A 140,469-nucleotide genomic window follows, 5' to 3' on the forward strand; every position below is an offset into this window, starting at 1 on the left:
GGGGTGGACAGAAGAGGGAGTGCACCGCCGAAGCAGACTCTAAGTAATCCTAGTATCAGTGCCTGACCCTCCCCCCCCCCACACACACACACACACGTACACACATACACACACACACACTCTGAATCACCAGCAGGCTGTTCTATTCAACATCCCAGGGGGGCTGTTGTAGGGAGGGTCACTGCATGCAGCACTGTTAGATCTCAGAGGATTGTTTATGCCGAAAAGGAAAATAGACAGCAAGGCAGGGAGGATTCCCAGAGAGTTCAAGGTTACAGCAGAAGAAATGCAAATAAAAAACTCCGGCCGTGCTGTGGCTGTCGTGAGCAGAGAAGCTGTGTGAGCGGCGAGGGAAGCTGGTTAGGATGGTGATGTCGACATTGTAATTATAAAGTCAGGAGGGAAATGCCTTCAAGTCATTCCGCTCTGTCATTTTAATAAGGTTTTACTGTCAGAGAGAGCCGACACTTGATAATGATTCCCTCTAATCCCAATAACACACACGTGGGCCTTTGCTTCGATTTCTTAAACACAAGCTGAAAATATGTCGGCGCCCCCTCGTGTGATGATAAAGGACAATTACAGTGTCAGAGGAGGCGTTCGGCGGCCACCTGTAATTCCTCAGCACTTGGGGTTCAGCTGTGGCATAAAGCTCCCAGTCTGCTGCCTCCTCTGCACTGAGGTATTCTGTTTCACTCCCATCTTCTGTGGCACATTTTGGAGCTCGTCTGCTGTGGAGCTGTGCTGGCAGGGGCTGGATGTTTGTGGTACTTCAGTGAGAGCGCTGGCTTATTACCTCGGGCACAGTGTGACTCGTCTGCGCCTTTGCCGTGTGACGATGGGAGCGCTGGAGATGCTGGAAGTAAATACACACCTGAGACTGACACACACATCACAATTTATCAGAAAAATAACAGCGTGAACTTTTGACCTTTTATCCAAACTCTTCTAAGCATAAACTTTGATGTTTCTCTGTTTTTATCCTTGTTTCTTTTTTAGGAGGGCTGTTTCTAATTATTCTGGTCTTTCTTCTTATGATCTTTTTTCCTTGTAACACTTTGTAAGTCTGTTTTAAAATGTGCCACACTGGCAGTATAAAGGTTCTTCTTACTTTTACCTGAAGAGACCTGGGTGAGTGTGTGAAAATCACAGCCTTGTATTGATAAGCTCATACTGAACTCTACCTTTGATTAAAACTCTCCTAGCTCTAAAGGTGTAAAGTTGCACTTGGAAACGGTGATAGAAAAACAACATCCCCTGTTCTGATCCCTTGTCTGCCTTATTCTGCTGCTGCTGCAGACCTTCACCTCTCTCTAACCTCTACTCCTCTCTCTCTTATCTGTAACCTAACAACCTCTCTTCTTCCTCTCACACAGACACACACCGTGACTTTGTGTCTGCACTCCTCTCCTCCCTCTAACTTACACTCTGCTATAAACAAACTCTGGAGGAATACAGAGACGGCTCGCTGTTCTTCTCAGTGATCACACCTCTTCAATGCGGAGATCCGCCTCGGACTTCTTTCTACATTGAAAGTTTATAAAGGATTATCATTTATGGATACACACACTCAAAAAATTATTGTTGAGTTTAGCCTAAATTAATGATACATTTATCTGAACATAGAATTGGATCAATCAAACAAATGATTTATCTAAACCGGGGTCAGACAGTTGAGTCTAAATCACCGTTTACTATTTGAAGTCAGATCAATCTGGGTGTAGCATTGTAAATGACAAACATTTCTCTTTAAGTGTGGTGGATAAGCCATCAGCAGTAGACACATTTCCCCAGCAATAGTCATTTATTCACAAAGATACACAGAAAGTCAGAGCGTTTTAAACTGTTTTGATCTGAATAAGCATCCTGACCAACACTCCCCTCACTTAGGCTGCCTCAGCTATTATACGCCCGTGTCCACAACAGGGCGTGTGGTGCTCGAGGCTGAAGGCCAAGACAAGAACAAGTAGCAGAAAGTACTGTTATGGATGTTACATAATCAGTGTTCAAGGTTCAGTGGTTATACAAGGAGATGCTTGAAGAAAAGCATAGATAATATACATAATATACATTAGATATACCACATTATTCCCACTATTGAGGCGGTAAAGCTTCACTTATTATCATAACTCCATAATATGAGTCGGGTACCACCAGAAATTCTCAAAGGAATCGTAAACTCTGAGCTTATGACTCCCGTTACAGCCGTTATCATTAGTCTATCCCTCAGAGATGTAAGCTGTAAATGTAAGATCTATGCTAAATAGTAAGCAAGCCTTGCAGGTGAGAAGGCATCTATATTCCTTGATGGTACAACAATTCAAAATGATATTAACTGGATAAGAAGTAACATTAAATGCCTGTGGTAAATGATTCACTGTCTTAGGTTTGTATACTTTCTTATGTTTGCACTGTGCCGTTTGCCTGAACTCCAGACTGTGTCAGATGTTTCATAGGGCTCTTTGCTGGGTTCCAGAGTTTCAGTTTTCATGTTCAAGATGTGTAATGGGGTCAGTATAGGGGTTAATGACCTTTGGAGACCTTTCGAGAGCAGACGAGTCAATGCCACCGCTCAGTAATTGAGCTCCTGTGAAATAAGAAGTAATGGGAAATCCTCCTGCTCTCAGCCTGATTCTGATTCTGGTTCTGGTTCTGATGCTGATTCTGTGGGGCACCTCTAGTGGACCTTGACCTCCCAAAACATATGTGAAACATGTAAAACAAAGACCCTCTTATGAGATGATGTCACAAAACAAAGACACCATGCAGAAGGATGGACCATATGGACACAAACACATATAAACAGGCATCTCTCCATAGAAACCGGTGTTGGGCCAGACAAGTGTATACTTGTCTGGCCCAACATGCTCACTTGTCTGGTCTTCAAGGACTTAATGCATTGCTTGGCCATGACACACTAAGTGCTCACCTCATCCCCACAACAAGCCCAGTAAAGAGCTGATGCGACCGATGAAGAACGTCTTCCTGCACTCTTGTGTCATCGCCTTCCTCAGTGCTCACCCATGCTGGTTCCATCTGTTAGTTCACATGCAGAGTGTGCTCATCAGAATAATGCTGCGGACATGATTCACACCATCGTCCTCTAATCATGTTGAAGTACTCACACATACACGCATTAATGCTCGGATTCTGATGATTTGTTTCAGCCATTAACCCTTTAGGTTATTCTCTGCTGCTTGCATTTTTGTGTTTATGTGTCTGCTTGGTGAGTCACGTCCTCCATTAATTCAGTCCTGTTTGTGTTGGTCTGTCTGATTGTTGATCTCATTTTCTTTTCTAGTAGTTCCACATCATCATTCTTTTCTTTATTACTGCCCATTCCTCACCTCAGTTAAGAAAATAAGTGGATTATAAGGGATTGAATCGAGCAATTTGAAGCCCCCAAAAAGACAGAATTAATAGATAATAAGGGGAGATGTTCAACTCAAATCCAGGAGAGTTCTGATATTTTAGGAGCAATACAATAGATGATACTGGCTCAATTCCAATCACAAAATAGATTTTGGGACAGTCCTAGTTTGTAGCCTGAACACTGGGATCTACATATAGGCTCATAGAGATTTAACAACTCTGTTAAGGTGTTACAATAGGAGCCAGGCCATTACACGGTTTAAAAGCGAACAATAACATTTTAAAGGCAGTCAGAACAAGTGTTATATGATCCTGTTTCTCTGTGCTTGTTAAAAACTCCACGACTGGGTTTGTCTCCACGTAGGTACTCAGTGTGACCGGTGTTAATTCTTCTTTTATACTACAATCTGTGTTCATTAACTCCGAGCCTGTTCAGTCCTTCAGACCAGGCCGGCTGATGTATCTATGTGTGATTCTGCTGTGAGAGGTGAATTTAAGGCCCATTTTTGATTGTGGGTTCAAATTTTCGGTTGCATTTTACAAGCCTGTTTATGCTCCTACGGTATGTAATTCTGTTCCTATTGCTTTACAACCTCCCCCAAGCCTCATCAGGGGCAGGGGACTGATACGACTCTTCACCATTTGTGGGGCTATTAGATTACCCCCTGCTGCTACTTTACTACTGACCAAACGTATGTGGGGACATTATCTGATTCTTAAGGGTTCTTCTGGAATCAGTATTATTCCTGCTATCTTTTCTGTTACATGAGTGCAAATTCACAGCTTTCCCTTGACCAGAGCAGAGCAATCAATCACTTCAAAGACGGAGGAATTTTGTTTGATCCTTTGTTTGGTTTTGGATATCTAAGGGAAGGCTGCAAAAAGAGAACTTATTTGTTATTTTGACCTTTGTCTGTGTGACTGATTATGTTGTAATTGGCTGCGAAACTTACCTGGTACATAAATAAGCAATTGTGAACATTGATCTTTCTCTGATTATTCTTTGTGCGATTGCTGTAGTTTCAAGAGACTTGTTTTTCTCTGCAATCAGTTGACAGGATTAGTTCTTGTCCAGATTTAGTTGTGCGGAGCCAAATGCATGACAATTTCTGGCCTTAGTTTAAAACAAGTGTCCAAATTAACTGTGGATATTATGTAAATCAGAGTCAGGTAACTGAATCTAAATGATCCCCATGTATCGGATTTTTTCATATAATTATTATAGTCAGATCAATTTTAAATGACAAACATTTATCTTGGAGTTAGAGATTATTAAACCCTGTTGTTTATGTTTTATGTCTGTGTTTCGTTTGTCCCTGTGTGGTTCAAATGGTAATGAATGTGTATAAAATTTAAGTAAAATTGGTTGATTACATTTCCATTGTTATCATCCTGTCATTTGTATACAATAGCTGAACTACCTACAGTAAAAACACAACATCGCCTGTCTTGGCTTGTTCAGAAGCTTTAAAAACACATTTCTGAAAATTTCCAGTCCTCTCATGTAAAAGACATGATAAATGCTCCCCTGGGTACAAATGGAGCTCTTGATGTATCAGATTTCAGACACCCCATTAGCCATATTGTAACTAATGTAATGCCTCCTCAGAAAAGAGATCCACAGAGTGATACCATAGCAACAGGTCAGTAAACAGAAACGTGTATTTTTGTTTTTTTCAATAACGATGCAGGAAAAAGCACTTGGCCATAATATGCACATGGAAGCTCTTATTGCCTCCCACATGAGCCGCCTTTCAATAGTAAACTTTATTTTCAGGAGCCTGGAGCGAGAATAGCCCCCTTTCCTGTCTGCTGCATTAGGCTTTGCCATTCCAGTTTTAGCCTGTTGCTGTTCACCGGCTGTTTTCATGTCCAGATTACAGCTGCCCTGTCTTCAGTTGACTGGATTAAGGACGGGCCGCTGCAAACATGATGTCTCTCTCTGGACCAGCAGGTGGCCGGACTGACTGAGTGGCTGTAATTGCGAGTAGAGCTGTGGGGTTTCGCCCTTCAGCAAAGTCATGGCCTCCCTGGTGGCCGGTTGCACAGCAGCATGTTATTCATTCAGCAACCCTAGAGCAGGAACACGAAGCTCTCTGGCTGTGAAAAGCAAACAACAGACTTTGTTGGTAATTAACCTGCAAGAAAACTTCAGACGTGTCTTTCTACACTGACCATAATCAAATGAAAGTCAATTTTCTGCCAAGTAATTACCTGTCAAACTGATCCGGACCGACACTGTGATTTCTACTGCTGAGCTGAACATCTGAGTCTCCATTGATAAGTTGTGAGCCTTACCTATAGGGCCGAGAGAGAGTCGGCTGTGTTAACTTTGTAAATCTAAATGTAATTCCCTAAGGGATCTTGCATGCAAACTGCAATCATGTCAGTTCAGCAATTATAACTTTCATGTTGCAGAGCGAGCCATGTTGCCAAAAATGGACCGTCTCATATCAGTCCTACCACCTGCTTTGTCCCCCGGAGAGTTTCACCTCTTTAAGTCTTAAGCTGAACGAATTGGGAGATGATTACTGAGATGTTTTTCATCAGCAATGTAAACGTCTGTGAAATTCTTCCAGCATCAGTGGCTGAAGTGTGTTGAGTTTAGATTAACGATGAAAACTAAACACAGATATGTAATTACTTTATGTAAATTGCAAGAAACGCACAAGGTTCTGTATGTGTGTTTGTGTGTGCAAACATTGTGCTATGAGAGTAATGTGTAAAGTTGATCTCCTATTATGCATTCATTTGCTGGGGTTATTCATATAATCACCTATTCAATCATCGCATGCCGACTCCTATATTGTGTTTGCATGTTCACATTTCACCATATAGGCCATATTGGAGCCCTAAATCCTATCTATCTGCCTCTTCGTCTCCATCTGTCCCACGCTGTCCCCCTGTTTATCCGCTCAGACAGAGTAAGTTTAGAGAAAATATACGTGAGAAGGTCAGAAATGTCAAGATGTCCTACAGCCGCACAAATGTAGACCATTTATTCCAAAACAATGATCCAACTATCAGCTGCCCAAGGTGAGTCAGCCACCTGAGGAAGAGAGGAGACAATGCCATCACTGTTTCAACAGCTGTGGGTGTGTGGGTGTGTGTGGGACTAGGAGACTGACGGGGCGCAGCTGCACGGATAAGGATTTACAACATGGAAGATAATATAGAGAATGTTTCTTTTTGCCTGTCACATATGTGAGCCTGCAATGTGAGTGGGATTATCAAATTAAGTCAACATATGAGACAATTAGCATTATTATGCAGCACTAATATTGTAACGATATTGTTATTGAAATGATGTAAATGACTTGCTGTGTGTGACGCCCCCCTTACAGACGTCTCACATCCCTTAACATCTCACTAAGAGTTATTAGAATCCAATTATCTCTGCATTGGCTCCATCATTTGTGCCTTTTGGAATCCAGGCTCCGTCTATTCATGAGGAAGATGATATTATTTTATAAGATTTCACACCATCTCTGTGTAACTTAAAGCCCCACTGCCAGCTGTCAACATGAGCTCCTCGTTCAGTCGCCGTTTGGTTTTTGGAGTTTATAAGAATAATGAAAACCTTTCATGTGCTGCATGGCTGACACATTAAGTCTGCTTCTTTCAGGGCCATGAACCAGGGATTTTTCATTGCTTTATCCGTCCCTCTCCAACCGTTTGACTACAAAGGTCCTTTTATGGAGAGTCACATTGGTATGGAAATTTTCAGAACCGTGGTTTAGATGAATTATTAGTTACAGGCTTTAATGCATTATAGATCCATTTGGCTTCCAAGAGACACTTTTATTTTAGACTAAAGCTAAATTACTCATTCAGACATGATGTACCTGAGGTCACACGGGAGTCATATTGGCTGGTTTACATAAGTATAGGAGCTCCATGGACACGTCCTGGAGCGGTTTGAGCTTAGACTGAGTGACAAACATGTCCTGTAAGCTCAGAGGCTGGACTCGGATGCTACAAAACTCTGCCATCCCTGCGTGTCTGACAGGCCAGGCACGTGTATTAAGCCTGTGCCTGCCCACTCTATCATTGTTATAATCCAAATCCTCATATTTTGATTTACCCTGACATTTTTTAGGAGGCATGATGTCACATATAAAAGCACTCAGCAGCCTGGAGGATGTTGGCACAATAAACAGGGTTGTAAATGTGTATTCATTGTGTTATTCCATCCACTCTTTTGTCTTTACAAGACTCCAGATGAATCTATATGGATATTAAATGATTATTCTCTTCTTCCATTGCCCTCTAAGGCTTTTATAGGTAATTAGAGCCCTCGTAACCATATCAGATGGTTGTCAGGCCATGTCACGACAGACAGCCGAGGTCAGTTGATGATGACGATGAACCGCACCTCAGTCAGTATTGCTTTTACACATCTCTATAAAGCAGAAGTGAACTGATGATGTCGTCTAGCAGAATAACATAGCTGTCATGATGTCATTTATCACCCGCCACAGTGACTTCACATTCTGAATTGGGAGAGTGGCGTGAAGTGATGGAGCGCCAGAGGGAAGGGAACAAAAATTAAATCAAACATTTTCTTCCAAATTTCCTCAATATTTCATCTCTATATTTGACTCTTAGACAATTTAGTTCATACCACAGGCAGACATCTCCTCATGTTTTGCTTGTATTGTACTCAGGTCATAAACAAAACAAGCAAACTGTGATACTGTAGCCTGAGGTAATAATATTAATTCCTCTGCAAATAAGAAGAATAAGAATGATAACAAACACTTAGATTGAATGTGGCCTTCCTGGGTCATGGTTCAGAACGTTCTAAGTAGCTCTGCACACTCTTTGGCGTGTATTTAGACACTTTGCACAAAGAACTGTGATTTTCTTCTGATGCGTAATTAAAAGTTGAATATTCCAAAAAAGGATATAATTTGCTCACAGGCATGAGGGCTAATCAGTTTGAACACATTATCACAAAAGCGTGTGTAGGCGTAAACACTTCTCTTATGGAAAATATTTTCTGGTAGACAAAGGTGGATTTACGCACTCTGCCGTTTGAGACAAAACCACTTTGTTTATCCCATTATAGCCCGGAGCTTTGATTCTAAAAGCATACTCAAAAAACGTGCCTTGTCCTGATAAGCCAATAAATGCTCCTTCATCAGTTTAGTGTTCAGATCCATTAAAGGAGCGCTTTGCAGAAGAGGGGAGCGATGACTGAGTACAAACAGTGCCTTCAAAGACACTCATTGATCTGGCGTATCTGAGAAATAAGCTTCCGCATCTCGGCTGAATGTCTGTAATTGAATCTCTGACAGACAAATCTGATTTTGAGTTGTGTTTCTGCAAGTCAGGGAATATACATCACCATAACTTTTAAACAACATTTGAGATTGTTTTCTTGTAGCTTTAGCCGACGGTTGTGGCTTTGAAAGGTACATTGTTCCTCCTATGTATCTGTGTGTGTTTGTGTGTGTGTGTGTGTGTGTGTGTGTGTGTGTGTTGTGTGTAGGACTGTGTGAAATCCAGGCTCAGGTGGCCAGGAGAAACATGTTAATTGATTCAGCAAGGTGAACCCAGCAGTGTGAACTGGTGTGGAAATGCCTGCGAGTCCTTAACATACGGGAAGGTCTGTGGGGTTTAGCGAGCATAAACTGTCTGTGGGGAGCGAGGAGAGACGGTTTACACGAATGCGCCATATGTCTGCACTCACTTCACAATCGCTCGTCCCAAAGCAGGCCAGATGTGGATGATTGTTTTGGAAATGAAATCCATCTAGATGTGAACACCAGAGATTGTTTTATCTACCTTTGTTGAACACAAGTAAGTCGCTTTGGATAAAAGCGTCTGCTAAATGACCGTAATGTAATGTAATGTCTGAATCAGCCAATCACGGCTTCTGTCCTCGTCCATTCACTGTAGATTGGCACATATCAGTGTCATCAGTGTGAAAACCTGTCAAAGGGGCCCTGCAACATGTCAGCATCCCCCTGTTATTTGTTCTTTGATATCTGTCTTTGTTAATTGGATCTGAGACCTTAAATGCCTTCAAAACAGTTTTTCTGCATGAAGTTATAACCCTTTATTGTAGATGTTCTCTCAACTTACAATGGTTCAGCCGCAGGGAGCGATCATCTCTGTCAACACTGCCATCATCACAGGAGTATTCAATGCCTTTATTGCCACTAATTACATTGCTGTCTTTGAAAACCCCTGAAGCCCTGTCAGCTGAATCTTTGTTGTGAGTGTCCACACAAAAACTAAACTGGACAAGGTGTTTTCTTCACAATGAAATTCTGCAACGTGACTGAAGGACGCTGTGGGTGCTCCGGTCGATAACATTCTCATGGAGCAAAGCTTGATGGGGCTTCTGGATCAATAATTCCTCAAAACTGCATCAACAGGGATTAAACACTCCTCTGAGGGAGCTCCGCAGGGTCAAGGCTCGGCTCGTTTAACATCTAATTAGATGCTTTCTATTGAGCATATGGTTCCTATGAAGAGTCGGTTTCAGTGGAACATAATGTTAATGATGCTGAATTTGCACATGTTGGTCAGTGGGAACGCCTTGGCCCTGCTTAGGGGTGTAATGTATGGGAACTATGGCAAGAAGTCTATTCCCATCAGCTGATTTAAGGCTTTGCATCTTTCCTTGATCAATAGCTCCAGATTGCCTGCAGTATATTCATTCACTTGAGGGAATGATGTCAAATTGTCTCGTGCAGTTTTTGAGCACTATTTGCTTTTTTTACTAGAACAAATCACAGCGGAACCAGAGCGAGGCATCAATTGTCCCTCCTTTACCCAATCAATCACACTGACGTGCCACTGGCAACTTCCACTTGCTAGTAGATTTCAAGACAAACGGTGCGGCCCCATCAGTTCTCTGTTCATTATTTGTCAGATACCAAACAAATGACCGTCTGCATTTTTTTGTAACCACACTCATGCTGGCTCTTGTTAATCTGGTTGCAGGCAGTGTCTGTTGTGCATGGAATAATACGCAGCTTTGATGCAGTGGAGAGCTGAGTACAGGTCCTCTCATAACAGACCCCTCTGATTATATTTATGAAATTCAATTACTCTGACACAGACAGATGGACTTCCTGTCAGTGGGGACGGCCGTCATTTGTTAGCATCGGCGGACATGTCAGCCCTGAGGTACTGATGGGAAAGAGGCTGTGTGACTGGAAACAACAGAAAGGATGGGGAAGAGAGGAAGAGTGCAGGGAGGAAGAGGCGGCGCTGTGACAGAGTGTCATGTCTCACAGGTTTGCTCGCGGGGCTGTATGCACTGAAGAGCCAGATACATCTACACCACTTAAACTGTACAGCTGACAATACTGACAAGTGATTTGGACACTTTCTGTGACGGGACGGATAAAACAAACCCAAATCTCTAAATCAGTCACAGATCAGCCATCTATGCTGATGCAGTTAGTTTCCCTTTTCCCATCTTTCTCTTTCCCTTTCTAACAAATTGAAATTTGAAGTCTTGTGTGCAGTTTCATTGAATACGAAATCTATTCAAATTGAACCAAAAGGAAAAGGAGATGTGATAGTTAGGAGAGTGAAACCAGGGAGCTGCTGCTTCGCTCGGTGCCCCCTGTTGGTGAATTATGTATGAGACTGAAAATTAAGGGTGGGTGAGAATTCTATTGAGGAACTGCTGACAGTGTTGGTATACCTGTGGAGAGCAGAGGGAAAGGAAAGGAGAGGCAGACATGTCCAATGAGGAGTGTTTGGTTAAAAGACAGGCATTAAAGTTTCCTTTGTGGTTAAAACTTCTTGCCTGGAACCTTCAAAGCTTGGATGAGTGGGTTAGAAAGCCAAAGAGGCCAAAGCGCAAAACCGGGGAGGCAAAAAGAGTGAGGTTTAATCTGATGCGATCCTGCTGGGTAGCGACGCTCGCACTTTCCTCCCACGGCCTCGCCGGTACGTCAGCCCACGCCACATACTGGGCTCCTAGTCCTCCTCCTGTGAAAGCGCAGGAGGAGAGAAAATAAGGAGAAAATAAGAAAAACCTACAGACGTTTTCACACCTACTGTTCTCGGAAAGTAGAGCTGGGAATGAAAGGAAAAAAGAAAGGCCGGTACACACACACACACACACACACACACACACACACACACACACACACACACACACACACACACACACACACACACGTCAGACTGAACTGCTCAGAAGGCTTTGAAAGGGGACCAAAGGAAATGAAACTTAAGATCTAAGTGACAGGACTGGAAATCAATTATTAACAGCCACACACACCCACACCCACACCCACATATACATATCAAGGTAATGCATAAATAAATCTACAAGCAAACCTTTATATAGATATAGTTTGGGTCTAATTACTTCACAAATTAATACAAACAATCTGTAGACTTCAGTATGATATAGGTTGAATGCAAGTACGTGTGAAGTGATCTGGGATCCCGGGAGCGTCAACATGAGCTCAGTTGCCTGAGGTTTCTTCCCGTTAAAGGGGAGTTTTTCTTTTTTCCGACTGTCGCCAAGTGCTTGCTCATGGAGGAATGTTGCAAGCATGGCCCTATGGGTTCCTTTTAAATGCTCTGTATGTAAAGTGCCTAGAGATAACGTTTGTTTGTGATTTCCTCCGCTATGTAAATAAAGTTGAATTGAATTGTCTTATATTCCGTTTCTCATCTCATCCTATGGTGGGCCGTATTTTCCATATCTATAGATGTCCATTTCCCTACAGCCATTTCCATGGAAAGCCATTTCCCTATGGCAATTAGCGCCACACACAGCCACGGGGCATGCACATACACACTGCAGACTCCACACACACATATACAATAAGATGAAGCGTGAAACACACCAGTAACAGCAAGGCTCGAACAAAGAAAATGTGATTTCATAGGCCTGACTAGATAACACACACACACACACACACACACACACACACACACACACACACACTGCATGCTGCTCTACACTAAAGAAAGCTACAACTTCAAAGCCATTTTTTAAGCTAAAAAAAGTTACATTGTATGTTCAGCAGGCAGGTTATGCCATTGATTAATGCCAAACACTGGAACTCCATAGATATACCAGCAAATGTGTGAGGAGTCTTTCAGTTTCTGCAGGATTCACAGATTCCTTTGTGTGTGTCTGTGTGTACAAAGTAATTTTACTTTTTAAAGAGGATTCTTCCCTAAAATGAGATTGTCAGATTGTCTTCTTCACTTAGAGGATCTAATCTGAATATCTGCCTCACAGGAAGGGCTGCTTGTAATGGAAACGGAGAGAAATCCACACCTTGGTGTCACAAGAGTTGGTGTGATTGATGTGAAAGTGTATGGAAATCAGTTGGAGCTTTATATTCTGCGGAATGTTTCCAATGATTTAACGGCCTGGGACCTGTGACCTGTGACCCCCACCTCTCACTTTGCACTGTTTCATGTCACACTGACAGGATGGTCAACCAGACCACGCGACCAAATGAAGGACTTCCTCTTGGATAAAAATCAGCTTCTCAGACCTTTTAAATTCAATATCAAAGACTCCTTAGTGAAATAATTTCAGTTTATGGATGTCAACAGCTCCACAATTTAGGTGTCAACTATCTTCTCCTCAAAACCAGAGTGCCTGTCTCCCCCTTTCACACACACACACACACACACACACTGAAACATCGACTCCCAAGGAGACCCCAGAAGTGTGAATTACGACGCATTCCAAAACCATCGTACAACTAACTATTCGTAATCAAAACTTGTGCCCATTCAAGCCATTTTACTATGGTTTTCATGCGACAAGATTTGGCCTTGATATGATTTTTACAAATGAATGTCATAGCAACCATGTAAGCAGTGCAGTGAAGTTTGATGACCTCGTCCTTGCTCTTGTGTGTTCAAAACAATTTGTCTGTACATTCACTGTTCGTCCTTTTGTAATATGAAGCATGTTTTGCTCTATCCTCTTCATCGTAACACATGAATGGATACCAGAATAGACTGTATATTCATCCAAGTGAAAGTGATCGTATAAACATGTATGTTGTGTAACTTTGCCTCCACAGTCCATTCAGCGCACATGATGGACAGAAACAAGTCCATTGGAGCGCTCAAGCGGAAAGGAGACTACGGGGCTAGCTAGCTAAGGTCGACTTCATGGCCTTTGTAACTTTAGCACCCGCTAGTTAGCCTAGCAAAGCATTATGCTGACCACCGAGCACAGTGTTCGGCTGAATATTTGTCAGAAAAAAACCCAGCAAAAACTCAAAGCATTAAAACAATACTTTATTCGCAAAACCCTAACTAATTGAAATTTAGACGCGTCTTCCACCTCATTTGCGGTTATGAGTCAGCTCACTGGAAAGAGTCGACGCTAACAACCGTGCAACCATCAGTGCCATTGCTCACATCACAAATAGAGAGAGCCCACAGGAAAACAGCGTGTGTGCGTGTGTGCGTGTGTGCGTGTGCGCGTGTGTGTGTGTGTGCGCCAACTGAGCAGTGTTAGCTGTAGCCTGCTGGTGCTTCATGGTGAGTTATTTGTCATTTTCTGCGGGAGTTCTCGCCTATTAGAGCTCATTGTGACTGTTTATCATGCACCAGGAAGGCTTCAAATAACCCCCGACATTTCATTAAACGTAAACTAGCTTTTTAAAATTAAAATGTAGAACGCCTCTTGCTTCAAATGATAATATGCCTAATTACCCTTTGCAATATCACAGCAATTTAGCAGGCGCCATATGCCCTCATAGAGTGTGTTTTCCACCCAATGGAGCAATAAAGGACATGATCAATTGAGCATTTAATGATTGTAAGGACTGAAAATGTGTGATTTAGATGCTGCTGACAGTTAAGAGAAAAGCTTCCACCTCATAATACAGGTAGAAGATGCTTCGTATGGAATGCTGACCAAAGAAAGAAGAAAGAATGAGGGTATTCATGTTGATACAGTCTAAACTAGTTCATGGTTGAGATTCACTGCTGTCTTTTCAAACTGCAGCCGTGTGATTCTGCTGACGGTGCTGAGTTTGACGGGAGCGTGCACGCATTTACCTTGAGGAGCTCTACCCAAGATGCAACTCTGCCAGCTGGTCTTTTGATGTTCGCCATGAAAAGCCCCTTATTAGAATCAGTGGAAAGCACAATAAATAATCAGCGAGGGGAGTCGCGCTGTAAAAATGAACACTGGGAGGGCGTCGTAAAAAAACTGTGGGTTTCACAACAAAAACATCCGAGCTGTGTTGGAGTTTGGAGAAAGAAATGGGGAGAGACAGAGAAAGAGAGAGAGAGAGGGACAACTGGAGATAAAGAGGTAAAGGTGAGCGATGGATGTGGGATGCAGCGCTGCAGAGGTGCATATGGAGGGTGTGTGTGTGGTTATATAGGGGGAAATAACAGCGTTTGACTGATGCGTGTGACACAGGCTGATGTCTGCTCGGTGCCTGTGTGGCCCCAGTAATAAAGACACTGTGCCTCCGAATGGTTCCGTTCCGTCTTAAATGCTCCTTAACCGGCCCATAAAGGGCACATTTGGCTCCCAGTAAGCAGGGAGAAAAAATGCAAACTACTTTTTTGCGCCAGTGGTTGTGTCAATATAAAGAAAGCAGCCTGTGTGAAGAAAGTTGCCAAGCTTTAATGCCAGTGGAGCTCCGGTATTTTACAGTTATTTGCCATTATTTTATTTAATTCCCTTAAAATATTTATGATACACCCACTGCATGCCTGCATTGAGGAAACCGCAGCCTACATAATCCTTCAGCATGAGACGGTGGAGGGAAATGATAGATGTAGTTTGTTGGGAATATCTGCTGCTCTATGTCAGATAAGGAAATGAAACAGTGTAGTACAATTATTTCCCATTGATGTGTCTCAGGTCATCAACGAGGCACTTTACACACCATTTTAAATGCATTGTCAATACAAATCGTTCCCACCGCAGCATGTGTTCTTTCTCAAATCAATGCTGTTCTGTAAAAAGGGCCGTTTGCGCCGCTCACAAAAGGGAGGAAATGATTTTCTTTCTCGCTTGGCCGCTGTGCGTCATCTTTCGCTAAGCCTGCACACACACATGACGCTCTACACAGCACATGCGTTACAGAGCATCATTTGTTGCCTTTGTGACCTCCTGCCCGTGTAATGACCATAAAAAAATACCACTGTGTGATAATGAAGCCCGGGATGACACACCTGCAGCTAGAGGAGCAACTCCAAGGACGAGTGGCGACCTCTGCATCTCATTGTTATCAGCGTACGTTAAGGATGGTGATTACAGACAGACGTGGAGCAGAGCAGGGGGGGAGGGAGGGGAGAGATACTTGATAGAGCTGATTTTTCTGACAGGGAAAGGTCAAAGGGACTCATCAAAACATTGTTGGAAGCTGTATTCTTCATCATTTCCCCTTTTTTCCCCATCTTTTCCTCTGTGGATTTACTGAGGAGCTTCATTGCAGTCATGAACCTGGCAACAATGGTTTTGATTTGAGGTAGATTGCTCATTCAGCAATTTTTAAGTACAAGAAAGGGTTAGAATGCACACCACCCTACTGCCTCCACATGCAGCACTGCACAGTCCAGTTATTCCACCGTCCAAAATGGTCCAAATGCCTTTTGCTCAGCCAAAACAACACAAATTAAGGCGTTAAAGCGTCGCTCTGCATGCTGCCCAGGTGGCGTCTGCATGACAGATGTCTGCGTGGCCCGTCGCCACATGAGCTCGGGTCATTTGCAAAATAAAAATGGTAATTTCACCTTTTAATGTCTTTGCTCTCCTTCACACTGAGTCTGGCTTATGTTTGTTGCTTTGCCCAATCAGATCAGGATGAGTTCTTCATTCCAACATCCCATTGCATTATATTATATTGATAAGGGCTAAACTTGCCAGCTCGCTTCAAGAGAAAGAAGGAGGTTTCTGGTATTGAGTAGAAGAAAGAAACAGGTAATTAGCTGGCAGCTGACTCAGGCGGCTCACAGCTTTGTGAGTAGGGATGGGGATGGAAAAACCGATGAAGCGCGTCTCCCTGGGTGTCATAAACCCTTGTTTTATGGTCAGTTTGTGTAGCCTTGCAGATTAAGTTCAAAGAAAGATGGTCGTTCTTTTCTCAATGCATCTTAAATCCAGTTTCCCCTGTATCCCCCATCTATCGATCAATTCTTTGGTTTAATATCTCTGGTGTCAGCATCTACAGAACCGATTGAGAGGACGCGGGGTCTAGAAATACATTACTGAAAGGCCAATTTCTCCTCTGATTCAGTAGTCTTCAAAGAGCAGATGGGCCGCCCCACTTATTTCTTCAATCTGAGCTTGCTGTCTTGGTGGTATGAGCATGATAAGCATTCCCAGCAGCCTCCATAGGAAGTGTAATGTTTGCATTTGAAAGGAGAGAAAATAAGCGTCTCAGTGGCTTGGCTATGATTCAAGCAATGAGTTCTCGGTCAGAAAATACTGGTAGCATTTATCCTGAGACGGAACCTCTACAGGCAAATAAATGGGCTGGTGTGTGGAGATGGCACGCTTCCTTTCACTGTTTAGACAAAGGAGAGGGTTTGAAATGGTGAGAGAACCTGCAGCCGTCCAATCGTCAACAGCTGGTACTGCTAAACGATCAGGTTCAAAGTTAACTTTCAGACGGAGCTACGGTATGTGCAGCATGTGTTCCCCTGTCTCAGTAACAGACACATCAGTGAGATGCAAATGTGGCAGAGTGACAGCGTAAATATGGTGCGATAACAAGATAAAAGACGACAGACAGGCTCCATTAAAAGCGGCTCCTCACAAGATACAAAGAAGCAGATCAAACAAATGTGATTGCCCAAAGCTTTTAGGAATGTGGTAGATATGTAATACCTACTGTAAATATCAATCATTTATTTGAAAATATTAAATATGTAAACAGTTTCGTGACAAAAGTGAGAAAAACGTCAAAGCATATCCAGTACAGAACATCAGCACACTCAAGTCTTAACAGTTACTTTGTGTTTACACTGAAAAAATATTCCTTTAAAGTGCACAACACTGAGCATTGTTTACCTTTATGACATATGATATATGTCATAAAGGTATATATGATGATGATATATTATTTTCCAAAATGCATGCAGACAGATGCATGTTACCTGTGCAGACACACACGTAGAGGATCGTTCCTGTAAATTCAAAATAGCACCTGGATTGTTGAAAATTCCTGTTTTGTTTTTTTTTAATTACAACTTTGCAACATTTTTTAAACACTACAATTTACAACTAAAGGAAATTCTTCATATTTACACTGTTATCCAAGCAGAAGAATACAAACAACACAGCAGTATCGATTTGATTTTGGATCATTTACATTTGAGCATCACAAACTCCTAAACTTGGCACTTTTCAGGTTCATAATAAAACCATTACAAAATTCAAAAATGTATCAGCATCATGACAGTCAAACAAGTCATAAATAAAATAAATTAATCAATAAATAAGGAGTAGCTTTCTTCAGCAGCTCTACCATGTTACTGTTTGAAAGGTCCTGGGTTCCACTAAACTATGGGACAGGTTCCGGAGTTCAGCTGCGGACTGGACCGGCCTGTAGCCCAGCAGAGCCAGAGTGTCGTTGCACAGATTCTGCACAGTCCTGACGATGTCGAAGCCGAGCCGGAGCCTCCAGGTGTCTGCCGTGGCTCTGGAGTCTCTGGTGGTGGAGTATCTGTAGTTCCAGTCAGCTGTAGCGGACACGTTACTGTTGGTGTTCTGCACAATCCACATCCGCACCCTGTCCTCCATGTCCAACCCGGCGAACCTGTAGATCTCTGTGGCCTTGACCTCAGGGTTGGAGGCCAGGTCCTCGTACCGTACCAGCAAGTAGCGGCCACGCAGCCACGCCGGCCTCTGCAGGCCCGTCTCTGCTGAGGCCGCCATGTCCTTGCAGGTACTCGTGATCTGAGACAGGTCCACGTATCTTGGCTGGCGTCCTGTAGCGTTCCAGACTTTCCAAGCACGGAACTGATCTGAAAATGCCATTATGCGTGAGGCGAGTATGGCTCGAGGGTCCCTCACCAGATGGATGATCTTCAGGTCCAGACGCGGATCCTCAGTCAGGGTTCGCAGGTCCTTGACTTCAGGGATACGCACAGTCTTTATAGCCACATGTTCCCTGGACAGACACGACATAGAGGCCAGCGTGAGGTTCAGGTTGCCACATTTTTTCGGACACCAGATTTCATCCGGCTGACCGGTCGCCAATCCGTCCCCACCCTCCAGGCACACGGGAGGGGAGCAGAGGGCGTGGCTGGAACTCCTACGGAAAAAGGAACCAGTGACGTGGTCCTGGGGCTCGGGCCGGATGTAGTTCTCCATGAAGTGAAGATCACAGGTGTACAGATTTAGAAGGAGGTCCCTGTAAGCCCCCAGCAGGGCCCTGCGGTCCAAGGTCCTCCGCAGTCTGCTGCTGGAGTTAGTGAAGGCCTGCTGGACATGGTAGAGTGGTTCAAACACATAGAAGACCCCGGGGTGCTGGTTGAGGAGCTGCCCGGTGAAAGACGAGCCGCTACGTGTGGTGGCAAACAGCAGGATGTGTTTCCGTGACGACTCCACAGACAACCAATTATCACCGCACAAAGCTCTCCATCTGGAATCTGGAAGAGCGGAAGACAGAAATCCACACATTTGTCTATATTAAGAGTTTTATGACAGTTTCTTAGCGATAAATATTAGACCCTCTTAATCTGTTTCCTGTCTGAGGGGCTTTGGAATATGCAGAGGGGGTAATTCAACTCGCAAAAAAAGAGAAAGAGAGTCTGGCTTGATCATAACTTCAAGCCAGGAGACGTAAACCACAGAATCAAGCCAATAGAGCTTAAATAATTTAGGGAGTAAACATGCAAGAGTAAGATGCTTGTCTGCTGGTGGTTACTGAGAGAGATTATGAGATGGCGGATCTCTAAATATAGCGCGAGGAGCTAATGTGTAATTACTGCTGATGAGGAGTTGATTGCAAAGGGGATGTTACTTTTGTACACCGGAGCTCAACAGCGCCAAAACTACAGCTGCCCTGTGAGAGGCAATTAATGGAGATAAATTGGAGGCTAATTGTAAAATGAATCTCACATATTTCATTCCTCTATGCGCCCCTATTCTTGGGAAATCCCTTACTTAATGATCTGTCATTTGAGCACCGATTTTCCTTTCTGTTGCTTGGGTTTTGCTGCACGGCTCCAATCCCCCTGCTGAGAGTCTGTCTCCTCCCTCACTAATGAGACCTTCTCCTAACTGCAAAAGTAATACAGAAATTATCAATCATACTTAAAGAAATAATACGTGTCTGTGTGTGTCTCGGCTGTGTTAGTCTAAATGCCTAGACTTTGTACATCTTGGGGGTGGGGACACTTTGGGGACACATTGGGGACAGACTGTACCTCTGTGGTGTCTGGCCTGGCAGTGGTCAGCTCCTTGACAGGGTCCAGACAGCGAGTCCCTCAAGGTGCGGATGGCCGTGTACTGGACCCCCAGAGACGCACACACCAGGAGCAGCACTGTCTTCCAGGAACACTCCATCCTGCTCCCTCCTCTGCCACTACATCCTTCAGGCTGAAGCCACCAGGGAGCCAAAGACACAAACTTTGTCTTTATTGTTATGCACTTTGCACACATATGCAGAATTCTGTTTGCAAATTAGCAGCTAGAGCTGGAACTGTACAGTCTGTATACCCTATCTATCTATCTATCTATCTATCTATCTATCTATCTATCTATCTATCTATCTATCTATCTATCTATCTATCTATCTATCTATCTATCTATCTATCTATCTATCTATCTATCTATCTATCTATCTATCTATCTCTCTCTCTCTCTCTCTCTCTATCTCTGTCTCTCTCTCTCTCTATCTATCTATCTATCTATCTATCTATCTATCTCTCTCTCTCTCTCTCTATCTCTGTCTCTCTCTCTCTCTATCTGTCTATCCAAAAATCCCTCCACAAGAGCGACAAAGTGGCATGAAGTGTTTCTACAAATATCGGTGAAGTTCGGCCATTGCCCAGCGTATTTTGGTGTATTACTCTTTTTCCTCTTGCTTTCCTCTTTCAGGTAATTAAGCCTATAAACTAGCAAAAAAGTGATAAATACGCAGATAAATACAGCTGTCTGACTGAGGTAGAAAGGTTCCCTTGGTAGATTTCAGAATTATTTGCCACTGGGCCTGAAAGAGCAAAGAGAGATGTGATTTTCCTAAATGGACTAAAAGGTGCTGCTCTCCATTTGTCACCTTGCACCAAAGTGATGGTAGGCAGGTTATCTGGGTTCAAATGATCCCTCCATCAGTCAGAGAGGATGTTTGACGGCTGCCATCATCCAAATCACACATCAACGTACATCATATTACTCACAAAAAAATAAATGAAAGTCCCCTGCCTGTCTCTGTCACTCCGTGTCTCCAGTCTGGCTTTTTCTATACATTAATGATGTTTATGTGTCCCTGGCAGTTTCAGAACCCTTAAGGCATGCTTCACACTGAGCAGCGATCGGCTTTTGATGTGTCATTAATCACAAACAGAGACGTTTACTCTGCTGGTGAGGGAAATTAAAGCGAGCTGGCATCATGAACCGTGGTGCTAAAAACAGCTATCGTATGGCGACTCTTTGTTTTTTAGATCAGATTCAGGCGGAGTGACAGAAACAGAGATACTGTACTGTGTGATACAGAGTTCAAAAACATCGTTAGAGCTGTTCTTGTCTTTTAATTTTAATATCTTTTAATTGGCCGGGGAGAGAAAGTCTAAGCATGAACGACTGCAGATAATAAGAAACTTTGACTGAGCTTTTTAGCATCTTTGACACTCACAGAGAGAGAAAAAAATTCAATTTGACAGTTCTGCCATCCATGAGCTGCACAGCTGGCTGACCAAGGCGCATCATAGCATTCCTCAGCGACAGGTTTTGTTTGTCTTTCAGGGCTCACAGCTCCTTTGCTACACTCTGCCCTCGCGAGAATGAAAACAGATGCTTCGACGGATTACAGCAATTTCATTTGCAAGTCCTCCTTTCTCCTCCGCTCATAACTTCCCATGCACGGGGGACTCACACCGGGAACACCAGACGCAGGATTTTTGGAATGCCCTCTCTATCCCTCATAGAAAAACAGTTCTTACAGGGGATAAAAGCCTCGGGGAGCGGATCAACTAAAGATTACACTGTGTGGTGCATCCACCTCTGGCAGGTTTAAGTTGTAAATTCAGTGAGCAGCGAATTTCCTACTGAGATAAAATAGCTTGCAGCAAAAGTGCTGGAGATAATGACATTTGTGCATGGCACTGGAAAAGCAATTGCCTCTGTGGAAAATAAAGGCAACAAATGAGGTTAGGAAGTAAGTGATGAGGGTGGGAGTGAGGGATTTGGGATGCAGGTGATTGAGGGATGTGACAGCGCCAAAGATTTTTCTATTAAACCATGTCAGCGTGCTCTCAAATCCTCTGAGTGGGGCTGTTTATTGGCAATGCTGAGCCTGGTGATCAATCCTGAAAAGGGGGTGAGACAGTTTAGTAACAGTCGTAAGACCTGGAGGAGTTTTGCTACTTTTAGAGTTTTGTTCTCAACTTTTATTGTTTGTTTTTCTCAATTTTCATTTGCCTCTTATCGTTTCTCTCACACACACACAGTCTCTCTCTCACACACACAAACGCAATGCCACAGGCTGAGAGGAGCAGCAAGCAGAGGAGTTGCATCTGACCCCAGGCTACAGGGGCCATGTATAGAAATGGTGCACTTGTGTAAAATAGGATTTGAAGCGTATGCTCGCATCTTCACAAACAAAAGTTGGGATTCATAGAAACAAACTTGACTGAAGCCTACTTACATATCAGGATTTCATGACAGAAAAGCTGTAAAAATGAATCCAGCTTTTCTAATAACCTCTGTCACATAATTCCACTCCATCACACACACACTTCTGATATAAATATATGACATATTGTAAAATACAGGCCAGGCGTGTTGAATTCTGAATTCATTTGTGTCAGAATGTCTGCAGTCTAAGCCGCAATTTCATCCAAAATAGCATATTTATCTATCATTACATGAGCTCTGCTCCTGAGAACAGGTTCATCCTGACAAAGCCAGTGTGTGGATCTGTTATAGTGACGCCATGGAGGCCAGAGGGTTGAGATGATACACTGCTCATTAGAGGTCTTATCAATTTAAACTGCAGTGATCCCTTATCTATATCTTGCTGGTCATTGACATCCCATACAGAATTAATGTTCTATATTGATCACTGATCTCCCTTGTCTGTCCCACATCACCTGCACAGACACGAAATGTGTGAAAAAGTGTGAAAATCGCATATTTACGCACTACTCGTATTCACAAAGGGCTTTAATTGACAATTCATGGGGGAGGGCGGGGAGTGGACATTTAAACGCATCTTCCATCCTCAAGTTGATTATTATGCTTGATAAAAAGGAGAATTACGCCTCAGATTGATACATGTCCATATTTGTGGCGTACACCGTTTTCCTCCTTCGCACGATCTTAAACTTTTACGATTCATCATCGATTCCTGCATGGCTCCGGTTCCTTCTGTATCACAGATGACTGTGCTGCATGATTCCATGAGCGCAGAGCGAGATGAGACCCCAGAAAATGACCCTCTGCTTCATCGACTCTGGTCCTAGTAGCTTAGTGTGTTGTTCTCACTGTCTAAACAGGTTGCAGCGTCTTTCAGCATAAAATGAACCCAAACTGAACGGACATAATAACTTTATAGACGAGGAAAATAGAACAGAATAATGAACAAAATTGAAAACTTTGGAGGTAAATCGACATTAAATTCACTAAAATGATCTCAACATACATATTCTCTCGGTTAATCAATGACAAACAAATGTATTTTATATAAATATAACATTATTCTACTTTAATAAGTCCCTAATAATGACATCAGATTAAAAAGGATGAAATAAACTCACCTTTGAGTACCACGCATACACTTTATACAGCTATATGAAATCAATCCCTGGCATTAATCTCACAGATTTACTGTCAATTACGCGGTGTCCAGATTAAGGCGTCATCTCCATCACTCCGCTGCTGCCGCTCCGTGCGCGTAAAAAGCACAACGGAAACACAAAACGGACGCGGAGCACAAAATGTTGCCTTACCATCAGCTGTCACGATCAGACATCTCTGCAGCCGCTCCATGTGGAAAATCGTGTGTGTGTGTGAGAGAGAGAGAGGCGGAGGGAGGGTGTGTGTGTGAATGTGTGTGTATGTGTGTGTGTTGTGGTCCGGAGTGGATTCAGAGCTGACTGGAGAGGAGATGCGCCATGGATGTGTGAGCAGCGGGAGGCTGAGTGAGGAGGCAAGGCGCCCCCCTCTTCAACCCCCCCCCCCCCCCCCCCCCCCCCCCCCCATCCACAGAGCGCATCCTGGAGCTGGTTTCTCCAGACCGGATGCAAATATGATCATGTATCCCGCTATGATGCTCTAGCCAACATGTCGTATACGCGGGTTTATGTCTTGGTGATGCATCTGCAACATTTTATTCATAGCTTTTACAAGATCACATTCCCTGAGGCAATGCATTTAAATACTGCTGAGATTGTGTTTACGTGTCACCTGGACTATCACGGGACTTTCAGCTCTGAGCTCGCACCTTCATTTAACCAATCAGATCCATTTTAGCTGCTGGTTTTGCTCATGAATGTCATTACAGTACCTGCTATACTCAACCTGTCCACTAGGTGTCACCCCACAATCTCTCACCGGATCACCTGCTCCGTGGTGTCACTCTCCATTGTTCTCGCTTCTGTCAGTTTTGTGGCACTGCTGAAGAACATTCCTGCTAATCTTCCTGCATGTCAACCAAATGTTTATTGACTGCGCTTCTGCCTCTGCCTGTTCGATTTGTTTGCCCTGATTACCCCCGACCTGCTTTCTGGTTGGTAACCGCTACCACTGTTGTGTTGCCAACCATTTTGGATTAGTTTAACATCTCTGCCTGTTTGAGATCACTGCTGTAACCTGCAATCAAGCAGTCTAATGAAGAACAATTAGCTCTTACATTACAATTACACATAATAATAATAATACTACTGCTTCCTCCACTACTACTACTACTACTAATAATAATAATGTGCCGTTCAAGGTTAACAATTGCACAACAACTATTAGATGAATCATATGAAAGGAAACATAATGATGTACAATTTAGATGTGTTCCAAGATTTCTTATTTTTATTTTTCATTTTATATCAAAGGTCCCATTCATTGGTTTGTTGATAAGAACTGGAACATAAATCCTCACATATTTCATGCAGGCAGGTTTCATGAGCTCATCCTTCCAGCCAAGCAAAGAGACAATCACAGTATCATTTGCTGAACGTCAGCGTGCCATCTACACACACACGCACGCACGCACGCACACACGCGCACACACACACACACACACACACACACACACACACACACACACACACACACACACACACACACGCACACACTTGGGAGGACATTGTGTTGACTGACACACTGTAACCGTAACCACAATGGCCACATTCCTAACCGCAAGCCTGTAACCTCATTCTAATTCGAACAGTAAAGTCATGTCTCACTCCTTAAATGGATGGTTAAATGTGTGAGGAGGCCCAGATATGAGGGTCAAGCCCTCACATGTGTCACACACACACACACACACTCTTCGCCATCATATCACAATGACACAATGACCCCTATTTTTCTTCATTCTAGCGAGGATGACTCCTCTCATCAGACGCCTTCCCCTCACTCCCCCCCCCCCCCCCCCCCCCCCCCCCCCCGCTGAGCAGAGAGATGGGTGACATATCATTGCCCCGGGGGGTTACTCCGGGGTCAGAATTAGCCCCTGACAGCTCCATTACTCCTGGGAATAGGGTCGATTCCGTTAACAGTCTGCCAGATTTATCTGCTGGTGTGTAGGAGTCATGCGTGCCAAACTGTCCCTGCAGTGATTGAAATAATGCAACCGTCTTTTGGTTTTCATATTATCCCAACGTTTCACTTTTGATTTGCATAAACTCCACCACTGGGCAAATGCATCAGACTTTTGCTGTTCGGTATCAGCGCAGGGATTAGTCATTCTAACAGCCCTCTCCCCTGTATCATCACCTCTCAGCTAGTCGAGGTAAGCCCACCAAAGTAAAGACAGGCGGAAATTATTGAAGAAACGGGAGGCAAAGGCCGGGAATCTTCCCACGCAAAATGCAGAATGAGATTTTTTTTTTTTCACAATAAGGGCCGAGGCAGATTATCAGCCTAAGGTTTGTAGACACAAAGGACGTCGGGCTGCCAAGAACACCCGGTGAGTGATGTGGGCTTGTCCTATTCTCCGCGTCTCTTTGTGATGATCCCTCGCTCTGCCCACAGCATCGATTCCTCGGCTCTGAGCAGCCAAACGCCTCCACACCGTCTCCCAGAGATTTGAAACAGGCGATGAGAAAAAGTTAAATTTCCTGCGAGCGAACTGAATCCCCCGCGAGTCTCTGTGTTTAGTTATAGTACCCACACTCCATGCCGCCCACTCACCGCAATGACACAATCTCACACAAACACACATTCAAACAGCACGAAATTCAGACACACACATTGGAGATTTGCAGTGTCTTTCATTCTTCCCTGGCAGAACATTTGGGATATAAACAAATGCCTCACCAATCTGCATCCCCTCTCTCTCTCTCTCATATCTCTGTGATCCACTTTATATCTGATCTTTGACATGACAGCATTCTTTCATCGTTACATGACTGGGACTGCTCCGCCCCCCAAAAATCTCCTCCACTGTTCCGGATAATCTCGCCTCCTAAAGCTTACTGACAGCTCTCCCATATCTGGCCTTGCTCGACAAACGTCTGCACCTCTTCCGGCTGGGTTTTCTTTTTTTTCTCAGATGCGATCCATCTGTCAGATTATCCGTCAGTCAGCTTGCATCAAAGGCAAAAGCAGCTCTCTTTTTTGCCTGTGATGGAAAGTTGCTTTTTCCTATTTGAGGGAGTGAATAATAGTCCTTCATGCCACCTCGCTCTCGCTCTGGTGCAATAAGCAGGTGAAAGGAAATCTCATTTCACCCACTGGTATGCCAGCAGAGGCAGCAGCTAAATTTAATTCAGCAAACAACCAGCACAGGACCCATAAGCAAACTTCCTCTATCTCTCACTGGTATTGAGCTTGGAACATCTACAGACATCTCCCAAGTTATTGCCACTTGGACTATAATAACATCATGCAGATAATAAATATGAGCAATATTAACAGAGTAATCACATTGCAGATGCTGAAGAGACACACAGCACGGGATGGAATGATCTCAATATTCCTCCCGAGGGGCCATCTTTGATCATTTTTTAAATATTTATGGCACTTTAAGCCCAATTTTGTGCCACTGTTTAACGGGAGGTCATGATTGAATGGAACAAAACTGACCCCAATTAGATTTCAGACTGGAGATAGTCTGCGAGTGTGTTTTTGATTGCTTTTGATCCTGAAGGCCCACAGAGTGTGTGACCCAGCTCGCCACGGAGATCTACATCAGCCAGGCCTTTATGGAGAATACCATCATCTGGATTCAGAAGAAAACAGGCTCATAAGGCTCTTAAGCTCCTATAAAGCTAAAGTTACAATAGAAATTTACAGTCTTTTAGAAACCAAAGCTTCCTGCTAACATTGACTCAGCTGCTCGCCAAGATAAGATTTCATTTCTTAAATTTGCTTTTTTGTTGTAGGAGATCTGATCTGCCGAGCGACGCACGGGACGATCACCGGGAAAGAAGAATGTGGGACAGAGAAACGCAAGGGATTTAGACAAGAGAAGAGAAGAGGAAGAGCGGGGAGCTGCAGAGGAAGTTTTCACACAGACACACACACTTCTGCCATCAGTGCATCAAAGGTGTGGTTGCTGTGGCGTTGTCATTGGTTTTTCCCTTTGCTGCCATCGGAATGGATACACCAATAACTTCCTCGTCCAACCGGTTGATATCTGTTTCTCAGAGACAGAGAGATTTCCGAAGAAGTGATGTGTAGAGTGATTGTGCGTCTCCAAACCGTCATCACAACGAGGGCGATCACTCCACGGGATTAAACACAAAACCCTTCTCTGCACCGTCTGCCCTCCAACACTTCCCTCACACGGGAGAGTTGAACTTTTTCTTGTATAATCTGGCAGCGTCTCAGCCCAGCCGCCCACTTGTTTCTAGGTTATAGACTTCAAATCAAAGCGATACGCAAAAAGCCTCAGAGACGTCCTGGGGAGAGTCGGTTTATTGAGAGCGTTTGATTGGTTCTGGTTTCTGTTGCATTGCACCTCTGAAAATAAACAGACGTAAACTCCTGCGTGGCTCTGATCCAAGCAGACACCTCCACACCAAACGCAACCCCCGTGAGGCTCATCTCCCTCCCATCTGTGACATCGTTTTGCTTTGGACCTCCCTCTCCCTCTTCATCGCTCTCACTCTCCATCTCTCTCTCCATCTCTCTCTCTCTCCATCTCTCTCATTCTCCATCTCTCTCTCTCTCTCCATCTCTCTCTCTCTCCATCTCTCTCTCTCTCCATCTCTCTCACTCTCCATCTCTCTCATTCTCCATCTCTCTCTCTCTTCATCTCTCTCACTCTTCATCTCTCTCACTCTCCATCTCTCGCTCTCTCTGCACGTTTTTCCCAGCGAGCCCATCAGGAGTGCTCTCTGGTGCGTAATTGGAGCCATTAGCGCAACACACATCACACACGGCAAACCCGTCTCTCTCTCCCTCTCTCTCTCTTTCTCTCCATTTCGCTTGCTCTTTATCCCACCGACTGTTTCACACTCACAATGCTGGCAGCACATCATATTTGTGGGAGCAATGGGCTCCGGCGAAATTAGAGGCAGATCGGAGGCCTCAGCAGACTCAGACCCGGCGGACTCGGGAGAGCCGCTGTGCAGACACGCTGATTCTACAATATGCCGGCCTGTGATCGGCCTAAAAGAGGCGCGGCGGGGCGGGATGGATCCTGCCAACGTGAGCTGCCTGTGGGTCGAGCTGACTGGCTGTTGCTCTGGGGAGAAACAGCAACCTGGGAGTGTGTGTGCGAGAAAACCTTAGATAACCGCCCAGCATTGAGAGTTTAGTCACACATCTCAATGCGCTCTGCAGATGTGGTACGATCCGGAGAGAACAAAAGAGTCTCTGAGTCCAAACTTGTCTGAGGGAAATTTTTTCGGTTGATTTCGCTGTCGTTTTAAAAAAAATATGGCATTGCCTATATTTTATCTCTGTTGTGTCACTGGAATAGGTTGCTTACTTAGGCACTCATACACTTGTAGCTCACACACACACAAACACACAAACACACACACACAGATGGTCTGATGTCCCAACAATTAAGTCGATCCACTTAAAGACTCTCAGTGTGGCAAGCTGAAGGAAGCCCTGCTGGTGGATGATCCAGATTCCTCTGCGCTCCGTCAGGCCTCTCGGGGCTTCTCGGTGTGACTGAGTCGCTTCTTAATTACGCATGAGAACTCTGAACAGCTGCCGCTCTCCTACATCTGCGTCTCCATCACTCCAGCCTGCCGAGGGGTGTGTAGTGTGTAAAGCAAACTGACAAGCGCTCCCTCTCCTCTATTTCCTCAGTAGGCAGCAGAAATCGTGACCCTGCGTGCGTGTGTGTGTGTTTGCGCGTGTGTGTGTGTGTGTGTGTGTGTGAGAATGTCTCTGAGTTGCCACGGTATCGCATTGTCTGTTACACTTTGACCACCGTTTGTTCCACCACAATACTAGGACTTCTCATGGTCCTGATTGTTATTGGTTGTTATTATTAACTTTCCAAACTCCTCATAAAACTCTTTTGATCACAGTGTTTTGAATGTGTTTCCTTCATCCAGACAGGTTTGTTCAATGCGCTGCTAGGAGACAATATTACCGGGATCAGCGAGGCCTGTGAAGGAAAACATAACCATATGTATTTCATCTTCTATATATGGAATTGAATCTTGCGTATTACATATACCAGCTGAGCAAATATTTCCTAGCCGAAGCGGCATTTTGTTGATAGGATCTATTTTGTTGCCACTGTGGCACAAGTGGAACATAAATATTTATTAGGGCTCCAAAAGGTTAAGTGCGTGGGAGTAATAGAATCTGGCAGCTGAAAATATTGCTGAAGCACAACATCTCGGGATTGTTTTTTGAGATGGGAGGCTTCAAAGCGCGGCTGAGTGGTCTGTGTATCAACAAACATCACTAAAATGTATATTTCCTACCTCTTTCTGCACAGATATGAGTACACAATGAATATGGAAGTGCATGTGGAGTAGAAACAGATCTAATTTAAAGCCGACGACTGAAGAGGCAACAGCACATTTCCCGGGGAAAATTAGATTAATTTGATTCCAGATCTTCCCTGTTGGTTAATTACTTCCAGCACAGAGGCGATTATCTCACCTGATTGTTTCAAAAATACTTCCTTAACATCGCAGGGTAGGATGGGGTTCAATATTCTTTGTCTGCAATCTCAATAAAACTAGGGGGAGTAAAGCATATGACACACAGACTGGGAGAAGGAGGAGCCTAAATATGTTTATCATCGCTTCCTCTCCCTCTTTATCCTTGAACATTGTTAGAACAAGGCTAATTTTGAGGCATTGTTTGGCCTTGGTGGAGGTATGAGCTCCTCTGCATGGCCTTCAAGTCTTTTTCCAGAAGAGTAAGTATAAAGACCTTGCCTTGGTATTATTCTATGTGCCGTGTTGTCGGCCTTGGACTCGTGTCAGTTCCGTGCATCAGATGAAATGTGTTAACGCTAAGGATTACGCTTAGCTCAGCGCCCGGTCGGCTCACAGATGGCGGCGGGAACATTACACGTGTAGTTCCCATATCCGCAGCGGTTGATTACACACTTCAGACGGTAAAACATAAAACCCTGCACACTGTTCTATGACCTCATTCTCCTATTCTGATGGTACCTAAATCGCAGCTTCACCCCCTGTGTCAACTAAGGCTTACCTAGTGTATATACACACACTTAAGAAGTTTCAGGAAACACTCTTACTCTTACTTCCTCATATAATGTAAATAAATAGGACATATTTTTCTAGGTTCAGTGAATAAGAACCTTATGGCTATAAAATTATAAAAGGTTGTGTGCTTGTGTAAGTTGTATCCGGATGCATTGATCTGTTTTAGAGCCAGCTGCTATAAACGGCAGTACTTGCTGACAGCAGTTGTGCACTTGTGTGTATCAGGTCAGATATAACGGCGGTGCAGGAGATTACACACCGGGCGGCTTTCCGTGTGCTCACACAGCGGAAATGATAAAATAATGATTTGGGGCTTTTTCTCTTGATTTCACAAGCGCATTTCCAAAAGATATATGATGTATGTGCAGCACCCATATGGCCTAGTTTAACAATAACTAGCGCACCACATAGCAGCTGATCTATTATTTATACCTGCTGTAAAGTGGTCCGGTGCTGAGAGCAGAGCAGGAGCACTGATAACCCCGGGGGGAGAACACAGGCCTGTGGAGGAGCCGCCGTTTCATTTCTTGCAACTAAACACCATGTCATTGAAACCGTCAACACGTTATTGACTATAAATAGATGATTACTATCCACTCCACGTGAAAAGCCAAGGCAATTACCCTCTCAGTGTAGATCTATTCATGATCAGATGGCACCATGACAGCCAATCATTTCCTAGGGAACTGGGTTTGGAAATATATTCATTGCAGTTAATCTGTTTCAGTGTGAGCTTGATATAAAGCTCAGGAGATGACAGCAACCTCAGCATCCTCACTGTGACAGGATGAGGAGTGTGAGACACAATCTACACTGACGCTGCTGATAGGAAACTACGGGGCACGTCGTTAACACACTGGTACAATATCAGTTACACCTATTATCATATATATTAAAATTCACAATTAATTTGAAAGGGACACAGTCAGCAAATCAGAAGTAAATATCACACCCCATCACTTTTTATATCTCATTTCAACTTTCACGAGCATAAACCACTGTATGGGATCAATACTGATTTTCACCCTGTAGCATTGTGCTGTGCAGCGTAACACTCAGAGGTTATGGTGGATATTGATTCAATATTGTGCTTTATGCCTGTAGTGTTAGCTGAGATAACCTAAGGTTTATTTTGATGAAAGATCGCTTCATCCGTGGAATGAGAGCATAAGCAGGCACACCAAGGTGTAAACTACTTGCAGTGTGTGTGTGTGTGTGTGTGTGTGTGTGTGTGTGTGTGTGTGCGTGTGTCACAGCACAGCACAGCCTTTATTTGTTCTGCTTGATTTTCACAGTGAAGTAATTTGAAAATATCAAAACGGTAGGCAACATTCTCTTCCCCCTGGTTTCTTGCTAAATAAATCACACTATCTGTTTTTGTTTTGCTTCAGACTTGTTTGGTTTCTTGCATAAAAAATAGAATTGACCATTAGTGCATGACAGAGCGTGTAATCATCCCTCCACCAAACACATTCTTCTTTATCTCACATCACATTGGTGTGAAACGAGGGTTTTGCTGATGGTGCGTGTTGCTGGTAAACTTTGTTTGTTTAGTTTGGAATCTAAGGCATGTCCACGGCCGTTTAAAGGAATGCAATGAGCCCAACAGCGCCCTCTATAGCTCTACAGGAGAACTGTGATCTCTGAACAGACATTTTCCAAACAGTGTTTCCGTGTTTATAATATAGAAAAAAGATCAGCCTGCTTTCACACTCACTACTTCCTCTTGTGGCGTTGTGAGAGTTTCAATGTTAAACTAACTTTACTTTGTGTTTCCAAGATTCTTCTTAATCAACCTGTTGACAGGTGTTGACATAAGAGTGGCCTGACCGGTTTCAGCTCATTTCGTCACAGGACGTCTCGCTCAAACTGAGCAGACAAGTAGAAAACATTGAACACCTCTCTACTGTTGCCACTGCTTGTGACAGGAATATTCATCTATCGTCATATTATTCACTTCAAACTGAAGAGAAAAAACACTTTCACAACATCAGCTTGCATTTTTAATAAAAAAAGATTGACAGCATTTGCAGATATAGTCAATCACGAGCCAGAGTGGAGTTTTGAAAGCTTTACCTGCTTTACTGCATGTTAGATAGGACATTTTACATTGACAGTGAAAGGAAAATGACACCCATAAAACTCCACAAGTGTGAATATGATTGCCTGATATCAGTGTCAGTTGAATATAACATTTCCTAACTGAGCTGTTCAGCATATTGTTCAGTAGGTTGAGTTAACCTCTCAGCTGCAGGATCCCCTTTCATTTCTATGTCATTTGCCTGAAAAAGTCCTGATCCGGCGGCTGATGATTCCTGCCTTTGACTGGCCCTTGCCCTCCTCTTTATCACAATCACCACTGCAATCCCTACCACCAGCACCAGCAGTGCAGCCAGTCCTGCCGCTACGCCGTACACAGTCCAATTAGGATCAGCAGGAGGATCAACAGGTGGTGCAGATGTCGTCAAAATGATTTCCTGTTTAAAGATGCACTTGTGTGTCTGAGGCCAAAATTCGTCATCTTCATTGTCATCTTCCGCAGCATCCACCTCATCGTCATAATCTTCATAATTCTCATCTCCCTCCAGAAATTCTTTGTTCCCTGAGACAATACACCAGTACACTGTTATGTCTTCAGTGGTCAGGCTGGAGAGTGTCAGAGAGGAGCCATGTTCAGACAGACTCACTCGACCTCTAAGATCCTTTGGCCTGGATGAGTTGTGGATGAGTTCATCTTCGCCTGAGGTCCCTCTGCGGTGCCACTGCACATACTCATTTTGGCCCACGTTACATTCTAATGTGACGTCCCCGCCTTCAGTAACAACCTTTCTTTGGGGCTTCTTCTTGGGACAAAGAATGAGCTCGTACTGAACCTCAAGAAAAGGGAGGTAGCAGTTATATTCCCCTCTGTGTATGTCAGAGACATTAGGGATCACCAGAGAGAAGTGTTGTGAGTCATTACCACCTGAAATATACATGTGATTGCTCTTCATGCTTCCATCAGCTGACGTTGGCAACTTTGTAGTCTCATTGATCCGCCCCAGCGGTGTCACCCATTCCTTTTTGTTATGATCAGAGGTACAGTTGAGTACCACATCGTCCCCTTGTGAAGCAAAAATAATCCTGTTATCGATCTTGTCCATGAGGTATTTGTTTTGGAAACTCAGGCACTTCAAACCTTTGGTGACAACACAATAAAAGTGTGGGCTGTCCTCCAACACGCTGCTGGGAACCCAGAGCAATGCACCATGGTCCTTTACCTCCACAACACCATTCAGCTCCTCCATCAGAAGGTTCAGTGACATGCTGCTATCCAGGAGGAGCTCAGCCTTATAATGTGGGGCCGATTCCAGGAACCAGTAAATACTTGCTCCTTCCACACCTGCTGAGGTGATGTTGCAGAGTAACTCAGCCCCTGTGCGACCATCTTCCTCCTTCTCTGTGATCTCCTCAGCGGCAATCTCCCGATCACACACAGTGAGTCGGTATGTGAGCTGGTTAACAAGTGTTTGGTCCTGCCAGCACTCCCTCCTATAGATGCCTGCGTCCGAGTGTGTGAGGGCGCTGATCTGTAGCCCGAGTAGGAACTCATTGTTGGTGGTTTGGACCCGACCCTGCAAGTCCGCAGGGGGTGTGGCATCAGCTGAAGAGTTGCCCAGCAGCTGGTATCCCTCTGGAGTTGATTTATAAGCAACAATGTTGCTCATTCCAAAGCAGTACCCCATCTCAATGACATCACCCTCTGCTCTGAAGACTTGCTCTATGTACTCAACGCAGGCCGTGTGGAGGAGAAGGAAAAGCAAAAAATGTAATAGAGGCCATGAAGGAGGCCATGTTCTCTGTCTGTCCTGGGCCATGTATCCGTCACACACTGGGAGCTGACTGCATGTGTCTGTCTGCAGGAAGTAATTTCGAAGTGGTATTTTGGATCCGCCTCCAATACACAGTTTCCCCCTCTCAGCATTCTTACATACTTTAACAGTGAGAACTTTAGACTGTCACAGTGACAGACGTACACACACAAACCTGCAAAGACAACAGCACATGCACGCACACACACACACACACACACACACACACACACACACACATTTTCCCTGAAGTGAAAGGGAAATGGGGTGAAACCCATCGACAGCATTCAAGTTATCAGTTTGAATTTGTGAAATCAGAGAGAATCAGCGAGGCCAAACTAAATATGAAGTTAGAGTTTAAGTAAATCTTTTTGTTTGTCTGTTAACACTGGAATGTGTGTAGACAGGTCTGGCTCTGCAGTAGGTGCAATTGATCATTATGCAAACATAATGGCTGAGCGTGTGTGTGTTTGTGTGTGTGTGGGTGTGTGTGGGTGTGGTGTGCACGAAGGCATGATTGCACACCGGCGAATGCGTGCAGTGCCAGTTGCTGCACCATCACGCTCCTTTTCAGTGAGCATCTAATCTGAATGAAATCTGCACACATCAGCTCCTATCGAGTGACTGTTGCTTGGCAATGTTTCGCAATGTTTCTTGTGCAGTGTCAGGTGAAACAAAACCTCCATGCACAGTATCACCCAGGAGGCGAGGGTCATGACACAAACGCACAAAGACAAGCTCACACCTGCAGCATACGATTGCATTTTCTGATGTGCTGTTTTGGTTCTACGTCGTTTAACATTTAACTTTATTAACTGTTAATTTTCAAACACGGCGTAATGTTAGTGTGTATCTGTCTGTAGTGAAGATTGGACTCATATAAGGGGAAAATAAAAGTTGGCATAGGCTTGGAAAAAACACTGATTAGTCAGTGTTAGAGTTATTATGTGGCTTGTCAGATTGCTCAACTGCTTCCATGCAGGAGTCCACATGTAACAGCTATATTATATAATTGCACCGCTCTTAAAATCCATACTTTTCACATTTCTATTATATTCAGTTCGAAGCAAATACACGAGAAACAGCAGGAAAGACAGAAGGTTGAATCTGTGCGAGAGGCTGAACTCTTTTTATACTGCAGCAAAGATGATGATTGTACTTCAAAGGCGATTATAATGACGGCCCGCTTATTTGTGCTTCAGGCTCCCTTGAGTTAGAACACAGCATACATACTCTCTGTGCTCAGTTCTGGGTGGAGGTCAGTGAGATCAGCAGGTGGTTTGTGGGTGGAGCGCGTACACACACACACACATGTACACACACCACATATGATGGATTGAAGGATGGCAGCATATTTCGGTTCTTTGAGGATATCATTGTGAATGATAAGTAATTGTGCCGGGTTTATCCTGCGGGGACAAACATTTCCACTTTGCAATGGACAAAAGACCTTATTGTGACGAAAAAAAATGCCAAGTACTTTGGACTCAGTGTGTACAGACTTAAAGCAGCAGCCCGTGTGTGTGAGCGCCTGATATTCTTCTATAGATTTTTATCGCATTTTGATTTGGTTTCTCTGTCATTTCTATTTCACTGCCATCATATCAACACAACATAGCATAACATAACAAAGCTACTGTGAGTTTGTGGTGACATGCACGTTTCAAGTCCAGGCAAGTAAGATTTCCATTGACACCAAATACTTCAATGCAACACCTAACCTAAGAGTGTGTAACACTGGGACAATAACACACAAGTATGTGGGTATTGAAATGCCGAACTCAAACTGTTCAGGGGATTCAGATTACTGCCATACTGGCTTTCACATTTGATTCGCATTAACTGTAACATTTTGTGTTTTTTTGATGACCACATCTCTATCCTATCAACACGTTGGACATAAAAGCAGAAGGAAGCATCAACATGTTTTCCTTTGAGCTCATAATGTTTTTACTAATGCATAAACTCTAATGAACCGAGCTTCCAGCAGCTCCTGTGCCGCTAAGGGAACAGCTTGCATATTTGGTGATCAAGCATCATGATTAAGCACCAACTGTGAGAAACTCTCACCGTGTGTTTGGTCCAATTCAGCCCTGTGCTGATTAGACTCATCAGGGTCCCGTATGCTGCAGGGTTTGGAGGCACAATAACTGCTGCCTGAGATACAGAACTCTTTTTTTTGTTGCTGAAACTATTTAATTACTGGACATATGGGCTGCAATAAAGGACAGCGTCTAACAGAGGAGAAATAAATTGGGGGTAGTAGAAGCATGAATTCAAAAGACAACAACCCCCCATCATTTATCGATGCTTTCCCTATACTCAGTTTGTGACATTCAACACGACTTCAAGCACAAGCTGTATGGGTCTTATTGTGCATGTTGTGCATTTCCCCTCATCGCCTGACGAGGCGCTGTGGTAAACTAAACACAATATCCCAGCAGAAAAAGAAGAGCTTGTTTCATAACCGAACGTCACATCCTCTAACCGGAGCCGAAGGTAAACACATTTTCTATCAAATATGTGGTTGTAATGGCGATATTCTAACCCTGATCTGCAAATATTTACACGGTAGTCCAATATTATGCCACAGGGATCAAAAGTCATACGATATTGCACGTAGTGTTGATGGTCTTTTGTAGGAGCCGGATGAATGTTGTAAATATACGAGCTTAACATAAGAAGGCTTTTATTTTGAAGTGTTTAGATACTTTTATTAACTTCAGTGTACGTAATAAATGTTGTTGTGTCATTTATGTACAGCAACTGCAGTCAGAACTGTATTTAGCATTGACACGGGAAATGTAGGAAATAAACTGTGTAGTACTAAAATATGCATAATATGTGTCTGCCTGTCCTCCAAAACTTAGATCATACTGTTGCGTGCATCAAAGTGTGTGTTTTACAAGCAATCATATTTTTCGATGAACAATTTGTTGGTGAGTGAATGAGTTTTCAGATTTGTGTGTTTTATGTGTTTGTATGTCTGCAACTGCCATCGTCCATCAGACTGAGCTTACTTCTGTAGGTGAACTTTGTATTTTGAAGTTACTATGTTCTTTCTCTCACTATCTTAGGTGATTGGTCTCAGGAATTTGCATCAATGTTGAGGCTGATTGCAAAATCCCTGTGCCGTCGTGTCCCAGCTCTCCCACTAAACCTCCGGCCATGTGCAACACTGAACTCTGTAGAGAACCCACAGACTGTAGAGGCTCTTTATGATCTGTGTGTGGACATTCAGAAGGTCAGAAAACTCAAAGGATGGGTCCTACATCAAAGCCCAGCCTATGTTCCGGAAGTGGCGGCCCTATTGAGGGACTTGGGGGCCTCAGGATCCATCATTGCCCAAATTCTTGCGGTCCACCCAGAGGCGGTCCTCTGCAGTCCGGAGCAGATACAGGCTCAGAGGGACCTGTGGGTGTCGGTGTGCCCAAATCAGAGGGAGCTGGTTGGTGTCATTGAGAAATTCCCAGCCTCTTTCTTCACTTCCTCCAGCCACCATGCCAACCAACGCCATAACATCGCTTACTTCAAGAGCTTAAACCTCAATAAAAGAATTATCACCAAGCTCATGGCCTCTGCTCCTCAGAGCTTTAGTCGACCAGTGGAGCAGAACGAGGCGATGGTCTGCACCCTCCAGCAGGCCTACCAGGAGCTCGGGGGAGAGGAGGCCAACATGAAGATCTGGCTTCAGAAGCTGCTGAGCCAGAATCCATTTGTTCTTCTTAAATCCCCTGATGTGCTGAAACAGAACATGCTGTTCCTGAGAGACAAGGGCTTCAGCACGGCAGAGCTCCTCCACCTCCTGTCCAAGCTCAGGGGCTTTGTCACTGAGCTGAACCCTGACAGCATGCGTCAAACCCTGGCTTACTCTCAGGTCACCATGGGCTGCTCCGAGTCTGAGCTGCGCCACATCATCCTCGACTGCCCAGCTGTGCTTTACTACCCCAAAGATATCCTAGAAGAAAGGTTTGCGGGTCTCTTCAGGGCTGGGATTAGCATGTCTCAAATCACGGAGACGCCAACTGTTCTGGAGCTAACCACACAGATAGTTAACTACCGCATCCAAAGACTGAAGGCGTTTGGTTATGATGTAAGGACAGGTAGTCTGAAGGTCCTAAGCGGCACAAAGAAGGACTTTGAGATGAACTTTGGAAAGCTGCAGCTACGTAGAGAGCGACCTATCTTTAACCCTGTAGCGCCCTTAAAAGGAGATGACTGATGTATTTGAATTAAACACTACCGCTACCTCTACTGATCTCTTCACTTTTTTTATTTATGTCTTGTTTAAAGTCTGAATCCTAGAGGTGTGGACAGTACATATGGGCTAAGTTACACTCATTTATATTGTTTGGTTTAGAAGCTCTCTTTTTTTGCCATTAAGACCACACCTACTGAGGTAATGTTGCAGAGTACCTCAGTGAAGAAACACATTGGGGGTAATAGAAGAATGAAATCAAAAGAGAACACCCCCCATCATTCAACGGTGCTATTTCTACGATCAGTTTGTGAAATCAACACGAATTCAAGCACAATCTTGTATAGGTCTCATTGTGCCTCTGGTGCAGTTCCCCTAGCCACCTGAGGAGGCGCTGTGGTAAACTAAACACAATATCACAGCAGAGAAAGAGAAGCGGATTCAAAACAACACCAAAGCCTCTAACTGCAGCCGAAGGTAAACACATTTTCTGTCAGATATGTGGTTATAATGGCGATATTGTAACCGAAATCTATAAATGTTTACAAACCGTAGAACAATATTATGCTGCAGGAATCAAAAGTCATACGATATTGCGCGTAGTGTGGAAGGTCTGTGTAGGTGCCAGATGAATGTTGTAAATATTGGAGTGAAACACGAGCTAAACGTAAGAAGGCTTTTATTTTGAAGTGTTAAGATAGTTTTATTAACTTCAGTGTACGAAATAAATAAGTGTAGTGTCATTTATGTACAGGAACTGCATTCAAAACTGTAGAAGAAGAAGTATTATTTTGTTTCCGCCTGACCCTCTAGAGTTGTAACTATAGCAACAGTAAATTAATCTCGAACAGATTTTAAGTCCTAATGAAGCCTGTTGTTTCGGCAGTATGGTGGTTTAGTGCTAAAGTGAGTGTGTAACGGTATGTTATGTATTTGTGTGTCTGCAACTTGTCTTCTGCCACGTTCCATCTCACTGACCTTACTTCTGTAGGTGAGTTTGTATTTTTAAGTTAGTATGTTGTTTCTCTCACTATCTTAGGTGATCGGTCTCTGGAATTTGCATCAATGTTGAGGCTGATTGCTAAATCCCTGTGCCGTCGTGTCCCAGCTCTCCCTCTAAACCTCCGGCCATGTGCAACACTGAACTCTGTAGAGAACCGACAGACTGTAGAGGCTCTTTATGATCTGTGTGTGGACATTCAGAAGGTCAGACAACTCAAAAGGTGGGTCCTACATCAAAGCCTAGCCTATGTTCCGGAAGTGGCGGCCCTATTGAGGGACATGGGGGCCTCAGGATCTATCATTGCCCAAATTCTTATGGTCCACCCAGAGGCAGTTCTCTGCAGTCCAGAGCAGATGCAGGCTCAGAGGGATCTGTGGGTGTCGGTGTGCCCAAATCAGAGGGAGCTGGTTGGTGTCATTGAGAAATTCCCAGCCTCTTTCTTCACTTCCTCCAGCCACCATGCCAACCAACGTCAAAACATCGCTTACTTCAAAAGCTTAAACGTTGAGAAGCGACATATCACCAAGCTCATGGCCTCTGCTCCTCAGAGCTTTAGTCGACCAGTGGAGCAGAACGAGGCGATGGTCTGCACCCTCCAGCAGGCCTACCAGGAGCTCGGGGGAGAGGAGGCCAACATGAAGATCTGGCTTCAGAAGCTGTTATGCCGTAATCCATTGGTTCTTCTCACGCAACCTGATGTGCTGAAACAGAACCTGCTGATCCTGAGAGACAAAGGCTTTAGCACGGCAGAGCTCATCCGCCTCATAGCCAAACTTAAGGGCTTTGTCAGTGAGCTGAACCCTGACCGGATGCGTCACACCCTGACTTACTCTCAGGTCACCATGAGCTGCTCCGAGTCTGAGCTGCGCCACATCATCCTCCACTACCCAGCTCTGCTTTACTACCACAAAGATATCCTAGAAGAAAGGTTTGAGGGTCTCTGCAGTTCTGGGATCAGCATGTCTCAAATCATGAAGACGCCAACTGTTCTAGAGCTAACCACACAGATAGTTAAGTACCGCATCCAACAACTGAAGGCGTTTGGTTTTGACACCAGGAAACGTAGTCTGAAGCTCCTGAGGGGCACAGAGAAGGACTTTGAGGCGACTTTGGATAAACTGTGGAAAGCTGCAGCTATGAAGTGAGCGACCTCTCTTTAACCGTTGAAAGGAGATGACTGATGTACTTGAATGGAACACTACCTCGACCTATACTGTTCTCTTAAATCTGGTCTAAGTTACACTCATTTCTATTTAGAAGCTCTTATTTTCAGTCATTAATAAAGTGGAATGTGTAATGGCATCCTATCATTCGTCGTGTACCAGTGAGCCGATAGTGACAAATTTACAGCAGGAGAAGATTCTTATGGGAAGGGGGAGGGGCAGTTACATAATGGTTGTTGATGCAATAGAAACGTTTGAGACGACCGCTGTGCCGTTTAATATCTCAAACTGTTCAGGGAGAATGAGGCGATTTGCCAAATTGACTATTTATTACAGTCTATTTACAAGTTATCTCATTACGGAGAGGTGATATAAAAAGCCACATGACGCACGTATCTGATGTCAGACACGCCGACACATCTAGGAGTTGTATTATGGAGGATGGAGAGTTCTTGGCGTTCTTATCTACAGCCCCTGCCTGCGTCTCATTTTCATGCGGTGTTGTTGGCGTCACCGTTCCCCTCAGGGAAGTCCAACTCCGTCTGAGGTTATTAATGTTACTTTACAGATGGAAAGGCTTTATTATAAGCTATTTCACCCCTGAAATGTCACTTCATTACCATTTCAGATGGGTTTAAAAGCACCAATGAGATGAGATAAAAATACAAGGGGAATGAAAAATGAAGTTGCTTAGATTTGGCTTGAAAGTGCTTTTTAGTTAAAAGCAACGCAAATTTTGTTGGAAACAGCAGCGCAGTTTGAGCCCATTTATGCCAAATTGATTTTTCATTACCTTGGGCTTTGGTTAATGTATTCATGTCTGTGTTTGTCAGATAGAGGCAACAGAGGTGTGCTTTTGTGTAACTGTGTGTATATTTATTTTAGTGCAGGCCACAAAATCAATATACAATCTTACTGAGCATTGTGGAGACCGAGGGACGACGTTGTAAAGATGTACTCTGCCTGGCTTTATAATACGTCTTAATGATTTGAAGTCAGTGAAAGCCCTTGAAACATGCGGAAGAGTGGCGTTTAATGGCGGTGAGTTTCACAGCTAATGCAGCCGTGGCTTATTGCCCTGAGGTCCCTTCGCTCTGGTAATATGGACGACGGGTCACAGCGAAGAGAGAGGGGACGTGTGTGTCCACGGGGGAATGGCGAGTACGTGTTAAATACACTCACTTCTCATTTGCCGTCCACAGCAGTGTGGCTCTTCTTTATCTTACACAAACATCACTGACGGATCATTTACATTCAACATGTGCCAAGGTTATGAGTTGTGTCTTTTCTACGTTAGCAGGTCATAAATCTGGTGTGTTATCCCGTCCTGAGGGACAGCACGATAACACAGGGCCTCAGGTGGAGACAGTAAATGTAAGTCACCTCTATTTGTCACAGCGTTCTCTCGTCCTCTGTCCTCTTTTGAATTACACAGACGAGCCAGCGAGGTTAATAAGAGGGAGAATAAATTGTCCCGTTTCCATCTCTAACATGACACTGGTTGATATTAGCCACACGTACATATTGCCTTTATGGATCATATCTCAGCAGGAACAGATGACATGAGCAATTAAAACCTGTGATATCCAACCCTCGAGTCGGTGTGGACAACTGTGGCTGTGGTGAAAAGGACTGTGGGCTTTCTGTGCCAGCCTGGGATCCACGCCTGGGATTGTAGATTAAATTGTTAAAAAGCAACTTGTATGGAAACAACTAAGATTAAAGGGAGGTTTGTTTCTGCAGCCACTGATTCGGTCAATTCCACGATTTTAATGGAATTGTACTGGAATACTCTGGAGTGCATGTAGGTGCTTGTGAATGTGTGGTGGGTTTGAGAGACAGGGCTTTAGTCTACAGGAGAGCTGGATTTCAGGTATTCAGGATAGAGTCTGATTGCCAGCAGTGCCTTGAAGCCAGAAAGAAAATCTACCTTGTCGTATTGTATTGTCTCCATCTAGTGGCTGAAGGAATCACACACACACACATGTTTCACTGTATTTCCCACCCAGATGTTAATGGTCAGTCAGGGGTTTCTAGGATCTGTAAGAGAGGACAGAGGAAGACCTTCTTTCTGCCCGAGGTCTTGCCATAAGGATCTGAAAAGGTTGAACCTTTGTTGAACACACTTATTGTAAGTCGCTTTGGATAAAAGCGTCTGCTAAATGATCGTAATGTAATGTAATGTAATGTTGAAAGGTTGATCAGAGTCCCTAAGCCAGGTAACAACCCCCTCTGTAACACGCTCCCTAAGTGCCAATGACATCATGTTACCCAAAGAGTGTCTTCTCCCCCTTTCTCTGTCCCCCAAGTGAAAGGATGATAAATCACAGATCACATTCCACTCTCCTACTCATCTCCGTGTGCTTGTATGAGCTGAGATAATGTCCCAAACTCCACTAGATCTAAATAAACATCTATGGAATATTGTGATCAATATTTGTTTTCCTGCTTCAAGTCGATGTCATTTATAGATGTATTTGTACTGTATGTCTGAACCAACCTTATAACACCCTAAGGAACTCTCAGATGCGTTGGTCAGCTGATATGTTTGTAGTCCCACACTGCCATCTATTGACCTCTTTGACTCTCTCTCTTAAGCGTCCCTTAAAAAACGATTGAACTCTTCATCCATCCAAAACAAAAAGACAAGTGTTCTTTCACAAACCCCAGTCTTTAACTTCTAGCTTTCTGGAGAATTCACCAAATAACTTTGAAACCTCTTTAAGAACTGTTTTCTTTCTTTGCCATCATTTAAAGTCTTCACATCTGTTTTAGAGTTAATCCTCGTCCATACAGAGACAGCAAGAAATTCAGAACATGGACCAATGGAATTGACTGGTCAGCAAACCGTGTCATGTCCTTATGTATTCAACCAGTGGCTGAAGGCATCACACACGCAATAACATGATTTACATGTGATCATTTATTTATATAGGGAAAAAATGCATAGACGAAAAAAGGCACTATGATATCATTTGAATCACCTTAAAAAACATCGCTCATAGCAAAATGTTTAAAAATATAATTCACCCATGTATCTCTTAATTGCATTTGTTATGCGCACAGCACAGACGATCACCGGCTGCTGACTCAATCACCGACAAGCACGATTACAGAAGAGGAAGTGGAGATGAAAACACTGAAATGAGACAAGTGCACTTCTCTATATGTGATTCACCATAAAGTTCCAAGCGTTCACTGGATTACAGTAAATATGAGATGATTGAAGCTGAGAACAAAAGCTGGAAAAACAAAAGGACAATGAGAGAATCTGGATCTGTGGAGGTGCTGGTCAGCAGGGTCAGCAGGTGATTTGTGGCCTGAAACACACGTGCATTGTGCATGTGTGTCCAAACAAGGAATGTGTAAACCCGACTTCCCAGGTTATTTACATGGCATCACAGAGCTCCTTCTTAAATACTTGGAATTCATACTTAATGCCGTTCTCCTCTTGAATTCCACTTGGTATGCCAGGAAATCTTAATGGGAAACAGGAGAGAAGATAATAGGAGAACGAAAACTACTAAATTGAATATACATGAAATAAGAAAAGGTTTACAAGCTCTACAACACTTGATAAGATCATCATAAGATCAGAATTCAAACACAGCAACAACTCCGAGCGGTTTTACTGCCTTAGGTTTAGACTTGGCACCAAAGATTGGGCTTGATTAAGTAGCGTAGTGAACCCATACCTGATTTGTGCTTTAAATATTCTTCTATCCAACTGAGGGAAGAAGACATCGCAGTCATAGTGAGCCATGACGTCGGTCAGGTACACCAGGTCACACCAGGGGTGAGTCAAAGCCTCCTGAGCATGAACGAGAGACAGCAGGCGTCCTGATCAGATTAACAGCATCACGGAAACGTTTAGAATATGAATTGTTTCCATCATGTTACCTGGTAGACCTGAGACCCACCAACAATCCAGATTGTCTCTATTAGATCAGCCAGGGGAGGTTGTGTAGCGAGTAGGGTGACACTCCTCAAGTCTTCATGCAGAGAGTGTGCATGGTCTGGGACAGTGCTTGAGGTGGAGAAAAGCCACAAAGCTGATTGAAAGATTATATTGGAGGTACAATAAGGTGACGTTGCAGACTTTGGACTGGACTGACCTCAGTGTCTTACTCAGCACCACATGCAGAACATTTTCCATTGGGAATAAAAAGTCAGGGTTGGAGAACCATGTCCGTCTGCCCCACACCAGCATATTCATCTGTCCTGTGAAAGAAGGGTCATAAAGCTGAAGTGTGTGTCTTTGTTGTTTACTTGTTGATTGAACAGTCATTGCTTGATTTAGTGTAGACATTGGTTAACTTCATGCTATTGTTGGTGCTGTGAAATCATTAACTTTATTTAGATGAGAGTGTATACCTGGTCGTGACACACTGGTGACAGTCTGCAGAAAGAACTTTATTTCAGACCTGGGAAAGTCAATGAAACACATTTTACTGTCATACAATAATGATTTATTATTATTATTATTGTCATGATACTGTATATCACCCCCAACACACACACGCGCGCGCGCACACACACACACCATTGAATTAGTCAATCACGACTTAATACCCTTGGATGATTCAAATTTAGTAAAATAATTCAAATCATTATTGTAATTTTCATATTACCTCTCAGTATTCCCACTAAAATTTATCAAATTAGCAACGAGAACTTGACTGACTGTCAGACAACGTCATTGCAAATATTCTGATACCAAACGCGTAATAACACAAACTGTGTTATCTGAAACCAGACTCCACTTCTTCTACATCCCCCTCATCCTCCCCCTCTTACGGTAGATGCCAGGGCAGCTTTCCATCCTTCCCGATCCCCATATTCCGGGACGCAGCTGCGATGAGCCGGACCGGTTTCTTCCCCGCTGCGTTCCTGCTCGTGTCCATTTTTGTTTTGCAGCTACTGAAACCCGTCACGCAGTGTGTTTGCTTCACCGCCATCGCCGCCTACTGAGTCACTGGCAGCTATTGGTGGACCGCTGAAGCTTCAATAAGCAACGTGACTCAGTCAACACATCCGCTTCTGCTGCCTCATTTACATAACACAGGAAATAGTCACTAAATTTACACACACACACACAGAAAAGAAAAAAAAGCTTGGGGAATCAAAGCGTGGAGTTTGAGTGGAGTGGTGTTAATGTAGTGAGGGAGCGCTTCCTGTAAGCAGAGGCTCAACAGGTATGATCAGATGTGGAGCCCAACTATTATTTCCGCAATGGTTATTATAACAAACAATGAAGACGTCATGCCCAAAAAGCAAATATTAGGCAGCTAGACTTTCTGGTTTAAGCTTCTTCAGTTCTGTCAGACTGGTGAGGATTCCCAGGTGTGAACCTCTCTGGAGTCTTAATCAGGATCATTGATATCACTAAGTACTCAGTCAGGCTCAGTAATACTCCTGCTTAGTCATGATTAGGGTCATTGATAGTCCTGATTAGTTCTCCCGACTGGGATGATTATAGTTAAGAGCGATGGGAGTCACCTGTGGTCATGAGTGGATCAAGGCCACAGGTGCTGTTACGATGTCATTAGAGGCTGAAAGACTTATTTTCTTGAGGAGGAATGAGGGAACAGCATGTGGTGTCGCAGACCTCCTCTATTGGTTGATGCTTTCTCTGTCTTAACATAGACTGCCACTTTCAAACCATCTGTCTTCCCTGTCCAGGTGATCCCGATCCAATGATCCAGACCAAGACTCCAGAGGGGTTAAAACCTGGGAATCCCCACCACTCTGCCAGAACTGAAGAAGCCTTTCAGATGAGAACAGAGGAAACCTCTTCAAGCTTTTACGAGTAAGTCACAGACAATACATCATAACCTCAGCAATGTCTAAAATGCAACCCTGGATTCCTGCTCCATGATAAACACACGCAGCCACAGGATGTCAGAATTTGTGTCCTTTATTACCAATGTAAAGCAGCTACAACTTGCTTCTTTTTTAATACAAAAATAATAAATTTACGATCACATGGGAGAGAAAAACACAAAGCATTTACAGTAAAATTTTGAGTTTGTTACATAATATTTACAAAGGTCAAAATATACAAAAGTTGGAAATTAAAAACCATAAATTTCCACATAACATATGCTGGCCTTTATAAGACCTGTTGACCATAATGTCCTCATAATTACATCATGTGAGGCCTAATATTGACATTAATATGAAGGATTTTTATACAATATACAAATGTTCTTGTTAGCTTATGCTGGCATGTTCCACTTATGGATCCTCTTCATGTTTCCATCTCCTTCAGATTTCTATAAGATCTTCTCACTTCTCCACATTTAATTGTGGAGTAAAACTTATCTTACTCACAAAGAGTTTTTATCAATATCTATGAGCCGTGATGCTATGGCAACAACCAACTGTAAGAGGACCAAATGTATTTGATACCGTTTGGCCCCCCCATATGATGACCTGGATGGTTTAGTCCCATGTAGCGTGATGTAGCGGAAGACAACAAGTGGACACGCCATGACCAGGGTTCTGATTCACTCCTCACTCAAGCCTTCTTGGTGCGTCCTATGTGGTGAGACATGTCAGCAGCTCATCCGTCTGTCTGACTCGTCTATTTGTTCTGTCTGCGGCTTTTGCAGGTGTTGTCGAGCGTGATCTCGTCACGACGACGCTTCTGAGTGGCCGCTCCTCTGTCTGCATTAAAACAAGATGGGGTTTCAGATTAGATTAATGTTGCACAACTTCTCTTGTATTTCTTGAACACGATATACAAATGACTCGATTAGCATATCAACTATTGGGATATGAGCTGATATGTATGTCATGTTTGTCTGTATTTCTTTGTTGAAGAGGGAGAAGGCTGTTAGAATGAGTTAGGATGTGAACCATTTGACTTCCATACCTGTTTGAGATGTTCCCTCAGGTATGCAGCGGTCTTCAGGCCGTATACTGACAGCTGTGTTAACGCCTCCAACATTACTGCTATTTGCACCGTTGCTGGGATTGGCAGGTACTGTTGCCAGCATCCCTGCAAAAAAATCAAAGCATTGTTAACCCACAAGACAATACTTATTCATTCAATGGATGTACTGTATAGTTGTCAATGTAGTGTTGTCAATTTTAAAGTGTGTGTGGCATATGAAATGTGAATCTCAGATGAGTAGTAATTGGATCATAGCTCACCTAGTCCCCTGTAGCAGGACAGCTGCTGGTAGATCTGCTTCATGCGCTCTATGTTGATGCGGCTGGCCTCAGCGTGGTTAGCCATGGGTTTGGGGTAGTGGACCCCGATGATGCACTTGGCTGCCTTCTGCACTTCTATGGGAGCATTCCAGGGATCATAGATGTATTTGGCTGGAAAGCCTCTTAGTAGGGGCAGATAACGCCTGAGAGCAGGGAAGGAAAAGTATTAGGACAGATGAAGAAATGTGTTCTGGCAGAACATGAAAGTATCTTATTGTAGTAGTAAATAGTCTTAGTAATGGCAAAGGAAGTGGGGACTCTCGTCTCACCGTATGAAGTCTCCGTTGGGGTCAGTGCGTCTTCCAAATCCCACAGGGCAGTAGCAGTGAAAGAACTGCTGGAAAAATGAACTGCAGGAGAGCCACATCCAACTGCCAGCATTCACACTCCAGTCGGCATCTAATAACAACTCCTCAAACACCTGCACAGACAGACAAGGCAGTGGACAATGAGGACAACCGCAAAGCAAGACATCCTTGTTTCTCTTTCCAGTGTGACCCACGCAACTCTTCTCCATCCCGTGCCTCTATCCTCACCTTGACGCCTTCCTCCCAGCTGATCCAGAGGTCGCCCCTGGTGAGGAAGCAGGCCACGGCGTGCCTCGCCAAATGGTGAATCCACCCCTCCTGTCTGAGCTGGGTCATAATGGCGTCAATCCAGGGGAAGCCTGTGCGTCCCTCCGCCCACTTTGCTAGCGCCTCCGCGTTTCTGTCCCAGGGGATCTGGACACACACAGGGTTGCCCTCCATTTTGTCAAAGCAGGGGTTGTTTGTGGCGGTCGTGTAGAAGAACTCCCTCCACAGCAGCTGGCCGTACAAGGAGAGGGGAGGGCTGCTGTTCTTCTTCACCTGGTGGGATGATGGAAGCAAAGATGAGAGGTTTGCAATTGTTTGTAACACCACAAAATGGTTTCCCCCATCTTAAAAAGACAACTACATCATTTCACAAGGTTTGATGTCTTCGTCACACATACCTTCTTGTAGAGGTCAGTGAGTTTGAAGTGGAAGAGCCGACAGGAGAGACACCCGAAGCGCAGGTAGGGACTGAGGCCTGTGGGACTGGCCAGCAGGGAGTTTGCGTTCATGCGTGGACGCTCAAAGTTTGCCACCCATGCCTTCCTCTCCAGGTGCCGCTCTAGCCTCATCAGGGCTTCTGTTTCTCCACCTGGCCACACTGCTGTGCTCAGACCCTCCGTCTCAAAACCTGGAAAAGCAAAGCCCGGGAATATTAACTTGAGTTAAGTTCTCAGTGATTGTGACACTGGGGTACGACGCCCACACAAACACACAAATGCATATCAACTCACCGAGCTCTTCCAGGGACGGCACCCCAAACTTGTCGTCGTGGTCGTCGCCGATTTGTGTGACGCATTTCTTCATGACCTCGGATGTGATCGTCTCCACGGGTAATTCCACAGCGTCCATGTGGTTGATGAGACCCTGGAAACGCTTGTATGTAAGAGGAGGCTGCCCGCCGTTCAGCTCTATGATTCTTTATTTGAGAGGGAAAGAGAAACAAAGGGAGTTAGCACAAACCCAACACACTCAGGTACCATGAAAGAGAATGTTTCAGAGCCACTTGTGCTCCTGTCCATAGTGTCTCAGTACAATCAGACATTATCAACATGTATAAAGTTACTCACTTGTCCAGATCGTAGAGAGTGTGTGAAATCCCCACCATGATTTCCACCCCGGCCTCACTGGCTAGTTTCTGGATGGCAGCATCACGTTCCTTGCCAAACGGCTCTGAGTCATATTCATAGGACAAATGTGTGACTTGCCATTCCTGCAAGGCAAAGAAACACACACACACACATTTAGTCACTATTAAATCACAACGTTAGGGGTTTGTCTTCTCTGCATTCCAATGACATTACAGTCTATTCAATCCCTTGTACCTTGAAGAGGCGAGGGAAGACATCTGTGGGTTGGCCTCTGATGACAAACAGGCGGGAGTTGAGTTTGCGCAGACTGGCATCCAAGTCCTCTAAACACTGCAGCAAAAACCTAAAACACAACAAACAACATGATCATCATTTATATCTGAGATACGCAACACAGACCAACTTAAGATGTAACGTTAGAAACTTGCTGCCCAAGACTGAGGATAGAGGCGTGAATTTTCCAGTATGAGTATCAAAGTTGGCTGGCATAATGTGCATTTTTTATCATAATATGTGACTAAACAAGCACTGATTGTTTACAGTCTTATTTCTTTTTAACCTGAAAACAGAGTTATGCAACTTGTTGATGTATTTATCTTGCATTTTGCCTTTGTGCCATGAGGGGGCGCTAATATCCATATTATGTGATTTTCTCCCCTCCACATTTCCTGCACGTTTCTGACCATGTAACAGATTGCAGTCACAGCAGTGTGATGGTGACAGAAGCTGCAGCTGAGCATAAAGAAGGTGACTGACAGCTGTCACCTGCCTGCTGTGAGACAGATCTATTATAATGAGGTGGCTCTGCTTTTTTAGGATTTATTATCATATTATACCTCCCACAATTCAATTCACCAAATCATTATCTTTCTGAAGCATGTGTGTGTGAGTGAGTGTTTTGAATGAGGGTGGGCTCTGTATGAGAGGCATGATGTAGCGACAATAACATAACACACTGACCCAATTACTTCAACATGCTCGGGTTGAGCAGCTAATACGTGGTGACAACAACCTTCACCGCAATGATGTTGATGCTGTTTAACTTTTAACCTATAGCATTCGTATTCACTGTACATCTTCGTGCTACAAGGAGGGAAAAGCCTTAAAATGGCCCCATCCCTAAATGTAGACAAGTATACAGCCTGACAACAATAATGGAAACTTTGCTGGAAACGCTAACAAACACAGATGAACAATTCATCAGCATTTATTCACCCAGTTGCATCCCATAAGATCTACTACATGCAGGGGAGCCATTAGAGCATGATTCATGGGGCGCTCAGCTGGAAAGAGGCCCTGGATCATGCCTGGGATTGTACATATTTAATCTCTAAGGTGTTTTCAGTGGGTCAAAAATTTCAAGTGGCACAGCTGATTGCAAGTAGTGTATGTAAAAGTTTGGGGAAATGGCCTTCATCTTCTACACTCAGTGACCACTTTATTAGACACACCCACACAATCCAATATAATCCCAGATAAGGCCCTTGCTACATTTATGACGCTGATAATGTTCCATTTGTGCGTTGTTGTTGATGTTGTTCTTGTTCCTAATTGTTGGTGGAGCAGACTGTCCTGTCCTCCACATGTGCCTGATCAGGGAGGACAGAATGTTATCAACGCCTTTCATAACAATGCAGCGTTACTTAACTGCACCGCTCACTACAGCCACTAGGAATACCATTTGGTTGACTCAACACCTCTTTAACACAACATCAACAATAACTCCACCTCATCAGCTCCACAAAGGTAGAATTAAGAGTAAGGGTGTTATATTGAACTGGACAGGTGTGCCAAATTAAGTGGCCACTAAGTGTGTTTATGAATTTAGGACGTAATTTAACAGTTTTGCATGGTTTACTATAAAGCAAATATCAACTGTGTTACAATCCCACTATCCCATAATACACAGTGATACCATACAATGTACAGTATATGTATGCATTGTACTGCAACAAATAGTACTACTAGTAATTTAAAAGGGATTGAGTAACTGACAATTTAGTGACTTACACCTTTAATGCCACAAGTGTTTACAATCGAGTTACTTCATTCCATGCTGCTTAGGATTAACATAAAAATGTTAAATCAGTTTTTAAATCAAATGTCTTCGCTGGCAGCGTTGGAAGTAGAAGTGAAAACAATAATCACACCCACTCAAACGGATTGTGACGTCATCGTGCCACCTCTTACCTCCATCTGTTGATGCCCACGTTAGACGAGCCCGCGAACCAGGGGTCCAGGATGTAGATGCACCGCAGGGTGTCCGCCTTCCGGATGGATTCCAATAGTGACGGGTTGTCGTGCAGCCGCAGTCCTTTCCGGAACCAGTGGATGGTGTTGACCACCATCACGCCAAGTCCAAGTCTTAACTGCCTTGTTTATACCCGGTGGGGAGGGGAAGCTGGGGAGGAGTGGATCTGTTCTGTTCCGATTCTCCTCAGACGTGGGTTTCACAAAGAGTCAAATGTCAATCAACGTCCTGGGAATTAAGAGTTCTTCAGGCGGTTTTTATCCTTGTTCCATGAAATGAGCCACAGAGCAGAATCTCCGGACGAGCAGCGTACGCATGAGTGACACCAGGCAACAACAACAATCAAAGCACCAGAGAAAACTTAACACCTCTTAGTTAAACCAGCAGCGACGATAACGATCGTGAAAGCAACCGTAACATTACGTCCGATGAAGTTACCAAAACACGGTTTTAAGGTGTATTTTCGGAGTCACTTACGCTTGTTTCGATCCTGCAAAAGACCAAGAAAGAACCAAACCTCAAAAACAGCGAGGATGCGTAGTTGATGTTCACTAGAGTGAATAATAATAATCTCGTCTTCAATATTAAACGTCGTATTAAATAAATCGTAGAGCTTTTAGAACCGCATCCACCACGCAAAGCTTGCCTTTCTGTGTCAACATGTCAACCCACGGGGCTAAGGCAGGAGGATTAGAGCGCTGTGATTGGTCAGAATAGAGGTTTATGTAAGCTTCTCTCTGTCACGTTCCTGTAATGTGCTTCCTGACCCTCACTTATATGATGAAAACATCGTTAAAAATATATCCAAATGTCGATATTCGGTCGTACTTTTCTTGATATTTGTTATTATGAATCGCTTTTACGAATTAGAGTTAAAAATAAAAATAAAGAAAATACCTGATATAACCAGTCTTCTGTTGAGGTTATGTAGTAGACACAGAAAGACCCGGATGAGCACATGCCGAGCGGCAAGGGAAGCTCGGTGCCCGACTGCTGACGGAAATAGCCGAACTACTGTTCACGTTTTATACCTTAGTTTCACCCACTGAATACAATTACGCCACAATAATATTCAAATATTTTACATTAAATAGTTATTTAATGTATTTCATAAAAGAATTTTGTAAAAGCGTTCGATTACAACTTCGTTTAACCCCCTTTGTCCCAAATTGTATTGTATGTGGCTTTTGTATTCTTCATTAACAGCTGTTGGTACAGTAGGAGACATAATATGATTGTCATATTTAGATTACATTCTTAAATTAATTCACGTGTTTCTTGAAACATTGTGTATAATTCAAGAATACTGGGCATTTTGGGCCAAAAAATATAGGTGCATTTAATATCATTGTCATTCAGCAATATAGCTATACGTCCTCTTTAATTATAATTGCTTACCAGGCAAATTTTAATATCTAATAGTAACACTAAGTTCAGCTGTGAAAGACTGTTCACATTGGAAATGGTGTTGATTTAGGAAACTCTACTGTGAGAGTAATCCCACATTAAATCCTGGTATTGCAGTTTTCTGGCCCAACTGGCAGGCCTCTCCGCTGTTTCAGAGGTTATGGCCAACTCTTTCCTGACCACACACCCATCATTTTCCAGAATAAATAATTATTACAAAACCACAGCACAAAATTTCTCAGGATATATTCTGTCTTTAACATCACTGTTCAGACAAACTGGTTTCCTCAGCTCATCCAAGCTTCTTCCCTCCATGTGCCACAACACTACACTTGGTCAGCTTGTGGGTTTGAAACGCCTGGTTACAAATCGTTGTCTCACAAATAAGTATTCGACTATCACTGCTGTAGATCACTGTGGTGGGATTACATAGCTGCGCATTAAATAAGAGGTCAGGGACGTTGGGTAATAGGCTAGAAAAGATCCCATTGCCTAACTTTCTTAAGAGCCACTAGATGGCAATGTAAAGCAATAATTACGTTTCACTCGGTTATATGATTTACACATTCTGATATATAAATAATGATTATATTTAAGTTAAACCTGTGTTTCTGTTAAAGCAATTATCTTCCGTGGTTGTATAATTGATCGATCAACTAATCGGCCTCCCTATCAAAAAGTACATTGTTATTGTATCACAGTCTAATTAATAATGATACTGCTTTCACTCTGTCTCTCAGTAGCTCTCAAAGCATGAAACGTATTGCAGTGAAGTATCTTTGCTTTCATCACATCCTATCGAGTCTATAATTTTCTCTGGGATTGTATTATCTGGTGAAACAAAGGATTCAATTTGCATATCAACTATTAGGCTATGAGATGTAATCCAGGCCAGTCTAGTGACAGACTGAGGCCAAAGATCAGCCCCACTTAAGGTCTAAGTCAAATGTTCCCTTTGTAACTACTGGCCCTTTTAGCTTAAATAGCGGATCTATTACTATTACTATGAATACTGAAACACAGTGCTGATATCTATGTACAGTTGTCCCATCAACTCTGTGGTGTGACAGTAGAGAAGTTTCATTGATTTATTAGATTTATTTCTATGCTGTTTCAGACGAGTCAACTGGCAGGCCTCTCTGCTGTTTCAGAGGTTATGGCCAACTCTTTCCTAACCACACACCCGTCATTTCCAGAATTGATAATTATTACAAACCCACAGCACAAAGTTTCTCAGGATATACTCTGTCTTTAGCATCACTGTTCAGACAAACTGGTTTCCTCAGATCATCCAAGCTTCCTCCCTCCATGTGCCACAACAACTACACTTGGTCAGCTTGTGGGTTTGAAACGTCTAGTTACACATCATTGTCTATAAAATAAGAGGTGAATTGATTGTAGTTTGGCATCTGAGGAGGTTTAAATGGAAAGTTTGAATTAATATGGAGTCAGTGTTCAAAAGGCTCTGAACTCAGAACCCTGTGAATGAGCATTTTAATTTGTAACCAGAGATCCTATTCTGTTCCCATGGCAGCCTGCTCAGATTAAAGCGCTCCCTCAGTAGGAAAGGCACGTTTTTACCTAACTTTACTTTCATTTGAACCACTTTTTTCCTGTGACAGCCGTTTTCTTCAGAGAATACGACAGTTGTGTAATCGATCAATCAACTAATCGGCCTTTCTACTAAAAAGTACAGAAGTATTGTATCGCAGTCAAGTTAATAATGAATGGATACTGCTTTCACTCCATCTCTCTCTAGCTCTCAGAACATGAAGACAGAATGATTCAAGTCTTTCTCCACTTAAACAAGGAAACCTGCTCTCACCACATTTTCCTAACTGTCATTGTCTTCTCTTTTCTTTGTCATGGTAATCATGTGACATCACCATGGTTCCCTACAGGTAGACATGTCAGCCGTATCTCCATTGACCATCTGCCTAATCATACCATCCCTCCCGGACACAGATACTCTGCCCCTAATGTAACTTCATTACTGTCTGTGAGCGTCGCCTCTAAAGGTGTAACCTGACATTCTATCCTGCAATGTTTGTGCTGTGCATTTCTGAGCCAGTACATGCTGGATCTTTTACATTCAGAACAGAGACAGGATTAAAGCTATGAATAACCCATTTTTTTTGTTTTGATCTTTCTTGATTGCTCTTCCTATGTTTCAGAGTCTGAAAGTCTGAACATTCTTTCTATGTTAAGAAACAGTGTAGGATATTCACACGCTCCACATACACACATGCACTGTGTGTATGTGTGTGTGTATGCATAAATACAAACCATGTGAAGGGGATTATCTCAGCTATGCATGAGCGTCAGTAATTCTCCATCAAACAAGTAAATGTTAATGCCGCACAAACACAGTTAAGAGACTGTTTACATGTGTAACAATTTTAAAGCAGGGACATTATCGGCTTAACATCCATTCTTTTTGACAGCTTCTTTACTCTAGATGTGTTTCATGGATGTGTATCATTTGTCAACATGGTGTTTCTATGTTAACTTGTCATGCCCTGCAGTGGAGACATAACAAGCTGTAAGGGAATAAGCTTTACCTTCAGACTGTTGGGCAGTAAAGCTGAACTCAAAATGGCACGAAGTGAAAGATACTAAGAGGCTGCGAACGATTACATGAGTCGATACTAAAGACGTGCTGACCTGCTGTAAACTCTACAACTACTTGGATGAAAATGGTTTTGACATTTCAGTAAAAATCGAATATTGCAATTTCAATGCTCATTAAAAGTCAAATCTCCAGGTGAGTCCAGCCACACTGCAGTGGGTGACACAGAACTGCAGGATAGCAGGGGGCGCTGTTGCTCCAGAAAGAAATCCAAGCTACTGTCATGCAGAGAATAAAAGACTCACTGCGTCTCAGGTGAACTCTCAGCCTCAGGTCCACCATTTCCACACACCATTAAACATGGGAACGTAATCCTTCGCCTATTGATTATGGAGCTTTGTTTGTTTATTTATTTAACAAACATTACAAAATAAATTAGAAATACACATGCAAACAACGGCTAAGGTGGTGGGAGTATTAAACCACAATATGTTTCTGTGATAAAGAATACTTACATTAGCTTTACATCACTTTTTAACTTATCAATAACAAATAATGATAACATTAGTTGTATTCATTGTGCACAGAGCCACAGACAGAGCTTTAGAGAGAAGAAAACAAACAGACGAGCCATAGGATAAGAAAGTGAGTGATCACAGTGAATGACCTTGAAGGTAACTCAGATCTTTTCAATGAATTCTTCTCCAGAGGAACGGAGAAGGATACATTATGCATGCGATCTATTATTAATGCTCTTGAGTCATGTTACGATCACACATCAGCCCTTAGAAAATATCTGAATTGCCGGATCCTCCTGAGGATTTGTCCTCTCATACATGGGCGAATTATAAAACAAATTACGTGATTAAATAATTTACTTCAGTTTTCAAAGTTTGCTTGGGGGAGATCACTTCTGCATTTTGCTCTTCCAAAGCATTAATTAAACATATATAATATTAGATTTGTGCTTTAATTTCTTATCCTCATGTTGGCCTCTTATTTTTTGAATTAAAAAATAAAACAAATCTAATTATTTATCCTCTCCGATCAAATCAATGGCTTTTTGTTGAACCTCTAAAACGGCCCAATTAAAACTATTTGCTGCGTCTTCCTGAGAGTCTATTGGCTCACAGCTCGACTCAGTTTCCCGGAGCCCCGCCCCCATGTGTCAGGACTGCGCTGCTTAAGCGCGGTGTGACTGTTGATGTACTGGAGAGTAGATCCACTAAGTCACTACTTGCGCGTTACATTGACTTTTCTTTGAAAGGAGGGAGGAGATCGTATCCGTTACAGGTCCTCGCACAACGCGCGTGTGTGTCCAAACTCCGTCGCTTTGAACGTTTTTCACCTACTTTCCCCCCCCCAAGCCATCTCTGACAGTATGAAGTGCAGTTATGGCAAGGAGTAGCAAGTCAGTAGCGAGGACCCTGGAGGATTTGACGCTAGACTCGGGTTATGGTGGAGCCGCCGACTCCTTCAGATCTTCCAGTGCGTCGCTGTGCTGCTCAGAGGCACATGGGGGGAATTATTGGCATTTAACCGACTCGATGCACAGTCGACACAACAGTCTGGACACTGTTAACACCGTCCTGGTCGAAGACGCCGAGATCCTGGAGTGCACCGGGCAGTGCGCTAAACTACCCGAGCTTGAGGATGTGCCGTGGAGCCTCGGGGAAGTAGCGAGCGCGCTGAGCAGGGACGAGGAGATGAGCCTGCCGACCCCCCCGCAGGACGTCCTGCTCAGGCTGTCGGTGCTGGTCAGCCGGGCCCTGGTCAGAGTCGCCAAGGAGGCGCAGCGGCTGAGTTTGCGCTACGCCAAATGCACCAAATACGAGATCCAAAGTGCCATAAAGATCGTCCTGTCATGGACCGTCTCGGTGAACTGCATCAGCGCGGCCCTGGGTGCCCTGTCCTTGTACAACATGTGCACGGAGGAGGACAAGTTCAGCCGCGGTAAGTCGGTGCGTTGCGGGCTCACTTTCAACGTGGGGAAGTTCTTCAGGTGGATGGTCGACAGCAGGGTCGCGGTCCGGATCCACGAGCACGCAGCCATCTACCTGGCGGCGTGCATGGAGAACCTGTTCCGCGCTGTGTACGCACGGGTGCTGCGCAGTGCGCTGCTGGAGGGGGACAACGGGGTCCCCAAGTTCACCGTGGAGACCCTGGAGCAGGCCGTCAACGGCGACGCGGAGATATGGGGGTCTCTGCAAGCGTGGCAACACCTCATCTGTGGAAAGAATGCAAGTGGTGAGTTATGGAGGCTGTACGTGAACGTAGCAGGGTCTTTCTGCTCTTTGTCTCTCCAAACACATTCAATCTTCATCATACAGCCACAGAGGAAGGGGTTTATTTGCTGGATTTACGCCCAATAGGATGAATGAACATGAGATATAGGTGACATGTGTGTGTGATTGGTACAGTGTGAGGGAGTGTGTGTCCTCTTCCAGGGGGATTACTGCAGTATCATGCTTGTTTTGATTCTTGACCAATTGTCAGTCTCACCAGTGCAATGGTACTTGTCATTCTCAGGCAGCAGTTGTAGGGCTGCAGGTGAATGCTGAGTACATCAGGGTTGGAGACAATGATCCGCATCTTTCCCCCCTCTGGTGTACGACAGAATGTATTCCCAGAAATCCTCCCATGGCTATTGTCAGGCTTAAGGAAGAGGTGACATTGATCCCTAATCTTTCCAACCAAAGAAGGCAGAATTCTTCTTTTATGTCTCTGCACACTCGCACATTCTATCTGTGCCTGTGAGATACGTCAGTGCATCAGCATTGCCTCTAAGTGTAGTTGTGTGTATTCCATTCAGGCTTCACTTTGCCACTCCAATACGTGATCGCCCCCCCTTCCTTTTTTGATGGATGCTTTAAAAGTGCTGTTGTGGCTCCTCTTTGCAACAGGTTTATGTAATGGAAGACCTTGTGTGCCATCATGCATTATTCAGAGCGGTGTGAATAAAACCGAGTTATAGAGTGAGAGGAAAGAGAGACACAATTAGAGATTAAACAAGTGACAGTATTCATGTATCTCTATTCTCTTTATTATGGACTCACAGTCTCTTTAAAACAAAAGCAACAAGTAAACAACAGTGGAAGTGTGAGGCTGCATAAAGGCTGGGGAAGAGAAAGCTGCTCCTCACTAAGATACTGTTACCAGACTCATCCAGGCATCACATAAATGATGGATCATTCCGTATAAGACGTAGGGAAGCCTGAATACACAAAAAGCTGACCGACACAAGAGTATGACATCAGGGAGATAACGCTGATGATGATGATGATGCTGTTACTGCTCTTAGGTCATTACAAATACAGGCTTTATCACTAACACTGCAGACATTCACACATATTGCATAAACATCTATGACTATTCACATAAAGCGCCAACAAAACGACGATGTAATAAGACAGCAGAGGCTATTTACGGCGCTAAACTGTTTTTTTTGTTGTTGGTGAAAGTCAACATTCACTCTGCATGCTGGAAGCCACTTGGCATGCAAAATAAGACTCCATCTGCAGAAGAGGTGTTCAGCGGTGCGTTGGATCGCAGCGAATAGGATGAGATGAAAGGAAATCGTCCGGAGCATGCAGAATATTGACAAAATGCCTAAGGCGAGGAAAGTGACACCAAATCCACGCATTAGGCGCTAATGCTCGTATACGTTTAGAGGGAGTAAAGATGATCCACCAGGAGGCATTTTCAGGTAGTGTTACTCCATTTCCTCCCTTCCAGGAATAAGTCGGACTTCTAAAGCTTAGGGTCGCCCTCTGTCGCTACGGTGACAGATAAGGGCCGACACGTTGGCACCATTTGTCGTCTTGAGTCAGGAGGGTGTGTTGACCTTATAGCCGAGCCGCTCGCCCGCCTGCCAACACAAACTTCCATATCACTCCATCTATTCCCCCTCTCTCTCTCCGTCTGCCAAGTGGGAGTAATGGAGGTGATCCGTCCACATTATGCGTACAGTGGTGGTGACCCATCTCAGTGAAGAGGCCTTTATGAATATCTATCTATTACTGCCTCTCTTCTATCAAAGCCTCGCGTCCCCCTTTTGTTTTTTCTTCCCCCAAATCCAATAAGGTAATTACTTTGGCCCCGGTGTTTTCCTTTTTTATGCTATATAGCCTTTCTCAGGTAACGAGCTCTATCGTTTATGGCGACTTCCATCAAGCACAAGAGGCTCAGTGAGCTCAAGCAGCCGTGTGGGCGTAGGCATGATTTGGGTTTAGATCATTATTCTAGCAACTTAAAAGAAATGAAATGAGTGAATAGGTGAGAAATATCGCCTTGTTTTTCCCTTCTCTCTCTCTCTCTCGCTGTCTCTCTCCCTCTGTCAACACAATATCAATAATTACTCCATGCTATACTGTCGGTTCTCACCTACTGCAGATTGCAATTCCGCATTGGCACATCAAGCATATGGCAGGCCTCCCACACACAGGCACACACACTGTATATACACACATACACTAAGATGTCAGAGTCTGCTCTCTCTCTCTCTCTCTCTCTCTCCCCCTCTCTCTCTCCCTCTCTCTCTCTCTCTCTCCCTCTTTCTCCCTCTCTCTAAGAGAGAGAGGTCTCAGAGCTCTTTGCAGGTGTTGGGTTTCCCTCCTTTGGCTGTGGTATCCTGTCAGAACAGGAAACTGCGCTATATGTGGAATATTTCTTACAGCTCCCACCAGACCCCATGATGGAACACACAGTGATTCTTTGATTTCCTCGACGACATGCGCATGTCACCCAAAATGTACGACGGGAACGCGATATGCGCCTCTGAGGGACGTGAACCACCCTGGAGACAAGTTGTGTCGCCAGTGGAGGTGTGAGGTGATGGTGTAGCTTTCATGTCTGGGCATGGGATGACCTGGTTGACGGGACATAAATCAAAGCATCCACTCAAGAAGCTGCTAAAAGCAATAACTCTTGCAGTTCCCTTTTGTGGGTGGAGACGGTCAAACATACGCGACCTGATATTGGAGTATTTCTGGCACAGCTACGGTTTTGTGTCATTTTCTGTGACGGTCCCTCAGAAGATGAAGAGTTCCTTTGCAGACCCTAAGATTCTGCAATGTTATTCATCAAGTTATGCGAAATCCATCCCCCTATAGGCCGACACGCCGGCTCCCCGCTGACGGTAGCCACAGCTTGTGTCTTATCTTAGCGAATCTGTAGTTGGCAGCTTGTGAAATCTAACACCCGTAATTTGAACAACTGGGTACGATGCTCTGTGGCATTGTTCTATCCTCACTCTTCCTTTTTCTTGACTGGAAAACATTCTTCTGTATCCCTGTTGCTGATATACAAGCGTCTCTAGTTTCCGTGCATGCGGAGGGAACCCGCCTTGGCGAGTCATGTCCAAAAGCATTCTGGGAGATGCGTGCGTGCGTGGGGAGGAGAGCAACAGATGGAAAGTGGGTACACCAAGATAGTTGATTAAAACGCAAAGTACAGATTGACAATACATATCTCAGAGTGTTTAAGTTGGAATCTGAGCCTTTTAAGCCTCAGGACAGAATCTCAATTTTGCCACTTTGCCAAATTGAAGTCGTCTTTGAAATCCAGTCTGTGGCAGAACCACCGTGTACTTGTTGAGGGTACGACATTTATTCTTTTAACCTTCTACTCAGAAGTCACCCTGGCTCTCTCTCCCAGCTGCAGAAGTCCTGGTGTTTTACTGTTTCCTTCTCTTGTGCGTCTTTGTGCTGTTATGAGGGCGCCGCAGTGTGGGGCGAAAGAATGCAGGTCCCATTCCATTCGCAGGTCTTTGTTCCTTTCCCCCAGTAACTCGTCGTTGCTGCTGCTGCACGATGTCGGTGCCTGGTGCACACATGCTGCGGGGAAAGGAAGGCAGACCGGAATGGCTGCGGTCTGCAGCGGTGCCATGGTGTACCAGGGAAAACCAGAGCCCGTTACGCCTGGGAGTTGCTCTGTATCTGTTTAACTTAAACACTTAGGGAGGAGAGGAACTTGCACTTAGGAGCAACACACATGCTTTTACACACAGGCATGGTCAGAACACACACACTCACACACGTGCACATGGAGTCACATGTCGCCCAGGAGCAGATCTGGTATTAATTGTGAGTTTGAGGAGGAAATGAGGAATTCTAGTGTGAAAGGGAGACTGAGATGAGGCCGAATTGACTTCATTTGATTAAGAGGTGGCAGTTTAGAGACTACAGGATAATATTGCCCCCTGTTGACAACCGCTACAATAGATCAGTCTAATAGATCAGTCTATAATAGAGAAGTCTCTTCTTTGTTATTCTGCAAGTGTCCCGTTTTAACACATTCTGTGGAAATGTGTGTGTGTGTGTGTGGTTTGGTGCAGCTGGCACTCACTGGCATGAAGCTCAGTATCACTCAGCCTCTATACGTGTACGTGACTACAGTCATTGTACGCAGCAAAAAACACCAAAATAATGACTCAACTAGCCTCCAAATGCTTGTTGTTTACTCGGCTCAAACTGTACCACGTTCCTGTTGTAGCACATCGCCAACAAAAGACAACGTGAGTCGTCGAAGCAAAGACTCATTTTTTAATTTTCATGTTTGACCTTTTCCATCCAAATGAGTTTTACTTCATCATAGTTCTGACAAGTCGCAGTCTGAACAGCCGGCTTTAGTTTTACCTCTGAGACAGATGGGGTTCAGAATGTCTTCGTCTGCTTTTATGGGTTTATTTTCCATTTTTCCCCCATACAGAATTCACCTTTAACTGTCTCTGTGTCCTCTATTAGCTCTGAGCACATGGAGGATAGAGGCGATGCAGATACCAGGCCAGAACAATTACACAATTTAGGCTGCACTGTGGAGGCAAATCCAGTGAATTGTGGCAAAGACTGAAGTGTCCATGCATGATGTCAACTTTGGACAGAAATACAGAAGGAGAGACAGAGAGAGAGAGAGAAAGAGAGAGAAAGAGGCGCAGATGGCAAGGATCAAAACAGGAAAATCCATAAGAGAAGCTGTGGGTGACAGATGAGACCCAGACAAGCAATGTCTACTTTCTTAATATAGCAGGAAGAAGACTTGGAGCAAACAAGTACCAGCAAGTGGATTAGATCCGAGATGAACCGCTCTCTCTACCACTCTCATTTCCACAGCTCTAAATTCCTATTGTTGTGTTATAATGAAAGCGATCCCTTCTGCATAACAACGGATGATACGGGTAAACAAGCTTTTAACTTGTCCTCCCTTTGATTGCGAGCTGAGAGCGCTGGACGCCATTCAAAGAAGTGCCTTTTCTTTTTTTGTCGCCATTAGAAAATGCGGCGTGTCAAGACGGAGAGCGCTGCGTGACCTGTCAAGACGCTTCTGGGAGTCACGGCTGGCAAACTGCGAATCAAATTCCGTGATATTTACATAACGCCGTCTCTCACACACACAGAGACACCCTGGAAACACCACAAATCGAAACCAGCTCACCAGATTACCCAGAGATCCCACTGTGCTGTGGAAACCTATAGCACTTCATCTTGCTCCTTAATGACAATAACACAAAGGTGGCTGTGTATCGTGACAGATGTGTGTGTGTAGTATATGGCGGGGACACACCATTTCCATAGCCAGCAGTCAGTTACTCAGTGAATCAATGTGAAGTGGAGCTCTTATCTGCCCAGTGCACCCATTAAGGTCCTATTTGAGAGCAGCTTAAATTAATTCTTTGGGGATGGATGGAGGGTGGCGTCCATCGAACAACTCCCTCTCCTCCACATTCTTGTCGCAAGAACCCGACTGCTCTTTTCTCGTCGCAATATCCCACCTACCGCGCTTTTACAAAGTGGATTCAATCAAGGATCATTTCTCATTTTTACTCCTCTGAATCCTTTCACACAGCCGAGGTGAAGTGAGGTGCGTTTGCTCATTCGGCCTTCCGACCTTCCCGGTTTAAGCTCCCCGCCGCGGTTTCGATAATCCTCCGTGATAGTGCAGTAGCAAGGGGTGCAAACGTCGCGGTGCATTTCTGAGATGACTGCGGGGAAGCTGAGGGTCTGTTTTAGTTTTGTGTCAACCACTTTACACGTGTTTGGCCTGCACACGAGGGATAATGGACGTCAGCTGAAACAACACCGAGCAGATATGGTTCATTCATAGAATACAAACGGAATAAACACTCTCTCCCCTCGACATGCCAGCGTGCCCATGGAATAAACATATTCTCTCCCCCCCCGGAGGGTGGACGTAATTATACACGGCCTCCTGTGTTATTCTATCATTTGAGAGAGGAGAGAAACGTGAAGCAATTACTGAAATCTTTACTGAAACTTTCCGCCGCTCTGTGGTTTGGCTTCATCAGAGCCAAAAACCAGACCATCAACAGAAATTAATTGATGACAAGAATGATGGAGATACTGTCAAATGTATTTGCTGGTTGCTGCTTGTTCTTGCGTCTATCTTAGTCACTTCTTTTCATTTCATTGTAGATTCTTATGTTAGTTGATTTAAAGCGACTTGGCCTGTAGCGAGGTGTGATTTACTAGAATGAAGCGAACAATAGTCACTTTATTGCAACCTGAAGTTTGCTTACTGTCTGCGCCCACCTCTCCTCAGGCTGTTTCATATATCTGTGTGTGTGTGTACTTGGGTTACTATTTCCCCTTAGTCCCTAGAATATCTTCAACAGAACTGAGTATGCGTCTGAACTTGCTGCATGCAGGTGATGGGGGGGCAGCACAGCGTTATAGTGACAATAAGCAAGCCGGTTTTTCTGGTTGATGAAATCTGTTGAGTCGCACCTCTTAGTCAACATTATGCGTCGTTGCTGAGACTTTATCCGGATGTAAGTCTTGTGACAGTTGTGCTCTTTACTCAAAGTTCATTTGTGTGGGTTATTGTGTGTGTTTACATGTGAGCAGGACAGGGAGAGAGAGGAAAGCACTCACAGGGGCTCGGTAACTTCCTACCAAGGCACCGATCTGCTGATGCAATACTGATTCTGTTCCGCTGGACCGGTATCCTATTACCTCCTGTGGGAGCTCAGAGCACCGACCTTCGGCCCGTGTGTGGGTGCATATGTATTTATATGCATGTGTGAGCAAACGTGAAGGCTTGACCTTTTGTTGTCCTTTTCACCGCAGTGTGAATAAGAGCTGAAGTGTGTATGCAGACGAGTTTAATGAAAGCTAATCAAGACGTGAGAGTGGATGTCATCTTTCTGTCTTCCTTTTGTTTTCCTTCTTTGCCCTTCAGTCTCACCTTTCTCATTCTCTTTGTCTTGCCAGACTGAAACAGAGAGAGCAGAGATCGCTCTCTTCCTCTCTCTGTTTCAGTCTCTGTTTCTCAATGAGTGCAGACATAATGAGTCTACATTTCAATACTGCCTTGATTGAGACTAAAAGCTGATTTCAGGCAGCCTAAGTCGAGCCTGCAAGTCTGTCAGGGGTCTAATGCTGCTGTCAGCTCAGACATGGATGGTCCCAGGGGGAAAGCCTTGCCCTCCTGCTGCCTGTCCAGGCCCTGCAGATAAACACACAGCGTAACCATGACAGATCGCCACAGGTTGGACCATAATCGGTCATAGTAGTGTTGCAGGAGTGAGTGGGCAGCACTGTGTTGGTTTGTGAGAGGAAGTGAACCAAGGATGAGGCCCAAACAACAGGACCTTGTCTTGTGGAGATTAAAACAAGCTTTTCCACACGGGATGTTTGCTTTTCTCTCTAATCTGCCTCTGAATAGCTGAATCACGCAGATCTTTGCAGTTTTCAACTCTAACTGAGTGAGTCTGCCCATACTCCACGATGAACCAGTAGCATATGGAGCTGATTACCTCAGCAGAAGGTATACTGTACTGTATGTCTGCTCTGTTATGACATTTTCTTATTACAAACACATGCTGGTTCTTGCTTTATGCCCATTTCATTCTCAAAATGGATCAGAGATCACACTGGGAAGTGATGCAGGCAGCAGCTGTAACCTCCACCCTTCACTTTAACAGAAAAACACTTTCATTTCACCGTCCTAGTAAAACAGCAACACTGAACAAAAACACAGCTACCAATACTATGGTGTGTATTTATTAAATATTCAATTTCATACAGTAGACATGTTTCTCATGTGTTGTGATTAAGTCTATTTGGTACATTGTTCTGTTAATTTGATCATCAATACACAAGATCCAAGATTCCATCAACTTTCGGAAAAAACGGATTTGTCAAACTCACTTTTCACTCTGTAACGCTCAAGGTGAAAGTTTTGTTTAAGGTCCACCTACAGCCCTGCAGTGTCACACGCTTAGAGCCCATTAGAAATGAGTCAGGTGGGTTTCCAATCATGCACCAGCAATTGTTGTCTTCAGTCACTGCCTCTCTTTGGACACACAGGAGTTCACAGTGCTCTCTGAGTCACAGGGTAGTGAGAGTTGAGTGGATGACACATATGGTGTGTGTGTGTGTGTGTGTGTGCGTGTGTCAGTGTCATACCTGGCGTGATGTTGTTTCAGCTCTGATCCTCTCTTCCTCATGCTGACTGAAAGTCTGGCTGGCAGGAAGAGTCAAAGGACAGAGTGACGCAGGGCTGCATGTTTGAAGGTTTACTTCACTTCCAAACAAGCCAGTCAATCATATGCAGAGGATGAAAATAGCTTTTTCAAGCGTATGGAAGTGAAGTTTACATTTTTGACATGCATATATATTCCGTTTTCCTCGAAGGAAAAGGAATTAATCCCCTTATCAGCCTCCGGTGAGTGAGCCAATCCAACTTTCAAGATTATGAGTCTCATGATTAAAGCATTTATTAGCTGAGCTCTCTGATCTCCTGCTGGGGACGAACATCTTTGAAGCCATATACTGCACGTCTGATACCTGCTCTGATTAACAAGATGTTTTTCATCTCTGGGGTGGACGGAGACGGATTCACTCCCAGCTAGATCCTCTGGTCCCACTGTCCAATCCTCATCGTTCATATTGTGACAGAATACTTCTGAGAGAAGGAGAAAGAGCAGCAGAGAGTGTGGAGAGAGAGAGAGCGAGCGGAGCATAATGACACACATGCCTATGCTGCTGGAAATGTCAAATTCAGAGCTGCACTCCACTCTCATTCTTCAGCAGGGACATAAATTATTGATAGTCTCCAGGTGATGGCGACTGATTGCGAAACCAATTTCTGTTATTGTAACCTTTTTGCACACCTGCCGAACATATGCAGCCAATGAAATGATCCGTTTAGCCTCTGCACCATTCCTGCAGAGGAGGAGGAGGAGAGTGTGTTTTTGTGTTTGAACACATGCAGTGTTGCTGTCAGCAATCACGCAGAAAGGACAGTTATTAAGAGAGAGCGGCAGAAGACGAGCCGATGCAAGACAACGATATGAAAACAAGGTGAAAGCAGCTGGGACGGAGAGTGATGAAAACAAGAGAGTGTGTGTTTGTGGATGTGTGTAAGTGGAAGCTGCATCCATCCAATTTCATCTATATACTTTCCTGTCAGTGGCTAAGCAGAAGCTTAAAGCAAGGCTGCCAAAACCACTGTACAATCCAGCGCATAAAAAGATGGATGACAACAGCTCAGGCAGCAGGTGCAGCAGTACACTGAACCAGTGAGGGGTGAGGTGTGTGTGTGTGTTTCGGTGGGTAAATAAGAGGGTAGCTCAAAAAAAGGCTGGCTGTGATAAATACAGTAGAAGGATTATATTTTTATGTCTGGCAGGCTGTTGGTAATGCAGCACAGCGTCACTGCACAAACACCAGGGCAAGAAAAATGCCTTTTCTTGCTTTTCTTCAAATCTTTTTTCCAATTAGAATTTGACCGACGATGCCTCCTGACGCCTGAGTGTTGGCTGATGTTTTGATTTAGCTTCCTTCATGAATGGGGGAGATGCAGATGGAGGCCGCAGCCCTTTGCCCCCTCGCAACACTTCTGCAAGTTTGATGACAATAGTAAAGACAAGTGAGGGGCGGTAAACTCAGATTGACCTCCCTTTTGGGGCATATAGATAATTACGAAGACATTACGGTGTAAGTTTCAACCGCCGCAGCTGAAAGGGGTGTAGAGTAACACAGTGTGCCTCAGGAAAGGACTAATCCAAGATTTGACATTCCATCTGGCAGCTGCCTCGCTATCCAGAATGCACTACATGGAGTTGGATGTGGGATTGATTGACGCGGGACTTATCTCCGTTTTAATGATAAAAAAGATGAGGCTCATGAGGCACCGAAGTCTTGCAAAGCCAATGCTTGATTGAGGGAAAGGAAAGCGAGAATTCCATTTTGCGTCGCACCTTAAATACAGCAGATATAAGCTATAGAAGCATTCAATGCCAGCTAATCCTCACCTCCATATCTGGATGGTATAGTTCAATACTTTGTCCTCAAGGAACACACAAGCTGCTCCAATGTCGTCATATATGCTTGAATGAGGCGAGGAGGAGTGTTTGAAAACGCTCCAGGATCAGGAGTTCTCCATAGACGAGGATTACTTTCAGATATGGGTGATTTGCATATTCATTCCAGCAGTATGAGGGTCAACCTGCTCCATCCAATCTGTGGCCATAAAAAATAAAAAGATTAGATTTTCCAATTTGAGGCACAACAGCATATCTAGTCAGATCCTTATTTAGGTGCAGATATACTGAAGGGTGTGAGGGAAGTTGCGGAGATTGATGCCAGACAGAGATGAACGTCTGTAGTGAGCTGTGAAATTTGTGTGTATACATTTTAAATCTCTTTGCTTTTGTGGCGCAGACTCGGGCAAATAAACCATGACGATCTTATCAGGCGATTGTCAGCAGGAGTAAAATGAGAACGTGGCCAGGACTAGTCGGATCTGTTTTTCAGACGGATAAATCATTCTGTCACGTTCGCCGATCTCCTCGTTCAGGGGATGTTGACATTTTCCAAATCAGCTCGAGTGTTATGGAACAGGATTGAGATGCGATGAGCTGCCGTCCTCAATATTCTGTGGCTGATGGGTTTCCTGTCATATCTCCGCCCTGCTCCTTAGGTTATGTTAAATTGTGTTTCATTCATCATTTCCTGTTTTATTTTGTTATACTCTCCTCTCCTCTCTTTTCGGATGCTTCACTTCCTGCCTTTGTGTGTTTACCACCTGCACCTGTGCTATTGTCTGCCCCGCCCTGATTAGCTGCACCTGGCCTGATTAGTTTCACCTGTCCCCTCGTTATCCTTCCCTCCTGTGTGTGTGTGTGTGTGTGTGTGTGTGTGTGTGTGTTTGTGTGTGTGCGCGCGCACGTGCGTGCGTGCGTGCGTGCACTCCCCTCACAACTTCCCAACTCTCTTTTGCCTGCAGTTACTCCAGTCGTTGCCTTCAGTTTCATCTTCGTCGTTTTGTAATTCCAAATGCTGTGTCACTGAAATGGATTAGAGAATTAAAGCAGGAGGTATTGCTCTGATGCGTTTTTAACATCGACTTTATTTATTTATGCAATTCATTATTTATGTTGCAGTGTAAGTCTTTTTAACTGGCCAGCTGGTTTTTAAATGTGAACCCTTATTTTCTCTCTAAGTACCCACATAAAAAGGACAAATAAAAACCTGAACCTGAACCTGAATCTGAAAAGACTCCATAGCTTTATTTAAACGTCCATCCATCCTTTACAGATATGTCCTCACTTAGAAATATGTGTTGAGTTGGAGTTTTGTGAGCTTCCTTATGACGTGTGTTCTTGGAATGTGCTGTGGCATTCACTGGACTTTCGGATTACAGTAACTTTCAGTGGCGGCAGTCATCATTGGGACTTTACTGCCGTCATAACTCAAGCTGAACTCTTATAAAGCAGCCCAAGACGAGGCACTGGCTGGGTACATCCCACTTTTTGGATTCACTGGAAAGCTACGAGAGGCGTATGTAGATTTATACACGTTAAATGTGCTTTTGACTTTGTAGTCGATGGCTGTGCAGCCCATAATGATGGGTCTTTAACAGTGTGTAATGGCTCATCTCTGGGGGTCCAAACCACAGCTGATATCAGTGCTGGATGCAGTTAAAGAGAGGAGGGGATGTTTCCAGCAGCCATACACACTCATCTGATCACCTTTTTATGAAATTAAAACCTTAATTCCTGTCTCATTACCGTCACGCTAAGAACACAGGCATTCAAACGCCTCCTTTTCTGTTTTTTACGTGGAAGTTTTTATGGATCGATGGCAGGATCATGAGGAGCTTTGGTAATGAATATTGCCACATAACGTCACAGCGCTCAGTGCCGTGCTGGACCCTTTTTGGATGAGACGGCACACTGAGCAGAGCGGACCACATGCTTGGGTTGTGGTCGCGTCGGTTTGGAGGTTTTTAGGTCCGGGGTGTAATGAAGGAAAGATGGCTGAGAGCCACATGAAGCAGGGTCTATTATGAGAACAGCATTCCCCTTATCCACAAGCAAGAAACCCTTGAGCACGCTTTGCAATGACGGCGTTGGATTGGTTGATAGAAGGCACATGTAGTGTAGGTTAAGACAAGAACAGAAAGCAGAAACAAGCATGTCTTATTACTTGAACTTTAGTGGTTTATTAAAGCATGTAAACAATCAGATGCTCTACCGACGATCATGGATGTGAAGGGATGACACAGTTGTTTGTCGATATTTCGCAAGTTAATGGAGTCCTGCAACAAAAATGCTGTCCGCCATTTTGAATATGTGTTGTGTAGGCTGATATAAAAACTATCAGACTGTAATCGCTAAACAAACGAGGGGGTTTCTATGTAATCAGACTGTAGCTGAAGCTTTTGCTGCAGCATGACTTTCCTCTGTTACCTGTTGTGTTATGGTGGTGTCATATTCCCCGGGGGGAAAGAGATTAACATGTCACACTGTGCCTCTGATCCCTCACCCTGCGCACACTTATTACAGCTTCTGCTGCGTTGCCTTCGCCTGCGTCAGTGGTCTGATCTAGTGCTTTGACTCAACTCAGCAAGTGTCACCGCCGCTGAAATAAGAACACATACGAGATTCATCATGTCTTCCACACTGTATCTAATACTGTTTGCGTGTTAGCTGGCGCTTAATACCCTGAGCTGTCACTCTTGACTGGCTCGACCTGGCTTGCAGCGCCATGAGGGAATGATTTTGCTGATGCATTGCAGAGCAGCTTAGGTTAAAAGTAGAATTTAGTTTGGCTGAGAACTCACTTATCCAGGGGAGGAGACACGTATGCATTATATATTAACTGCCCTGCTTCCCATATGGCTGACAGCCCTTTGTGCATTTCCTTGTGAACCGTAGATATCCTGCAGCCCAACTCAAACACTGAGTACATAACAGAAACTATAAATCCATGATCAATACCTTCAAGCATCCGACCACTCAAATGGCTAAAGAGTGGCCGCTCGGGGGTGTTTGATCCGAGTGGCATCTGTGATCAATGAAGGGTCATCACAAGTGAGCGTTCAGCTGTGAGGCGGATACACAGAGATGACGGCTCAATAAAACAAATACTGCACAACAGAATATAATCATAAACTCTCAAAACTAACCCACACACTGTTTTCAGCATTTACATAAATCTGCCATCATATGCGTAACATTTACAGATTTACTTCTTATTTCCCCCAAAGGGTTCATTTTTGTGTGCAAACTGAGTGAAAACATGATGTTTTAGCCACCGTCTCTCTTATTGATTCGCTGCAGGAGATGTTTTTCTTTACATGTTAGTCATGCTGAGAATGTTATCATGTCCTACATATCATGAACAACACGTAACGACCACACAACATGATAGCACAGGAAGATAAAACGTGCTTACGAGCCAACAGAGGAAACGTCTGATTCTGTGTGAAGCCATATGAATCATCTCTAGATAACTGGCTGCTATGATGTAGCGGCCTCATTACAATTCTATTTATATTAATACGCATAGCAGAAGGTCTTACTCGTTTTCGGCTTCTTTGCGGCCAAGAGCCATCCCGCTTGTAATTTGTCCATTTCTACAGAAAATTGCGCCAAAATACGAAGAAGCAACACTTAAGCTTTGATTGATCTAAGCAGGGTGCAGCACTCTGATTGACTGCAGTTATTTTTCGGTTAGATCATTACAGACGTTCACTCGGAGCTCTGGAGGAACCCTTGGAGATTTGCGTGTGATATGTTGAAAAGTGTGTAAATGTTGAAGTAAGAAGCAGCAGCAGACGTATCCCAGATTATGCAGAGTTGAGGGGAATTGTGATTTTCAAGAGGAGGAAGGTGAAAGCTGCCAGCTGCTCCAAACACACGCTCCATCATTCTGCTTGGAAGGACCTGCGGGACATTTTCCCTTTTATGTTTGATTAAGGGCGAGGGCGTATTTTATGGCTTTGGACGCCTGCAGGTCAGAAACCATACACACCTACAAAGTGGCCTGAGTCAGTGCCTAACCCTTTGAACTAGTTCCTTTTCTCCCCTCTGGTCACAAGCCGCATTCCTCCTGTTCTGCAAATGTTATTGCTTTTACCAGTCCGCACACGGCAAATGTTGCCCGGCAGGTGTAATGGCCGGTATCAGATGTCTTTCTTCGTGCCGGGGGAGTTTAGACAAACCACTCAATTAATTTCACAGATGAATTGTGGCCGGCCTGGGAAAGGTCATCTCTATTCATTAGCCACACTGGCTATTTTATGCCCATTACCATAATTCTGTTGTCACTGGTATTGCAGAGACGTCAACACTCCGATTTATGTAAAGGTTGGATCAATTTTGAAACGGTGTGAGCTGAATTACTGCTTCTTCTTGTTTTTTTCTACTGTTATTGAAATGAATGCGATGTTGCCTTTGGAGAGATTAGATTTTTCTCAAGGTCTAAGGAGAGAGAAGGAGGGAGAGAGAGAAGGGGAGAGAGAGAGAGAGCACCCTACAGTCTGCATGCTGTAGCCATTAGTTTGTGCGGTTTGGAGGTTTATTGCTTCCCACTTGTGTTAAGTCAATCCAACAATTTACTGTGCTCCTCTCTCTCTCTCTCTCTCTCTCTCTCTCTCTCTCCGTCCTCTCTCTCTCTCTCTCTCTCTCTCTCTCTCTCTCTCTCTCTCTCTCTCTCTCTCTCTCTCCCCCTCTCCCTCTCCCTCTCCCTCTCCCTCCCTCTCCTGTCAGTCTCGTGTACAGCAGTTCAATCCATGGATGTTCCTGGTCAATCAGTGCAATGTTCTGGTTGGGGCGAGCCAACAGACTGCCAGTCCTCCAGTCGAGGCCAATGCAGCTCCTTTAGGCAACATGAGGGTGGGTGGGGCTCTTCATCATCTTGGAGCACTTAATTGGATGGCTGCAGGCCATTCTCTGGAACAGTCTCCCAGCCGCTGATGTCATTGTGGCTTTTCTGGTATCAACACCCTCAGGATGTATGCTAAGCCATGTTTGTGTCTGTCGGACAACGGCAAGTAGCGATACCGTCCAAGTCTTTGTTTCCGGTTTGCTTCTATCAGGAGGAGGGGCTTAGTCGGGAGACCTAAGTTAGACGTGGTGGTGTTGCTTAGCGCTGATTACAGAGGTCGACAACAAGAGCCTATTTTTGGGTGTTGTGGACTGTGAAAGTTGCTGAGTCCTGCCCGGAGCTGACGGGGAATGATTGTGTTTCAGTGCTCCTGCAGACTGCCCTCTCTTCTCCTCTCCTCTCCTGCCCGCCCCGGCCTGGAGGCAGACTATCACATTCACACCAAAGGGCATCGGCCGCTGTGCCTCAACCTTCAGATTATATTTGAGCGTCTTCTCCATGTGGGCTCAGCTGTCACGAGGTCGTCGGCAGAGACAACCGAAGCCTTTTTTTGCAGATGATTGATGGTCACATGTGAGGGAGTTATGGCTCCATAATTTGATGACAGGAAAAGTGACAGTGTCAGTTGCTGTCTCCAAATCCTCTCAAGACCATCGACTGGCTATCACTCTCTCCATGTTTTCATTGATTTTCTCTTTGCTCTTTGCTTTCCACTCCTCCTACACCCGACTCATCACTCCCCCATCATTTTTTCACGCCGTACATCTGTCTTTTGGTCATCCAGCTCTCTCAATTCCTCTGAAGGCAAAAATGAGTCACTGTCTAGAGGACGGTGCCCTCATTTCATTCCACCACTTCAACTTTTGCCAGAGGAGGAAAAAAAGAAACTCTTATTTTATAGGGAACAGAATTTGTATATATACGGTATAATGCATTAATATTCAACACGCCGACTGATCTGCTGCAGCCTATACTCTCCCTGAAGTCAAATGTCATTTGGTGGATGTTTTCATCCCAATTAACTTCAGGCTACGCTGTACATAATAAGTATACACAGGGACTGGCCCAAGTGTTTATGCAATGCTTGTCCAACCGCAAAGGATGTGACGTTATAGCAATATGAGCAGGATTACACAATACAGTAAGTGCATATGTTTGTGTAAGTGTCAATCTGCATATTCTGTATGTAGCGCAATGTAATGTTCCTCAATGCTGGGAGCTTTAATGGCCCCTGCACACACACAGAGCCGTTTGAATCCAGAGTGAATTATTCACAACTGTAGGTTTGCCAGGACTACAACATAATGAGTCCAACCCTCCTCCTTCTGCACACACGGACACACACATGGATACACACACACACACACACATCCCACTTACTACTCCTCATGAAGTGTAGCTGCTGTCTGGGTACAAAGCCATTCTCTGTAGGAATTGGATTACCTGTCATTCAGGAAGTGGCCATGTCTGGTGACACAGGTGGAGAGAAGCCCAATCCTGCTTATGTAGCAAGTAAAGCGCTCAGCCTGATTGTTTCTGCTGGTGGGCTCAGGTGTTTCATACAGAGACCGGGCACAAATTAAAGGGAAACCAACAGAAGTATTTAATGTCTGCAGGGTCAGCACGAGCTGCCAGAACAGCTCCAGTGAACCCTTGCATTGATTGTCGGGAACTCCACTGGAGAGATGGAACAGCATTCCTCTCCTCTCTGCTGTTTTGTCGATGGAGGTGCAGTGTGCTGTCTTCACACGTCACACCACAATCTCCTGAAAGTGGTCAGATGTGTTGGGAGTGTGTGACTGTGAAGGCCATAGCGTCCTCTTCCATCATCATCCATTCCGTGACACCTCGTGCTCCTTTGATAGATCCTTTGTATCTCACTCCCATCAGGATCGACATTCCCGTTTGTCACAAGTTCCTTCATGTAACACCTCCTCAGATATATTACAAGTGATATAGTCGTTCCGTCTTGTGCTATGAACTCAATTTAAGTAAACAGCTTTGGCTCCATAAGCGAGCGAGGCTAAATTCTCTCCCGCACCGCCCCTGCTCAGAGGATATGAAGGACGTGCCAGTCATTCACTGGCAAATAAAAGTCCTCTGGCAGGGACGTATTCTCTGCAGGACGGAGTGACACCAGCGTAGCACAAGCTGCTAGTTTGTCTCCAGTCCATTGATTTCCATGTCATTCAGAGCTCTGACAGTAAAGGCCACCAAAGCCTGTCTTTATTCTTTACTTTTACAGATGTAACCTTTGCGTCTCGTCTTCTTCCTCTCTTCACGGGCACTCAGCTTCCTGTAAGCCTTCAGACTTCAAACTAATTTATTGAACTAATAAAAAGTAGCAGGCGTAATCTCATTTTACCCGAATTACTCTCATCCTTTGAGGCCGACTGACATATTACTCTGGCGTCCCGGTGCATCTTTCGCCGACAACGCTGTGATTGAGTTTTGCCGTATTACTCTCACACCTGGATGATCAGCCGAGTCGTTCCTACGCCGTATTCCGTCTCCATCTGTTAGCTAAGGGTTCAGCCAAGCTCAGCCGTGTATGCGTGTGTTTGTGACTTTGTAGATATTTAGTCATCTTCATTCCATTGAAGTCAAAACTTAATTAAAAACAAAGTGTCTCCCGGGTCCATAGACTGGAGTCTCAGTCGTTTCTTTTCTCCTCGATTAGTTAAATGGAAAGCTTAATAGACCATTTGTTGGGCACCATAATGGATCTGTCCTGAAAGGCTTTTATGAATGATGTGATATTAAAAGTGAAAGAGAGGAAAAGAGGCATATGAGACAGTGAGAGAGGGAGAGAGAGAGAACTTTACAAGCACTTAGCAGATTGACTTTACATTCTTCTCTTGCGTTGTGAGTTGCTTGGGTAATATCAGATATCCCCTATCATCCAGCCATCGTTTTACTTTTATACATTACAACTCTCTGTGTGTGTTTGTTTGTGTGCGTGGGAGGAGAATGGAATGTGTTCTGTGCTGTTGAAAGGTACAATCGCCATCCAAACACACAGAAAACAGTCGTCAAAACACAACAACAGACTTTTATCATTATCACAACTATTCAAATACACATTGTAATGTATGTGAATGTAGTTTAAAACATTATGGTCGGTACAACAAAGCAATGAGGTCATTACTGTATTTACAATGTCTCATTTGAAGTTGTTGTTGTAGTTTAAGTTGACAAGAAAGTGTGAAATACATCAGGAATCAGGGATGACAGGATGGAAATTCCTCCATAACGTCCTTCCAACTCACTCTAGACATTAACGTAAACTCAGCTGTGTTGGAAGGAAGGTGGGCGAGGAACTTTCCCTCAGCAAAGCGTCCCAAAGCTCCCGAACCCTGATTTTTGTCCAATCACCCCACCCTAATTCTTGGTACTCCATCTTGTGTGAGCCGTCATTGTGCGCTGTAAATCAATATGTTTTTATTCCTTTTCTCTTGGTGGTACTTGCCAGTTTGTCATTGCTGTCTGGCACTATAATCTGATTTTATTGGGAGTGGGAGGAGACGACTGGAAAACTTGAAAGGGAGGATCAATGAATGAGTGAATAGCTCTTCATTTCAGTACCCACAAGTTTTGTGTTTCGAAATAAGGAGGTCCTCTTCATTAGCAAACTGATGAGTAAATAGAAAATAATAAAAAAGTTTGTACTTACTCCCATTTATCCTTTAACACGATGCAACAATCCATCATTTCATACCATATGCTGTTCACAAATCATTATGCTTTTTGTTATTTCTCTGTAATATTGGCTGGAGCAGATGCTGAATATTGCCAAATTTGCTAAACTTAAGGTTCGCTTCTGGTGAAATGATTTGCGACTCATCACAGAAATAGCAAAGAAGAATTGCTTCCTTGGCTGAACTTCATTTTGCAAATTACCCAAAAATGTCTGTCTTTTTGGTCTAATTTGCTGTAACGTAACAGTTCGGCTTAACTCTCTGGCTTGAAAGGACGCACTAAGCACTCCAGAAACTTGGCCGCATCAGCAAAAAAGTAAGTTTAATCGTAAAAGAATAGCCTAAATGCCTTAATCACTTTTTTCCACAAGACGTCAGAAACATCCACTGAGAATCAATAAACTCTGGGAGTCGGAAGCATCAACAGTCAGCAAAGCTGGAGTTGGGGGTGGGATGGGGGTGTGTGTTATGTCTGAGATCATCACTGTGGTTGACGCGAGCGCAGACTTGGCATATGATCAACCACCCAGACATTGTAAATGAGGCGTGATCCTACCAGTATGTGACCGTTTTCTCTCCTCATCATTCAGGTTATTGTTGATGTTTCCAGAACATCCTCTGCATCTTGTGCCAAACGAGTGGGAAGATTCAGGACGATGTATCAGTAAAGGGACACCTCGTCGAAGCTGCGATCCAAAAACGCTCCCGGCCACAAAAATGCCTGTGCGAAGATGCGACTGTAGCCTCCCAATTTAACAATGGCACCAGATACTCACCCTGCAGCTACTTCAGTACCCTCAGCACTTTGACAGGCCCCCTAAGCCCTGGAACTGAACCAGGAACCTTCCAATCCCTAGACGACCGTGCTGCTGAGCCATGCTGTCTGATTGTTTGGTTAAGCAAACAAACAATCAATTCCTAACAATCAAATTGCCTTATGGTGTATTGCCTAACGTTTTCACACAAGCAGTATAACAATCTCCCCTCTCAGCTCTCTGGGGATTCTCCCCTCCGGCTTCATGCTTGAGTTGCCGTGCCACCAGTGCTCACAGCCATATTGTATACTTTGACCTCCACTCTAGGGGTTCTAAATCATCAACCAGCCTTCGCCTCGACGGACGCTATGAACTGTTGCCGTTCAACCTCCACTCCACTCTCTAATCCTTCGTCACAGCTGGGTGTGCACACTCAGTCATTTTCCTGTCATGCTGCTAGTCGTCTGCATCCTCATCATCACACCATGAGCTTCTCAGAAATCTTGTTTGTGTCTTGTCTGTCAGTGGATTTTAGTTTGCAAATTCTTGAAGATGATGTAGTTTAAAGAACCTGCACCAAAAAGGCGACTCCTTCACCTTTTGGTGCATTTACAGACAGCGGTTAGGGTGAGAAAGAGGAAGAAGAAGCTTCCATAAATGCTGCACTTTGACCCTCTGCACCGTGGAGACGCGTCTGTCAGTGTGTATGTTTCTGTTGATGGAAGGTTTGGAAAGAATGCTGTGTGCAGTGTGTAGGCAGCCTTAAGAGCGACGCTGGGAAAGCTGATTTTTTTGTGAGTGGGTTGAAGTCACCTAATGGTCATGGTGGGTACAGTTACTAAAACAAAGATTGTTATCAGGCCAGTGGGCAGAATGAGAACAGATGTGTGCACTCTGCAAACCGCCCCGGGCAAGAAATAAGACACAAAACCAATGTAATTACAAGCCTATATTATCGTGTTCTAAACAGTTGCCCTAAGTATGGCACTCCGTTGGTTTAGTCTGGTTATTCACCTTCAGGGGTAAAAGCTACACGGTGCTGCTTTTAGAGGGAGATACTTTTTATCCTTCATCTTTTATCTCGGCGCCTTTCAGAGTGTCGCCAACAATCAAGCCGATCGGCATTTTGCTCAGGCAGGCAAAGGAAACGGTGGCACGACGAGGCCATTGAATAAATCTGAACTCAAAACTCTTACATTTTTCTACTTGTCACTTCACAAGAGGTTTCGATTTGATTTAATTAAAGCGAAAGGAAAGGAAACACTGAAGGAGCCTGCTTGACTGGCCTACTGACTTGCCTACTTGAATGTAGAAGTGAATCTGGGAGCTTCAGAAGCAGCAGGTCCTTCCTCTGTGTAGTTGATGAAATGACACCTTGAAGCTGCGGCGATGTCATAGGGGGAAGTGAGTCATGGGATAAAGGAGAAAAAGGCATTGCAGTTATGATCATAAGAAAAATCATGATGAGATGGAAATCGTATTGTGAGTTGGAAAACGAATGGAGACACACACATACACACACACACACACATACACACACACATTCTCACACACACACACACACATACACACACACACACACACACACACACACACACACTCACACAGCTGTGTTCATCAAGCCAACCCTTATTTGTTTATTTCCTTGGTTGCCATGACGATATTTTCTCCATCCGGGTTTTCATTTACACTTTGAGGCTCTAATGTGGAGCGTTTGATTTCATTAGAATAAGAATAGATTGTTATTAAATTAAATGTATTCATTCATTTGATGAGACACACATTCTCCTGATAAAATTAGGTTGAAATAGAAACTAAATAGGAAGCACAGATACGCGGACTGATTAATAATCGTGCCATTAACACCAACACATCCCTGACCGTGGCCTTTTTAATGAGTTGATATCATTGCGTCATCCATCTTTACAGTCATGTTAAACATCTGGCTGATGCTGTGTGACATATTCAAAGGATGTGTCACTGTCATTCACCGCTCGCTTTGACATGACTGGAGGAATGTAAAGACTTGTCGTGACCCCTGCCTGGCTGTGTGAAGGTGGATAAAGTGATCAAGTGAGGCGTCGAGTCATTCATAAAGACTACAAACCCTCGTCCATAATTCCAAGGCTTTCAGTTCCGGCCTGGTGACCACAGGTTGTAGCTGTGTGTGTGCGCTGCAGCGACTCACACATGGAGCTGAGAGGCCGTTGACTTATGGAGTCGTTGAGAACATCAAACCTCATCCATCTTTATAGTGAAAATTTGTGCCTGATGGCCCCTGACATCCTTAAAGGCGACGTCATTGTCATTCATCATGTGCGTTGACTTTGTTCCGGGAATGAAAGGGAAAGGAAAGGAAGATGTTGTTACACGGTATGAAGTGATTCATGAGCGGTGCTGACACGCTATCGAATCATGACATGACAGAGGGATTAAAGGACAATTAGTGACCTTGAGAATAGACACGCAAAGCACACTGAAGTGTGTTTCCAGAGACGGCACACATGCTCTCAGGCACTCTTTGCTGTCATTTTAACATCCAGCACCATGCACAAACAAACACAAACATGCACCAATATCCAACGTACAGTACACACACAAGTTGTTCTCAGGCGGAGAATCTAAGAGGAGGCATTGTTAGAGAACATGGAAAAAAAACAACAGTCAAGACCACAAAACTAATGGCCAAGCAGAAGTTTAACTTTGATCCACCCTCTGATTGAAACAGGCAGCTGAGTGTTTTGGAAAATGGCACTGAAAAGCAGCCGGTGTGATTTCATTTCAAGGCGTAGGCCCTCTATTCATGCCCGTGGCCTCCGTCAAGACCTCTGCAAGTCACCAAGGCAGCCAACTTAGCATTAATAAAATGCATAGGAGAGTGTCTTGTTGTGAAAACAGAAGAGGCTGCTTTTAGTGGCTTAAGGGCACTAAGTAATGCAAATAGAGAAAATCAATTATGGAAATCGTTACGCGCAGACGCTGCAACGACCGAGTCCTAAATCAAGAACCAGCAGCAGTTTGGGCCGAGATCACAAAGCCTGTTCATATTAGTGAGTGCAGAGGCTTAGACTGGGTTTTTGGAGACAGGAAAAGTGTTGACAGTATGATATTAAAATGTGACAGGCGGGTGGGTCGAACTGTTCTCATTTTGCTGAACAAGACACTGGACTCATAAACTTGGCTCCAGTCCTACAAGCCCATGAATTCTGGTGTCGTTTGCCCCGCGCAGTGCAATTCATAAGGCTGTCTAAATACGTTCTAGTGTGAGCGTAGCAGTAATGAATAACACATGGTCACTGGCCTCTTTCTCTGCTTCTAGTTTCTGTCAAAACGGCAGTATTTGTCATCAGCGCATGAACGCCTCGCTGACTTTGGTAATATAGGCGTTGGACTACAAATGGCGAAGTTAAGACAAAGTCCAGCATTGATGTTGAATCCATTTGGGGTCATGGTTCGATTGTGGTTTTGGTAACTTACTGTAACTTCTGTGAGCGTAGAGGTGGCTGATTGATAAATTGTGAGCCCAAGCGAGACTGCTCCAATAGGAAGACACATTTGAATACACGCTTTATTATTAAAGAGAAGAAGAAGAATTCTGAACTCAGCCTTGAACTCAAAGATGAAGTGTCACAGCCATCAAAGCAGGAAAAAGAATGTATTCTCGGGCCAGGCGAGGTCCAGCAGGGCCCGAGGCAGTGTGGGAATCAGCCACCGTTAATTACCGCTAATGACTCGTACACGAGTGACCTGATTACAATGGACACTGCATCCCTTTCACACACGAGGGAAGGATGCGAGACCGTCAGGGACGAGTTCCCGCGCTTCGCTTTAAGCGGCGGTAGCGGCGAAGATGCGTTTTGATGATCCAGATTAAGAACCGGCGAATGAAGGCGAGAGTGTAAACCTCAACCTCCCCTCAGAAGTGGGAGGAGAGGAGGAAATCCACCTAAACTTAGTTTCCTGGGTCATGTTATGCATGGGCGGCATCGAAAACATTTCCCAAGAGCTTTTTGGCACAAGGCAACCGTTTAATCTTAGGACAAACTGTAAGTGTGAGAACAGGAGTCGCACAGCTATGCAGCATGAGAAAATCTTGAAGCGGGCCGCTGTGGCTTTGAAAGACTTCAGTATCAACGTCTCGCCCCCGTTATTACATCCGAGCCCCACCTCAGGAACCCGGTTGAGGAGTTGAAACGCAGAACTTGGCCATTTCAACAATGACTCCCTTTTTGCATTCATATGCTTGGCATGGAGTGTGTGTGAATCTCAGAACTCTGCAGAGGGGACAATGAGCAGAGAAAATAGAGAGATTTTCTGTGTGTGTGTGTGTGGGGAGATGTGTGTTTGCGAGTTTTGTTGTGAGTTCGCAGCACGTACCCTTGATGTCAGTGTGTGTGTGTGTGTGTTGGGGATGCACATTCCGGCATCTTGCTTGAGTATTCCTGCATATTTGGATTTGAAGCGGCTGCTCCCTGCCAAGCCGGCCCCCTCCGCCCTCTGCACTTCTGACAGCAGCGCCAGTGTTGCCTGGGGGAGAGGCTGGGAAAAAAACATGTGGCGGAGAACCCGGGAAGAAAAAGAAAAGAAAAGAAAGAAAGACGGGAGCCCCGGCCTACCTGCTGCCTGTCTGCTGCCTGCAGTCGGTTGGTGCATGGCGTCCACCCAAACACACGATCCCTCCAATATTTACTTTGGCTCGGCTCGTGCGATTCGTTAAAGGATGGACTGTTGCCGTGCGGTTGCCGCCACAGTTTCTACCTGCAATAACAATCCTGGTTTGGGAAACGTATTCATATTCTAAACTTAATTGCGCGGGGTTCGCGTTCTGTTCTCCTTTAACGACTCACTAAGACGGCAACGCTGTTTTTCCTGCCGATTATTTGAGTTTGAAAGATGACTTATTGAGTGCAACGTTAAAGGGATATTGCAAATTGCTCCATTACAGCTTGGCGGACGCACGCGTGTAATCATTCACCCTCAAACCTCAACAAAGAGGTCATTGTTGACGGTCGGATTTTTCTCACGTTTTCCATAATAAGCCGTGGAGCTGAGTTGACCCGAGTTCCTCCCCTGAGGTTTCTCAGCATTGTTCAGATTAAACGATGGCGTTGCCCACACGAGCGTTCTCACATCATCAAAATGACAGGGATATTTGCTGACGGCGGCCCCGGAACGGCGAGCGGCCCGTCCCCCCCGGAGGAGAGGCTGGAGATAGTTTTGGTGTGTGTGTGTGTGGGGGGGGGGGGAGCAACAGGGAGCGGCACACAGCCCCAGGCCTCATCACTCTCTGCCAGGCATGGCCCACTTCCAGTCAGTGTCTGTGTGCTACACACAGCCACTTTGTAGAGTCAGAATGATCGATTACGTTAGGTGAGTTAAACAATTACCGGGCAATTTGGTTCTCCATGCCTCATAAATTGCTGGGATATGGATAGAATCAGGGGTAGAATAATGAATCGACGCTCATATAGCGAGTCAGAGAATTTGCTCAAGTGACACTTTGGTCCTGATAATAACAATATGAGGGGAAACTGTGTTGTCGCTGGAATGAACTATTAAACATATGGGCACAAAGACAAGGAGGGGGGCGTCATGAGGCAGGTGAGACCCGATCGCTCTGCCCACTGTGACTGCAGAGAGCCAGCATGAGAGGTTAGGGCTGTGTGTGTGTGACGTGTCTCCACGGTGACGTAAAAGACAGCAGAGGTCCGGACCGTCTGCAGGGATGGCAGCAGTTATCAGATTATTTCCGCTAGTTTGCAGACACGAGACTCCGGGGAGGAGGAGGAGGAGGAGGAGGAGGAGGAAATGGAGATAAACCGCAGCCAGCAGTCAGGTGGTGATATCAAGCATATGTTGTGTGTGTGTGTGTGTGTGTGTGTGTGTGTGTGTGTGAACATATGATGAGATGATTCCTAAGTACAATTGAGCTTGTTGTAATTCCAATTGGGGTCTGTGTGGCAAGAAGTGAAGCAGTGGTTCTCAAATTATGTAACGTGTGCCACCTGTGGTACTTTCAGTGCCCCCTGGTGGTCGGCAAAATATTCTGTTGTGGCAAATAAAATGGGATTCATTTTACGTCTCAGTTCCGTGTGCATAGTTAGAGAACTTTAACTTTTCATGTTTACTTTAAACTTAAACTTCACCTTCACTTTTTATCCTTCCTCATCCACGTTGAGCATTTTCCAATTATGTTTCACCCCTAATGTCTTCGCCCCCCTGGTTGTAAATATCTCCTGTGTTTCTCTGTTGTTCCTTTGAAAAGTGATATACAGTCAATAAAAATGTCAATGCAAAGGGAGCGATGGAGAAGCGGCGCTGCTGCAGTGACGCAGAGTCTATACGGTGCAGCGAGGAGTCAAAATGGAGACGCTGCTGTGAGAGGAATCTCTGTAAACAGCATTAATAGTGCATGAGAGTGGCGGGTTGTGTCTTTTTTCGACTGGCAATTTATCTACACGCCACCGGCTTCTTAGGAATATTTCATCTTTACACACACAAAGAGCCTTGCGTACACACTGGGTGACACAAAGTGACACAGACGCACAGAGATGTAGGGACACACACAGTCAGACACACAGTGCGCACTGACTCAGTGTACCGTTCCTGCCTGGAGGACTCAGCGTCTTATCTACTTTACATTTTGCTTCACAGTTATGGCTCAGAGTTTTTCCCGCGTCCGAAAGCATCTTAACTTAAAAGCTCTCGGTGTTCAGGCGGCCCAATATATATATATGATGTCATCGCTTTCAAATATCCCCTTGCAGCCAATCTGGTTTTATGACATTAGTCACATCCTTAATTACTGCAGAGCCCTCAGTGCTAAATGAGCAAATGACTTCAGAACTGTGGTGCATTAACAGGATTGCAGTTTCTGTTTGTTGGAGGCGTTTTTATATTAGTTTCCTATTCTTGGCTTCCGTTCGACATTCCTTCCCACATCATATCAGATCAGACGAGATAACTCTGCGCAGATAAAGATCTCTGGACTCTCTGTTTAGGTCGTGCATGGTGGGCAGAGGGAGTTTGGCTCAGATTCTTTTTCCCCGGCCGCTGCTGATTGTCTGCATTGTCTGGAGAACATCCTGCGGGGGAGCACGCGACTCGTGGATATTACACACACAGACTTATTGCCCTTGACAGAAGAAACGGGATGAAAAGGGAGAAATAATAGCCAAAGAGCCGCGACCATGGGGTGGAATAACACACGCTGCCTGCAGGGAGGCTGGTTTCCCTCTGATTGGAGAAGATTGCGTAATTCTAGTTGTGCTCTTGTTGTGCTTCAGTCACCCGTCACAAGACCTCCGTGCGTGTGTTTCTGTGTGAGTGTACAGCCCCATTGTGTGTTGATGAATCCTGCAGTTTGTGCTTGCATGTGCGTTTTTTAGCTGGACTTATTCACATGGCCGTGTGTGTTTGCCTGTGGCAGCTTGGAGTTGTGTGCAGTAGCTGAAGCTGCCTGCCACTGTGTTTGCTCTTGCTCAGCATCAGTTACTTCAGTAACGTTCAGCAATGCTGGGGAGCTGCTTTCACTGATTAGTCTGATTCTTTTTAATGGAGGCCCAATTTGTGATCATGCAAGATTGTGCAACATTTACTCCCTTGTCAACAATTAGCCATGCAAAGGTGGGCGAGGAGCTCTACACCGGGCTGCTGAGCGAGGGCCGGACTCCACTTTAATCTCAGATCCTTGCCCTCGAAGAGGTCGGCTTCAAACTGTGTGAATAAGGAGAGGAAAACAAATGTTCAAGAAGCTTGTGTTCATCGTTCACACTTGATAAGTCAAACAGGGCAGCAGGGAGGTGAGATGATTAACTGGATGGTTAACTGTCCTTGAACAAGAAACGGCCAAGGACGCCGCTCTGTATCCAAGCAAGACCCCTGTGAAGGATGGGGCCGACAAGTAAATAAGTCAATAAGTGTCCCATTAACCCTTTGAAGTCTCTGCAATTTACTCTCACTCACAACACGGAGACGTAAGTGGACAAAACCTGGAGTCAGTGCAGATTCGGAGCTTTAACACATTTAAGAACACTTAAGAAGTATTTTGTTTGATGTTTGACTTCATACTTAAATTTAATATGTGCTGAGAAGAATGATGCAAACATTAATAATGACATGAATTGATCGATGACTGAATCCTGAAGCTCTGATTGGATGTGGACTTGATTGTCATGAGATCCATTTACTGAGTCCTTCACGTGTTCTTGCAACAAACAAGCAGCATATTCAGGATCTCCAGGGGCCTTGATTATCTTTGTGCGTCTGTCTTTGTTTGTGTGTATATTTGTGTTGGCACTAGAAACGGTCTGTCTCACAAACATGTAAGACGCAGCTTGTTTGCAGTAGCTGTATATATGGCATACGTTACATAGGCATTTATGCAAGGGAGCATGTGAGTGTGTGTGTTTTCCCTGTGTGTGTGTGTGTGTGTGTGGTTGCGGTTTTTCCAGCATTCGCATGCCATCTCCCCGTACCAGGCTCCTAATTTAAGCATACATTTGCATGCATACATGTATTTTCTCACAGGACTCGTGGGATCTGATCCCGTCACAGTGGTTGTACACGCCTCTTTTATTTCCCTGCGGCTGGCAAGGGAGTAACCCATTAAAGACTTGTGGCCGTCGCAGACCATAATGTGGTCGCCCAAGACCAAGATCAAGACCAAGACCGTACCTCTGCAGATGTACAGTCAGCCCCGGGGAAACTCACCTAACAGAAATAAAGCAGCATATTCACGCCTTTATTTATACAACTCCACACACACACACACACACACACACACACACACACACACACACACACACACACACACACACACACACACGTTGAGAATCATTCAGGCTGAGTGAAGCAGCAGCGTCCCCACTTCATTTCCCACTTTCCGTCTCTCCGTGGCTCCCTCTATGATCGCTCTCTCAGTATACATATGGTAGCCATCTGGCCTGGCAGAGCAGAGCCGGAGCCTAGAGTGTGGCCCGCGTACAATAACAACACGGTTAACCCTTTCCTGCGCGGACGGATGGCTACACAAAGTCTTTACTTCCTGCTTTTTGCTGTAAAGTGCGTGGGCGACACACTGAGTGTATTCATCCTCCTCACTCACCTCACCTGTCATGCCTTCCTTTCTTTCTGACTCATTTACCTCCTGTAACAAAACCCTGTCACAGTCAGATTGCGATCACTTTCCATAGGACGTCCCATTCATCCAGGGGTCAGCCCTCCGCTCACCTATTTGCACTTTTCCCCCACAAATCCTCCTCTGATTTAGCCGCGTGAGCCCCAAACGCTGCCGTAGCATTCCTGCAGAACTGCAGCGTGTTTGGGGAAGTGCAGTTCTGCGTGTGTCACTCCAAAATAGATTTAAGTGCAGGGTAGGAGCCACGCCGAGGTCAACGTTCCTTCGCCAGCACTCGAGTAAAGCCTGAGAGGAGTCAGAGTGTATCCAAACAAGCCAGGGATGACAAAAATATACAAAAAGAAAAAGGAAAACAATGTTCACTCTTTATTTAAATGCATACTTGGCATATTTGGTATGGTAATGTTGTGTTTTTGGCTCCCGCTCAGCAGTCAAACTCTGTATGTACACAGTGAAAACAGAGAGAGAGCAAAGGAGCTTGTCAGTAGTTTGTTATTTTGTAATGGCGGTAATAAACAGTTTTATTATAAGTGGAGTTACGGTCAAGGTGTTTAATGTTTTGAGAAGTAAGTATGGAAAAGTTCTTTAACTATCATAAATACAAGATGCATTCACGGCTGACATATTTATAGATTCTCCTTTGTTCATTGATCGTATTCCAGTGACAGTGGATTGCCTCCAGCATCATCCACCTTCCTCTCCTCTTCTCCTCTCCTCTCCTCTCCTCTGATCTTAATGTTATAGTCCACATAAAGCGAGGCCTATATGCTCTACCTCTTACCTTTTTAAAGGGCTAACCAACTGTTCTATGGATAAGATTTAGAACGTGCAATAAACGCTGGAACAACTAGGACAATTTGACACCAAAACGAGGCCATTAAGCTGCAGATTCATCTTGTAGTATCAGCGATGTGAGTCAGGAGGAAGACACCGACAAGAGTTTGCGTCGTTCAAGCGCAGAGAGAGCAGCTGCAGAGTCACTGGCAGGTCCGCTTAAGAGCTCCATCAGTTCCTCCCTGAGGTTACGCAGCGCCTTGCATTAGGAGGCAGAGAGCAAGTGAGTCACCTCGTCGCAGCTCATTCTCAGAGCTTTCACCGCTTTGCTGTCAGCCACTCCTGCTTTCTGCCTTATCCCCCCCTCCCCCCTCAATCCGACGTTAAGGAGCCAAACGGTTGAACAGCTTCAGCGTGACGGCGAAGATTTTCAATGCATTTATTCTGTTATTGCTCCACTTGTGGCTCCATCCATGCAGATCTACCCCATGCCAGAGTTTGATGGTGTTGTGCGACGCCCCAAAGGTCTCAGCGAGGGGCTGAACAGAAGCAGCTGCAACTTTTTTATGAAATGTTGTTTTTTAATTCGCACAAATGAATCTTGACGGGTGCTCAATCAGTCAGTCTGTCAAGCAGAAGGCATGATTGAAGGGCAGCTACAAGAGTTTGGAGTTTAGCAGTAACTAATCTTCAATTCCCTCTACTTACACTTTAAGTAGAGCTGATGAATGCAAAAATCAGAGGTTGTTTGGTTTGGCGGAATTCCCTGTATAAGTCAAGTCAGTGTTGTTGTCCAGGTGAAGATCACACACATTTATAAACAGACTCCAGCTAGGAAAATTACCACTTTTGCAACGTGGTGTCCTGCTGAATCACATTTGTGGGCACTTAGTCTGTGCACATTAAAACAGGTGGGCTATGAATCCTGCGGTCAAACTCTGATTGGACCATTCAGCTCGGTGTATAATTGTGTGAGAAGAAAGTGGGAGTCAGAAAAGGTATCAGACCGGCCCTCCTGCTGCTGCTTTAAATGGGTTGAGATAGATTCCTGCGGCTTTTGACTACTACTCACCAAAAAGGGCACTTTGTGAACAATAAACACAATGAAGGAGGTGTTTCTCTGAGTATTCCCCCCGCAGCCACGGCCGCACGGAAACATGCAGCTCTGTGTTTTCTCTATAATTGAACCGATGTGATAGTCGGGTGGGCTTAAGGTGAAAATTGTCGCCCTTCCTGACATGTGACACCGCTGTACCAGATGGTGGAGTCTCTGGTTGCACGTCATCAGGCGCTCTCTGTCCTCTGACCGCGGCGGAGATGCTGCGGTGCCGTGGTCGCTCACAGAATAGCTGTACGACTCTCGGCACCATCCTGTCTATACCGGTTTCAGATTTTTTCAGCCCAGTAACAGACTCAGAAATTAACAGAAAATAGCATTAAATTATTGCCTGAGTGTATAAAAGTGAAGGCCTGGAGCTCGCAGCAGATTATATGAGAAAAGCTATTTAGACCAAAGCTGCCATTCCCCAGTGATTACGGGCTGAAGAGAGACTGAGAGAGAGAAAGAGAGAGAGAGAGGGTTACTGGGTACCGACGCTTCAGAAGTTGAAACTCTGCAAACAGTGAGCCGAGTGCAGCACCAAAGCTACAGAGTGAATGGGAAACTGTCAATAGAGTGAAATGCAGAGCAGTCTGCCTCTTCACCCACAGAGCAAGAAAGGATAAGGAACACAGAGAAGTGTGAGTAATGAAGACGCATTTGAAGTCGAACACGTTTTATTACCTTGGGGGAGGATTTGGTGACAGGTGCAAGCAGGAAAAGCCAAACAGTGACATTGTGTAGTGTCGATGTTTTGACATTCAGATTGTCATTCTTTATAAAAAATACATAGAAATGTGCAACATCACAGGTTAAGACTTTTTATTCTTTGTGTTCATATAGTGAATCTGTACGTCCTTGAAGATGCAGTGAGACCATATTGATATTTAAGAGGAGAGGCTGCTTGTGTTTTATCCTCTTATACAGAACTGAACTGAACTTCTCAAACTTTTCAAACCAAGAAAACACCACCGACGTGTATCCAACTTTATAATGACAGAATTGACAAAAGTGTCCCACCAAGTGGCACTACACGTACCACTAGCAGGACTGATACCACAGTTTGAGAGCCAACAGTGTCTAAGATCTCTCCTGTATATAGGTTGGCTATACAGTATCTATACATCAGATGCAGTATTCATCATATGTCACAGTCACAGGCTTGAGGGTCAGGCTGCTTTCACCTGAGCAGGATTGTAGAAACCCATTTGAAACGCCTGGGCAGAGCCGAGCAGGTAATGCATGCTGAAGGTCCATGTGAACTGGCACACACACTCTAAGCTGGTCTTTGAAATGTAAGCTAAGTGGTTTCTGGATGATAAGTCTTAGCTTGGTGTCAGTAGACGGTGTGTACAGCGTGTAGACAGCACCGTTTGACTGCTTCTTATGTACAAAGCCTTTAGTGAACAGACAACTGAAGAGACTTTTAACCCTTTATACTTCAAAAGGTGATATTATGCAATTAAAATGCAGACATCTCTCTCTCTCTCTCTCTCTCTCTCTCTCTCTCTCTCTCTCGCTCTCTCTCCCTCAGGTGTGCTCAGCTTGCCAGAGGGCCTGACTCTTCACAGAGAGCAGCAGCAGCAGCTGCAGCAGCAGCAGCAGCGACCAGGAAAGAGCACAGAGGGAAATTCCTTCAGCCAGTCTGAGCTTCGCTCCATTGAACAGTGCTTACTGGCCACAAGAGTGGGCAGCATCTCTGAACTCAGTGAGTTTTGTGTGCGTGCGTGTGTGTGTGTGTGCCTGTGAATGCTTTGAACTGGGTGGGTAAGTGAAATGCATTCTTTCAGCCATCGCTCATTGTACACCACATTCAAGGTGCCCTTGAGCAAGGCTCACAACCTCCAACCGCTGGATCTGCTCACCAGTCATACAATGAAGTTTCAAGGTTTATGACTTTGTCCTTAGCATATCTTGTTCACAGGTTTGGTTGGTATTACTAAATTAATATTTGTAAGCTGAAACATGAGATCATTTCTGCCAATGATAAATATGTTTGACTTGGATTTGGGTTTCATGCCTTCCTGATCTCCTCTGAGTTTAAGCAGTCTTTGTTCTTGGCAGGAAAATCCTCTGCCGCAGCACTGAAATCACAAAGACTCAAATTCTCCTGGCAAGGGAAGAAATATATAAGATAATTGATAATTAATCAAGGACAACGTCAGTCTTTCTTTGCATGATTGTCAACAGGCACAATTCCAGTGGACCATAAGTAAATAAACGAGTTTGGCTCATTCATTTGACAAATCCTCCAAAAGTAAATTGAATGACTGTCCACCCACAATATTCTCATTATGCAGAGAATAATGGGAATCTCTCTGAATGCTGTTATACAATATGAAGTCGTTTACAGTGCATGGGCTGTTTTTTGAATGATAGCTTTTCAAGAAATTGCATACTAATTATATTTTTAAACTCGTGCATAAAAGACCAATTACAGTATATAACTCTGTTTTTCTGTGGCGTTTTGATTCAATCATTATTTTCCACACTGAGCGAATACAATGCTCATTCTAAGTCATTCTAAAACCATAATTGATACGGTCCATTGCTGCCCTCATGGCATCAAAACGCCAAGAAAAGGCAGAAAACCCATTTTCTCTTTATGGAATGTAAACATTTGTCTTCAGAATTCACTCGGAGCCAATTCCTCTCGCTGTAGGTTTTCCCTGGGTGGGGGTGTGAAGGGGTGCAGGAGCAGAGTGAGAGCCAAGCCACACATCATCCGCTCTCCCCCCTCCACCCGTGTTGCATTGATGAGGTCAAGCAAGGACTCATTCCGTTATGTTGACACTGCAAATACAGTCGGAGACAACAGAGCAGCTGATGGATAATGGCAGAGCTTATTTTAGCGGTAATGTTATCAGCTCACGAAGCGTGTCACATAAATAACTGTAAGGATTTGTAAATAAAGACACATAATTTGATCCCCAGTAAAAAGCGGGAACAATCTCCAGGCTGTCAGAAACTGTATCAGAAGGAAAGAAGAGAGTGAGAATGAAAGATTAGAAACAAAGCAGAGAGAGACAGACGAGAGCAGCGCTGGCATTTAGACTCCATTTTAGAGGTTTGCCACTGATTCGCCTCTTTGTGTTTGTCTCATATTCTCCTCCACTAAAATGCCATATTAGCATATTTCAAATGACAGACCCTCCATTGCTGCAATTATTAAGGCCCGTTGTGTTGTTGTCACTCATTTGGGCCAGGTCTAATTCCTGTCTGTGTCACTGGGTACGTTACTGAATCTGGATCTATTCTCAGAGGCACCGGCAGAGACATGCAGGCTCTCACTCAACGCAAATCCATACAGCTGTGACAAATCGGATAATGCAAAGTGAGAGAAGCTGGATGCATTGAACCAACATGCCTAAGTTTTATTCTCCTAGATGCTTTAGAACCGGCGGAGCAGCATGTTAAACAAAATTCTCAGTATACAGCTTTACCATGATGTGCCATGTCACAGCTGTACAATCAGAACCAAGCACAGCTGGCCTGAAATTGCCTGTTTTCACTCATTGTGCACAGATGGTCCGTAGCAGGGTGAGTGAAGTGGGGCGATTGTTAGTATTCTTTGTATACTGTGTACTTTTAAGTTCTGTGAAAACACAAAATCATCATCCACGGCTCTGAAGGCTGACTCAGCAATTTCAGCTTTATGTGCTTTGTGTTCGGTGCAATTAATTTCTCTAATGGTCGCTGGCAGCTGTATCAGTTTTTCATAAGTAATTTAATTAGGCACAAATTTTAAATGTCATTACCTTCAACGAGCCCCAATAGGTACTTTGTCACAAAATGGAATTATTAATGCAGATTAAAACCACTCCATTATTATTTTAGTAGTAGTTTAAAACATTTTTCCCCACAGAAAATAACATTTACTCTAGTGTCGTCCATTTTTAGAGATGAGCATTTTTACGTCCTGGTGTGATGAAAGTTGGACGGTAAACACTTGTGTAATGTTTTCTGTAGCAGTGATGAATGTGATGTGGCCAAGCTGCTAATGGCCCTTCAGCTCCCACAACAACACCTTTTAAAGATGATTTAGCTGTCACATATCCACAGGGAAGATGATGCTTTCTCGACAGAATGGCCGTGCGTCTGATGAAAACATCAGAAATGGCGAAGATTGAATCACTTTGGTAGCTTTTTCTCTGACGTTTCATTCCTTGGGAACATACTGTCTGCTCTAATGAAGGCTCCAGAGAGTCTCCACAGCTCCACAGTGACGTTCATCTCTCTCTCTAAGCCAACCTGTCCTGATCCTTCAGACAGACTCAGACTTACGGTATGATCCTCCAATCCACAACATAAGAGCAAAAGAGTTGAAAAGTGAGTATGTAGTTTGTGTAACTATTACTTGCCTCTTCCTCTTTCCTCTTTGTATTTAAGGTCTTACATTCAGACCGAGCTGCTTCTTACCTTACACCTTTCGTCTGTATAGAAACTGATAAAACGCATAGCGGGAAGAACAGCGCCGCATCTTGTGGAGTCAGGACGTCCATTAAATGTAATCATGTCTGCATACCGGCAAATAATTAAAACACAGTTACAGTGATGATGGCAGCAGCTGCACAGTGCAGCGTCGAGCCATTCATCAACACCCAGAGGAGCGCTGGTTACTGTGTGTTTACCTATAAAGCCTGGAATATAATTGCTCCATCTGGCATGAGAATGAATTTCTTGGATCATTCTAAAGAGTATAAGCCCTCTTCAGCTTTACACATTAAACAGCTTTTCACACTCTGCGGTAATAAGCGGCGTTGTTGTTTGTTGCTGTTGTTGTTGTTGTTGTGTGTGGGCACTGCGTTGCCAGATTGTGACCTGAAAGCAAAGGTGTCCGCTCTTATAAATTCCCCTTGTAAATCAAATCAATGCCATTTTAATCCGGAAACACAGAGAGTTTAATTTTGCTTTTCTAAGGGGATTCAAGAACAAATACAATCTTGGTCTATGAGGGAGCAGGAGCTGTGTGTGTGTGTGTCCTCAACCTCTCCTGTTCTTATTAGCTTAAAGATTTAATTACCCGGGATGAGATATTGATTAAAGGCTTGAATCTTTGTAATGAAAAGGTTATTGACTTTCTTTTTCTAGCCTATTACGCTTCTGTCCGTCCTCCATCGCTTTGACCAAAACAAAGAATTCTCTGGGCTCTTACATGTGCTCAGAGTTAATCCATTTTCCTAGTTATATTCTTCCCGTTACCTCTGTGAAGGAGCAGCAATAATCTCACTCGTGTCTGTGTGAGTTAAGTACAAGATGGCTTTACACACGCACACACTCCTCAGCGTCGCTTAGGAATAATCTTCCGCCCCGGCTCAGCGTTGGCCTCCTCTTCCTCATAAGAGACAAATATCGCAAGCTAGCATAAGTGGGACGTGGAAATATCTCTTGCTGTGGGTCTTCGTGTACCTTTAGCCACTTTGAAAGGACAAACGTGTGTGTGAGAGGGACAGAGACGGTGTGGCCTATTTTACAAATAATGCGAATGTCCTGTGAGTGTGTGTGTGTGTGTGTGTTGTCCTTTTATTTCCCAGTCCTCACCGCTCATTGCATCATGAGGAGGCGTCCGGTATCTTCCTGTCTCAGTCTCTCTCCACCGTCCCCCAAGGACTGCTGGGAGATTGACCGCTTTTATTGCACGTCCATTCCTCCCTCACTCAGCCGTCCACACACACACTTGCCCGTCTCATTGTGGGGGTTAAATGGAACCTGGGCAAACACCAAATAACGCAATTTTGATGCTAAACGCCCCGATGTCCCCGCAGACAGACTCTATATTATTATACTCTCTCCTAGACTTTGGTTCAGACTGAGGAACCTGAGCACCGTCATGCTCTATTACTTTCCGCTCCTGAATTGTAACAAATTGACAAGAACAATATGATACAACCTGTTTCTTTATAAGATGTACCCCTGCTTCAGAATTTCATTACCAATTTCATCATAGTGCAGCGGGGTTAGATGGGAAAGAGAAGCGACAGGAATCTGGCAGCGTTCAGCGAAATGGGATTTGAATCCATTCTCTAATAATGCCGGCCTGTTTTGCAGGTAAGCTACTCAGCCTCACAATACCTGAGGTCCTAGAGTCATAATGTTCTCTGGAAATGTGATGGCGGTGAAAGGAAAAATTAATTTTTTTGCCAAACTCAATTTGCTGAGCTAACACGTCGTCCGCGGCGACGCGCTTTTCCCAAGAAGTGCTTACATTCCTCTGAAGCTGCTTTGTGAGGACTCTCATTTTCATTAGCTCCGTCCTCTGCAGCTTTGATTTTCATGCTCCGTTCATTGACCTTAAAGCAGGGAAGAATTATGCAAAAGGAAGTAGCTCGGAGTAGCAAATGTTTATCCATAAATATTCATTCCTCACACTCTGCAGTCACCGGCGTGCGTTTTGCCTGTGAGCCGCACGGGTAGGACTGGGATGAACCTTGTCTTTTCCCCCCTGACAGAGCAGAGCTGCGAGGGCGCCGGGAGGAATCGGGACAATTCCCAGAGGTCTTTTTTAAAGGCCGGTGCTTAAAATACCCCTGTATTGTTCTCTCAGTTACTTGAATAACCTCCTTTTCTACATGCCGGTGTTTCCTTTTTAAGAGTCCTTCTATGTATGTGTGTGTGTGTGTGTTTGTGTGTGCTGATGTGTAGGTGACTTGGTGTCCCGGGCCATGCACCACCTACTGCCGCTCAATATGAAGAACCACAACAACGGGACGCCGATCCACCAGAAGGGCGGCGTGATTCACTGGGCCCCCGAGGCGATCTACACGCTGTGCTACTTTATGCACTGCCCCCAGATGGAGTGGGAGAACCCCAACGTGGAGCCCTCCAAGGTCACCTTACAAACAGAGAGGTGAGGAACAAACACACGGAGCAGATACTGTAGTTCCTCCTACATGAAGCAATAAGCAGCAAACCCAGATGAAACTGTTTCTAGGGAGAGTATAGAAGAAGAGATAAGAGGTAATACAGATTTTTCTTGGGCTATTTTGGGAAAGAAAGTAATCTATAAGCCACGTTATCTAGTTTCACACTCCTAACACTACACTCCATCTTCCAACGTATGCTTCTAGTGTTATAGTTTGTCAATGTGGCCAAAGATCGATGAGTTGAACAGTGTCTTTGCTCATTCAAGCATTTCGCCGATACATGAAAAGAGCATTTTTAATGTGTGTATGCCCCTTTGTGTGTTATCATTTGATGAATTCCTGTATCACATCCCTGCAGATATCTGGAGCTCATTCTGTTACTGCACCTTTAAAGTTCACCACACGGAAAAAAAACCTCTCCAAACCAGCACTGTAAAACCAACAAAGCGGAAACAAACCTTGTTTGCCAACATCTGACATCTGTCCCCGTCTTCACCTCTGCATATTTGTGAACCTGGCAGACGCGGTGCCGTGGCGATGTCCCTCCTGCACAGATCATTGCGCCGTTACCCAACACCTCTCCGCACTGTTCTTTTATTGTATTTCTGCCTCTCCATGCTTATGCCCCCGAAATGGCACACCAGATGTTTTCCCATAGACGGAAATGAAGTATAGGAGCGACTTGCCAGCTCATTGGGTCAAGTACTCCCTGTAGGTGACCAAGCGGTGATTTGAAAGGACATGTACACACACATACGTATTGAAAATGAGTGGGAATGACGTATTGGGACATTATCAGCTGGCAACTGAAGACGTGTGTGTGTGTGTGTGTGTGTGTGTGTGTGTGTGTGTGTGTGTGTGTGTGTGTGTGTGTGTGTGTGTGTGTGTGTGTGTGTGTGTGTGTGTGTGTGCAAATGACTTATAGATTAGACAATGTTTCCATGGTGTTAATTCCCACAATCCTTCATATTGTCTTTGGCTGCAAACTCAGTGTGAATGTTGTCAGGACAGAACAGTTGCACACTTCTACACCCATTTGAGATTTTCAGGTTTTTACAAGAAGAACGTTTCTGCTGAGTTTACGAGCTATTTCATTATTTCTTCCTGATGTTTGCCCTCTATCCTGGCTTTGACATCTCGTGAGGCGTTCAGGGTTTCCTCCCCGTCGGCCTGTGGCAGCGGTGGAAACCAGGGCTGACAGCTGAGCTTGAGCAGTCCTCCTGCGGGGCTCCAGACTTTATCACAGCGGGTCGAGCTATCGGCTGAAGTCGGGTCCCGTGTGGCCAACTTACAGTCTGCTTCAGCTCCGATCGCCGCTGCTTAAGAAAATCACACTCAGGACTTGCGTGGAAAAAGTGAAGCCCTTGAACCGTTTGTGAACCGGTGTTTCCACTCTGAGCGAACGTGTTGCCATTACGCTGTACATTCCACGCCTTCTAGATTAGGTGTGTGTGCTGCTTTAATGAAGTCTGTGGAAGCAATCACGTCACGTTGGCTGCAGGTCAGCTTCCCTTCCATGCTTTGAAGAGAGGAAAAAGGGGGTTTGCCAGCTGATTAAGCTCGGGGGTTTATACAACACCATGGATCCTCATTCTCCCATCTCCTCAGAGGAGCATTGATGAGTTACTAATTAACAATGACTGACAGATGTGGGCTGAGCACATTTGAAGGACAGTCCATGCATTAAGGCATACTTTGAGGAATGATGTATTGAACAGTGAATCCCAGAAGGAATAGGACTCTTTCATCTCAGACACAGAAGACGACAGCTCAACCAGCGGCACAGGAGACGCTTTTTTAATAAAAGCAATCAGAATATTTATGCTACAATCTGAATCGTGATCTGTAGCCGGGCAAACACATTCATTGTTCCATTTCATTACTACCTCCCTTAAAGATCTGCTTTTTTGTCACATCGCCAAAGGGAACACGCTCTATGTAAATCAGTTTAACTTTCTAAATGAAATCAGTAACACTTCTCTACAAATCCCACATCTACAGTATAATCCATTATCCACGTCCAATAACTATGCCTGAATATTACAAAATAGTCCAATTATAATAAGTGGTAAGAGCATAAAGCATTAATAAGGCATTGTGATGATTATACCAGTGGTCAAATGAGGTTTTTGTATTTCCTGTGTCAAGTGGCACATTCAGTTAGGATTGCTTCGTCTCTTTTGCATGAAATATTCCAATATCTTACATGGACTTAGGCTCATTTCATCAAAACATTGCTCTAAATGTTTAATAGGAGTAGAATATAATTCACCATTCAAATGTGTCTTAATGAAACCCTTGATTTTTATATCACAAGGCAGTTTTTTCTGTCATAATCAAATAATTTCCATAGATTTTCCAAACAGATTTCCCTCTCACACGGCCTCCAGCTGGGATCTTCAAATGGCCCAGAACCTCGTCTGTAATGTGTGTGTTTGTGTTCTACTGGTAGTTATTTCAGAATTCTGTTAACATCATGCTCCCTGAATATGAATTCCCATCGGTGTGTGGAATGGTTTGTACAGAATGACGTAGGAGAGACGAGCTCCCTCACGCTCCCTGCTTGTATTTGCTCAAGTGATTCACGAGGTGTCCAATAATCTGTTTGTCTGTGGGTCCGGCTGAGCCTCCTGCAGATGATGAAGATGATGCCACAGTGCTGCGATCGTCTGCTTGCTCTCTTTCTGCTTTTTACATATATAAGAATATACATATGACATCATATAGAATTAAAGCTGTCCTGTCCTTGCCCTGTTTTGATTTCCTCACTCCAATGCCTTTTGATTTAAACCTTCCTCTCTCTCTTTTTCTGCTTTGAGCTCATCCTCTCCTTAAATATTGCCTTTGCTGGTTAAGATCACAGAAATAACACTTGTAAATTCTGCAATCTGTGGCTTTCCCTTGCAGGTGCTCGGGCCCATTAAGCACTGTGATAGGGCTGAAGTTCTGCATGCTGTTTGCGCTGGTGACAACATGTGCCTCTATCTCCCCCCACAGGCCGTTCATGGTGCTGCCCCCTCTGATGGAGTGGGTCCGCGTGGCCGCCGTGCACACTGAGCACAGACGCAGCCTCTCTGTGGACAGCGACGATGTGCGTCAGGCTGCCAGGCTGCTGCTACCTGGAGTGGACTGTGAACCCCGGCAGCTCAGGTAGACGGCGGAGGCGGAGAAGACGGGAACACACACAAGCTTGATACAAAGACACAGTTTATTCATGTTTATTCCTCATGTACTCACCCTCCTCGTGAATAAAAAGATACACAATCTCACGAGGCATGAAGGGGGAAATATGAAACACAGCAAACAGTAAGAACACAGCTACCAGCGTGAATCACTTTGTGTACTCTCTGCCTCTCAGAACGGATGACTGCTTCTGTGCCTCGAGGAAGCTGGATGCTGCGTCCACTGAGGCAAAGTTCCTGCAGGATCTGGGCTTTCGTATGCTCAGCTGCGGACGCACGGATCTGGTGAATCAGGCCGTCAGTCTGCTCGGGCCTGATGGTGTCAACAGCACGAGTGAGCAGGTGAGGAACATGGACAGAAGGTTTGTTGTTGTCTTGATACCGCTCTCTTCAGTACGACTACTTTACATAGGCCTGTTAAGAGAGTAATACAAGTGTAACTCATCATTTTTCGTGGGAAAATCAACATTTACTTTGGGGCTGATCTGAGTTTAAAAGCGATCACGTATACGTTTCTCTCAAACAAGCTGTATTGATGTCCGTCCTCAGGCCCAGAGGAGTCGTGTGTTGGTTCTTAAAAATTCAATTAATATTATTTCTTTGAATCACGTTGTTTTTTGCTCTTTGGGGGAAAACAAGTTGCCTTAAGTGGAAATGTCAGTGATATTTTCAAATTTTTAGTGTTTTGGTTCTCTGTGTGTGTGTGTGTGTGTGTGTGTGTGTGTGTAGGGGATGACCCCGCTGATGTACGCCTGTGTCCGTGGAGACGAGGCCATGGTGCAGATGCTGTTGGACGGAGGCGCTGACATAAACAGCGAGGTCGGTGCCGATACACACGCTGATTCTGATTTGTGCCATTTGATAGATGTTAGAGTGTTAAAGATGACTGACAGATTGATTAGAGAGAGACGAGACTTCCAATAAGAAAGACACATGACCCTGGACAGGAATAGATTTGACATGATGGAGTTGTCGCTGTTATATTTCTTTGTTTTCCTTTAGTAAAGAATGTGTTTTTGTGTGATATTTGTGTGTGTTGAGTTGGAGAAAACCAAACATGTCACCACTCATCCACCCCCCCTCCCCCCCCGCTCTTCTTTGTCCTCTTCTAACAGTAAGAGCGCAGGATCATGAGGCAATTACTCCGGCTGAGCACAAATACATAACAATAAACCACTTTGTAATTAAATGGGCTGCGGCTCTCGCTCACAGCCGAGTATCTAGAGCGTGAAACATGAAGGAGAATTCCTCACCGAGCGCAGAAGAGAATGAAGATGAGGATTCAGGGGAAGAGAGAGAGGAAAAAAAGGCCTCGTGATCCTCGTCTCCATTCACCTCATCATCCATTCTGTCAGTGTTGATTTAAGTCTGCCAAAGCACAAAGAATCAAATAACGACGTGAAAAGCCTTTTATCTGCACTGGCACCTCGTCTGTCTTTGTGCTTTGTTCTTCTGTGTCGACGCTTTCATTCTCATGTTCGTCGCAGTCGCCCCCAAGTGTAGCAGAACGCAGAGATAAACCTTAGTGAAGTCAGGATCAGCAGGATCAAGGGTCAGGGGTCACCGTCAGCGCAGGGCCAGGAGAGATCAGAGTGAACCCGTCTGGACGAGGCTGAGGTAGTTCATTAGCAGGGGAAACAAAGTGACAACATGTCCTCCGCAGCCCCGGGAGGTTCCTGCTTAATGACTCTACTCTCTCCTGTAGAGCTTCCTGTTCCCCCATCTCCTCCCCGCAGCGGCTCATCTGTACTACACAAGCCTCTCTTTTTTTTATAAATAGTTTTAACGGCTTCATCTCTCTCTCCCTCATCTTCCTCTCACATTTGCACCCTCCCTTACCTGTGTCCCCCTTCCCAGGTGCCAAACTCAGTACACAAGCACCCCTCAGTCTATCCCGAAACGCGGCAGGCGACGCCCCTCACTTTCGCCGTGTTGCATGGACACGTGCCTGTGGTGCAGGTAGTGACGTCCTCTCTCCTCTGTGATTTGTCTCATAACATCTCCTTTGTGCTTCAGCTCATGGTTTGGTCATCATTGTCATTTTTATCATCAAAGGTACTTAGTGGGGATTATCGTATTTAATTGCCACTATGAGTTTTCTCCTGTCTGTTTTTTTTTTTTTGTTTTCTGTCAAATCTGTGTTAGATAGTGGTCGTGTGGAGTTTTCACTGTTTAAAGAAGACAAATTGCAGGGCAGAGCTTTCATTAGGACCCGGCTTCCGCTTGTCAATTTGCATTTACATGTAAATGGATCAGTCTTGGCTTAGAGAGTGGAAAGTGGAAAGACAGCAGCGTAATTGTTATTGAACTCATTAAACTCATTTACTTTGCCCTCCGAACGATCCTTCCATCTCACTTTTATTCATTAAACTCTAATGGAAACTGCTTTCAGCCATGTGGCCTGCTTGCTCAGTTCCAGAGTACATTACGTTACATTAGCTGTAATTCTGGCTAAAATTATAAACTTCATCATCAATAGATATGTCATCATTTCACACTCCATTTTGCAAGCTGTTTGATTTGCTGCGAGTAATTTTTTAGCCCATTAAGGTGTAGGATGAACTGCACACACACAGGGTTAGGAGAGTTAGGGTTCTGTTCTGCGATCACTCTCTGTTCTGTAACTATTTGTCCCCAGACAGATTAACAACCAAATCAATGATAATGTGTTTGAGCCAGCGCGACGTGTGTGTGTCTGTGTGTGTGTGTGTGTGTGTGGTATATTAAATTCAGATAAGAGCAGAGCGATCATAAAATATGCAAGAAGTTCACGACAAACAAATCAGTGAAGTATTAACAGATAATAACAATATGTTTGGATACTTAATTTGACGAATAAATAAGTACACACATTGCAATGATAATCCTGTTGTCACGGCTGCACTTTACTTACACATAACTGCAGCAGTATGAAAGGAGCTGCATCACAGTGGAACCGTTATGTTAATGTGAGTTTTCAGTGTACAGCAACAATCTGAATGATTTATGAAAGCTGAAGTACATAACACAGGCGGCGTTGTAAACTGTAATCATAAAAGCTCTGCACCTACACATACTTACTGCCTGTCTCCCTCTCTCTCTCTCTCTCTCTCTCTCTCTCTCTCTCTCTCTCTCTCTCTCCCTCTCCCTCCCTCGTCCCCGCCCGACCTCTGCAGCTGCTGCTGGATGCCAAAGCCAACGTTGAGGGCTCCCTGCAGGATGGGATGGAGAACTACACGGAGACCCCGCTGCAGCTGGCTGCTGCTGCAGGTACGGCAAACCCAGCACGCCTTCCGTCCCCCCTGTCTGCCGTCCAACTGTAACACACTGTAACACACTGAGCACGCCAGCTGGTCCATCGATATCCGGCCGAGAACAACACCTGAGTGTCAGCGTGATGACTGGCTGAGTTATTGCTGCTTAGAGACATACAGAGGCATCCATGCATCACACACACAAACACGTGCCTCTCTGTCTTTTATCCTGGCGTCTCTTTTGTAATCGTTCACGAGTGTGCATGTGTCTAAGAGCTGATGATGCTTTTTCATACCCAGGTAACTTTGAGTTGGTGAGTTTGCTGCTGGAGCGAGGGGCCGACCCCATGGTGGGAACAATGTACCGCAACGGCATCTCCACCGCTCCACAGGGAGACATGAACTCCTACAGCCTGGCAGCGGCACACGGACACAGGTACACAACACACACACACACACATTTATGCTGAATCAGGAATACACACACACACACCCTAGGTTCATAGTGTGTATGCAGCATTAAGCTTTGTGTCATTCCGGGGTTTCTGTTGTTGTTGTTTTCCTGCATTTCTCTGTTGTTGTTCTGCTTCTCCTCACATTTGCTCGGTTTGCTTTGGGACTGTAAAGTCTGGGAACACATTTGGCACCACTGACATCATTTAAAATCCTTCAACCTTTATCCATTTCACAACTCATTTAACAGAATCATTCATTGTAATCATCCTTCAAAACACCATATGCAACTGTTTTTCACTCCGGCTTTCTGTTGAGCAAATTCCATTAAGTTTAAGACGCGGCGTCGGTGTAGCCAAGCATGTAACCACACTGCGCCTGGCTTAACACTCTAATGGATGTACAGTGCTTAGCTGTGTAACATGTCATCCACTTTTCATCACAACACACTGACATTTACAGTCGATTTAAAGTCCAGTTACAAATCAAATACTTGCGCTCTTCCCAGAAATGTGTTCCGTAAGCTGCTGTCCCATACGGAGAAGGGCAAAGCCGACGTCTTGTCCCTGGAAGAGATTTTGGCAGAAGGTTCCGAGCTGGAAGGGAGAAGCCCCTCGCAGTTGGACCTGATCCGAACCGGAAAGGCCAAACTCAAAGCCCTGAAAGAGGCAATGTACCACAGTTCAGAACACGGGCATGTAGACATCACCATAGATATACGGAGCCTCGGTTAGTCCCAACACTTATACTTACTCACTTTACTTAACTACTACTGTGATCTCTGTGTGTTTGTGCATATTTGTGTGGTTACTTACCTCTTGTTGTCGTTTCCCCAGGGGTTCCGTGGACTTTGCACACTTGGATGGAGTCCCTACGCACGTGCTTCTGCCAGCATCGCCGGCCTCTGATCCAGGGCCTGCTGAAGGAGTTCAGCTGCATCGAGGAAGAGGAGTACACCGAGGAGCTCATTACGCACGGCCTTCCTCTCATGTTCCAGATTCTCCGAGCCAGCAAGGTACCGGCGCTGCCTGCGTCACCTGCTATATGGGTCATTGTTGGGATAAACAAAACCGGGGGGGGGAATGAATGACTTTCTTATCAGGCTACGGTGCCAAAATCTCAACCAGGACTCAGGATTCTTCTTCCGAAACGAGTCTTCATCCCCAGCCCCAGAGAGCTCCTGAATATTAATTACCTTAAATGATTATGATTTATGATATCCTCCGCTCTGGCTCCTCTGCGCAGCGTCTCATCAGATCAGGGCCCGGTTCCATTTCTTAAGCCTGCGATTCCCTTTTGTAGAAGCTTAGAATCGGCGATGGTCACGGTCCAGTTTGCTCCGTTTGGTCTCCTTCGCCTCGGCTTAGCGCCTCCGCTGCCATTGTGATGAGTTTTGCTGTCACTGCAGTGATGGAAAAAAAGAAAGAAACAGCAGACATGGACAGACTCGTAAATAAACACACAATGAGACCCGTGGAGACACACACCAGTGCACCGCCAGTCTCTCGCGTCCACCTTTACACACACACACACACACACACAGGGGAGTTGTAGCCTTCAGTGTCGCCGCTCCAGTGTCAGTCCTGATCTATCGCAGGGCCGCTGACCCCCATCAGCCTCAGGGAGACTCCAGTTGTTGTTCAGACCCCAGACTTCAAGGTGTGAGTGTGTTCATATTTCGACCCTCACACACACTCCTGATGCCTCAGCACACAACTTTTTATTCAGTAGTTTACTTCAGTTTTCAATTCATCTTTTCCCTGTTGGAGAAAATATTCCTGCAATTAAACCAACAAAATATGAACAAAATACACATAGAAGACATTAGTAGTGCACGTCTACATACTTGTTACCATCTATTGTATCTATTTGATGGTATGTTGTCACTGAATGTATGTATCAGGTTTCTATATGATGCACTGAGCTGTTAAATGTCTGACAGGGTTATTGTGAGCTTAGCTGGTGTGTGTGTGTGTGTGGAAATTGCAAAAATGCAAATTTGCTGCTGCTTCCTGTTGGAATGTGAAGCTGTTAATAGTCGTTTGTTGGTGTCACACTTCAGTAAGAGCAAGAGGCCTGACTGTACACACGGGAGCTGTAGTGTTATGCACCACTGCCACAGCTGAATGGCACCGCCGCTCCTTTGTGTCTCCACTTTAGGACCACACACACACACACACACACACACACACACACACACACACACACACACACACACACCTACACACAGTGGAGAGTCTGAGAAGGAGCGGAGAAAATCTCTTTCTTTGCTCTTCTTCACACGCCGTTCCTCCTTTAATCTTGCAGGAATCTGAGTGTAATTTTGTGTGGAGATGTCGGTGATCGTGCTCAGACGAGGGTGCCGGTGTCCTCGCATAACACAGACAAATGCTCCAACCGCACGTCCCCTCACACCGTCTTGTTCTGTCTCTGTTTGGCCAGAATGAGGTGATCAGTCAGCAGCTGGCAGCCATCTTTACCCAGTGTTACGGCCCGTACCCCATCCCCAAACTGGCAGAGATCAAGAGGAAACAGTCGTCGCGGTTGGGTGAGGAAATGTGCTCTCAGCAGATTGGAAAACGATGGAAACTTTGAAAATAACAATGAAAATGCCAAAAGATGCACATCAGGTTGAGTCAGCAGTGTCTGCATATGCAGGAGGAAGAGGAGCGAAGAGGAAAGAATGCCATCTAGTGCTGAAAGATGATAATATATTGTATGTAAATGATTTTCTGGCTGTCTGTCTTCCAGATCCTCACTTCCTGAACAATAAGGAGATGTCAGATGTGACCTTCTTGGTGGAGGGGAAGCCTTTCTACGCCCACAAAGTCCTGCTCTTCACAGCTTCCAGCAGGTACAATCATGTGAATGTGTTTAGATGGAGTCTGAATGGAGCTTTGCCTTTATCAGTCATGGTTGTCATCTCGCCTCTCTCTCTCTTTCTCTCTCTTTCTCTCTCTCTCTTTCCTTCTGTCTTGTTGAAGGTTCAAATCTCTTCTAGCAAACCGACCATGTGGTGAGAACACGTGCATTGAAATCAGCAATGTGAAGTATCTGATTTTCCAGGTAATCCCTTGAAACGAGAGAGACTTTTGAATTACTCACATTCCTCCCTTGGCTTTGAGCTAATGTGTCTGTGTGTGTGTGTGTGTGTGTGTTTGTTGTTCCAGCTGGTGATGCAGTACCTCTACTGTGGAGGAACCGAGGCTCTGCACATCAGGAACACAGACATCATGGAGGTGAGGCGGCTCTTCTTGCTCTGCTCTTGAGGAACATACGCTGCAAAGAAATCCTGGATCATAAATCAAGTCTGTTTTGGTTGCAGCTTCTGTCTGCGGCCAAATTCTTCCAGCTGGAGGCGCTGCAGAGGCACTGTGAGATAATCTGCACCAAGAACATCAACACTGAAACCTGTGTGGAGATCTACAATCACACCAAGGTGACAAAAGAATGGAATAGATTGATCCTGATACAAATCTCTATCACGCTCAAAATCCAACTCATTTTTATTTCCTTTCCTCTTCCCTCAGTTCCTCGACGCTCCAGACCTGGCTAACTACATCGTGGGCTACTTCCTGAAGAACATGGTCATGCTGATTGAGCTGGAGCCGTTCAAGCAGCTGCTGTACGACGCTCCTCCTGACAGCCCAGGCTGCGACATCCTGCAGGACCTGGAGAAGACGTTGGCCGTCCGCATCCAGTCCATCCACCTGTCGTCCTCCAAGGGATCTATCGTCTGAGCGTCTCCCCCAACCAGACCAGAACACTTTGTCACCTCTGTCTCCAGTTGGACAGAGAGGAAGAGGAATCAGACTCGTGCTTTGACCGCCCCTGTTGCTGTCTTTGCCTTTTGTGAGCTCATCCGTTGATAATGTGCTTCTTGTTACCTCGGGCTACAGATACAAGTTTGTCCGTCTCCATTGTTGATGTCTGTCTGCTACAAGTTCAGCCTAGAGTAACGTGCATCATACTACAAATTGCCAATAACGTTCGTTCACGCAGTAACATCCCCTCGTGGAATCTAAAGCAGAGCGACTGCGATAAAAACCATCTGTGTATTCTTCACATCCTGGCAGCGAGGAAGACCTTGCTGCCTGGGTGTCGTGTTAATTGGCTTCCACTGCTGGAACCCCGGGGACAGAATAATTGTATATTTGTGGAGTAACTTAGCATTACCTCATCGCTGATTTACTCTCTCAAGCCAAACAACGAGACTGACAAGCACCAATAATATGACTGCTAACACGGGCGTCTGACTTGGTGGGGAGAGAGAGAGGGAGAGAGAGAGAGAGAACGAGAGAGAGAGAGCCGCTCCTTCCTCCTCCACTCCTCCTCTGTACATATTGTGGATAAAAATCAGAGCTATTGATATTGTAAGTTAATGTATATATCCACAGATGTTTTTTCTCATGTGTCTTAACCGTTGGATATAATAAGGAAAAGCTCATCTTTGGAAAATATCCATGTTTTAAATGTTGCATGTCAGAGGGATGACTGATGGTTCCCGGGGGGAGGGGGGGAGAGGGGCGGGGGGGGCGAGGATTCGTTTTGTTATCGTCACGATACTCTAAATGTGTAGCAGTGGAGTGATGTCATCATTTCCCCAGCCTGTTTAGTCCTGAACATGGAAACGAGCGCTGGTCTGGCTCGTTTCCCAGGGAATCTTGTGAAACGACACGACTTGTCTATGTGTGACTTGATATATCTTTCCTCCATAAAGATTATTACAAAGAATTCTATCCCTCCTCTTTCTCTGACTCCTAAACGCCCTCAAGCGGACATCAATTATTCTGTTTGTCTCTCAAAAAAAGTTATTTTGGCTCTCTTGCAGTTAAAAAGGTCAAATCTCTGATGGGAAGTGGTTTAATGTGGCATCCTGCGGCTCTATCACACAGTCGGGTGTAAGCGACAACAAAGAAGAGCGGTTTTTAGAGTGCATACCTCCTCCAGGGCCGAACAAAAACCTCTGTAAAATTTGGGTTTTTGTTTGTTAATTGATTCCTAACCACTGCTGCACTATTTCATTGGTATGTTACCAGCATATCCATTATTGACAATCTGTCTGCATATTCTCCTGGATCCACATCAAGATTTAATTGGTTCCTCCCCACAGGCCGTCCCTCTCCCTTCCACCCTGTTTCATTTAAATTGGCTCCTAACTTATTGAGTCGAATCCCTGCTAACAAACAAACAAACCGACCCCGGGTGGAAACAGTCTCCTTGGCAGAGGTAGAAACCTCAATTTGTTTCATATTTCCATTTCATTTTGCAGTCACAGCACATTCATACTGTGATATTGTTCTTGATCCTTGCGTTAGACAGAGTTCAGGTTATTTTCCGTGCAGACTGGTGCAGTGAGAAGATGTGACTGGCAATGTAGTGCAGATATCAGAGACAGACAAGCAGGTATATGACATTTCGATGTGGAGAAGCAATGGGACGAGTATGGGAGGAGAAGAAAGGGAAGCAGAGGCTTTAGAAGCAGCACAGAGAGAGAGAGAACAGACGAGTCATTGTTCTCCAGTCATAGACAGTAAAGCTGCAGAAGCTGCTGTGTTCAATGAAACGTTGCGTAAGAGAATTCCTCTCCCACTCCTCTCATACTTCTGTATGCAATTGTAGTAATGTGTTACTCATTACAGTTTGTAAGATGTAAATGAAAGGAAACAATCAAATCTTGGCAAACATTTGGTCATTTGGTCATTTTCCAGAATCAGAAATTTTCCAGAAATGTCAAAGTTGAGATTGAAAGTTCCTCAGATTTCTTTACAGTCTGGACAAAACTAAATACAGCGTCTAATGCCATTTAAGCTGTGTGTGTGTGTTTGTGTGTGCTGGGGCGGGAGAAAGGCGAGGGAAAGGGGTGACAGCAGTTGTTAAGGAGTCACCATGGTTACCGCCGCCCAGGAACAATGTTGAGCTGAGAATGTGCTCCTGCGTGAAAAAAGCCTGAATGGAATCCCAAGTTATACACGCACGTACATGCTCATGCACAAACACAATTAACACACATACACACACACATACAAACACACACCTTCATCCAAAGGGATTTGCCCTGCTGCAATAAATCATTAAGAGAATCCAGTTGGAAAGAGAAATGATCCACAGATAGATTAGCGGCGTGAGACAAGAAACCAGGCGATGAACCGTCTGAAACGTCTCTGTTGCCTCTTTTCTAAAGCTCTGTTGGGCGTCTCGGTGGTGTGCTGGGCTGTGAAGTGCAAGGAGGACCAAGAACACATGAAGGGAGGCGAGGAGGGGAGCACCACAGGGGGGCTGCATTCATCCGTATAACCTAAAACACACTCCCTGACAGAAGACATGATGTGTGTTTTGTGGGTCGTTCCGTAGAGGATTTGAGTCGAGGCCTGCTTCATTTCTGCTTCTATGAACTGGAATTTCTGCGGCCGTCGTATTAGTGTGTGAGCGGTTGTGTTGTGTGTGTGTGTGGGAGCAAATGGGAGGGCAGAAGGAGCCTTTGCCCTGCTTAACTCTGCCCCCGAAGCGAGCCCCTTCTTCCCTCCCGTCCTCCCCCTTTTTGTCATGCACAGGCGGACTCCGTTTGGCACAAAGTATGCTGGCAGCACAACGGCCATGTGTTTTGGCTCCACGCTTTGAAGAGCTCCGAAAACTTTTCAGGACTGTGTCTGAGGAGAGAGAGAGAGTGAGAGAGAGAGAGAGAGAGAGAGAGAGAGAGAGAGAGAGAGAAGAGAATGGGGCTGAAAGAGGCTGGAAATGTGAGGGAGCGAGATGGGGAGAGGAAGGAGCTGTAGACAAAAACAAAGCTGTCCTCCATGAGATCATTTCATCTCAGCTTCTGAAGAAACACACTTTTTTTGCGAGGGAGAGAGAGGGAGAGATTTTGAGAGAGACACAGCAGCAGGTGAGTGTGGAAGGGAACATCACTTCACTCAAGTGGACTAAGGTGACGTTAGCAGTGTCCTCTGGGCTCGAGCTGACAAGTGGTGAGTGAGTGAGTGAGTGAGTGAGTGAGTGAGAGCTCCTTTTGTGTACCGGCACGATTCAGTTGTGTAATGAGTGTTTGGATCTGAAGTCCTCAATTTAAAATGAAAGTTATCAGGCTGTACTGACACATTTTAGAGATGATGAAGGTTTCAAGTTTATTGAAGTAAAACCAGTATTAGTATAATGTTAGACTATAAACTTCATTGACATGTTTTAAAACTATAATTAGATAAGTATTAGCAGTAAAATGTACTGAAGTATCAAAGTAAAAGTATCTGTAGCACACAGAACGTTTATTTCCAGATTGTCATGCTGTCAGATTAGTTCAAGCAGTAAACTCCTTCTCCTTGGTTGAGGTATAGGTTGAAAAAATGTTGAAAACTGTTTTGATAATGTTTAAAATTTAAGTTAAAATGGAAAGTAATTTGTTGCTGTAGCCATCAGATGATGAAGATCTGGTAAAGTCAGAAACACACACATTTACCTCTGGTGTGTGTATTGTAGTAACTGCATTGATAAAGCTGAGTTCTATTAGTTTGTTTTGTTGGTTTATCACACGTTAAACGGAAAGTCAGATTCTGCTAAATTGTCATGAACTTCTACTAACCTTTAATTAAGTAAGTAACTGCAAGAGTCCTATAATGTAATTTAGTAAAAGGTCCAATCCTCTTGTTGTCTTGTGGTCTTTGAAGAGTTAATCATCACTTCATTCATCCTGGTCCTGTCGCCTCACAGGACACAGTGACGCCCCCCCGCCCCTCCTGTTTCTGTGATGCAGCGAGACGACGTGTCCGCTAGAGAGGAGTTCGCTTACACCCATGTCTCCACCTTAGAGAGGGCCAATGGGTCTCTGGGACGACGGGGGGACAGGAGGGACCGGCCTGAGCGGGACAGCTTCACGGTGGACGTGAGAGCCAGTGACCTGCAGCTGGCACAGACGGAGCATCTAAAGCACCCCTGCTTCAGCTACAGGGCCTGGCTCTACAGTGTCCTCATAGGGGTGAGACGGGGTCAAAGGGCACTCAGCAGGATGTTTACCTGTTTGATCCTCCACACGCAAACCTACGAGGCTTTTATCTTGAAGGTTTGAGTGGGAATCTGACAGATATCCTGTTCTGTGCGTCCGTATACACTCAGTGGTCATTTTATGAGGCACAGCTATGGAACCTAACATAACGACATAACAGCTGCAGTTACATAAGGCTGGATTGTATTGAAAGGTGTTTTCAATGGTCTGTCCCCCTCGTGTGTGTGTGTGTGATTGGATTGGATTAAAATAATGGAAGCACCTTTGAATACAATGCAGTCTTACGTAACGGCCCCATCGTTTACCACAGTGCAGCTCTGTGACTCAACGTGAGCAAAACCTCCACATCACAGACTTCACAATGACATGATGGTAGAATACAGTGTTCTGTTGGGTTGGACTGGATCGTGCGGTAAATTGTCCACTGAGTGTAACATATTTCTAGGGGAAAAGACTTCAGATATTACAAGGAGGAGCTGTAGTTCCTTTCTTTCGATGCCTTTTTACTTTATTTGACTTTATATTACCGCTCCCCCAGTTATCCACTATTTATATACATATTAAGTCATTTCTCGAGTTGTAGTTATGTTTCATGTGTTATACTTATGTGTTTGAATGATAATTTGTGTGTCTTCGTGTGTGTGTGTGTGTGTGTGTTCGTGTCCGACGTCTGAGAGGAGAAAGTTACATTGAATTGAATTGATTTATTACTGTGTGTATTTGTATGTGCGTGTATACCTGTGCGCCTGTGTGTGTGTGTGTGTGTGTGTGTGTGTGTGTGTGTGTGTGTCTGTGTGTCTGTGTGTGTGTGTGTGTGTGTGTGTGTGTGACCTCAGGGCAGTCTGTTTATTACATCTGGTTTCTCGCTGTACCTGGGAAATGTGTTTCCTGTTGCTATGGACTACCTTCGCTGTGCTGCAGGCTCTGTAAGTGACCATCACACGCACACACACACACACACACACACACACACACACACACACACACACACACACACACACACACACACACACACACACACACACACACATATAAATATATTCCACACCTTTACCTGTTAATGAGTTTACACACACTGGTTAAATTAAACTGTCATATCAACATGTCAATGAACACACACATCCAAACTGAATCTCCAGCTGCAGCTCATTTGCATCTCTCGTCTCTGTGTTTCTTCATAGGGGATCCCTGCAGCGATCGCTAGTCTGGCGATCGCCAAGAACAAACATATCGCAGTGAGTAAACAACCAACACACCAAAGTCAGAAGAAGTTCCATTCTAAGGCGTTTTAATGCCGTAAATCTGCTCTTCTGACTCTGAGGTGTCAGATTTCCAGGTGGTGTACGTGTCGACCTTTGCCGTGACGACCACATGCCTGGTTTGGTTTGGCTGTAAACTGGTTCTGAACCCTTCTGCTGTCAATGTAAATCCATACCTCCTCCAGTTAAAGAACATTCATGATAGAAACATTTAGCTGCCTGTGTACATGTAAAATCAATTTATAGTGTCGCCATGTTGTTGTCCTTCCTACAATCTTCTGCCTCCTCTTGTCCTTCTCTTCGTCACCTCTCTCTCTCACTCCCTCGCTGTCTGTCTGTCCTCTCCTCTCCTTTTCCCGCTCAGATCAATTTTAACCTCATCCTGATGATTTTGTTGGAGGTGTTGATGGCCAGTACAGTCATCCTGTCAGCCCGCTCTGCAGAGGACTGCTGCTGCCATAGGAAGGTGTGTGTGAACCCACCTGTTTGTGTGAGAGAGTGTGTGAGTGATTGATTGCTTTTGCTCTCCCAGTAGATGTCTCTCCCCTCTTTCTCTCCCCCTCCTCCCCACAAATACCTGACACTCTTTCATCCTAACTCCTCTTCATCTTCACTTTAATCTAGCCGGTGACATACGACAGACCCATGGTTCTGACCCGGGCAGTCTTTCCATCTCGCCTCCTTAAAGCATATTCTGTAAGTAAAAACACATTTGTTTACTCGGTTCCAACCTCACCTGACCTGCTCTCGCTTACTGAGGATCGTCTTCATAGGTGATTGAGATGATCGTGGGGATCTCCGCTGTTTTCGGAGGCATTATTGCTCTCAACATGGACGCCTTGCTCCCTGGCCCCTACCTGTCCGTCACGTTTTTCTGGATCCTTGTGGCTGTAAGTTTAAATGATGTGCGAATGTGTGCATATACGCTGTTAACATACTGTATCATCATTACCCTGAGCACATAAAGTACTTAGTGTCTGATCTTCCATGTGTTGCAGTGCTTCCCCAGTGCGATTGCCAGTCATGTTGTGTCAGAATACCCCAACAAATGTCTGGTGAGCTTTTTTTTGCTTCTTACACGCAACTAGTTTCCAATCCAACACAGTTAATTTATGCAAATCGAGAGGGAGGAAGCATTGAATAGCTCTCATTGTGTTGTTGAAGTTAGTTACGCTGAGTTTTTAAGCCTCTTCTCTTTTATATCCCTCTCTTTTCTTGGCCTCCAAACTGTTTTATCCTCTGCTCCACAGGTGGAGGTGCTGATTGCCATCAGCAGCGTGACGTCCCCGCTGCTCTTCTCCGCCTCTGGCTTCCTCTCCAGCAGCGTGCTAAGTTTTATTGAGATATTTCTGTACGACGTGCCTACAGAAAAGGTGAGTTAATGATGTGTGAGTTTAACAGTCGTGTGCAGTATTACAGCAAGCATTACGCAACTGTCCTTTGCGGTATTTGTCTTCTTTTGAATGTAAAATAGCAACAACAGAATTTTCGAGAAATGCTCAAAATTGTGTGTGTGTGTGTGTGTGTGTGTGTGTGTGTGTGTGTGTGTGTGTGTGTACACTCCAGCAATCCTATGACATCCTGCTGCTCATCCTGCTGGTGCTGCTGTTGGTGCAGGCGTTTCTGACTCTGGCCACTGTGGTGCACTGTGCTGCGTATAAGAGTCAGCTCCACGCGGGGGCGCCAGAGTGCGACGACATGATGCAGACCCCATCCCAGTACTGCGAGGTATGGCAGGTAAAAGCTCTGAACACGTGCAGGAGCTGTATGATCGCTCACAGATGATGATGCTCCCTGTTTCACTTCTCTTCCTGTTTTCTCTCCCGTCAGCATCAAGTATCCAATGGAACACTGACGGATTTTGACAAAGACAAGGCTTGGAAAGCAGTGGTGGTCCAAATGGCTCAGTGAGAGAAAGAGAGGGGGAAAGTTGAAAACAAAAATGAGAAAGGGAACACAGTGGGTTTTTATTTGTTGTTTTTTTATATAGATGATTGTGTTTCTTTGACATCTGAGCCTTTGTAGCATTTAGGCTCCTTACGTATCACAGATACTTCATTTGATGTAAAGACTCAACTTAATTTCTGTTTCATTTAAAAAAATAAAAATTGTGTGTTTAACATTTCATGATTGATCATCATTCAGGGAAATTACTAATATGATCACATCTTTCTTTTATTAGTGAATTATTTGCCTTTGCATTCTTATTATCAAACATGACATGAATCTGCAGTTTACATGACATCATCTCCACCAGGATCTCTGCAACGATGCTGCGAGAGAGAGAAAGAGAGAGAGGGAGGCAGGCGGCTTCTTTAACCGGTAGAAACCGGCTGGAGTAAACTGACTTGTGGCTCAGTCCGGGCCGACGAGCATCGGGATCGCGCCCGTGTCTGTTTGCGCGTTCACGGCGCCCTTGGGAAGCCTCGGAACTACATAAGAATCTCATCTGGAGGGAGCAAATGCTTTAAAAACCTGCCCTCCTTCCCACTCACTCATCCACCAGCACACACTGTCTGACTCGTAGCGTCTCCTTTAGCAATTACATCACACTTCCAGCACACTTCCAGCTGTTTTTGGAAAGGAGGATGAATATTAAACTTGACTTTAGGCGTGTTTACCTTCACTGCATGAACCCTGCTGGAGCTGGAATCTGCCCATATGGCATCTTGTTTTATTCACACAGATATAAACACGTGTTCGAGTGTCCCAAAGCCTAACATATCTATTATTCAATCAAACGTGGGTTCAATGACCTTGACATGGTGATGTAACTGTAACATATTCCTGTGGGGACTTTGTATATGAGGATAAAACAACCTAACTGAATTTGTTTCCTCTCCCTCTTTTAAATCACCTCCATTATTCTCTGCTAATTCGGTTACCGGGAGCAAAACAAAAAAAGCAAAACAACAAGGCGAGGTGATGTGATGTGATGTGGTGAACTGTTGGATCTCGGTGCCTTATCTCATCCCTTGGCTTGTGAGGAAGAGGCAGGGCAGAGAGGAAGAGGAAAAGCCGAGGGGGGGGAGGAAAAGAGGAGGGGATCTGAGAGGGGGGGTAAAGGCGGAACAAACCGGTGTGGTGCTCGGCTACAAGCTGTAGCTGCTCGCCCGCACTGCAGATTAACTCTTAGCGCGCCGGGAGATGCAGCGAGACACGGTGAGTGTGTGTGTGTATGTGTGTGTGTGTGTGTGTCATTGTTTCCCGCTGTCCGCGCTGTGTGTGTTATTTTGTTAAATCCGTGTGAAGCGACAAGTTTGGTAGGGATGACTGATCCTCACCGGCGTGGACAGGTGGAGCGCTAATGCAGGTAATGGAGTATCTCTGCTACTCCTACAGAAACATCTCCGCTTTCATTGCTTACACACACACACACACACGCACACACAAACGCACGCACGCACACGCGCGCACACACACTGGCTTGCTGGTTCGAGGAGCTGTCCGCGCGCTCAGGTGCTGAAACATCTCGTTCGTTTTCATCTCCACGCGGCGGCTTTGATTGACAAGCACACAATGTCTCTGATGGAGCTGAAGTCTCTCCTCCGTGGACATCTCGCCGTCATGAGACCAACTCGGATCTAATCACGTCGTTGTTCTTTACTCCTCATGTACAGCGACTTAATGACAGTTCAAAGTGAGGATACACAGTGATGTATTGTACTTTATGGTGTGTTATCATGCCTTCCTGTAGTTAACTGCTCCTTTCTAAAATCTATCATAGAGTTACAAGTTGTTCCTCAGCGGCAATCAGAATAATTATAAATCAGACCATTACATTTCTAAAAGCAAGTGTGAGGTGAGGAACGTGGAGTGAAAGTTGAACCCTGTTACTCCGCTTTATCATGGATAAACGGGTGCTTCTGCTCTCCTGCGTTTCCTCTCCGTATAGCCTCTTGTTGTACAGCCAAGCGGGGCCCCTTTAGTATTTTTTGGGGGGGATTCCCTCTCGGAACGCTTGTGCCAAAGTGTATTGGATAAGCTGTTGGACTGGAGTTGTGCCAGTCGCTGGCAGTTGACTGTGCTGCTTTAAACTCTCCATTGTGGACGCTGCGCCTTTAAATTTAAGTTATGCAAAGTTGTTTATTCCTCTGAGCTTCCTTGAAAAAAAAGCACAACATCCTATGTTCCCTTCAAGTCTAACAGCAGTTCTACACAGCATGATGTCACCAATTACACACACAGGCTTTATTTATGTAATATTTAAGCAAACCAATCTGTGCATGGTGGCTGTGTTGATTGATCTCTCCATGTGGGTGAAGATGCTTCCAAGCATTCTAATGACAGGCGTGTGCTAATTGCTCCCTATACTCCTCTTACTGCAGAGCTCTGTTCCTGCTGATATTAATACTTTCTAGTTCTGGATCAAAGCTCAACCTTGGCTTTGAATGAGGTTTTACAGATGAGTGGTGTTTGATAATAAGAGGGGAACGTCCACCAAGAGTTGAATGAGACAGAAAAGGAGAGAAAAAAAGAGACGTTCACACTCAACAAACAAAGGGCACTCTTGTAACCTTCGCGTGAAATGAGCATGCAGCAGCAATCACACAGTCACACACACAGTCACACACACACACACACACACACACACACACACGCACACACACACACAAGAAGTGTTTAGCCTCCCCTGACATCCCTGGTACATGCTGTGCTATTGGGACAATGGCATCTGAGGCGTCGGACAGCAGTGGAATTTGTTTGTTTGTTATTTGGTTATAAATACCACAACAAAAATGTCAACATCAGAGTAAACACAGTCATATCTTGATTAGTTCTAGGTTAGGTTATAAATCTGCCCCTAAGTGACCTTGCCAGACCTTGCTGGGTTGTTTGTTGTCCTCTGTCACAAAGGCTGCAGCATAGAGGATGAAGGCTCAAAACCAGGACCTAGACTGAGGGCCTCTGTGGAAGGTGGTTTTGATTAATCTTCCTCCTCTTATAGTGTTTGCTCCCACTTTTATAAAACCAAACATGCCTGTACTCTCCCTCTGTCTGTGTTTCAGGTGTTTCAGAGTTTCTCCCGACGCACGTTCCTGTAAAAACTCCTCTCCTTGGGGGCTGCAAGGACGCCTCCTTAACTCGGCTCATCCTTCATCCTGTCCACACAGTGTGGACGGAGGCCAGGCACAGAGGACCGGGCAGAACACAGGGCTGCCCTCTGAAGAAGCAGAGGGAGGGAAGCGCGTCACTCTGAACATTATGTGATTTCCTCTGACAGAAAAAGAGCCCTGAGATCTTGTAAAAATCTTCAAAGCTCCAAATCGAACTCCCACCTTATGTTCTGGTCCTTTCCCACATATGATGACAGAGGCAAGGCGGAAGTCGGCCACACATTCTCCTGTGTGTGGGCCCGTGTGATGCTGTGTGCGTGCGTCGGACCGAGCTGAGGAGATTTCACAGTAAGAGCAGCGGGGAGCGACTGATCTCCACCCGGTCCCAGAGGGGTGTGTTGTGTGTGCCGCGTGCGTGTTCCGGATGCAGAACATCCTTGATCAAAACTTAGACATGGCCACAGCTCTACTCGCTGGGGAGAAGCTGAAGGAGCTGATCCTGCCGGGCTCCTCTCAGGATGAGAAAGGCTTGGCGCTGGCCGGCCTCATGGTCCAGCTCAAACTGGAGCTCCCCTTTGACCGCGTTGTCACCATAGGGACCGTCATCATTCCCATCCTGCTCGTCACCCTCGTCTTCACACGGAACTTTGCAGGTGAGACCCTAAAACCACTCAAGCCGATTTAGTAAAACTGTAAAGCTAGGTGAGAGAAATATGGCTCTTGTATTATATATTCGAGTTAGTCTTGCGACATTTTATCTCCTCGGTGAGAAACAGTGAAGGGAAGTGTGAAGAGGAGATTAGACGGGGGAAGAGAGATGCATGAATGGGATCGAAATGGATTGCTGAAGTAGAAAGGATGAGGGAAGAGAGCATGTATGGGATTTGGATGGATTGTTGGGTGCGGCGGTTTAGTCAGAAGAAGAGTGAAAGTGAAGAAAAAGGGACATTTGCTGATTGCTGAGTCAGCTTGTCTGCATAGCAGCATTAACCAGCTGTGACTGAACATTAAACTTAAGCAGCAGCAAGATGGGATCTATCCACACAAACTCAGAATTATGTGTGTGTGTTTTCTTATCATATTTAAGTCTCTGAGTCAAATCTGTGTATTGATGACTCAGCAGGGATGTTACACAGTAAGTTGCTCATTATCATCTTTAAAAGGAACGATGATAAAACAATGAAGCAATGATAGGAAGGAGCGCTCATGTAGTCCTTTGTGAGACAGATGAATGAGTCTAACATTGCCCACAGATAACGATTACAAAGAACCAGACCAAGATTCAATTCAGCTACAAGGAAGCTTTGATAGGTCATTGCAAGTTGAATTACTGTGACTTTTAGAAGAAGGCCAAAGGAAATTAATGTTTTCTTTAGAACCTTTTGTAGTCTTCTTGTTTCACTTTCATTTGACATCTTAATGGTAAAGATACAGCAGGATCATGGTGACGTGCACGACCCTGTGAAATCCGTTTGGCACCAGTGGTCAGACAAATTGGTTTTCAAGTTTAACAATATTATTTAAACCACTTGGAAGTATGAAATAAGCCTAAATGAACCCTCTGGCCACCTGCTGAGTCACTTTTAGCTTCAAATTTGAATGATTGCAATGAGCATTTGTGGTGTGTTTACCTTTGCTGTCACTTCCAAAGGGATTTGATTATGTGGTTTGGTTTTAGATGTTTGGGTTTTAGACAGGTTTTGTCATCATGTTACCTGATTTGAATGTAAAGTCAATAATACTTTCCCATGAATGAAAACACTTTTCTTGTCCTTTGATTATATTATGATCATGTTTCAGCTGATTTCCCACCTTTGCTCTTCTCAGAGGAGTCCATCTACTGTTACACACCACACAACTTCACCAGAGACCAGGCACTGTATGCGAGAGGCTACTGCTGGACAGAGCTGCGTGATGCTGTAACTGGGGTGGAACCACAACTACGGCCTTCACTATTTGAGCACAAGTTCCTTCCCTATGCCCTGTTGGCCTTTGCTGGCATCATGTACATTCCAGCTTTGAGTTGGGAGTTCCTGGCCTCTACACGGCTCACTTCGGAACTCAATTTCCTGCTTCAAGAAATTGATAACTGCTATCACCGAGCTGCTGAGGGTCGAGCCCCAAAGATAGAGAAGCAGATCCAGTCCAAAGGACCCGGTATCACCGAGCGAGAAAGGAGAGAAATCATAGAGAATGCGGAGAAGGAGAAGAGCCCCGAGCAGAACCTATTCGAGAAGTACCTGGAGAGACGAGGTGAAAGCAATTTTCTCGCTAAGCTTTACCTTGCTCGCCACCTGGCCATTATCTGCCTCAGCTCCATCCCCATCTCTTACCTGAGCGCCTACTATGCCCGGCAAAGACAGAATGAATTCACATGCGCCTTGGGTGAGCCTCCAGACACCAGCAGCTACCAGGAGCTGAAGCTCAGAGTCAACTGTAAGCTGCCTGCAGTGCAGTTGCAGCGCATCATGGCAGCAGTGGATATTACTTTGCTCTGCACCATGAACCTCATCATCCTGATCAACTTGCTGCATCTGTTTGTGGTACGGAAGTCCAACTTTGTGTTTGACAAGCTGCATAAAGTTGGTATCAAGAAACGGCAACGCTGGCAGAAGTCTCAGTTCTGTGATATTAACATCCTGGCCATGTTCTGCAATGAGAACAGAGACCACATCAAGTCTCTCAACCGACTGGACTTTATCACCAATGAGAGTGACCTCATGTACGACAATGTAGTCCGGCAGCTGTTGGCCGCCCTGGCTCAGTCTAACCACGACTCCACACCCACTGTGAGAGACTCTGGGATACAAACAATAGATCCTAACATGGATCCCTCTGATCTTGGAGTGGGAGAGATGGCCGGGGAGCCTCTGGTTATCAAACGACCCCGCAAGAAGATTAAATGGATTCCATCCTCAAATCCTCTCCCTCAGTCGTTCAAGGTAAATTATGGGCGATCATTGCCGTACATGAACTGAACTGAACCGTGTTTTAATAACCCTGTTTGTCTTTTCTGTGTTTTGTGAAGGAACCTCTTATCTTGACCCGCTTGGAAAATCACACCAAACCTGATAAACCCAAACCTATGCGACGAAAAACTGTTGCAGATAACTTCATTGCACCACTTCTGGATAGCAAAGGCACCCAACATCCTTGCACAAAAGGTATACAGTGCTATGAGTGTTCAATTCTGCAATGAGCTTAGAAACAGTCATTCAAAGGTGATTGTTTTCAGTTCTCTGTTGTTGTCTTGGTCTTTTGTCAATTGTAGATGTAAGTGGGATGGAGAAGAAACACAATCGCAACTTCTCCCTCGACGTCCATCCGTACATGTTGACCATCCGGAAGCCGAAGGTGGAGGCCACAATCGCAGAGCCTCTACCCATAGCTCGCGACATTGACGCCGTGTTCCTTGAAGGCACACACACTGTTGTTCATGTGTCTGGTGGGATTACAGGTAGACTGTGTCTCCCTTTCTCTCTCTGCAACTAGACTTAAACTAAATAGTATTTGAACCAATGAGCCTGCTACCTGTTTATGTTTCCTCCAACATTGGCGTTATTATTGAATAAGTGGTTGTTGTTTGTCATTCTGATTGCTCACTTTGTTTGAGTCCATCTTGTCCTTGTCCCTTACTGTATTTCATGTGTTCTTCTGCAGAGACTAAGGTTTGCACTCCAGTATCAACCAACGCTGCCTTTTCTACAGTAACCTTGCCCACCACCACATACGTCAACGGCGTAAGTCCAAACCCGCCCTCCAGCGAGGACGCCCTCAGCCCCAAGTCCTCCCCACCGCTAAATGAGCCACTCGTCCAGGCAGGAAACCCAGAGTCTCAGCCTCCACTCCTGACCATGGCCCCGACACACCAGCTGCTGAGTATGCACCGCACTCTCTTTGAAGAGGAAGAAGACGAGGCAAACCGACGAGACCGACTCGCAGAGAGACCGGGGGAGCTCATTGCAGCTGGGGAATGTTGAAGAAGAACACTGCACTTGTTCTCTGGAACAAAACACTCTGCACATGACCACCATATGTCACCTTCTACCAACAGCCACCTCTACTTAGTGAAGGAACTCACTTGCTTCTGTAGCAGGTGGATCAAACTGAGTGATGAGCAGAAACAGAATAGCAGGAAAATGGAATGCATAGGAAAGGTAAAAGTAAAAGCAAGGCTGAACCGTCACAGCTGGACGGGATGTTTAACTAAGACAAAGGCTTGTGCATTTGATAGTGTTGACCACAGTATTACTGCAGGAAATGATGTCACATTCATGTCTCAGGATGACTGTGTACAGCCAACCACCCTTCAATGAAACCAGCAGTGATATAATTCTACAGGGTGCTACAGTGCAAGGTCAAGCAGCTCTATTTAAAGGGCCTCGTGAAAGGACCACAGGTGGGAGAGATGAGTGAGAATTCAAAGTGGAAAGGAAATACAGAAAGCACAGAGGACTGTGATAGCTTCATAAAGATGTATTTTAAAAACACTTGTGACACTTACTCCCTTTATCCTAATAGTCAAGTAGACAGGTAGTTCCTGCAATACAATTGTTGAGATCTGCACAATTAATATGCAAAAGATCACAATATATGTGTGGCAATAATATACGCGCTTACAGCAACATGTTTCTCAGAATAATATACATGTATAGACACTGTATATGACCCAGTGTTTTGTGGGGTGTTATGATAGAATATAGAATTAAACACACATTCCACGGCTTCTTCATTGCCATGTCACCACAGATTAGAAAATTGTATCAGATCTTGATTAAATTATAAATGCACGTAATTCATTAATGTAGGAAAATTGGCATTCTGTATCCTATATTAAGGTTGAGAAGAAGAACTGTTTAATGTGATCTGCATTGAAAGTGTGTCTGTATTGTTGACACGTGACTCACTCTTGTGCATTAGGCACCACGGATCTTTTGATATTTGATCAGAAGAAGTTACGTGAATGTTTTTTTCTTAAAGAATTTCAAGAGCCTTTCTATTGTGATAAATGGAGCAGGACTCGCCAGTAATATATCTTACTTTGGTGTTCTGCTGGCTTCTTGTGTTAGAGTGCTGTGATACAAAGTGAACAAAGTGATGAGTAGATTAGAACTGATTAGAACACGATGAGTAGGTTTTTGAAGGTGCATAATACAATGGCATAAACTCATCTGCTGCTGCTACAGTAACTTTGCCATGCCTCACATTGTGCTCACATCAGCTTGATCACCAAAAAACAAGGAATTAATATTTAGAATAGTTGGTAACACAGTTGTCAATCAAAATAAGTATTTAGGATATATTGACACTTTTCACATGGAATAAATACGTGGAAGGGGATGGGTGCCTGCAACCACCTCTCTATGTCTTATAGCACACATGTGACATGAGGTTTGTCAGCACTTATACACAAACAGTACAGTATTTCTGCAGTGCTGCCTTCAAGTGCTTAACCTGTGATATAAGAAGCTCATTTCCTCAGCTTCTATACAGTTTAGCAAACCTAACATCAATAATTCATCTGATTATGGCAAAAACTGGTTCAACTACATCTCCTTAGACTACTGAAGCACATTAATGCATCCAAAGGCACTTTAAGAGCATGTTATATGGGACACAGCTGGGGTTATTTTCTGATTTTAATAGGAGTTGTTCTTATTTAGGCTGTTGAAACAAACATGTCTTCATGCTGGTAGATCATAAGGAGAAGATAGCCCAGAGTTTCGTCTGTAACGTGAAACATGTTCTACAAATTAAAGAAAAAAAAGATTTCCGTAAAATAATGTCTCGACCATCATTGACTTCATATACCAGAATGCACCGCGGCTGTCAGTGTCGGCTCTAACAGACGTCACAGTTGTCCTGACAGACGGGCTGCTTTACACAGTAAGTTGCACTTGTTTGTTGTCAGCTGTCCTTTATATCGTTAAACATGTTCCACAATGGCGGCTCGTGTTAGAACGTGACTCGCTTTCGTTGTAGGCGTTTTTGTTTACAACCGTAGACTCGTTTGCGAATGTTAGCTTGTGTTAGCTGTCAGCGTTGGGTAGCTAGCCTAGCCGTGGAGCTAAGTGCGCGGTGTTTACCATTCAAACCTGGAAGTGGCGTTAGCAGCTAGCTAGTTAGCTCCGTATCGTTGTATCGTTTAACTGCTCTGGATTGTTCCTGGATTGACTGCTCGTTCACTCAGCAGGACGGTCCCGCCGGGATTTAACTCCGATTCACGCTTTACAAGTCAGTGTCAGTGTTATCGGTTTGCTAGCGCAGCATATGCTACATGTTAAAGCAACGTCAGCAATGCAGTGGACTGTAGCTAGTTGACTAATCGACTGTAAGAACACATTTTTTATTCTTAAGGTGTTTATTCTGCTTTCTGTCACACAGTTATCAGTGTAACATGGACCAAGACAACAATTCAGAGGTTTGTAAATGTGTGTGTGAGAGAGAGGGAGAGTGTGGGCGTGTGTGTGTGTGTGTGTGTGTGTGTGTGTGTGTGTTTTGACAGATGTCAAGTTCACTCAGGGGTAAGAGGACACACTGGGCAGATTGTGTGTTTTAGGTTGACGTGTGTGAAAGCACGAAGCACTAAGTCTGCTTTCCATAGTGTTAACATTTGTAGTAATGTGCAATCAGCAAGAACAGACAGAAACATTAAAGTTTTATTCTTGTCCTGATGCAACTGCGCCTTTGACAGATGGCTTCAGTTGTTCTCATAGCTATTGTTTGCTGTTTTGTTGTTAATTTGTGTTAATGTTCTCTCCCAGGATGAGTCTCTGGGCCAATCAGAGGAGCCTTCAGATGAGGAACTGCCCAGTCTACCTCCAGGCCTCTGTAAGCCTTTTGCAATCTTTGTTTTTGTCATCTCACTATCGCAACGTTTCATCAGAGAGATGGTGCAATACCAAACCATGTGTATTTGTCCTTGTAGGCTGCCTAGACTGGATACTGTATCTACCCGACCATTTATGCAGCATAATAGTACATTTTAAACGGTAAAAAATATGATGTAATTGTGGCCTGTTTAAGAAAGAGCTTGGCCCAGATCTGGTGCCCTTCATTAACATTTATTATGTTCATGAAGTTATTACCGTCTGTAGTTACGCCACATGTCTGATGCCAAGTATCCAGTTTTTCCTGATTCAAAGCTGAGCTGGTGTCTTTCTTACTCTCCTCTGTGAAAGCTGCAGACTCCATTGTACATCAAAATTGTGTCATTTGCCATTTCTCCAGACTCACTAAGGCTCATTCATTGGCAAATAGCGGCATAAAAGCAAACCAAACAACCAAAAAGTTTTGTTCTAATCTTTCTACTGTCTCTTCCTCACGTGTCAGCCTCTTTTCTTACACGTTTTATAAATGAATGACCTCTACAGACTATAACGGCTGCTCTTATATCAGCTCATCACCTAAACCCTCTCTAAACCTCTCCTCCTATACGGCCTGGAGGAACACAGCAGTGTACGTTCCTGCTCACTCCACAAAAAAAGCACTGAGAAGTACATTTTGCAGTCGGAGCTAATTAATATAAAACTGCAGGGAATAGGATTAAATGATACCGTTTACGATAAGACATAAAACCTCTTTATGTGTTTGTGTTCTGCCTGCGATGTCCTGTTCCCTCCATAATTCCCGCTGTTGTTCCGGTCTAGCGAATGAGGAGGCGATGGAGCTGCTTTGGCAGATGCGAGCCCAGCGTCGCCAGTCGTCCCCCGAACTCCCAGAGACAGTCACCCGTCTCGCCGCCCCCGACGGCAGCATCCTGTACCTGGTGGGGACGGCACACTTCAGCGACAGTAGCAAAAAAGACGTGGCTACGGTACGACAGTGAGAACGTCTAATAGATTGTAGAGTGTTTTGCCTTTTCCCCTGTTTTAATAGTGCTGTGGCTTGCTTGTATTTCAGTTTTAGTCCTTTTCAAAACACACACCTAACTGCTCTCTGGCTATTTCTCCTCCTCTCTCTTCCTCTCTCTCTCTCTTCCCACAGACGATCCGTGCAGTGCAGCCAGACGTGGTGGTGGTGGAGCTGTGCCAGTACAGGGTGTCTATGTTAAAGATGGACGAGAACACGCTGCTAAAGGAAGCCAAGGACATCAACCTGGATAAAGTTCAGCAGGCCATCAAACAGGTCAGCCTCTCATAACGGCCGCAATTAGTGAAGGCGGCGAGGGCAATACAAGGCGAAAAATAATCAGTTCAATTCTGTGAACAGCTACGGACCTACGATAAGGAGAAGGGCATTCTTTAATCATTAATAATGAAGCTCATAATCTCTGATGTACCAGCAGGATTAGGAGTCATAAAAGAGCTCATCAGGATTGTAGTTTGTTTAAGCAAGTGCATAAAACCAAACAAGAGCTCACCGCTGTCACCACTTTGTTTGTCAGAACGGCGTGATGTCTGGCCTCATGCAGATTCTGCTGCTGAAGGTGTCGGCTCACATCACAGAGCAGCTGGGCATGGCTCCTGGAGGAGAGTTTAGGGAAGCCTTCAAAGAGGTACACCACACCTTTGAGCACCTGTTAGTGTTTTTTCCTTTTATTCTCTGCTTCAAGTTTTTCTTCTTCTTCTTCTTGCAGGCTGGACGGGTGCCGTTCTGTAAATTCCACCTGGGGGACAGGCCTATCCCTGTGACGTTCAAGAGGGCCATCGCTGCTCTCAGTCTGTGGCAGAAGGCTCGTCTGGCCTGGGGTCTCTGCTTTCTGTCCGACCCCATTAGGTATCAGTTCACTGTCAGCATCACCGCGGTCTCATCTCTGAGGATCCCATCATGTCAAAGTTAAGATTGACAGTCAGCTTTTCTCAGACTGACAGCTCTTCCTGTGTGTTTCAGTAAAGAGGACGTGGAGAAATGCAAACAGAAGGACCTGCTGGAGCAGACCATGTCCGAGATGATCGGCGAGTTTCCTGCCCTCCACCAGACCATAGTGGCTGAAAGAGACATCTACCTCACACACACTCTCCGCCAGGCTGCAAGGGGTGTGCCAGCACCCCCCGATGCCCACAGTCAGTATTACAACCACCGGTCCCCTCCTCTCTTCTCCTCCTTTATAACACAGCCTTTGGTTTCATAACGTCAAAGTGAACCTGGTTTGAAGTGTGGATTGCTATGTAACGGTTCCTTCTACCTGTTTGATCTCTTTTCTGTAGAAGTGCCTGCTGTGGTGGTGGGAGTGGTGGGGATGGGTCACGTACCTGGTATTGAAAGAAACTGGGAGATGGAGCTCAACATCGATGAGATCATGAGGTACGATGTTTGATTCTTGCATTGTTTTGCCTCAAAAACAGTAAACTAATTCTTGTTTGTTTGCAAAGTTGCTCTATCTTTCTGTCTCTCTCTCTCTCCCTCACCCCCAGAGTGGCGCCTCCCTCACGTCTGGGCCAGGTCCTGTGCACAGTCATAAAGGGCGTCATGATAGGAGTCCTGGGATTTGCCTGCTACCGCGCCGGAAGAGGTTTAGGCAAAGCTCTGCTGTCTTTACCCGCTGTCCAGTCGATACTGGAGAATCTCCGGACACCTCCTGTTTGATCCCATCGGTCTTCCTAAACCCCTACGTCTGGGACACTATCATTGAATTATAGAAAAAAACAATGCATCCATCACCAGTGGCCTTAACAAGAGGAGATGAGGCTGAAGGAGAAGGGTTCACCAGCCCCATGCGATGTATTAACAAGGACCTCAGGGGGTTTAGCAGCCTCCCACTTGGTATCGATGTCCCTGTGCAGAACAGGGTTGTGCTGCCAAAGAAACCATCACAGTACTCTCTTCTTTCCCTTTTTGTATTTTGAGCATTTTGCAAGTTTACAAATGCCAGAAATGCGAGTAGTATAGATTGACCCCCAGCATTCCTTTTAACCGACTCCAAAAACTAGACTTTGATTTGCCCAGAACCACCTTTTGTGTTGGATATACGAGCTGTCGCCTTCAGTCCAGTCCAGACATTTTCTATGAGGCACACTTTTTAAAATAGTTTGATTTTTACTCTCACTCTGGTGCCAACCCCCTTTTTTTGTGTAATTTGGTCGACTTTCTGTCCAGCACTTTACGAAAGACTGTACATTAGGCCGGTGGAGGGAAAACAAAAGGTAAACATCTCGTATTTGAACGACGGAAACGGTCATTATCTCACAGCTTCAGTTGATCCACATGGTGCACAGCGGTCCTCTCGTGTCATGCCTGTCCACTCGTATATCAAACAATGCATGAAATGGCAAGTTTACCATCGTAGTTTTGTGCAAATTCTCTTCAGCTCTTGTGCAGCATTCCTCTTATCCTCTATTGATCTGCTCACATTCAAAGACAAGTGCCTCATATTGCAGTTGTAAGAGCTGATGAGTGAATTGAACTGAAAAGCTGGAATGTGTGTAATATGCATCTTGCCCTTGCAGTACTACAACCAAATCATTCCTGCAGGTACACAAGATTTGGTCATTTTTTTAAAATATATTGATACATTTTTAATAAACTAAAATGCCATGCTTATATTTCTGAAATTTGTCGGCCTAAAAATACAGCAGATGTTTTGTTTGTGTTCCTTCGTGTTCTTGTCACCCACATGTGTTTAACCCACACCCTGACATAGACCTGGCTAAGATCTGCCTCAGGAAGAGCATTGATTTCTGTGATTTCTGTGATTTCTGTATTTGATTGTACCACAAATGAGGCACCTTAACATATAGGTGTAAACGTGGATGGCAACCTTTCTGATATATGCATTGTTGACGCTTCCCAATCTGATGCTAAAGTGGAGTGACTGTAGTTTTTCACCACAAAGAGGGAAGTGAACCTCACACTGCTCTATGCTGCTGCCTCTGACACTCAGATCGCCTCCTCTGCTGAGGCTTCATATCACCGAAACACACCTGTGTCGCTGCACATGTTAAAGGCCTGAGTGGATGATAACCCTGGAACTTTATTGTTTGGGAGTTTTGGCCTTATAAGTTTATCATTCTGAATGAGGTATTTACTGTTTGTGGGTACAAGTGATGAATATAAACGATAACATTGTTTTGATGGTGTTGATAGTCCCGGCCGTGAACATAAATCATTTTATGTACAGTATTCAGAGCTATTTATAAGAGATTATTATGCCATTAAAGGTACAGTTACCATCTTTCATCTGTGAAATGGTCAAATGATTCATTTAACTGTGAAAGCCACAGTTTGGTACAATGCAATGTGACCAAGTGACTCAGCTCATTTTATTTCATAGTATTTTCAAATTCAGCAAAGTCCCCTCTGACATCAGTCATGATTCTCAAAGTAGTGTGTCTGTGTGTCAGAGATGTCATCAATCACTGTGACATCATGATTCCATTCATGTCTCCCATCCCCCACTACTAGAATTTGTTGATGCAAAATAAATTTGAAATGGAAATGAAACGCAAAAAGCGCCATGTGCACTTCTGACAGGGATTCAGGCAAGTTTGGGAGCAATCAATAAATATTATTTACATACATATTCCCAAAACGCCTGGATATTGGAAACTTTTTGAAGATACCTAAAAGAAGAGCTGTATTGTATATTTCATCGTAATGACAAAGCACAACAGACAAGATAAACATTGATCTGATATATTATATCATTATTTGGTAGACATCATCTTTCCCTTCCTGTCTTTAACCTTGTTTCCAGTCGGACAGATATTGATGTAACACCGCATGTCTCGCAAACATCCGCTGTTATGTGCAGGATTATGAAAGCATGATTCGGACTTATTGCGTTACAGAGAGCAGACACACACACATGGCCGTGAGTGTATGGCGTATCTAGGACCTCGGCAGGTGTTGTCACGCAGTTTCCGTCCCGGTTTGTCCACGATCAGACGCCTCGGTTCCGCTGTGATGGACGGTATGGGTCTGCCGATGAGCCGCTCATCTTTGGAGAGGCTCAGCTTCGATAACGTCGCCCTGAAGAAACTTCCCCTGGACACGTCCGACGAGCCGGGGGTCCGCCAGGTGAAGGGCGCCTGCTTCTCTCGGGTCAAACCGCTGCCGGTAACCAATCCTCGGTTCGTGGCTGTGTCCGATTCCGCATTGGAGCTGCTGGGGCTGAATGGAGAGGAGGTTCTGGAGGATCCGCTCGGTCCGGAGTACCTCAGCGGCTCTAAGGTGATGCCGGGATCCGAACCCGCCGCTCACTGTTACTGCGGGCACCAGTTCGGCCAGTTCGCCGGGCAGCTGGGCGACGGGGCAGCCTGTTACCTGGGAGAGGTGGAGGTTCCGGCTGGGCAAAGTCCAAAGCTGCTCCAGGAAAACCCGAGCGGAAGATGGGAGATCCAGGTCAAGGGTTCTGGACTGACCCCCTTTTCCAGGTATGACGTCTCTCTTATAACTGTTACCATAACCAATCTGTGGCTTTAACTGCACTTAGGGGAGCCAAAAGTTACTCACTAAGCCATATTGAATGTCAAAACTACAGTATTTAACTTAAAAGAGAAGAAAATAAGTTGTAGAAGTACATCAGGAAGTGTCTTTATACTTAATACTTCATACTTTCCTGTCTTCTTAGACAAGCCGATGGCCGTAAGGTTCTGCGCTCCAGTATCAGAGAGTTCATGTGTAGCGAGGCCATGTTCTTCCTCGGCGTCCCCACCACCAGAGCCGGATCTGTGGTGACGTCTGACAGCAAGGTGGTGAGGGACGTCTTCTACAGCGGGAACCCCCGACATGAGAGATGCTCTGTGGTCCTCCGCATCGCTCCCACATTCCTCAGGTGAGTGCACGTCGTCGTACCCCCCCTTTGGTTGATTGTCCTCTTTGAAACTGTCTTTAATCTTTGTGTACATGTTGTGTATCTGTCCTGTCTGAGCAGATTTGGATCGTTTGAGATCTTCAAGCAGGCTGACGAGTCCACAGGCCGCCAGGGTCCCAGCTATGGTCAGGATCACATCCGAGGTCAGATGCTGGATTACGTCATAGAGATGTTTTACCCTGAGATCCAGCAGAAGCACGCAGACAAAGTAGAGAGGAATGTGGCTTTCTACAGAGAGGTAAATCTCCTCAGTGGGGTCACACACACTAATCTCAGTCAATAAACCACTCAGCATAGCAGGAGCTCTAATATTGATCCCATATTGATCATGCGCTGTGACTTGATTTGATTATAAGTTAGTTAATCAGCTTACCAAATAGTGTTCAGTGAAGAATGCTGAGTCATTGGCCCAGGAAAGTGACTCAGATCCACAGGGAGAGAGAATAGTTTTGGCCTTCTCTCAACTCTTTGTCTCTAATGGAAGGTTATGGTCTCTCCTTGCTTGCAGGTGATGACTCGTACGGCTCGACTGGTGGCTCAGTGGCAGTGTGTGGGATTCTGCCATGGAGTGCTGAACACCGACAACATGAGCGTCCTGGGTCTCACACTGGACTACGGTCCATATGGCTTTATGGACAGGTCTGGGAAAGATCATATTGTGTTAAATCTATGTTATGTTGAGCAATTATTGATCATCATGAGTTGTAGTAGTAGAATTATCTCTATATAATTCTCTTTATAGACCTGTTATTACTTTTGGTTATTGACTGGTTCTTCACTCGTCAGATATTTGAAAATGCGTTGACGTCTCTCTCTCCCTCCCTCTTTCCCTCCTTCCCTCCCTCTCTCCCTCCCTCGCAGGTTTGATCCAGATTTCATTTGCAACGCCTCAGACAACTCCGGACGCTACACCTACCAGGCCCAGCCGGCCATATGCAGGTGGAACTTGGTGAAGTTCGCCGAGGCTCTGGCCCCGGATCTTCCTCCTGAGCTGGCCAAGGTGGTCGTGGAAGAATACATGGATCTCTACAATGGTTTCTACCTGGAGAACATGAGGAAGAAGCTGGGCTTGCTGAGGAAGGAGGACCCTGAGGATGAGATGCTGATCACTGAGCTCCTGCAGACCATGCAGAACACAGGTTAGATGTTGAGAAGAGAGTGTTTCACCATCATCATGGCTTAGTTTGTCTCCCCTAACACCTTTGTCTTCGTCCTTCCTCCAGGTGCCGACTTCACCAACACCTTCCGCAGCCTTAGTCAGATCTCCTGTCCCACGGAGGGAGAAAGTGAGGGGAAGGAGGCCCTCGTGAAAGAAGCCACAGACCTCCTACTGGTGCAGTGTGCCCAACTGGAGGAGCTCAAGGCTGCCAACAAACCCACCATGGATCCACGGTGAGCTCAGGCCGGTGCTCTGTTTAGTTCCGGACTGTGTTACACGGAAACGTAGTACATTTCAGAGTGATACTTGTATGACTGGAGGCTTTGTTTGGGTGAAAACAAAGGAGCACCAGTCAGGGCGTTCTGCATGTGTGCTTGTTCCAATATCGTTACTCAGTTGTGTGCAGAAACATGAATAGAATTTAAAATCCACTTTCCTTTACCAGGTTAAGGGATTAGGAATACTTTGCTACTTTTTGCAGATTTCTGTTTCTCTTTCATCTCACCTTCCTCCTCACTCATCTTATACATTTGTCCCCAGTGAGTTGGCGATGCTGTTGTCCATGGCCCAAAGCAACCCGGCGCTGTTCCAAATGATCTCAGATAGGATGTCGATAGCAAGGCAGCTAGAGAAGCTCAGCAAACTGAAAGATCTAATGGAGACCAGCCAGGAAGAGCTGAAGACCACACAAGCCAAGGAGTGGACCCAGTGGATCACCCGCTACAGGTATGAGGGACAGGATACAGAGGGGACAGACAGTTTACACACAGTATCTATACACTCAAATGGACGGATGTGGAAGAGGGAGATTCCGGGGCGGCAGATGATTTGTGTAAACTTAAGGAAATGAGATGTTGATTCAGGCGTTGTTCCTCTACTGTAGTGAGTGATGATGCAGCACGGCAGTGACAGCTCATTTCTGCATTATCACTTCCACAGGAAGCGTCTGGCTCTGGAGCTGGACGATCAGGCGGACGTCCAGGCGGCGCAGGAGGAAAGGAGGAGGGTGATGGACAGCGTCAACCCACGCGTCGTACTCAGGAACTACATCGCCCAGAATGCCATCGAGGCGGCCGAGAAAGGAGACTTCTCTGAGGTCAGCGTCTCTCTCTCTCTCCCTCTCCACCCCCCCCGCCCGCCCCCCGTCACTCACTTTCAGGGAGTGTTTACCGGCTTTCCATTCCCTTTTTGTGTGGCAGGTCCGCCGGCTCCTCAAGGTTCTGGAGAAGCCTTTCGCCTCCCAGCCGGGCCTGGAGCTTCCCACGGGGGTGAGCCCAGGTGGGGCGAATGAGGTAGAAGAGAGGGAGGAAGGAGAGGAAAACCAGCCGGAGGAGATGTCCAGGGGTCCTGTCCCTTATGACAGCAAGCCCCCGGCTTGGGCCCACCAACTCTGTGTCTCCTGATCTTCGTAAAACTTCCTTGACAGCCTGCCTGCCCAAAGCCATAGAGGTTCTTTTACTACTTATGGCAGGCAGTGTCAGGAAGTTCACATGAGGCAGGACACCCCGAGCTGAGGTAACACACAAGCAGAGAGGGTGTGAGGTCAGTTTGGCCTGATAGGAGGCAATTCCCCCCCCCCTCATGAAAGGTCCCATGAAGTGACTTGCTATATTTTTGTCGATATAGAATTTAATTAGTGGAAGTGAGTTGATTATCAGTTTTGACGTAAAAGCTGTTGCATTTAATTTATTGGATGAATGCACTCACTTAATTGGAATACTGCAGGATTTTGATTGAAAACATGCGCAAAAAACCTATAAAATAGTGTATATTCATGGATTTTTCATGTCATGGGAGTTTGCAAAGCCGCCCTGACCTTGCTCCCCCTCTGGTTTCTGATGACCTATTAATGACGACTCAGACAACTAGTCCCTCAGTGACCTGTCTGACTCTGACCAGCTCTGGAGTGTCGCCTCAGCATTTACCAAACATGACATATATGTGTGTGTGTGTGTGTGTGTGTGTGTGTGTGTGTGTGAGAGAGAGAGACAGAGAGAGGGAGTGGATGAAGAGTAAGGATGTCTGTGAGATTTGAATGAATAAGCCGGCGGCGATCGAAACGCACAAATTATTCAGACACAACTGCCTTTACCGTTGTCGTAGTAACACTGACATAGACACTGTGCCATTACACTTGATGTGATTGATGTTATCCAGTATATTCAGGTAACATTGTATGTAAGTGAAATCAAGTGAAGGCGAAGTGTGAACTATACATTTAGCTTCTGTCTCACTCCATATGGATCCTGCATTTCCATCATAACAAAAGCATTAAATCAGCACTTTCTCCACTAACATAAGTTACATTTCTGATAAGGTTTGAGTTCAGTCAATAAAAAGATCAGTTAAAAGTTCTATCTAGTAGTTGTTGTCTTTTTTAAGCAGCCACTCCACCTGGTGCAGTGTTTCCTTCCCTATCACAGCTCTCCACAACTCCTCCTCCTCATATCTGTGTACAGCTGATTCACTTGTGATGACATGATAAAATCAACCAGGTATTGTTGTTTATCTAGAGACTAATCTTCAATGTCCTTTCCGATTTGTTTAAACATAAACCCGGCCTGTTGAATGAGACTATTCCACCTGGAAGATTTATTAGTTTGTAACAGCAACACAACAGCCTCGTCTTCCCTCTTAAGTGCATACTTGTGTGTGGATGTCTACACCCATGGGCGCCTTGCACAGCAGGTCCCAGCATGCCGAGCATATTTACGCACTGTTACACAAACCGCAGGGGCATATTTGCATATAAACTGTAAGAGAAACTGTTTGAATTAACGAGTCTAAACCACAAAGTAATAGATGTAGGATGCGGTCCAAATGTTCGCACCTACCAGGTAATTTAAAAAAGAAAAAGAAAAGAAAAAAGAATGTTGTCGACCCAGTCCGGTGTTGATCATGTGTCAGGCTCACCTTCCTTATAGCAGAGGCGGGAGGGGCCCGGGTGACCTTTGGGTGCGCCCTGAGCCGCTGATTCGATACGCTGCGTTGTTATCGAGGGTGCGCATAGGTGGGATCTGGGACAATGGGTGTGTAAGGACGGAAGAGATACAACAACCACAGAATTGCCACAAAGTCTTCCTCTTCTTTTCGGGGTTTCAGATCGGTAAAAATGTCCAAGCGGGTCAGACCTGGTTATTGTCGTCATGAAGTCAACAAGACCACATGGGAAGTACCGGATCGGTACCGGGACATGAAGCAGTTGGGGACCGGAGCGTACGGGACGGTTTGGTAAGTGAACGCCACGGGAAGAAAGGAAGGAGTGCGAGTTAAACGGGGGGACGTAAATGTAACAAAGAGAAAAACTGAACTGACGGTGCGTTTGCGAAACAGTGTTGAAATCGGAGGAAAGTCGCTTTTGTAACAACAAGCTGCTTCACTTCCTGATATGATGGAGACACTTTGCTCTTATACACCTTCGTGTGGTTTGACTTCACCTTACCCACTTTCTCACATATTAAATCACAAATATCGGATTTTTCAGCACACGGAGATGCGTTCACTGGTCATTATTGATACATATACAGCTGGAAATGCAGCGTCGATGTCCTGCACCTTTGTGCGTCTCGCCGCTTGACGTCTCCATTGTTATCAATGATTAACCCCGTGGGCGGGTCCAAGAGTGCGTTGACTGGTGTGAATGGAGCTTAGTAACGCACAAACAACTGTGAAACATTCATACAAACACTATACGGTGATGGGTCCACCCGGTAAACACTGTCATCACGGCAGGGAGTTGGGATGCAACAAAACACAACAAAGTGGTACGAACACACGCGATCCCAGTGGAGATCAGGCGCCGGACAAAGGTCGTTAAAACAGCAAGAGAAGAATAACGGCGAATAAATGAAATATACAAATTTACAAACCATTTTACGCAATTAATTAAACAGCTACGCGCATTAAAGAGAAAGAGCACCCAGTGACAAAATAGCAGTAATATGGTGTGGAACGCGTGCAGTAATTTTTTTAACCACTAGGGGGAGTCACGATCAGAGGAACGGTTGTATAGCATATCCTCATTTACCCTCGGTAGGTCAGACTGTGTTTAGGGAATGTGTACAAAAAGTTTTATTTTTAGATTATATGTGTCATCCTCCCTGTTTATATTTAAAAAAAACTGCATATAGAACATATAGAATTGTGCAACAAACTAAAAGTACATCACACGAATCGGATCAAATGCTTCTCCAAAAATACAATAATTGATAACCTGCTCCAACCATGAACTCTGACCCGGTAAATTATAACGATGCAGACTTGTACAGACATAATGAGTATTTTCGGTGATATTTATGTTTTACTCTGTCTGTATTTATCCCTCCAGTTCAGCTGTGGACTCCAGAACAGGAAGCAGGGTGGCCATCAAGAAGCTGCACAGGCCGTTCCAGTCAGAGATCTTCGCCAAGCGGGCCTACAGGGAGCTACGGCTTCTCAAACACATGAAACATGAAAATGTAAGACGGCTTTGTGTGGATGGAATATGGGTGGAGGTTCCCACAACAGGATGTTGAGATCAGTGCAGTGATTTTGCCAAGATTAGTGATTAGCGATCGTACTGTAATGATAAGTTAAGTCTTCATCTTCCTCTAAAGCCTCTGTGTGATGTATATTTCCATGTGGTGTGCAGGTGATCGGCCTGTTAGATGTGTTTACCGCTGACCTCTCTCTGGCCAGATTCCATGATTTGTAAGTGCAGGACATCACTCTACATCCTCATCCATCTTACTTTGCATTCCAAATGACTCCAAGTTGGACTATACACTCACACAGCTTTCTTCCTGTAGTTATCTGGTCATGCCGTACATGGGGACAGATCTGGGGAAGCTGATGAAGCTGCAGAGGCTGTCAGAGGAAAAAATTCAGTATTTGGTTTATCAGATGCTCAAAGGGCTGAAAGTAGGGAGATCTATGTTGACCATGTTTAATGTTTTAATGACCTTTTATTTAATCCTAGCTGTAGTGTGTATTTATTAAATCCCTGCTATATTCTTTCATTCCAGTATATCCATTCTGCTGGTATAATACACAGAGTAAGTTGACCAGTACGTAATTTTATGGTGTGTGTGAGAGAAAGGGTGTTGACACAAGCTTATGAGATGACTTATTTTAATTTTATATCATCATATCATCATCATATATCACTTTTTGCAGGACCTCAAACCAGGAAATCTTGCTATCAACCAAGATTGCGAGCTCAAGGTACAGTGGTACACACCCTCTGCTCTGATATCCCAAATAAACACAACCACACCATCTGTCTTGTTTAAACTATGGTGTTATTATCTAAAACATACAGTTAATAAAGACTCCAGGGCCTCATTACAGCGTTATATTACCTCAGTATGAGTCACTGCTGCCTCCCAATACTACCGTGTGCCCATTTCAGATTCTGGACTTTGGTTTGGCGCGGCAGGCGGACAGCGAGATGACGGGGTACGTGGTGACTCGCTGGTACAGAGCACCAGAGGTCATCCTGAGCTGGATGCACTACACTCAGACCGGTAATGAAAGGCTCAAACCTGCTCTCACGCTGTTGTTTACTGTCCATTTGTGATGTTTTGTGCTTCTTGGGAGCGATTTTTGTTCCAAAGTATGATTTTATGCTTTGGTGCAGACATGAAGTGAGACATTTTGCCAACAATGACCTTCTCCAACATTTGTTTAATGCGATAATTGTAAGAATGAAGTACAAAGTAACATTACCTATTGCTTTCCACTAGATGGTGCTCTTTGAATACTTTGCGTGATATCTGCGGCATTGTTGTTTGGAAATGTGTTCAGGATGATGTTGATGTTCGCATTACAAATTCCTTAAGATTGTGTTACTGAAAGCCGGATACATGCTGTCTCATCCACAGTGGATATCTGGTCTGTCGGCTGCATCATGGCAGAGATGCTGCAGGGCAAACCTCTTTTTAAAGGCAGCGATCGTATCCTTTTACCGCCCTCGCCCTCGCCCTCTTCCACGGACACCACACACACATGCACGGTGCACTGTCCTATTTCTTTATTCAGAATACTCACAGAATTTCCGTTTTCCTCTCAATCTGCTTTAAACATATTGTATTTTTCAGTCATATTCCCTGTTTTTCCTCTCCACATTTGTCATAATTTGACACATCTGAACTGTTTTTGACTCATAAACACGTTTGAACCTTGACCCCAGTTCCTCAGATCTAGATCAGCTGACTGAGATCATGAAGATCACAGGAACGCCCGCTCAGGATTTTATATCAAAACTACAATCTGAGGATGTGAGTTAAAAAAGGAATCTAAAAATAAAGGGCACATGTGTTGTAAAAAAGATATTTTTAGCGCCCAGAAGGTGAAATCCAAATCCAGAAGTTCCTTTTTATTCAGGTTGTGAAACTCGACCCAGTTTTCAGTTAAATTGACCGGCAAACTCACACTTATGCATATATATTGTTGATTTTATCATTTGTTCCGTGTATATGGGTTGATTTCTTCTTTCAGGCCAAAAGCTACATCAAAAGTCTTCCCAAAGTGGAAAAGAAAGATCTTCACAAAGTGTTTTCCACAGCGAACCCACAGGGTAGGACACGCTCCGGCTTTTCAGCCTTTTTATTTGATTTATTTTCAGCTTGACAGTCGAACTCGGATTCGATTTCCTGTTTCCACTCTTTCTCCTTTCGGTAATTCCCTCTCTCCCCTCCTTCCTCAGCCGTGGGTGTGCTGGAGTGCATGTTATTGCTGGATCCGGAGAGCAGGGTAACTGCCGCCGAAGCCGTCTCGCTGCCTTACTTCTCCGAGTTCAGAGAGCCAGCGGTGGAGACGGAGGCCGAGTTATACGACCACTCGCTAGACAACACAGACCTGCTCATAGACCAGTGGAAACGTAAGAGGGGGGAAGGGAGGGTGAAGGGCAGAGGGCAGAAGTATTAATAGTATTAGTCCTTAGAAATGAGAAAATGTCAGAAGTTTGGGGGTCACAAGGGGGGAAGTGATGGAGAGCAGAACTTCAGTGTTTGGTGAATTGTTTTCTTGAGTTTGATTGTTTTCTTTCTCACCTTCTTCCTCCTCCAGGTCACACCTTCACAGAGATCTTGGCCTTCAACCCTGTCTTACCAGCATCCAAGGAAACCTCACTGTAAAAAAAAAAAAAAAAAGGGAAAAAAGGCTGGATTGTGCAGACTAAAACAAAGCTCGGCCCGAGGCGTGTGTGTTTTCTTTTAAGATCAAAACTGGAAGAAAAAAAAAAGATAATTTATTCTACGATGACGGCAAAGCTAAAACCAGCCCACAGTTTCCCTCAGAGCAAGCTGGTGCCTTTTTGATCTCCCAGCTGTGTGTGTGTGCGTGTGCGTATGCGTGTGTGTGTGTGTGTGTGTGTGTGTGTTTGTTTGTCTCTGTCCAATTCTCATTATTGCTGGATTTACTTCTTCAACAGATTCAATAGCAGTAGTTTCATTCAAGGCAGTGGTTTTTGAGAGTACGCGTTTTATTTTGAGTGTTGAATTTAAGGTAGTGAATAAAATAACTTTATTATTCTCTCAGCCAGTTGTACCAATAATATCAAACTGCAGTTTCCTTTGATTGATGAGTAATGTATATTAGTAATATACTTTGTGACGTTACTGACCTTGTCCCTGACTGCTCGTCCTTGAGAGTCAGTGTGTGACTGGAGTTACTGAGACGAGTGTGTATGTGTGTAGTCTACGTGTCTGCCTGTGCGTTTGTGTTGTGGCGTAGTCGTTCCTCCCAATGGCCTTAATGATAAACACACTGTTGAGCCATAATCATATGATGTCACTGCTATCAGGGTTATACACAAAAATTCCCTTATGGATGTCATCTTCTTTTTACCATCTGATTCTTTGCAAACTACACATTTTTTAACGAATCAATGTTTCTAACACCACGCATCTTTGTAAAGAAAACAATTAAAGATCTTTTCTGAAAATGATGTGTAGTCATTTATAGTGATTTGCTTTGAGCTTGCTTGCTGTTTCAATTCAGGAGAGACCCTAAAGGCAACACGGGGACATTTCAGTGTTTGTGTTCCATTTGCCAGCTGACACTAGGGGGCAGGCCAGACATCCATTATGACCAGGCTGCATTTTTGTTCCTAAAACAAATCTTAACAGAGAGAACTGAGTTGTTGTTTGTATCAATCAACACTGCAGTAATCACAGACAAGCGTCTATCTGTATTCAAAATGACTGATGGTTCAAACAAACACACACATTCTTGGTGAATGCCTGTGTAGAATTTAACAGGCTTGTCTTGATTGACCTCCAGAGCTTTGACTTTCCATGTCCGACTCCCCAGAGGAGGAGCCTCCTTCGGCTTCCAAACCGAGCCGCGTCCTCCTCATGCTTCCTCCCTCTCCTCCTCCCTGACAGGGTGCTTCTGGATAGTTCACTCAGAAGTCACGGAGTTCTGTTCCATCTCCAGACAGGAAAACAGAGAGGAAAGCACATTTTCCTCTCCCCTCCTCCTCCTCCTCCTCCTCCTCTGCTACTACACTGCAGCACATGGATGCAGCGGCGTGTTTGTTAACCCTGCGGTTTATTTTCAGAACGTATTGGATTTAAGCTGCATATTTCCCAAGACACAAACACACTAGTTCACGTGTGCGCACCAGTATACACATATATCTCTGGCATGCACAGTTAGACTCCACACACACACACACACACACACACACATACACTGAGAGAGTGAGATGGGAGTACGCATGGAATGGCAGCGATGCCTCACCCGGGTCATCCTCTCCTTTCTTGAACTGGACTGTTGCTTTATTTATCTCCTGCCTCTCATGAATCTTTCTCTGGATTTGTCCTCCTCCGAGCTTATTTTGTCTATTTAGGAATGTGAATTTTAACCGTGCGGCAACAAACACTAATGAGTTAGGAAACTTTTCAGCTTGTCTCATTTGTCTCACAGTGGGAATTCCGGTAGCTAATGATGAGATAAATGGGAGCCAACGTTCTCACCCTGGCAGGAACTGCAACTGTTATTTCCTGTGCTACATCATTGGTTTTAATTGAAAAGAAGCACAGGGACAGTAGATCACCAATGTGTGTGACAGGGTTCCTTTCTCCATAATTAGTGTTGCCATATTCTTGCTGGTGATCAAATGAACTCATTGAATTAAAATCGCTTAACTGACATCAGCTGATTAGTGGGGAAAATGGGTCTTTATCACATTTATATTGAGAGACGGCGGTGTGTATTCTATGTTGAACGTGTTGTTGGACGCTGGGCTCCAGATGTGAGTAACTACTGGATTAGGTCGTGCAGAGTTCTGGCTGCTGTGCTGAGAGTCTACAGAGGTCTGCGTTTCCTCAGACATGGCTCCTTGTCTTGGATGGAGTTAAAGGGAGATTGACTGATATTCAGAATGAGAGCAAAGACGAAGAAACAGCTGTAAAATCGCCCGCCACAATGTAGATGTTGTCTTATTTGCAGTTGGTTTGTGTATGAGTGGATTCGGCTCTCACAGGCAGCATCTTTCTTAAGCTTTGAGTCTATTTTCCACATTTCAGAGAGGAAATAGTGCTGTCATCTCCCTTTGCTGGCGTGTTTATAGCTTCTCTGTTTATTTGTTTCAGGGGAATGAATGCTTGTGTTTATGGCTTTCCAGTTTCACTATTATTTTGTTTATTTATCCAGACTGAGGCGTGTTTGTGTCTGTGTATGGATAGGCGCATGAATGTGTGCGTATATGTGTGTGTGTGTGGGTTTAATTCAAGCAGGACTTCCAATAGCGTGAGTCATGTGGCCGGCTATTACTAACTATTCCCTTCTTTCTCAAATTCTGTCTGACTTGCTCCCTTCCCCGCCAAACATCTCCAGTCTTTACACGTGCCCGAGTCCTATCTGGGCCCCGATCTGATGTATACAGAAGCACACGTGTCTGTGAGATCCGTCAGAGGGAAAGCAGGAGCTTCTGGGAGCTCTATAGGAAATTCCACAGGCTCACAAGGAGGAGGTGAATCTGCTGTTGATCCTCCAGTTCTCTGCTTTTACAAAATCATCAAGGGACTGTGACAGAATTTCCACTTGTATTTTGCTTCAGACTGTGGAAAAGTAACCACAAATATCAGACCTGGTAGTGAACAGAACTTGCAGGAACACTGTGCCGTTGGTTCTGGTAACATTTGTGCAGTAGAGGAGAGGAGAAGGAGGATTAGAGGAAAGAGATGTTAAGATGCAGAGGCCCTGTGTGCCAATCTCAGCTAACACGGGAGTTTTGCTTACATTAGCTCATTCATTAGCCATCCACCT

At 44.7% G+C, this 140,469-nt stretch overlaps 11 protein-coding genes across 14 annotated transcripts; 8 read left to right on the forward strand and 3 right to left on the reverse strand.

The window, feature by feature from the left end:
- Positions 1–17,821: 17,821 nt before the first annotated feature.
- LOC142990805 (carbohydrate sulfotransferase 1) lies at positions 17,822–19,879 on the reverse strand. The gene is made up of 2 exons (XM_076140678.1): positions 19,732–19,879; positions 17,822–18,951 (listed from the first exon to the last, which is right to left on the reverse strand). The coding sequence occupies exons 1-2, from the start codon at positions 19,868–19,870 to the stop codon at positions 17,822–17,824; spliced, it is 1,269 nt and encodes a 422-aa protein (XP_075996793.1). The 5' UTR covers positions 19,871–19,879.
- A 16,397-nt stretch (positions 19,880–36,276) lies between these two features.
- On the forward strand, positions 36,277–38,441 carry mterf2 (mitochondrial transcription termination factor 2). Of its 2 annotated transcripts, none has more exons than XM_076169538.1 (2): positions 36,277–36,686; positions 37,265–38,441. In XM_076169538.1, exons 1-2 carry the CDS (start codon positions 36,566–36,568, stop codon positions 38,407–38,409), a joined length of 1,266 nt encoding a protein of 421 aa, XP_076025653.1. In that variant the 5' UTR covers positions 36,277–36,565; the 3' UTR covers positions 38,410–38,441. The 2 variants fall into 2 exon arrangements, with proteins under 2 accessions (XP_076025653.1, XP_076025661.1); XM_076169546.1 differs by lacking the exon at positions 36,277–36,686 and adding an exon at positions 36,693–37,126.
- Positions 38,442–38,724: 283 nt separating this feature from the next.
- LOC143015491 (transcription termination factor 2, mitochondrial-like) lies at positions 38,725–42,957 on the forward strand. Its single transcript, XM_076169499.1, has 2 exons — positions 38,725–38,862; positions 39,425–42,957. The coding sequence occupies exon 2, from the start codon at positions 39,451–39,453 to the stop codon at positions 40,531–40,533; it is 1,083 nt and encodes a 360-aa protein (XP_076025614.1). The 5' UTR covers positions 38,725–38,862; positions 39,425–39,450; the 3' UTR covers positions 40,534–42,957.
- A 515-nt stretch (positions 42,958–43,472) lies between these two features.
- LOC142989483 (dihydrofolate reductase) lies at positions 43,473–45,724 on the reverse strand. Its single transcript, XM_076139014.1, has 6 exons — positions 45,349–45,724; positions 44,926–44,975; positions 44,667–44,772; positions 44,452–44,578; positions 44,247–44,362; positions 43,473–44,030 (listed from the first exon to the last, which is right to left on the reverse strand). Exons 1-6 carry the CDS (start codon positions 45,507–45,509, stop codon positions 43,940–43,942), a joined length of 651 nt encoding a protein of 216 aa, XP_075995129.1. The 5' UTR covers positions 45,510–45,724; the 3' UTR covers positions 43,473–43,939.
- Positions 45,725–46,452: 728 nt separating this feature from the next.
- On the reverse strand, positions 46,453–52,368 carry cry1b (cryptochrome circadian regulator 1b). The gene is made up of 10 exons (XM_076138114.1): positions 51,623–52,368; positions 49,667–49,775; positions 49,412–49,554; positions 49,076–49,260; positions 48,743–48,972; positions 48,306–48,617; positions 48,039–48,190; positions 47,710–47,912; positions 47,429–47,554; positions 46,453–47,220 (listed from the first exon to the last, which is right to left on the reverse strand). The coding sequence occupies exons 1-10, from the start codon at positions 51,778–51,780 to the stop codon at positions 47,138–47,140; spliced, it is 1,701 nt and encodes a 566-aa protein (XP_075994229.1). The 5' UTR covers positions 51,781–52,368; the 3' UTR covers positions 46,453–47,137.
- Positions 52,369–56,855: 4,487 nt separating this feature from the next.
- btbd11b (BTB (POZ) domain containing 11b) lies at positions 56,856–106,492 on the forward strand. Its single transcript, XM_076140782.1, has 17 exons — positions 56,856–57,906; positions 89,794–89,967; positions 94,902–95,106; positions 98,120–98,272; positions 98,481–98,646; positions 99,034–99,123; positions 100,162–100,263; positions 101,460–101,553; positions 101,838–101,973; positions 102,499–102,719; positions 102,827–103,005; positions 104,433–104,538; positions 104,742–104,844; positions 104,975–105,056; positions 105,161–105,229; positions 105,316–105,429; positions 105,521–106,492. Exons 1-17 carry the CDS (start codon positions 57,054–57,056, stop codon positions 105,728–105,730), a joined length of 3,057 nt encoding a protein of 1,018 aa, XP_075996897.1. The 5' UTR covers positions 56,856–57,053; the 3' UTR covers positions 105,731–106,492.
- Positions 106,493–108,585: 2,093 nt separating this feature from the next.
- mlc1 (modulator of VRAC current 1) lies at positions 108,586–113,304 on the forward strand. Of its 2 annotated transcripts, none has more exons than XM_076139462.1 (12): positions 108,586–108,876; positions 109,695–109,959; positions 110,823–110,912; positions 111,168–111,221; positions 111,308–111,409; positions 111,610–111,711; positions 111,870–111,941; positions 112,019–112,135; positions 112,244–112,300; positions 112,496–112,618; positions 112,812–112,982; positions 113,076–113,304. In XM_076139462.1, the coding sequence occupies exons 2-12, from the start codon at positions 109,732–109,734 to the stop codon at positions 113,154–113,156; spliced, it is 1,197 nt and encodes a 398-aa protein (XP_075995577.1). In that variant the 5' UTR covers positions 108,586–108,876; positions 109,695–109,731; the 3' UTR covers positions 113,157–113,304. The 2 variants fall into 2 exon arrangements, with proteins under 2 accessions (XP_075995577.1, XP_075995585.1); XM_076139470.1 differs by having other exon boundaries at positions 112,812–112,973.
- A 3,422-nt stretch (positions 113,305–116,726) lies between these two features.
- Positions 116,727–120,282, forward strand: panx2 (pannexin 2). 2 transcript variants are annotated; one of them, XM_076140707.1, is made up of 5 exons: positions 116,727–116,955; positions 118,130–119,244; positions 119,331–119,466; positions 119,574–119,759; positions 119,963–120,282. In XM_076140707.1, exons 1-5 carry the CDS (start codon positions 116,727–116,729, stop codon positions 120,280–120,282), a joined length of 1,986 nt encoding a protein of 661 aa, XP_075996822.1. The 2 variants fall into 2 exon arrangements, with proteins under 2 accessions (XP_075996822.1, XP_075996823.1); XM_076140708.1 differs by having other exon boundaries at positions 119,574–119,707; positions 119,965–120,282.
- Positions 120,283–122,112: 1,830 nt separating this feature from the next.
- trabd (TraB domain containing) lies at positions 122,113–127,418 on the forward strand. The gene is made up of 10 exons (XM_076140217.1): positions 122,113–122,188; positions 122,687–122,723; positions 123,067–123,133; positions 123,952–124,118; positions 124,289–124,429; positions 124,689–124,799; positions 124,881–125,020; positions 125,135–125,307; positions 125,452–125,548; positions 125,659–127,418. The coding sequence occupies exons 2-10, from the start codon at positions 122,700–122,702 to the stop codon at positions 125,828–125,830; spliced, it is 1,092 nt and encodes a 363-aa protein (XP_075996332.1). The 5' UTR covers positions 122,113–122,188; positions 122,687–122,699; the 3' UTR covers positions 125,831–127,418.
- Positions 127,419–127,952: 534 nt separating this feature from the next.
- Positions 127,953–132,572, forward strand: selenoo1 (selenoprotein O1). The gene is made up of 9 exons (XM_076140207.1): positions 127,953–128,616; positions 128,814–129,017; positions 129,117–129,294; positions 129,565–129,695; positions 129,918–130,195; positions 130,280–130,448; positions 130,756–130,941; positions 131,155–131,311; positions 131,415–132,572. Exons 1-9 carry the CDS (start codon positions 128,063–128,065, stop codon positions 131,625–131,627), a joined length of 2,070 nt encoding a protein of 689 aa, XP_075996322.1. The 5' UTR covers positions 127,953–128,062; the 3' UTR covers positions 131,628–132,572.
- Positions 132,573–133,154: 582 nt separating this feature from the next.
- mapk12a (mitogen-activated protein kinase 12a) lies at positions 133,155–138,142 on the forward strand. Its single transcript, XM_076140230.1, has 12 exons — positions 133,155–133,446; positions 134,543–134,672; positions 134,846–134,904; positions 135,003–135,114; positions 135,219–135,248; positions 135,370–135,417; positions 135,605–135,719; positions 136,077–136,148; positions 136,393–136,472; positions 136,693–136,771; positions 136,901–137,074; positions 137,263–138,142. The coding sequence occupies exons 1-12, from the start codon at positions 133,328–133,330 to the stop codon at positions 137,328–137,330; spliced, it is 1,086 nt and encodes a 361-aa protein (XP_075996345.1). The 5' UTR covers positions 133,155–133,327; the 3' UTR covers positions 137,331–138,142.
- Positions 138,143–140,469: the final 2,327 nt, after the last annotated feature.

The sequence above is a fragment of the Genypterus blacodes genome, unplaced genomic scaffold, assembly GCF_046128005.1.
Source record: "Genypterus blacodes isolate CSIRO-AG114 ecotype Tasmania unplaced genomic scaffold, CSIRO-AGI_Gbla_v1 ptg000015l_1, whole genome shotgun sequence".
In the NCBI taxonomy this organism is placed as follows: Eukaryota; Metazoa; Chordata; class Actinopteri; order Ophidiiformes; family Ophidiidae; genus Genypterus; species Genypterus blacodes.

Bases quoted from the DNA above. Each gene is read 5' to 3' on its own strand.
- btbd11b (XM_076140782.1), top strand. From the start codon at position 57,054: ATGGCAAGGAGTAGCAAGTCAGTAGCGAGGACCCTGGAGGATTTGACG. The intron at 104,539-104,741 runs GTGAGGAAATGT...TCTGTCTTCCAG, and splicing joins GAAACAGTCGTCGCGGTTGG to ATCCTCACTTCCTGAACAAT. The intron at 105,230-105,315 runs GTGAGGCGGCTC...TTTTGGTTGCAG, and splicing joins GGAACACAGACATCATGGAG to CTTCTGTCTGCGGCCAAATT.
- mlc1 (XM_076139462.1), top strand. From the start codon at position 109,732: ATGCAGCGAGACGACGTGTCCGCTAGAGAGGAGTTCGCTTACACCCAT. The intron at 109,960-110,822 runs GTGAGACGGGGT...GTGTGACCTCAG, and splicing joins TCTACAGTGTCCTCATAGGG to GGCAGTCTGTTTATTACATC. The intron at 112,619-112,811 runs GTGAGTTAATGA...TGTACACTCCAG, and splicing joins ACGACGTGCCTACAGAAAAG to CAATCCTATGACATCCTGCT.
- panx2 (XM_076140707.1), top strand. From the start codon at position 116,727: ATGCAGAACATCCTTGATCAAAACTTAGACATGGCCACAGCTCTACTC. The intron at 119,467-119,573 runs GTATACAGTGCT...TGTCAATTGTAG, and splicing joins CCAACATCCTTGCACAAAAG to ATGTAAGTGGGATGGAGAAG. The intron at 119,760-119,962 runs GTAGACTGTGTC...GTTCTTCTGCAG, and splicing joins TGTGTCTGGTGGGATTACAG to AGACTAAGGTTTGCACTCCA.
- LOC142989483 (XM_076139014.1), bottom strand. From the start codon at position 45,509: ATGGCGGTGAAGCAAACACACTGCGTGACGGGTTTCAGTAGCTGCAAA. The intron at 44,976-45,348 runs GTAAGAGGGGGA...TGACTTTCCCAG, and splicing joins AAGCTGCCCTGGCATCTACC to GTCTGAAATAAAGTTCTTTC. The intron at 44,579-44,666 runs GTCAGTCCAGTC...CTCCACCTCAAG, and splicing joins GTGCTGAGTAAGACACTGAG to CACTGTCCCAGACCATGCAC.
- LOC142990805 (XM_076140678.1), bottom strand. From the start codon at position 19,870: ATGGAGTGTTCCTGGAAGACAGTGCTGCTCCTGGTGTGTGCGTCTCTG. The intron at 18,952-19,731 runs GTACAGTCTGTC...CCGCTCTTCCAG, and splicing joins CCAGGCCAGACACCACAGAG to ATTCCAGATGGAGAGCTTTG.
- trabd (XM_076140217.1), top strand. From the start codon at position 122,700: ATGGACCAAGACAACAATTCAGAG. The intron at 124,430-124,688 runs GTCAGCCTCTCA...TTTGTTTGTCAG, and splicing joins TTCAGCAGGCCATCAAACAG to AACGGCGTGATGTCTGGCCT. The intron at 125,021-125,134 runs GTATCAGTTCAC...TGTGTGTTTCAG, and splicing joins TTTCTGTCCGACCCCATTAG to TAAAGAGGACGTGGAGAAAT.
- mapk12a (XM_076140230.1), top strand. From the start codon at position 133,328: ATGTCCAAGCGGGTCAGACCTGGTTATTGTCGTCATGAAGTCAACAAG. The intron at 133,447-134,542 runs GTAAGTGAACGC...TTATCCCTCCAG, and splicing joins GGAGCGTACGGGACGGTTTG to TTCAGCTGTGGACTCCAGAA. The intron at 135,115-135,218 runs GTAGGGAGATCT...CTTTCATTCCAG, and splicing joins AGATGCTCAAAGGGCTGAAA to TATATCCATTCTGCTGGTAT.
- mterf2 (XM_076169538.1), top strand. From the start codon at position 36,566: ATGTTGTGCATTTCCCCTCATCGCCTGACGAGGCGCTGTGGTAAACTA. The intron at 36,687-37,264 runs GTAAACACATTT...TCACTATCTTAG, and splicing joins TCCTCTAACCGGAGCCGAAG to GTGATTGGTCTCAGGAATTT.
- cry1b (XM_076138114.1), bottom strand. From the start codon at position 51,780: ATGGTGGTCAACACCATCCACTGGTTCCGGAAAGGACTGCGGCTGCAC. The intron at 49,776-51,622 runs GTAAGAGGTGGC...GTTGTGTTTTAG, and splicing joins GTGGGCATCAACAGATGGAG to GTTTTTGCTGCAGTGTTTAG. The intron at 47,913-48,038 runs GTGAGACGAGAG...CCCTGCTCTCAG, and splicing joins CCCAACGGAGACTTCATACG to GCGTTATCTGCCCCTACTAA.
- LOC143015491 (XM_076169499.1), top strand. From the start codon at position 39,451: ATGTTGAGGCTGATTGCTAAATCCCTGTGCCGTCGTGTCCCAGCTCTC.